The sequence below is a fragment of the Megalobrama amblycephala genome, linkage group LG8, assembly GCF_018812025.1.
Source record: "Megalobrama amblycephala isolate DHTTF-2021 linkage group LG8, ASM1881202v1, whole genome shotgun sequence".
In the NCBI taxonomy this organism is placed as follows: domain Eukaryota; kingdom Metazoa; phylum Chordata; class Actinopteri; order Cypriniformes; family Xenocyprididae; genus Megalobrama; species Megalobrama amblycephala.
In genome coordinates, this window is record NC_063051.1 from 12,724,774 (window position 1) to 12,833,001 (window position 108,228).

General features: G+C 37.6%; 2 protein-coding genes, 1 long non-coding RNA gene and 1 other non-coding gene across 4 annotated transcripts; 1 reads left to right on the forward strand and 3 right to left on the reverse strand.

The window, feature by feature from the left end:
* Window positions 1–16,902: 16,902 nt before the first annotated feature.
* Window positions 16,903–16,975, reverse strand: trnaf-gaa. Its single transcript has one exon. It is a non-coding gene; the product is annotated as a tRNA-Phe (tRNA).
* Window positions 16,976–17,199: 224 nt separating this feature from the next.
* Window positions 17,200–17,801, forward strand: LOC125273256. Its single transcript, XR_007186033.1, has 2 exons — window positions 17,200–17,529; window positions 17,677–17,801. It is a non-coding gene; the product is annotated as an uncharacterized LOC125273256 (long non-coding RNA).
* A 2,138-nt stretch (window positions 17,802–19,939) lies between these two features.
* LOC125273744 (G-protein coupled receptor 22) lies at window positions 19,940–29,813 on the reverse strand. Its single transcript, XM_048199385.1, has 2 exons — window positions 28,698–29,813; window positions 19,940–23,457 (listed from the first exon to the last, which is right to left on the reverse strand). The coding sequence occupies exon 2, from the start codon at window positions 23,356–23,358 to the stop codon at window positions 21,769–21,771; it is 1,590 nt and encodes a 529-aa protein (XP_048055342.1). The 5' UTR covers window positions 23,359–23,457; window positions 28,698–29,813; the 3' UTR covers window positions 19,940–21,768.
* A 154-nt stretch (window positions 29,814–29,967) lies between these two features.
* On the reverse strand, window positions 29,968–103,734 carry col7a1 (collagen, type VII, alpha 1). Its single transcript, XM_048199384.1, is given in 121 exon segments — window positions 29,968–30,933; window positions 31,073–31,246; window positions 34,506–34,568; window positions 34,649–34,780; window positions 36,440–36,535; window positions 36,867–36,875; window positions 37,253–37,301; window positions 37,449–37,502; window positions 37,587–37,664; window positions 38,339–38,455; window positions 38,564–38,626; window positions 41,008–41,070; window positions 41,151–41,204; window positions 41,282–41,335; window positions 41,950–42,030; window positions 42,146–42,181; window positions 43,921–43,992; window positions 44,612–44,683; window positions 44,958–45,014; window positions 45,237–45,272; window positions 45,443–45,478; window positions 45,857–45,901; window positions 45,990–46,049; window positions 47,103–47,138; window positions 47,258–47,329; window positions 47,514–47,639; window positions 49,774–49,869; window positions 49,978–50,013; window positions 50,093–50,137; window positions 50,394–50,453; window positions 51,915–51,950; window positions 52,076–52,144; window positions 52,303–52,383; window positions 54,350–54,385; window positions 54,732–54,794; window positions 54,928–54,960; window positions 55,110–55,154; window positions 55,242–55,277; window positions 56,436–56,471; window positions 57,266–57,310; window positions 57,412–57,483; window positions 57,582–57,695; window positions 57,804–57,848; window positions 58,059–58,094; window positions 58,226–58,435; window positions 58,682–58,804; window positions 58,897–58,932; window positions 59,013–59,051; window positions 59,161–59,196; window positions 59,311–59,346; window positions 59,581–59,646; window positions 59,761–59,865; window positions 60,604–60,639; window positions 60,722–60,757; window positions 61,526–61,570; window positions 61,683–61,754; window positions 61,900–61,935; window positions 62,004–62,084; window positions 66,914–66,949; window positions 67,239–67,274; window positions 67,355–67,435; window positions 67,520–67,561; window positions 67,667–67,702; window positions 67,805–67,849; window positions 68,365–68,436; window positions 68,525–68,569; window positions 68,666–68,701; window positions 69,166–69,246; window positions 69,377–69,412; window positions 70,505–70,564; window positions 70,808–70,879; window positions 71,066–71,098; window positions 71,206–71,241; window positions 71,416–71,451; window positions 71,545–71,589; window positions 71,704–71,739; window positions 71,934–71,978; window positions 72,089–72,124; window positions 72,209–72,268; window positions 74,612–74,683; window positions 74,837–74,890; window positions 75,544–75,570; window positions 76,297–76,410; window positions 76,539–76,610; window positions 76,691–76,744; window positions 76,834–76,869; window positions 77,106–77,168; window positions 77,267–77,368; window positions 77,507–77,551; window positions 77,660–77,686; window positions 77,846–77,875; window positions 78,105–78,280; window positions 78,402–78,545; window positions 78,970–79,096; window positions 79,614–79,750; window positions 80,440–80,589; window positions 80,691–80,810; window positions 80,896–81,042; window positions 81,123–81,248; window positions 81,504–81,650; window positions 81,933–82,058; window positions 82,949–83,092; window positions 83,170–83,217; window positions 83,220–83,435; window positions 83,537–83,656; window positions 83,874–84,020; window positions 84,167–84,292; window positions 84,758–84,904; window positions 85,307–85,423; window positions 86,033–86,182; window positions 86,276–86,395; window positions 86,902–87,057; window positions 88,426–88,545; window positions 88,647–88,776; window positions 89,432–89,589; window positions 89,740–89,898; window positions 90,070–90,163; window positions 90,856–91,012; window positions 94,067–94,247; window positions 95,926–96,007; window positions 103,353–103,734. Coding segments are annotated over 119 exon segments (9,336 nt in total). The 5' UTR covers window positions 95,999–96,007; window positions 103,353–103,734; the 3' UTR covers window positions 29,968–30,933; window positions 31,073–31,076.
* Window positions 103,735–108,228: the final 4,494 nt, after the last annotated feature.

Here is a 108,228-nt window from a genome sequence, read left to right on the forward strand (position 1 = left end):
TTGGCAGGTCCTAAAATTATGTAAATACAACCTCAGATGAATAGCAACACATGACATATTACACCGTTTCATTATTTATTTAACAAAAACTAGGCGAAAATGGAATGTCATGGGTGACAAACTAAGGACACCCTTACTGTTTCTATAGGAATTAAGAGGGTAAGTAGCAGTCAGGCACTGCTAATCAAATGTATTTGATTAATTGATCATCAGCAAGTGTGAGCACCTCTATAAAAGTTTGCTGGTCTGGAGCCTTTAGGTGTGTGTTAACACAATACCAAAGAGGAAAGACATCAGCAGCGATCTTAGACAAGCAACTGTTGCTGCCACCGATCTGGGAAGGGTTACACAGCTATTTCCAAACAAATTGAAGTCCATCATTCTACAGTGAGGAACATTCACAAGTGGAAGACATTCAAAACAGACAATCTTCCCAGGAGTGGATGTCCCAGCAAATTCACCCAAAGGTCAAATCGCAAAACACCCAAGAAATATACCTCAGGCTCTACAGGCCTCAGTTAAATGTTAAAGTTCATGACAGTACAACTAGAAAAAGACAGGACAAGTTCGGCATGTTTGGAAGGGTTGCCAGGAGAATATTTTTTCTCCCTAAAAAGAACAAGGCAGCACGGCTTAGGTTTGCAAAGTTGCATCTGAACAAACCATAAGACTTCTGGAACAAAATCCTTTGGACAAACGAGACCAAAGTGGAGATGTTTGGCCATAATGCACAGAGATAGGCGAAAACCAAACCCAGCATATCAGCACAAATACCCCGTGCTGCCATGTACTTTTTTGCAGCCAACCGTCCATCACACTGGTGGAGGGGTGATGATTTGTGCTTGTTTTGTAGCCACAATACCTGGCCACCTTGCACCATGAACTCCTCTGTATACTGAAGTATTTTAAAGTCAACAGGACGATGATCCCAAGAATACCAGCAAATCTACAATGGCTGAAAAAGAATCAAGGTGTTACACTGGCCAGACCTCAACCCAACTGAAATGCTGTGGCGGGATCTTAAAAGCAAACCTTAATGTACTGAAGCAACGTTGTAAAGAAGAGAGGGCCAAAATTCCTCCAGAAAGACACTTTATTGTTACTAAAAGTGGCTCTACAAGCAACTGAATCATTGGGTGTCCTTAGTTTGTCACCAATCGCTTTTCCATTTTTGCTTTATTTTTATTAAATAAATAATGACACAGTGTGATATGTCATATGTTGTTCATCTGAGGTTGTATTTACCTAATTTTAAAACCTGCTAAAGACCAGATGATTTTTATTATGTTATTATTAAGTTGCGCAGGTTTGTGAGTAAGTGTGAGAAAATAGTAAGATGATACACTGGAGGACTTGCTCAAAAAATAATTGCTTCAGAAGACCTTGAGTCAGCATCTTCTAAATGGCCTCAAATGGACGAGACATATTCTGAAAACCATTCTGCAGTCTCCTGCCAACATTATCATAAAGTATGTGTGCCATTGTAGTGTCACGCAGTGCTGACGCTGCCGTTTTGTCAGTTTATTACTCAGTGAACACAGTGTATTTGTGCGGGCGTGACTGTGATTGGGCTGTCATTGCACCCGAAGGGCGACTGGTGTTTGTGACGTCCGTGCAAATGTGCGAAGTGACGCAGTTTCAGCTGAGAGTGTGTAGGCATGATTCAGACTGCAGGCTTTCAGGAACAGCAATGAGGAGAACAGGAATCTTAGACGGCAATGCGATAACAGAGCTGCAGTTCAGCAGATAAAGACTGAGCTCTCACACAGATGCCTGCTCATATTATGGTCTATATCTCTTACCGGGACAATGTGCTTGTGAGTTGTTATAAGGACGAAAGCTGGGTGAGCAGGGTGATGATATTAAACTTTGCTGCTGCAGCTTTTTCATTCTTTCCAAAATCCCTTCATCATTCCACTCCTTTATCTGCACTTCATTCCTCCTCTTTGCTATTCTTTCACATCTTATGTTTGGCCAGTCCTTTGAAACAAGAAAATTATTTTTATAAGACACAATAACACGCCTCCCAACCCGAGGCGCCACACTTCACACACATAAAACATTCAATTCAACCCTATATAACCCTTAGGCAGTGTGTCCAGGCATCACGCTGTATGCTATTGGGTGACCTTTTTGTATAGATCACAGTCTGTTACATAATATTTAGCAGTGACCCACTAAGGCCAGAGATTAAAGACAAAAAACAACAACAAAAGAAGGGCAGATGGCAAGGTTGAGAAATGAGAATGGAAGACAGTGAGAAAAAAAATACTAGAAGTCAAATCTAGAGTTGCCATTAAATTGCTAAATAATAACTGCAACAAAATTTTCATATTTTCTGAAGAAAAAGATAATGTCACTATACTAATAACATTCAACACTACTTGCCCTCACAACACCAGGGTTTCCTGGGTGTTGCTATGCAGTTGTTAGTGTTCTCAGTGGTTTTTTAGCATATCTAGGTGGTTGCTAGTGCATTTCTTTGGAGTTTCAAGGTGGGTGCTAATGGTTGATACCAAGTGGGATGCACAATATATAGGTATTATATGAGATATCTGCATATTAGTTTTATTTTTATTCATCTGTTTTATCCAATATCAGATAAAAAAAATGATGTAATTGTGAATGCTTATTTCCCTTGGGCCATCATCTAATGATCACTTAAAGTTAATCTTTAAAGGGATAGTTCACCCAACAAATGAACATTCTGTCATTTACTCACCCTCAAGTGTGTTCCACAACTGAATGGATTTCTTTCTTCTGCTAAACAGAAAAGAAGATATTTTTAAGGATGGAACCAGACAGTTGATGGGCCTCATCGACTTCCATAGTATTTTGATCCACACATTATGGAAGTCAATGGGGCCCATCAACTGTCTGGCTACTCATATTCTTCAAAATATCTACATTTGTCATACAGGTTTGGAACAACTTGAGGGTGAGTAAATGATGACAGAATTTTAATTTTTGGGTGAACTATTCCTTTAAAACACTAATAATTGAATGACACTGTTAAAAGTAATCTTTTACAAATCTCAAAATGAATAGGCGTATCCATTTTTCATACTGTACATTATAATGTTGTGATGCCTAAATTCATTTGTAGTATTTAAAATGATTTATTTTAGTGTTTTATTTGTAATTTATTTAGACAAAACTTTTTTTTGTTGAGAAAATCGATTAATAGCCATAACATACTGTAACATCGGATTATATCAAGTTTTAATATCAGTTCATCTATAATATTAAGTTATAAGAGCCAATGTCCATATCCAAAAATGCATCTGTATACTGCCACATTCCCATTACTGTGGTTAGGGCTCAGCAACAACAATAACTTAAAAGTAATTAATCATTAATCATTAACTTCTGGTGTGCTAACAAAACACAAATTACAGTAGTTTTCATTGGAGCGCATAAGACAGATTCTCCCCAGTCATCACAAACAAATCACAGTTAATGCAGGGCACAGACACCTGCAGTTTCGTTAATAAAAGCAGATCAATTCTAGGAGACCATTCAAATCGCTTCTAAAAATATCAGCAGGAAAAAAGCGATTAGATTTGCTATTACAGCTCTGAACGCAGATTGTGTAACTGGCAGAGGTGAGTGCATGTTGTCGTGTCAGACCAGGGGTCTAATAGTCCTCACTATTCTGTCTGGCATCATTCAAGTCTCCCCATAGACCGTCTGTGTGAACTAAGTGTGTATAAGTGAGTGTATGTGTGTGTGGCAGAACTGGAAATGGTAGCTGAAACAGGATGACGTTCCTCAAAGGTTAATGGATCTAATTCCTGCATGAGAATCAGAATCAAATGAGATGTGAGAAGACCCTCAGCCAACACTTTCCAATGCACACAGAAGCACATGCATCAGCAATTAAGTAAGATGTATGGAGATGTGGGGTGCTATATGTGTAATGAAGCTGCTGATCTCCATCAGCATATTTGTCATGACAGTGGAGTTGAGCTGCCGATAGACAGAGTAACTCACTTATATAACCATGCATGCAAACATGCACATACTTGGGTCAGGGACACTCTAGCTAATGGGTCTCCTCTCCCTACATAATAGGTTCATAGTGCAGAAAGATCAGATGACACACTCCATAAATGTCCTCTGAGTCTGGATCCATCATCAATAATAACATGCTTACAGAAATAAGCAGCTTATTTTACATTTTGCTAGTACAAGTAATGCTTGCACATTTAAAAGTTTGAAATCTTTCAGATCAAAAATATTGATGATTCACCCTGCATTGAACAGTATGAATCAGATCTCTAAAAGGAAAAAATCCCTAATACATGGTTTAAATGGACTATTTGCTATTTTTCCGTAAGAAAGGATGTGCACTTCGTATACATTCACCCAGAATGTGTATGAAGTTTCCGTTCAAAATACCCCAAAGATCATTTATTATAGTTTGTCAAATTTGGCCCTATTTGGGGGTGAGCAAAAAAACGGCTTTTTTGTGTGTCCCATTAAATGCAAATGAGCTGCTGCTCCCAGCAGCTTTCCAGAAGAGGGCGGAGCTTTAACAGCTCATGCTTCGGTTGCTCAACAACAACAAAGCCGGAGAATCTCATGCAGCCAAAATGAAGATTGTCAGTAATAATATTCAGCCTTACATTGTTCAAACCGGAGTAGGACACTGATGGAGAGACTCAGGATGAAGTTAAACCTTATAGAATGCATATGAACATTTCTGAACGGTTAGTGGATAAATTTATGTAGTTGCTGTGCAGTTGATTCAACTCATTGACTAGCATTTGCCGTCATGTTAATCTTTTGTGCAAATATAGCGTTGAATTGACCCTCGTTTGTGAAGTAGTCCTGTGTAAAATGATGGCATGGCAACAACACTCTACTACAACAACTCTTCCTCTTCTCTAATGCAGCCCAACATGGCCTCGCCCCCTTTGTTGCATGTTCTCAGGGGCAGGGTTTATGTAAATTTTAGGGTTAGTGATGTCACTAACCCAGGAAGTAGCTTGTTGTAGTCCCTACCAGCTGTTTGTTGTAGTCCTTAAAAAGAGAAATTCTTTAAAAGAAAATATCTCCCTTTGGATTAAACTTTGAGTGTCGTAACTTTGCAGAAATTGTTTATGCTTTAACAGCAACATCACAAATTAATTAAGGTTAAAATATAATCATATTATGTGATTGTTTTTGAAGAGCGCGAGCTAATGAAATGTTGGAAATTATGCGAATGTGTAAATAAAGTGGACCAAGTGAAAAATGCATGTTAAACTTCGAAAGAAGCATCATTTACTGTGAACCAAGATGCTGAAATAATGGAGAGCACTATATAACCTAAAATTAACCAGCCAAAAAGCCTGTCATGCAGACGTCCCATGGAAAGTCCACAGACTCCAAGACGCACAAACATTCTTCACACATTACGCTAAGCTAAAAAGGAAACCACCTGATACTCTATTTGCTGTAGTGAATCAGCCATCTCCATGACAACAATTGCATACCAGTAACATAATCTATGAAAAATAAGAGGTCAAACACTTTCAGATGGTGGTTCGTAAAGTCATTTTTTCTGAAATACAAGACCTAATACTTGACTTTACCAAAGACTCAAAGGCTATGTTAATGACGCAACTAAAGGCATTTTTTTTCCCCCTCACGTGACACAGATCTGTTTTTTAGAGTGTGAACGATAAAAATCATGCTGAATATGAATTTGAAATTACAAATCAGCCACTTTTATATGTACAATAATACTAGTACATATCAAATTCAACATTTGCCATAATTGCATTGTTGGTGTGAATAGTAATTTAGGTATTACACACTATAGGAAGTAATACATAAAAAAGGGCAAAAATATAATAATATAATATAATATATATATATATATATATATATATATATATATATATATATATATATATATATATATATATATATAATTAAATACCGGTCTACATTTGCATTAAATTCCAGGAAATACCATTCTTAATAGGTCAGTTTAGGAGTGTCTGACATGGACCATATTTTAAAAGTCATGTGAACAACCTCTAACAGACACAGGACAGTGTCAGCTCATGGAGAACAACACTTATACAGTAGAACATCTCTCTACATTCAGACACCAGCAGAGACCAGAGTTATCTGCAAACAAACTTGACATTGTTTTTGTGACACGTGCAGAGTCAGACGTTCTGGCAAACTCACACATGGGTCAGGTCAGACCGCTGACAGTCGATCTGTATCATATACTGCTCTCACTAATATAAACACTATAAATCTAGCCCAAAGCATCACATTACTGGAGTATAACCAACAAGACCAGACAGAACAGAACCGAGCAATGACACCAAAGTCGTAGACGGCAAACACAAACACAAAGTAAAAGTTGTGTGAAAGATACCTGATATTATTTGTGCTATTCCTATGCTATATACTATATTTTAAATGGTTTAAGTATAAGATTACATGGACACTAGTCATCTACTCGCTTGTTAAATTGTAAACTACAGTAAAATTAAAATAGTGAATACTAAATTTAATGTTATGCAGCATTGTTCTCAGAGATGTACAGTTAATAATCAAACAAGCTCTGTGCCCTCTCTCATATAAGATGATTCGTTATAGCACACTGATTCATGCAGATGGTTAATTTTAATGAAAATAATGATTAACAGTTTCATTTGAACAGTCCTTGCATGGCATTTTTTTAATTTTTTTTATGTAAAATAAGTTAGTCTTTTTGTAGCAATTTGTATTAATTTTTGTGTTAATTGTGTTACATTACTATCACTGTTTTGACTAGTATATAGGTTTGATGTCAGAAAGTAAGACCACTTTTTCGAAACATACTTGCTTACTTTAATTCTGGTAAACGGCTCGATGATCCATCAAGCATACGTACAAACAAACCTTCAAAGAGTTCATTTTCCGTAATATCTGTTCTTGTGTGCGGGCTGTGACATCTATCAACAGGCTTTAGTTTGTTTAAAATTGAAAAGGTGGAACTAATCGGATAAAAAGACTGTCAATTTAGTTGGATGTTTTTCTGTAATAGCTGACTCATTCAACACTGTCAGGAAAAGGGATTAAACAGTCTTTAATGTGAGAACTACCGGAAACTACCCTCTTTTTTTGGCAGTTTATGCCAGTCCTGCCTGGCATCCAGTGTTGTTCTCATTATTGCCTAAGAGCAGAATTAAAAAGAGTGATGCTGAGCTTTCCCCACCTCGCTGTGGTTTTATGCATGCAGCTCAGTGAACAGCATTATAATAAATTGTGTTTGGCTGCCTTCAGGGAATCTTCAGAGAAAGCTAAATATAGGGTAACAGGATTTCTCTCAGTGCCGATTAAGTGTTTGAGATATATTTCGGCTATTTCTGGGAGCATTTAAAAAAAACAAGATTCCTTTAAAGGTGCCATCGAATGTTTTTTTTTTACATGATGTAATATAAGTCTAAGGTGTCCCCTGAATGTGTCTGTGAAGTTTCAGCTCAAAATACCCCATAGATTTTTTTTAATTAATTTTTTTAACTGCCTATTTTGGGGCATCATTAAATATGAGCCGATTTATGCTGTGCGGCCCCTTTAAATCTCGTGCTCTCCGCCCACGGAGCTCGCGCTTGCCTTAAACAGTGCCTAAACAAAGTTTACACAGCTAATATAACCCTCAAATGGATCTTTACAAAGTGTTTGTCATGCATGCGGCATGTATGCGTCGGATTATGTGAGTATTGTGTACTGTTATATTGTTTACATTTGATTCTGAATGAATTTGAGGCTGTGCTCCGTGGTTAACGGCTAATGCTACACTGTTGGAGAGATTTATAAAGAATGAAGTTGTGTTTATGAATTATACAGACTGCAAGTGTTTAAAAAATGAAAATAGCAACGACTCTTGTCTCCGTGAATACAGTAATAAATGATGGTAACCACATTTAACAGTACATTAGCAACATGCTAACGAAACATTTAGAAAGACAATTTACAAATATCACTAAAAATATATTGTTATCATGGATCATGTCATTTATTATTGCTCCATCTGCCATTTTTCGCTATTGTTATTGCTTGCTTACCTAGTCTGATGATTCGGCTGTGCACATCCAGATGTTAATACTGGCTGCCCTTGTCTAATGCCTTTCATAATGTTGGGAACATGGGCTGGCATATGCAAATATTGGGGGCGTACACCCCGACTGTTACGTAACAGTCGATGTTATGTTGAGATTCGCCTATTCTTCTGAGGTCTTTTAAACAAATGAGATTTATATAATAAGGAGGAAGCAATGGAGTTTGAGACTCACTGTATGTCATTTCCATGTACTGAACTCTTGTTATTTAACTATGCCAAGATAAATTCAATTTTTCATCCGAGGGCACCTTTAAAACATTCCTAAAGGGGCTCGAATGGACAAATACACACAAAAATATGTCAAAATATCCTCGTAAATACAGTCAGTTATGTCTTAAGTGAACCTAAAAAGTTGAGAAAGAAAACACACGTGTAATAGTATATTGGATCCGTGCATTATCATCTAAAACTTACGGAAGAGGATCAGGGCCAAGCAATAATAAAAAAAATAAAACCATCTAGAGATTAAAGTTTTTAAATTTCGAGAAAAAACTCGTGAAATTTCGAGAAAAAAGTCTAAATAAAATGTTGAGAATAAACTCATTAAATTACGAGAAAAAACTCGTTAAATTTCAAGAAAAAAGTCGAGATAAAATGTTGAGAATAAACTCGTTAAATTACGAGAAAAAACTCGTTAAATTTCGAGAAAAAAGTTGAGATAAAATGTTGAGAATAAAGTCATTAAATTACGTGAACAAATTCGTTAAATTTTAAACAACTTTAATCTCGAGATTTATTTTTTTATTATTGCTTGGCCCTAATCCTCTTCCGTACAAACTAGTTTATTTCGTTTTTCTTTAGGCTGATTTTTGTTCATTGTATTCAGCTGCAAAAGAATGTTTTGCAAAAAGACACAGAATAAATATTTTGATGTTTGACTTTTTTTTTTAACATATTGGAATCGAAACTGGGAATCGATAAGAATCGGAATCAATAAGCAGAATCAAAATCGCTAAAATTCACATGATACCTAACCCAAGAAATAATGTCCAAAAAGGACAAAATAGAAACATAAATACAACAAAACAGTAATGCATGCCACTTGTGTGCTGTATATTCGAGTTTTCTGATGGGTTTTGAAAGACATGAGGCATGAGTAAATAACAACAGAATTTTAATTGTTGGATAAAGTATTCCTGAAATGATTTCATGGCCACCCCTTTACACTGACAGTCTATCTTTGTATAAAAAATTAGTTTGCAAATGTTGGATGTTTATTCTTCTATATATTTGTTTGAAAGCGGCACCCCGCAGAGATTTACTTTAAGTGATCTCAAGTGTACAAAACTGAAATCCAAAGTCCAAATCTCAGAGCACATCTCTCCCTCTCAGTGCCAAACACGTGTGAGTTGCCTTTCAGGATCCCTTGAAAGGCAATCAGAAACAGTAAGAGCTGGAGAACAGGATAAGTGATGAAAACAAACACTATTCCTTCTGTAACCAGCATTTCCTGAGGCAGCGTCTATGCAAAGACAACAGCTAAAATCTGTACACAAAGGTATAGCCTTTATTTATTTGAATCAGGGTCCTCAGCTATGGCAGTTGCTATGGTTATTTGCCAAATCCTGCTATTCTTAGTTCAGCTATCAGTGCTGAAAACATTTGTTTAGTTGTATGTAGAGCATGTTAAGACAGATGGCCCCTACAGTCAATCTGGATCACTGCCAGTGAAGCCATTATACTTCAGACAGGACATCAAATAAAAGCGGACCTGCACATGCTCACAAACACGAAATATAAAAGCAGCAGGGTGACAGGTGAAATCACACTGATCACACAAGGACAGAACACTAACTTTATGTTTATATATATATTTTTAAAGGTGGTACATCTGTATTTGTGTGTGTGTTTGTGATACATACATATAATACTGTAAGTGAAATCATTACTGTATTACAGTAGTGAAGGGTTTTTTTTTTATTAAATTGATGAGAATTTTGGGGTAAAAAATTGATTAATTAAAATTAAGTCACAATGCAAAAAAGTGTAATTACATTCATGCAAAATATTATTTTTTTATTTTGATTTTGGAATTAATTCTTCATGTGATTCACATAGAAACAATTCCAAACACTGAGAGACTAATGGGTGATTTTACCACAGGACAGGACTGTCATTACAAGATGCTTCAGCAAAACTAAAGGACAGCCTTTATCTCTGTCTCGTAGTCCTGTCAGCATCTTTCTCACGTGTTATTATTCGTGTGCTGTCTGAGAGCACCTCTGTCATGCTTTCCATCCTGCAAAACAGGTTTGAGTAGTCAACAAAATTTTGGTTTGTAAGGACTCTCTGCTTCTCTCTGCTACAGCGCTGGCTACTGAAAAACAGATTATATATAAGCTAGATAACTTCAGCTAATAGTAAATAAATAAAAAAAAAGGTTGCTAGCAGCTAAGTAGCCATTTGGAGCCATGTGTTTCTTTGAATTTTCTGTAATGGTGTACATGCCATGGTTCAGGTAAATATCACAATTACTGTAACCTTGTCTAAAAACTAAAATTAAAACCCACATCCAGACCAAGGCCACATTTATGTGGTCTAGAAATGCATCAAGACAACACAATCATAACTCTCAACACTACTGACAACTAATACAAATCACAGTGAAGCTAGAGGGAAAGGGGGAATAATCTTGACCTTTAACCAATTTCCAGCTCCCTGCTGACTCTTTGAGGCCGGAATATTGTTATTTATTTTTAGATGGAGGAACAACAATAAACAGAAACTTCCTGGAATTTGTAAACCGGGAAAACAATAACATCAAGGAAGGCCAGAGCACTTAGCAGGTGGGGTGCGGTTTCAGTTACAAATAACAATTTATTGACGCTGTGTGATTTTTATTCTATGTATCTGAGTGTAAAGTTTACAGAACAAGTATACACACTCACAGAATATATTGCTTGAGTGCAATAAAGCAGATGGAAATGACCAGCATTTCTGTTAAAGGAAGATAAATGTTTTCCTTATCGAGTTTGATATTGTGCTTAAATTAGTGTATACCATATAGTATTACCAGATAAGACAAGCACAATAAGAAAACAGTGGGATATCCTTATATATAAAGTTGCATTAATTAACCACATACTGAGGTGTGTTTCTGTTTGCTTCCTGACAATAACTGCACTGTAACAAAAACAAGCAGATACAAAGGAAAAAGGAGAGTCTGGCTAAATATAAGACCACAAAGCGCTCACTTCATGCCATATTGACAGCTTTATAGTTCAAGATCTAATTTATAACATAAAAAAGTGGGCTTACTAGGAACTAGGTAACTGGAGAGCTCCACTATCCAATGTTTTTATTGTTTCTGATTCTGATTCTTCTTCTTCTTAAAGGCACAATATGTATTTTTCACCGCTAGAGGTCGCCTATTCAAAACAAAGGCATAGCTTGATGACGAATTGATTTTGCGGAATCATGGGAGGTGTTGTATTCACGTCTATAACCGGTGGAAAAGAATCGAACGGGACTCGGGCAGAAATCATGCTCATGGATGAGATTATTAACATTGCTGTAGTATGAAGCAGAGCAGGGCCTAGGGCTGTGCGAGCAGGCACGACACACGGCTGGAGAGCAGTGGAGCTTTTATTATGCCGCAGACGACCACTTCCACTTCTTCTGGTCATATGTGTGTGGGGTAACACAGCGCTGTTTTATCATATTAGATATATGTTGTATGTTGAAAGTTCTTTAAGTGCTACTCTGTGCGTTTGCTCGGCGGCTGCTATGAGACACTTGTTGCACACTGCAGTAAGCTAGATCGATATTAGGCATGGTAAAAACATGGTACTCGCGGTAAATCACGAAAACAAGATCTAAACCAGGGGTGTCCAAACTACGGCCCGGGGATGAATTTTAAGTGGCCCGCAGCTTGTCTATTAAAATATATTATGTGTGGCCCGCCATGCATAATTTACAAATCGTGCAGTTTCACAATGTCAACACAAGGCGGCAGTACTAGATTATAGGCCAGGGAAACATTAAAGGCTGATTTATACTTCAGCGTCGGACCTACGCCGGAGCCTCTGCGCTGTAGGCTATGCGTCTGTTTTCATTTTTATGTGTCGTCCTAGTTTTTGATACGCGACGCGCCGATGCACGCAATACTATGCGTTGTCGGTGGAGGCGACATTGCAAATATTGTACATTAATTCAAGTATATTGTGTTTACAGAAGAAGAAGGTTTGAATACAATGGCGGGCGAAGAGGAAAAATTATGCGAACTTATACGTATTCATCCTGATCTCTTTTTTGATTTAAAGGGCGAACATACCACCGTCTATCTCTGCGTTGCCTTTGTTGCCGCCGATGTAAAATCAGCAACAGAATACGCTCCTCTTCAGTTGCCATTTTGATCTGAATATCACCCGACTCTACTACCCCCTGTTGCGTGAGCGGTGTATTGCATACACGCATCGCCCGTGACGCTTGCGTCCACTGTTTAGACTATGAAAGGGAGCGCGTCGCTCGCGTCGCTTGCTCGCGTTGACTATGTAACGGCCCTTATACTTCTGCGTCGTTGTCCGCGTCGACGTGCATGCAGACCACTAGGAGGCAGTGTCCGCGGTCATGTTGAGTATCAAAACAAAAGCCGAAGAAGAAGCAGCTCTTCATGTAAGTTGTCAGAGAAGCTTACAAACAGAAACGGCAAATAGGTAATGACTTTTGTTGCATGTCGACTTAAAGGATTAGTCCACATTTTAAATACACTTTTCCCGATAAATTTACTCACCCCCATGTCATCCAAGATGTTCATGTCTTTCTTTCGTCAGTCGAAAAGAAATGAAGGTTTTTGAGGAAAACATTGCAGGATTATTCTCCTTACAGTGGATTTCAATGGCTACCAACAGGCTGAAGGTCAAAATTACAGTTTCAGTGCAGCTTCAAGGGCTTTAAACGATACCAGATGAGTAATAAGGGTCTTATCTAGCGAATCGATTGGTCATTTTCGAAAAAAATACAACCGTTTATGCTTTATAAACATAATATCGCCTTGAACGTACTTTCCGCTTCCGCATTCTTCATAACGCTTACGCTGAATGTCCTACGCCTTCATAATGTACGTATGACGTAATCTAGCGACATTTAGCGACTTTTTGGGCAGGCTTTAGCTACTTTCCTTTGAAAATAGTTGGCAACAGTGTTAACGCACCAAAAGCGGGACGAAACAGCACTACTTGTACGCACTGCGCGCCTCACAAGCTCACAATTGTGTTTACTTGCTGACTGTCTCGAGACCACTAAACAGCCAGCAAGAAGTGTTCAAGTTTGGCGTAGAGGTCTCAGGTACAAGCTGCAAATCTCCCTCTGATTTAATTCAGTTTAAAGTCAGTTGAAACAGCGCTGACTGAATCAACAACACTAACATGCAAATCAGGAGAAACATTGAGCCGATCCAGTTAGAATATTTTTCAACCAACAATTCGCCAACATTTATCTTGTGTTTACTGTGGTAACACTAACTGTAACCGTGGTATATTGTCAGAAATGTAGGTTGATATCTTATTTTATTTAATTTTTAATGTAGACTTGTATTAAATGCCAATAAGGCCACACTATTTTTGTCATAAACTTGGTTTTGTGCATTCGTATTTATATTAAATGTGTTTATAGACTAAATACTTTAAAGCCATTCTAGATATAAAAACAATATTTTTACTTTTTACCATGTAGTGAAGTGCCATGTGTGGTTTTACCTGCGGTGATCTAATTAGAGTACTTTTAATTTAAATAAGAATAGAGTTCTAACTCAGTTATAATATAATATTTAAATTTCACCCTTTAAAAACGAGGTTAAGTTTTATAGATATTGTTTGTGTATTAAATTTGCATTTGTGTCCTATCTCAAACTACTCTACTGTCAGCTCAAGCTTTTGTCAAATCTATGTTTTCAAGAAACAAAACATGTAGGCCTTATATATATATATATATATATATATATATTATAAAATATAAAAGGAACCGGCCCCCAGATGTGTCCACGACATCGAATCTGGCCCCCTGTTAAAAATGTTTGGACACCCCTGATCTAAACAATAAGATTTACTGTGTTGAGCTATATAACATGGTTAGTTTTCTGTCAATGAATCTATCAAAACAGTAGCTCACCTGTCTAATAAAACACATAAAATATTAAAGCTTCTTTGGTGTTTCCATGGTTTCTACAAAATAAAACCAGAAATCAATGGTAATGCAGGTGTCATTGATAGGCGACGCACGGACACGCTCTCGGAAACATTTGGGATAATGGGATAATGTAAGTACACAAGTCAACAAAATATGTAACACTGTTCTGGTGGTTTTTGTATATTTTAATCCAAAAATCTTACATATTGTGCCTTTAATGTTAACTAAGGGTATGTTTACACGACAACGATGCAGTAAAAACGGAAAACATTTTTCCTTCGCTTTTTTTTTCCGCATACTGACAACTGATTGTCAAATCGATCCCCGTTAACACAGATCTGCGAAAACAACAAAAAATGCTGTATTATGTTGCCAGGCCAGTAGTTGGTCAAGTATGGATAATGCCAGGCCAGTACAAGGTCAAGCTGGACGTCATTTGGCATAACTTTAATCATTGAGTGTTGGCTATATAACAAGTAGTCCACACATCGGAGTCGAGCAGGTTCATGTCACCAAGACAAATTCCTTGTGTGTGTGTGTGTGTGTGTGTGTGTGTGTGTGTGTGTGTGTGTGTGTGTGTGTAAACATACTTGGCATTAATGCTCTTTCTGATTTCTGATTATGATTATGATGAAAGTTTATCCAACTGATTTAGTGTACATTTTTAAAGCTTTACCACCACAGTTAACAGTATCAACATAATTGGACCAAACATACTCTTCCTGCATCAGAACATCCCACAAAGCCTACACCATTAAAACGAGGCAGCTCAATGTGTCAGAACTATTTGCTTGGCACTGATCATTACAACTACATTTATACCACCACTGCAAGATATCCATGGGTCATAAAAAACCATAAAGCTTTTAATGAGAACTGAAACTGGAGACATTTTATGATGAAGGCAGTTCTCCTGGAACATACTGTCCAAAGCAAACCAGCAATATATTTAATTTAATTGTGATCTGCAATCTTCTAACATCCAAAAAATTACACCTATGTGTTTTATACACATGCCAAATGCTACAGCTACAAGACAGGACATTAAAGTGTAGAAACTTGTTAGTATACCGTACTTCATGGTTCATGGGGTTTGGTGTCCTTCAGAGATTATGAGTAAAAATAAATTAGGGAGCGGCTTTAATAAGCAGCCATAAAGACATATAGTACAGAACGTAAAATACAAGAGCTTGACTGACAAAGAATATGATGATTGATTTAGCATGAACAACAGAAGATGTTTCTGTATATTTGGTAAGTGTGTCTTTAGTTACGTAATACCAATTCCTGTATTTGTGTGTACTATATGTAGATCATTAGACTCTAAAGACATGCTCATACATGTTGCACAAGTGCATCAGTTCTACTGACACACTACAAATACTGGATCTGAATTCTTCTTTCTTGTAAAGGTTACATAAATAAATAAAAAAACATACCCAGATTATTAACAATTTGCATTAAAATCAGTATATTGCAGTATATTAAGAAATATACTGCAACTCTTATACTATTATAGCCTCCTGAGAACTAGAAAAAAATGTTTTGTGGTTTATTTTTTTAGGTCATTACATTGTTTGGAGCATACAAAACAAATTTTTGAATATTTTATATATTGAACATTTTTTATATTTTATTTCTATGTCCTCCTCAACATGTAATGAAAAAAGAAGTGTAATAAATGGGAGAGATAATTGGGAATATTTCCATAAGAATATTGGGAAATAATTTATTTTCATATTTACTTGTGTCTCTCTCCAAAATGCCTGATATGCAAGTCCTGGTGTCCTCTACAGAGGTCATGTATGAAATCGAGGCCCTGTTTCGAACAGAATGTCATATTCTGATTTGAAACCCCATAACATTTTCCTGAGATGTTGATTTCCGACAAACAATTTGAAAATAGTCAGATTTAAATTATACTTCACATTATCGTATTTCCATAAGAGTGCTAAATTTGATCATTCAGTAATTTTCAAAGAGCAAAGAGAGGGAGTTGTCATGGTTACACCTCCAAACATTTGTTATCTACGCAAAGCCTTGAATGTGCTCTTTACAGGACACCCAGATTTAAAACTGTGACATGTATGTTGTCGGAGAAATTCGCTAAAAAATAATGTCCTCTTCAGAGGCCAAATGTCTATTCCTAGGTCTCAGGAGGATAGGATATGTTATGATAGCTACGTAACAGGCCAAGCATTTAGGAGCATGTGAAGCACAAAGAGGACTTCAGTCAGTTGAGCTGTATATATCAAAACAGGTACACTGGGTTCAAGCCGTTAGGTACTGTACCGTAAAGTCATTCTGCAGTCCAGTGACTTACATACTTTTCTGGTCAGCAGTCAGCAAGTTGCAAGGTCTCTAGCGTTTTCCAAGAGGTAAGACTACTGAATTGTTGAAAAACATCGCCCTCTGGCGCTATTAGAGAAAAATCGCAGCGGCGATTAAGAATGAACTAATACTACAGCGACATCATCAGGCCGCAGTATGTACTCCACGCTACATAACCAGAGCGGGTAGACTGTAGCTTCAGCTCTAATTAAATGCATTTTATCCAGCTAATCAAGTCTTTCAGGCTTATTTGAAAACTAAGCTTTTTGGAATTATACTGCAGGGCTGTGGCGCCTGGATTAAAAGGTAATGCTGTTGCGCGGTGAAAAAACTGCCGAAACCCGGGATCGAACCAGGGACCTTTAGATCTTCAGTCTAACGCTCTCCCAACTGAGCTATTTCGGCCAGTGATACATGTGTGTTTCTGCGTGTGTGTTCACAATTTTCAAAAAAGTGGCTACACATTTAAGCATTTTACATAATTTCTTTGATAGAAATATTAGACTCGTATTTATTTTTGCTTTAATACAGCAAACACCCGAAATAATGACCGAAGGTTGATGATTGAAGGAACTATTGATTGAAATACTATTGAATGTCATTTTGCTTTTTTTAGTTGATAACGTATTCGCACAAGAATAAGCATTTTTTGAAAGGGTTAATGTAATAAAATCAAGCCATTATGAACAAGGAAACCTAGAAGAGAACTGATTCGATGAGCAACACACACGGGAATTTATACTTAGTGTCTGATTCAGTCAACATGGGATTCATCCTTCTGCTAGTTATTCCACCCACACGAATCTCTCTCTCTCTCTCTCTCTCTCTCTCTCTCTCCTTCAAGGTGACTTTCCCCTCGCACAGGCAGATCTTTTTTGTTCTTATGCAAGTCTGGAGAAGAGAGGGGTAAGGACAGGGAGAGAAAGCAAGCCACAGTCAGTGATAAAAAGATGATGACAGTGAGTGGAACATATGAGATTAAAAAGATGCATCTGTGAGAGAGGGAGCGAGAAAGAGATTTTAATGAATACATGGCAGTATTTTCATGTTGCATACAGTAAGAAAAATATTACCCACCCTCTCTCTTTCTCTCCTTGCTTGTGAAGGAACACAAACAGAAGGCACCCATACTAATCAGCATACTTGAATTTTCAAAATAAAAAGAGGGAGCGTGTCAGACAGAAGGAAGGAGGGAGATGCTGATTAAACAATTAAACACGTAATTTGTAAATTTGATTATGTACATCACCTCATCAACAAATAAATGAGCAATTCCAAACAGGTAATTTGAATGCACCCATAATAATGGCCTCCATTCAGCATGTGTACATGCATGTGCATACTCATATTTAACTAAATACTAATAGGCCTACATGTGGTTAATAAAATAAAATAAAATAGCTGTGGCTATTCTAGCAATTTACTTCATACTGTACATTTGTGCCTATAGTAGGCCTATGTATGGCATTAACAATAATTAATAAATAAAACTAAATACTATGGTATTTTTAAAGTATCTTGGGGTAAAATGTACCATACAAAAGTTTGAGTAACAATAAGGTCTCATTTGTTAACATTAGTTTATGTATGTATTCACATTTCTTGAGCACAAAATCAGCATATTAGAATGATTTCTAATGGATCATGTGACACTGAAGACTGGAGTATTCTCTTTACCTCAGGAATAAATGAATAGAATTTGAATTAAAATAGAAAACAGTTATTTTAAATTGTAATAATATTTCATTTTAAATAAATGTAGCCTTGTTGAGTAAATACTGTACATACATGAATATGGTAATCATTAAGAACCTCACTGTACCACAGCGCATGGTACAACCACAATATTTTGCATAAACTGTACACACTTTATTTTTTAGATAATAGCAAATCACACAATATGTCCACTAAATAAATATTATTACAATTTCATATGTGTGGTGGTGGTGGTGGTGTGATGCGAAATAAATTATAATGAAATAATGAAATAAAGGAAGAAGTTGAAGCCGGATGCTTACTGACCCTCATTAACCAGTGTGGTCAGAGTTCTTTACATGTCCATTAAGAGAGGCATCCAGGTCTGTGTGCAAGACCCCGTCGCCAATATTGGCCCTCCAATTATAAGACTCCTGCAAATGTCAGTATGTCATCAAACATTAATAAGTGTTAATACGATCAGACTTCACAAGTGGAGTGCAGCTTCTATCAGTGATAATGAGGAACGAATGTCTCCCATTCACTGCACACATGTTGGCTGAACCACAACCAAGTCTTTAAAGATTAATAACATTTAAGGTCTCTGAATCAGGTAGAGAGAGAGAGAGAGAGAGAGAGAGAGAGTTTGAAAGGGTACCATTTCACTGATTGAACAGGTACTTTATTGAGTATCCCTCATATGGCATTTGATCTTCTGTGTGAAGCTGCAAATGCTGACAGAGACACAGGAGGTTCTTAATTGCCTGTTTGACTTTTATCAACTGGGATAAAGTCAGTCAACCTTTCTCAGCATGGACTAATTGTATATATTAAAGCAGACTGCACTTCTTAATAAATTCATTCAGGTAATGAAAAGACGCTACCATACACCAATTAAGCAAGGGACTCAGAGCACTGTTATTATTCATTCAGAACAGCAAACTTTTTTAACAAGGAAGAATTGAAATATACAGATTCGTTTTTTTCGTTTTCACTCTGACCTAACAAACACAAATTTCTCTGGGTAAGAGCATGAAAACCTGGAGTGGAGTCAGAACAAAGTGATTACAGAACCGCACCACTCCTATACTGTATTCCAGATCGGCTTTTTCACGTTTTAGCTTTGACAAGCCTGTCTGCTTGAAGCAATTTTCATTGGCAGAGAAAAAATCCTGCAGTATATGATTTAACTGTTGTATAAATGTAATACTTCATTAAAGGTCCCGTTCTTCGTGATCCCATGTTTCAAACTTTAGTTAGTGTGTAATGTTGTTGTTGGAGTATAAATAAAATCTGTAAAATTTTAAAGCTCAAAGTTCAATGCCAAGCGAGATATTTTATTTAACAGAAGTCGCCTACATCGAACGGCCAGTTTGGACTACATCCCTCTACTTCTACAGTTTTTTGACTAACCTCCGCCCACAGGAATACACAAGAGTTGCGTTTGTAGAGTGTGTTTGTCGCCATGTCGTCGAAAGGCTGTTATTTTCATCCCGCAGTCCAATCACCGGGTCTGATTCCGGCTCAAATTGATAGGGTAAAATTAAAGACATGTTTACAGTAACACTGAGCGCGTGCATCTCCACGTTATGGTAAGAGGCGTGACCTTTCCGGGCAAGGTTCGCTAAGCTGCTGTCGAATCACAAGAGGAAGGGAACAAAGCAAACAAGCAAAGAGGCTGAATCTTTTTATTACTGTAATTCAGACTTATTGCTCCTCTATTGTAAAGTAATACAATAACCATCTCAAAGTGAAATAATGTACAGCACTGACAAGATATACATATACGGGACACAAATAAAATAAATTAATTTCGAATTTGTAAAAGTTGTTTTGTCAATATTTTCAGAGACTGATCGAACCAGTATGCATGCCCTTGGTAGAGCAGAATTCAAATTGGCTGCAGTTTCAAACCACAGAAATATTAGTGACTATTTACATCCCTGATCATATACATTAATAAACACAATGATAAATCTATTGCTCTCTAGACTATCAGTGAGAAGCACACTGTAAAATATGTGCAAATGTATGTGTACTGGTGGATAGACGGTTACTTTTCACACCACACAATGAATTCAATAAATCGGTATTAATTTATATGGAAATCATGCGATGCATAACCTGGATTTGGAATTTATTGCACATGGCCTCTTGCAGACTCACACCTGTAGGTTACTCTCAGTCTCACCCTTTTCCCTAGCACCATGGGAAGATTTGTGCTCTACTGGTTAATTAGACAGTGCCCTGTTGACCTCAGAGTTCAGTGTGCTTTAGAAACCCTGTGCTGATTAGTTGCCAATGATACTACACACTCGTGGACAATAGAGACCTACCAAGGTTTTTTTTTTAAATTTCCTTTATAGAGGTGAGCAAGTCACACATATCATCTAACACATCTAACACATTAATGGTTTCCTGCACAGTGCATACACCTTTTACCTACAGTCATAAATAGGCCCAGGCGGAATCTTCTGACTTTCTTTTTTTTTTCTCATGTGGGGAAAATCTGAAGAATGCATTTAAACAGGCCTGTAACTGCAAATAGAACCCCCCCCCCCCCAAAAAAAATAAGACATGGCCAAATTATCCCCTCAATATTTGATATTCTTTATCCATTGTGCACCACTCTGTTGTTAGTATGATAAAAGTTTTTAAAAATCTTTTTTTAATCAAAGAAACTTCACAGAAGATGAGTGCGAAATCTAGCTTGAATCTTCAGTTTTAAGGCTGAAAGTGCAAGATAAGATGTAAGTAGTTATAAACATTTAACTGTTTCAGGATAGAATTGTTAATATTGCTGTTTTGAATTGAAAATATAGGCTATCATTTACTTGATTCATGTATTAATTCATAATTGAATGTGATGAGAAAAGAAACATTAACCATATTCGGCATACGATTAGGCAGAGAACTGAAAGTATACTTCACTTGTCGACGTTCCCCCTATTCTAAATTCATAATTTCGTTCATCAGCACAGTCCCCTGATGTCACACTGTCTGCATGTAGCCCGATTTTTGTGTCTGCGTAGACTCGCATGTGTGAGTGATTCGAGTGCTTGAAAAGAAAATGGTACACTAAGTCGAACACATCTGTCCACGCTCACAGTCAAAAGAGTATACTTTTAGCTGTGTGTGAGATGGAGCATTATGTGGAAAATAAAGTATACCTGGGCCTTAAGAGTGAATGTGTGCAGATTTTTAAATAAAAATATTATTCGTAAATTGTTCAAATTGATTACTTTAAATACTTTATTTAATTCCTTTAAATATAAAGACCCCCCCCCCCCCCCCAATATCCAAAAACATGGTTTTGGCCTTGGATTTAAACATGGTGAAATATGTTAAATGGAGCTGAAAATAATCATATTAGCAACTAAAAGCATAATTAAATTATCCAAAATATTTAATAAATGGACGGAAGGTCGTGTACGCAAGGAAATACGCATTCAGATTCCGTGTGAGCCTAGTTATAAACCACAAACACACAAACACACAAACACTCACTCTCTAACAGCCTCCGTCAGGCAGCGGTCAGGAGCATCGCTGCAATCTGCCCCGTGCTTGCGACGGATCCTGGTATTAGTGCGAATACGAGTCTGCGTGTTTTGCGGCCGCAGCCTGCGCAGACGGGTATGCAGAACTTTGCGCAGTTTTTGGCGCGTGAAAGCGTACAGCAGCGGATGTAGCACTACCGTCCAATAAGCGAGCACCAGAAAGCAGAGTCTCAGCCGTTCTAGCCAATCAGATGGCCCGATGGCCAGCATGAGAAGGGGCATGATGGAGAGAGGCGCCCAGCATAGCAGAAAGGAGAGGATGATGATGACGGACATGCGAAAGACTCGCCTTTGACGTTCCCGTCGATCTCGGTGGCGCCGAACCGCTCGACGCAGAGCCAAAATGGCCGACACTGACGCGCCCACACCCATGCTAGGCGGACCCTGGACGGGGGCGGGACTTAGCTGAGTGGTAACTGTAGACACAGTGGGCATGGGACTCAAAGGTGTGTTCACTAATGATGTAGCAGGTGTGGGAATGTGGGGGCTTGTTATGACAGACACAGATGTGGCGGGACTCAAAGGTGTGGTTGCCATGGATGCAGTGGGGGTGGGGCTTAAAGGAGAGGTTATCACAGACACAGTGGGGGTGGGGCTAAGGGGTGTGGTGAGCGAGGGAGTGTTCGTCTCAGTGTTGATGGTTACTGTGGTAACTGCATCTGAGGTGATAAGCGGTCCGGTTGAAAGTGGCGCGGGGGAAGTGGGTGTGTTTCTCGTAATGTGATCCGGCGACCTCATTGACCTTTTACAGCGTAACCAGAGGCGATGTCCAGGACCAGGTCGTTTGCTGTCTCGATGGGACCTGGGCGTGCGTCCGATGCGGATGCGCAGTGCCTGAAGAATTCGGGAGTATGTAAACAGCATCACAGCAAGAGAGCACAGGAACACAGGAACCTGTAGTAACAGATGAGCTTGCAGAGTTCCTCCCCACTCCGAACAAAGCACAGTGCTATTAGAGTGCACAAATAGCCCCTCGCCTTTGCCTGACACAAACCCCGCCTCCACGAATGGTAGGAGTGGCATGGCTAAGGAAATCGCCCACACTGCAACAAGCAAAACGGTTGCCCTTCGAGGCGTCAGCAGGCGATTGGCTGGCCGGACGCTGATGTCATAGCGATCTAAGCTGATGAGCAGCAGGTTAAGCGCGGTGCCTACGCTGGCGAAGCTGGCTGCCGATTCGTGAAGACAGCAGAGGAGGGCGTGGTGAGGAACCGAGGCTCCGCCCAGTATGAGGAGCGTGGCAGTGATCGGCAGGCAGAGGAGACAGAGCAGCAGGTCAAGGGTGTGCAGGCTGAGCGTGACAGCATGGCTGACGGACTCCAGCAGACTGCAGTGACCACAGTATAACACCAGCACAGTCAGATTACCACCCACCCCCAGAAGCAGCTCCAGCAGCAGCACAGCACTCACTGTAGCCCGGAAGCCGAGCCACGTCCCCTCCTGCTGTGCGAGTCCGGCCCCCACGCTATCTTCTGCCTGTAAGAGGGACAGACTGTGGCCCTCAGTGAAGCTGCCATCTGTCTCCATGGACACCATCGCCACGTGCCTTTAGGCATAGTAACCCCAGCCACTCCCACTGGCCATGCTCCACCTACTCAGGTGTTTTCTTGGGGCGTTGATGAATGATTGATAGCTCTATGATGAGAAGACAAAAACAGAATGAAACTCTCAATTAATGAACAGGCCAAAATATACAGAATTTACTGAAGGAGGACACAGTTAGATCCACTGACCCCATTTCCACTAAATTTATTTTATTACTTTGTTTATTTTATATATTTACTGTATATAACATTTAAAAGTAAATTAACAATATATTTCTGTTTTAATATATATACATATACACATACATACATACATATATTATATATATACATATATATATATATATATATATATATATATATATACAGGGCTTGACATTGACAGATGCGGGTGGATTTCAGCAGTGTGTAACGCAGTCACTCCTACTAGTCACTTTGGCGGGTTGAATTTTATATATAATATATACATTTTTCAATTGTAGTCTTTTAAAAAGGCATCTGAAATAATAAACTAAGTGCAATGTAGTGTTTTCAGAACTATTGATTTTTCGCTACATATCAATACTGAAATATCTGAAACGCTTCAAAATACTCATTTTCCGCAGAAAAGATATACGATACCAGCTGCACTTTCTCGCTCTCTCAACTCTCCGACAACGAGTTGACACACAAACCCGCCTCCCCTCACTCACTTGTTTCATTTGCTCTGGATGAATATTGATGGTGTTACAGGGCTTGAATTTTGTCGTGGGATTTTTTAGGGATAATTTTAGTCATTTGCGCAGATTTTGTGCTCACACCCAAAGTGCGCAGACATAAAGCCGCCTCTCAGTACTAAATTTAGGTTTTGTTTTTTCGCTGCTTATTGCGCTTAAACAGTCAAATACTCAAAATAATGTCAAAATGCTGGTCTACATGCTGGTCAACAGTCAGTTATATTTTAAGTGAATGTAAACAGTTGAAAGAAAACGCATGTGTAACAGTATAATGGATCTGTGCGTCAGATCTTAAAGTGACAGCAGCCTAATGTACCTGCTGCCAAATTATGAGATAATACTAAAAATATCTATATGCCAGTTTTTTTTTTTATATATATATATATATATAGAGAGAGAGAGAGAGAGAGAGAGAGAGAGACAGGCAGGGACTAAGAGAGATTCACAGATGCAACCAACGGAGCACTGGCATCATTTTGGTGAAAAGATGGTTTGACTTGCTCTGAAGTGTAATAAGGTATTGATCTAGCAAGACAGAGCAATAAAGATGAGTATGATTTACACGTGATTGTGCAGTCCTGCACACAGTCAAGTTTTAACAGACAGATGAATTACATCACAGAACGATCTCTCACACACGACCAAGGACACAAACAACTGCTGAAACCTTGAAGAATTTGGCTATGGACACAGAACTGTACAAACACTGCTCGATGTCTGATTGTAAGTAGTATGTGCAATTTAACATGTTGAAGAAATAGACATAATTCTAATAAACTCAAAATCAATCTAAAATATGTGCCTACAAAACAAGCAGCTCACATTTTATAGGCTGCGCAATCACAGCAGCCTGTCATTTCAAAAAAATAAAAAACATAAATATATAAATAAATAAATGAGTTCGACTTGAGACTGATCCCATTTCTAGGATGGTTGTTACTATGGCAACTGGTCTACAGTTTAAGAGTGGTCAAAATACAAAATTTGAGACTTTCTGCATCTGTGGCTGTGCAAGTGGGGCTCAGACTTTGCCTCTTGAGCGCATCTGTGATAATGACCGCAGGAGGAAAGTTTTGATGTTTAACACAATGAGACTGCAGAGGGAGTGAGGGCAATATGGTTGGCATGCCATGCACCCCATGCCATGCTGGTAATGAAAAGAGGTCACTGTAGTGGAACTTTTGAATGACAGTACAAGACTTAGATTTAGGGCTCAGATTCTGTTGTATGAATAACTGAAGCCTGACATCTTATGCGCACAGAAGTGAGACTGAGGCAAAAATAAGCAAGACTGACTTTTGTCAGAGATGGGAGATCACGCCGTTGCATGTAAAAAACTAAGGAATAATGAAAGAGAGACAGAGGGAGAGAATGAGAGATGAGTGGGAGGTGCAGGTGCACACTGTGTTGTGAAATTGCTGGAGGAGTTTGTTTTTACCTCCTACCATCCATCCATCACTGTGCTATACTTAAGATCCATCCATCTTTCTTTAAACTAACCACGCTGTCTCAGCTCTTTCTGCCATTTATCAGACTCTATTTCATTATCGTTGTTTTCCAAGGCAATTTGGTCTGTCCACGCTGGTTTGTAGCCTGCCTGTTAAAGGAATACTTCACCCAAAGATGAAAACTCTGTCATTATTTATTCACCAGCATGTTGTGATTTTTTTTTTCTTCTGTGGAATACATAATATGTGCTTCACAAAGGGTTTTTTTCCATCCAATGACAGATCATAGTGACCTCATCTGTCAAGCTCCAAAAAAGCTCTTTAAAAAAGATCCATGTGACTTGTGCACTATATTCCAAGTGTTCTGAAGTCAGAAAGCTTTGTGTGAGGAATCTAAATGAAAGATGATTTAAATTTAAGCAAAATTAACTTTCCCTCCACTGCAGCTCAGTGTTATTTTAATACAATTAAAGTACTATTATAGTTTTTTTTAATATTTTGAATAAGTTTTTATTTTTTGTTTTAATTTTAGTTTAAGTTTAAAGGGTTAGTTCACCCGAAAATGAAAATTCTGTCATTTATTACTCAGGATCATGCTGTTCCACACCCGTAAGACCTTCATTCATCTTCGGAACACAAATTAATATATTTTTATTAAATCCGATGGCTCCGTGAGGCCTCCATAGGGAGCAATGACATTTCCTCTCTCAAGATCCATAAAGGTACTAAAAACATATTTAAAACAGTTCATGTGAGTTCAGTTGTTCCCCATAATAACGACAACAATATAGTGATGGGCCAATTTCAAAACACTGCTTCGGAGTTTTGCAAATCGAATCAGTGACTCGGAGCGCCAAAGTCACGTGATTTCAGCAGTTTAGCCGTTTGATAGGAGATCCAAGTCACTGATTCGATTCGTAAAGCTCCAAAGCAGTGTTTTGAAATCAGCCCATCACTATATTGTTGAAAAGTCGTTATTTTGTTTTTTTGGCGCACAAAAAGTATCCTTGTCGCTTTGTAATATTAAAGTAGAACTACTGAACTCGCATGAACTGTTTTAAATATGTTTTTAGTCCCTTTATGGATCTTGAGAGAGGAAATGTCATTGCTGTGAATGCAGGCCTCACTGAGCCATTGGGTTTTATCAAAAATATCTTAATTTGTGTTCCGAAGATGAATGGAGGCCTTACGGGTGTAGAACGACACGAGGGTGAGTAATTAATGACATTTTTTCATTTTTGGGTGAACTAACCCTTTAATATTACAAAACGACGAGAAAACTTTTTGTGCGCCAAAAGTAACAAAATAGCGACTTTATTCCACAATATAGTGATGGGCAATTCCAAAACACTGCTTCATGAAGCTTCGAAGCTTTACGAATCATTTGTTTTGAATCAGTGGTTCAGAGCGCCAAAATCCCATGATTTCAGTAAACGAGGTACGTTACGTTGTTACGTCATAAGTGTTTTGAAACTTCAATAGTTCACGTGACTTTGGTACGCGCTCTGAGCCACTGATTCGAAACAAGTAACTCATTAAGCTTCAAAGCTTCATGAAGCAGTGTTTTGAAATCGCCCATCATATTGTTGAATAAAGCCATCATTATTTTGTAATTTTTGGCGCACAAAAAGTATTCTAGTCACTTTATAATATTAAGGTTGAACCACTGTAGTCACATGAACTGTTTTAAATATGTTTTTAGTAGCTTTCTGTGCATTGAAAAAGGGAGTGTTATTGCTGGTGATGTAGGCCTTACTGAGCCATCGGATTTTATCAAAAATATCTTAATTTGTGTTCCAAAAATGAACGAAGGTCTTACGGGTGTGGAACGGCATGAGGGTAATTAATGACATAATTTTCATTTTTGGAGGAACTAGCCCTTTAATAATTGTTGTCATTTGTATTAGTTATTGTTTATATATATATATATATATATATATATATATATATATATATATATATATATAAACATTTCTGTTCCTTATACTGTATAACAATAACTGAGGCATTTAAACCCTAATTTATGCAACAAATTGCATATATACATGTTATAATTTATTGGTGCGTCTCCGTGGACAAAGTGCCCTATGGTGCACCAAGTCAAAATTGATTTCTAATGAGCTATATTAATGGTATAATTAATATGCAAAGGCATTTGTTTACAGACTCTGTGGAAATGAAGGAGCGTGACAACACGTGAAACTACATTCACTAGGCAGGGAGGAACCAAAATAACTCCACATCTAGAAGGAGCTAAAATAGCTGATGATCTAGATTCCTCTTTCCTTTCATACACATTCTCAACAGACCAGGACCACTTATATACCTGCTCTACTCTCCATTGTTCCTTGCTATTGCTTTTTGTCTTAAAAGCAAACTGTATCCTTTAATCTTATTATAAATTTACACACTCCATCTCATTCTCCTTTTCCTTCTTTCAACTGGCATCTTAGAGCCTGATCTGAAGTGCCTCTGAAAATCCATTTGGCTGTAATCAGTGAGAATGTGTGTGCGTGTGGGAGCAAGAGCGCAGAAGATGATGAAGATGATGATGATGATGATGATGGGTGTGATGAAAGTCAAATGATTGACGCAGGCGTATTTAACTTTTTTCCCTCAATAATTTGCTAGAGTCACGTGTCTCTGATCATGTGCATGTGTCCAGTTGTGTTTGAGAGCATCAGTGTGAGAGGATGATGCCCTGATTCAAATTGAAATGTCATAAGGCATCCCATAAGCTGAGAAGTCCATTGTGACTGATAACAATGGCTATTCAAACTAATGAAAAAACATTCATTTGCAATATAGCAAGTCATATGACATCTTGAATTTTATATACACAGGTTCATTGCAGATTACAGGCAACACATGGATTTGCTCGGTAAACAAATCGTCCGTAGTGGCGACATACCCCGCATATGACAATGCTGCCAATTTTTTTTTTTTTTCTTTTTTTTGCAGTGTAAGAAATATCAAGAGTCGCGTCCAGATCCAACGAAACCGCTGATTGTCTCTAATAATTTCTATTTCCAGGCGCGCGCTGCCAAAAATGTACCACTTAGACAAAAACGAATGAAGAGAGATGGTAAAATCGAATCGAATGGCAATTAAGTGGAAAGATAGCCTCGTGAGTAGTGTGAAGATGCATCAAGGAGGTTTTTACTCACCTTGCCCCGCACGCCGGGAATCCCCGCTACATTCCACTGCGGTCCGTGCAGCGCGCGCGCTACTCTCTCTCACTCTACTAGAGCGCGAGATTCCTAGGGGCTTCAGGACAGTCCGCTGTTAGGTACGTGCCCGGAATAAATGTCTCACCTTCAGTGGTGCTAAACGGTGATAGAAATCGCCAGGGTGTTTCTGTGAGTACCCATGAGTGCCGCTATCCTGTGTACTAGACGTACTGAACCCGCTCTCTCAGCGCGAGCGCGCATACACACACACGCATCCACACACACAAACTGCAGGCTTCATCGTGGAAACGCACGAGCTACTGTCTGCAGTCCGTGCGATTCTTAAAAACAAATGTATAAGATACGGTTTCTTTGTGTGGATAACATTTATTAACACTATATTATTTTTTGTTCGCATTAATTAAAACAATCTCAATGGCAGTTAATTGCAGTAAACATTTTGTACATGAGTGTAAGTATACATGTTTCCTCTAAGAACTTAAATGCTCAGGCAAAGAAATTGCTTTTCAATGTCAAATTCAATGTAATTAACATAATCCTTCCTTCCCAAGGCTATTTAGTAGATGTGGAAAGGGCAATTTAAAAGGCATATGCAATGATCTGAGAGGATGAAGAATGCATTCACATGAAAGGAAAGCTCATTTTTCAAATATCCAAGGCACCAAGGCTTGATTAAAACATGATATAGATGAAGACATGGTTGACCTCTGGAGCACCACAGCAAATTGATGCACAGTTGTCAATGACAGATTCATCTAAAGTATGAACAAAAATACAGACTGGCACTCAAATTATTTTTTGTTATTTAGCAGACTTGAGAATATAAAACAAAATACCCTAACAGATGGACTGGCTACAATGCAGTCAATGAATAAATATGAGTAGAAATGAATATGAAAACAGTGTTTGAGTGACAGCCCTGGAAGAGTAGTAATGAGTGTTCGTTGGCATCTTAACAAGATGGTCCAGAATCATTACTGAATCATCAGATGTGTGACTAGGATTGATGCACAAACAAACCCCCCAAAAAAGACAACATAGAGTGACAGCAAATTAACAGAGAGAGAGAAGAGAGAACAAAGAGAGACTATGGAGTTCTGGTCTACATAAACTACAGGTGGTTACTGACCTTTTAATGAGGCTCTAGTTGCCATATCAGGCTAGTCAAATGTAGAACTGCACTTGTTACTGTTCATAGTTAATATGAGAGCTCCAACACCATTAAATTCAGACTTGTTCACTACAATCCAATGGACATTTGGTCTTGTCGCATGTTTATTTTTCCCTTTAAATTTGAATGTTTATTCCAAGCAAATGTTGAACACGTGAAGAAATGACTGCTCGCTTTACAATGTATGAATGTATATCTGGAAAATTACTTTTTATATGCTATTACACCTGGCATACAGGGTTTGTCTTGTGCAAAGAAAAATGTAAACTGCTCCATCATCACTTTAAACGAACAGGACTGTAGAAGTATAATCCATATATAGTATAATGGAACACAAATACTGATGAATATAACCAATGAAATACATGAAAACATTAAAATCAATCAACAATATAAAAATATCTTTAAAAATAGCACCATCTGTCCAAATAAACATGCAACATCTGATAATACAAGAACATTCATTCTTATTTTCAAGCAGATAAAAATACAGATCTACATTTACAGTACAATTTTGTACAGCATAAACTTCTCATTCTAAGAACGAGTCTAAGATCAATTCTTTAAGAACTGCAGTATTACAATGTGTGTTCTCGTTTCTGTTTTTAGCACCTGAGAAAATGTCAGTGGGTGTAAATAAGCGGCATCAAGGATTAAGTGGGAAATGAAAGATAATGTGGTATGCTGTGAATAAATGGACTAACGTACATGTACATTTGCATAAAAAATTGTATTTACCTAAATGTTTCTATTTGACCTTTGCCTGCAATACAGTATGTAGATGAATCCAGATTGGCAGCAAGATTAACAGATGTCTGGCAGCTCAACAGACACAAAATAAATAAACAAGAAAAATCTTTAAGATCTGATCGATATTTAAAATGTGCTTGTCCCGTTGTGGAAAAGATGTTGACATCAATCTTTACCTTGATCTCTTGTGCATGATGGCAGTGTTCAACACTGAGGTTTAGGTTTTAATATTGTTGATGAGTTAGAGATCCTCCATTTACAGTCGGCTCGTCTTTAAGCTAAAACACAGTTCTATAACAGAATAGACAGGATTGTAAGGAAAACCTTTTATAGATAGATACAGTGCAAATCTCATGTCTATCCCATCCATTTAATAATTCATGAACAAATATGCATTAATGCACCTTCAGCCCAGTGCGTGTTAATGTACCTTCTTACTGTTGTAGACAGTGTTTCTCACACTCTTCCTTCTGTAAATAGCGATTAGCGTTTCCTCCACAGCCACTGTAGATAAAAGGTCTACAGTCGCCCACCTGAGAGTTAAAGTACCAGCGCAGAGTAAACCGGGAACAATCACCCTCTTCCATGGGCAAGATGCAAGAGTCTATAAACACACATGAAAGAGAATAATTAAATGGTTGAACGGTAGGGGATATTCACCGATTTTTTTCACTACTGTTCAAAAGTTTGGGGTCAGGAGAAATTGTTACAGTAAAGACATTTCTTTTACAAAAGATTTCTTTTTAAAATATTAAAAATGAGTTTAACTTTTTATTCATCAAAGAATCCTGGAAACAAAAAACATGTATAATGGTTTCTACATCAATTTTAAGCCACAAAACACTGATGATAATAATAATAAAAAAATGTTTCTTGTGCATCAAACCAGCATATTAGAATGATTTCTGAAGGATCATGTGACACTGAAGACTGAAGTAATGGCTGCTGAAAATTCAGCTTTGCAATCACAGAATAAATTACATTTTAAAAATATGTTAAAATACAAAACAGTTGGTAACACTTTATTTCAGTGGTCCACTTAGACATTCTACTAAATATAAGTAACTTTGCAACTTCTCACACTCATGTCGTTCCAAACCCGTTCGTTCATCTTCAGAACACAAATTAAGATATTTTTTATGAAATCCGAGAGTTCTCTTACTTCTCCATAATCAATTTAACGACCACTTTCAAGGTCCAGAATGGTACTAAAGACATCATTAAAATAGTCATCGTGACTACAGTGGTTCAACTTTAATTTTATTAATCGGTGAGAATACTTTTTGTGCGCAAAAACAAAACAAAAATAACTATTTTATTCAACAATTTCTTCTCTTCTGTGTCATTCTCCTTCGCTTTTTATGTTCAGCGCTAGGTTCAGAACGTAGACTCATTATTCCGAAGATGAACGAAGATCTTATGGGTTTGGGGTTGGACATGAGGGTAAGTAATTAATGACAGAATTCACATTTTTGGTGAACTAACCCTTTAATATCTGCTAACACTTTATTTTGATGGTCCCCCCAACAGACATTTTACTGACTATATGTAACTTTGTAACTAAATGTCAAATTATTCCACTAACCCGAACCTTAAAGGTGCCCTAGATTCAAAAATTGAATTTACCTCGGCATAGTTAAATAACTAGAGTTCAGTACATGGAAAAGACATAGAGTGAGTCTCAAACTCCACTGTTTCCTCCTTCTTATATAAATCTCATTTGTTTAAAAGACCTCAGAAGAACAGGCGAATCTCAACATAACACCGACTGTTACGTAACAGTCGGGGTGTATGCCCCGAATATTTGCATATGCCAACCCATGTTCCCAAAATTATGAAAGGCATTAGACAAGGGCAGGCAGTATTAACGTCTGGATGTGCAGAGCTGAATCAACAGACTAGGTAAGGAAGCAAGGACAATAGCAAAAAATGGCAGATGGAGCGATAATAACTGACATGATTCATGATAACATGATATTTTTAGTGATATTTGTAAATTGTCTTTCTAAATGTTTCGTTAGCATGTTGCTAATGTACTGTTAAATGTGGTTAAAGTTACCATCGTTTCTTACTGTATTCACGGAGATAAGAGCCGTCGCTATTTTCATTTTTAAACACTTGCAGTCTGTATAATTCATAAACACAACTTCATTCTTTATAAATCTCTCCAACAGTGTAGCATTAGCCGTTAGCCACTGAGCATAGCCTCAAACTCATTCAGAATCAAATGTAAACATCAAAATAAACACTGTACTTACGCGATTAGACATGCTGCATGACGAACACTTTGTAAAGATCCATTTTGAGGGTTATATTAACTGTGTGAACTTTTTTTTATGTTGTTTAAGGCAAGCGCGAGCTCTTGGGGCGTGGAGCACGAGAATTAAAGGGCCACACACCCTGAATCGGCTCATTTCTAATTATGCCCCAAAATAGGCAGTTAAAAATCTTAAAATCTATGGGGTATTTTGATCTGAAACTTCACAGACACATTCAGGGGACACCTTAGACTTATATTACATCTTTTAAAAAAAAGTTCTAGGGCACCTTTAACACCTAACCCTAAACTAACTGTCTACTTAAGCCACGTTTCCACTGCAGGAACTTCCCCAGGAACTAGGGACTTTGGGGTGGTACTTGTGTTTTGAACGCGGGGACCAGGGTCTAAATGAAGTTCCGGATAAAAATTTCACCCTCAGAAAGTCCCTGCTTGTGAGGTAGTACTTTTTCAAAGTTCAGGAACTTTCGGGGATGGGACTTTGGCGCTGAACAGCAGCATTTTATTTCAACCACCATTTTAAAAAGTCTGTTGCAGTGTGTGCAGTAAGAGTTGTTTGCTATTCGAATCAACAATGGAGTTTAAAAAATATGACCGATGGACTGTCGACGAGGTTCAGGCATTATTAAGGTTATATGCTGAGGACAAAATCCAGCGCTAACTTTCTGCGCAGTCCTATGTCACTGGCCTAATTTGCCTAATCTTCACAGTACTTTAGATCGCAATGGAAACGCAGACAGCAACAAGTCTGGGGGAAAAAAGTTCCTGGGACAAATTGTTCAGGGTAATTTTGGTGGAAACACAGCTATATACTGTACTGTATTTTGATCAAATAAATGCAGTATTGGTGAGCATAAGAGGCCTTTCAAAAACATTAGAGAATCATACCGACCCCAGACTTTTCAACTACGTGGCCAAAAGTATGTGAACACCTACTACTAATTTACAGGTTTGGCTTTTTCAGCTACATCCAATAGCTCTGTATGCAGATACATTTCATAATCAACACATTTATCTATCCTGAATTAATGCAAATTGAACAATATGGCAAAAGACTGGATTAAATGCACAAGAACACACAAGGCAGATTCAACTTTTAAACTTGTCATTATGGCATCTCTCTATAGTTGAGAGTGCCACGAAGATCTGTAGAAATATCCAGCTCTTTTCTGTGGCGGGACAGCTGCTTGCAATCTCATACTAAGAGCTGTCATACAGATGAGTCAGCGGGTTTATAGCATGCAGCAGATACACAGAGAAACAACAGGAAGTGAGCACAGCAAAGAACAATAGTGAGCAGTAATTACAGAGTGCAAAATTATGATAATCCATCATCAGTTTTGTTAGGGGTTTGAAGACAGTGACATCAACAAAGGTTTAATACATTCCCACAGATAGCATTTCTAAGTATTCTGCCCCCAACAAAAACATGGAAAAGCAGTAAAAATGCGAAGAATGTATTAAAATATGCACCATTGACATTGTTATTTCCACAGTAAAGCTATAGCCAGGCTCCCAAACATGCTCATGCGCAAACATGAATCAAGCCTTTAATCTCCATGATGAATCACGAGTGATGGCTTACCTTCACCTTTCACCTGTCTTTTTGTCCTTTCAGCTTTTAATGAATCAACAGAGACTGTTTGACCTGCCAAAATATCAATAAATTATTTTTGTGTCTGCACAGACAATTACAAACTATTTTTCTGAAGAAAAAAAAATGCATACCCTGGCTTTTATTGACAGTGGTGTCATAGTCTGCAATCTCCTCCACTGGAGCGTCATCATCATAGGTCTCTATAGAGTAAATGTGCTCGTAGTCTGGATCATTTGTGTTCATCACAACACGCAGCTTTGGACCTGCAAAAAACGTGCATGGATACACAAATAATAAAGGTGAGGGTTTTTGGAAATCAGAGTTTAGAATGCTGGAATATCGTAGTTTGAAAGCAATCGATGTACATGTGCAACAGGATAATGTCAAATACAAGCATGTATTTAACAGATCCCACTTATGTTTAAAGGGGTAGTTTAAAGAGAAAAATTCATTATTGTCATCATTTACTCACCCTCATGCTATTCCAAACCTGTATGACTTTCTTTCTTTCACGGAACATGATAATGAAACTGAAGAATGTTGGCACTGCTCTTTTTTAAATAATTCATAGTGACCACCATTGGAGAAAAGTACATTTTAGCATTTTTTTTTGTAAGTATTATTTTTTATTTTTTACTTATTATGGAAATATACTTAAAAAATATACTTAAGTGTGAACTGAATGTAATGTTTTGGGCATGTTAAATGAAATGAAAATGTACTATAGTTTAAATTTATATTAAATGCAGTTAGCTTAAATTTAAAGTGCTTTTTTGACCCATTTCAGTAGGACTTAAATACACCTTTACATGTAATGCAATTTGGTTAATGTACTGCCAAATGAACTGACAAGTAAGCTAAAAATACTTTAATGTAATTTCTATTAAACCTTGTATGTCATGTATTTAAATATATTGGTAATAACACATTTGTAATGAAGGTGCAATTTAGTTAATTTAAAATATATTAACTTTAAATGTAATGTCAAATAACACTACTGTTAAAATTGTAATCACTTAACATGTGCTTTAGCAAATGTTAGCAAACACATTAAAAGTGTACTTTTTTTTTTAAAACACAACAAAAGATGATTAAAATAAAGATTTACAATGTACTTTAAGGTAAAGCCTTTAATTTGACATTACAAAGTGCACTTTTTAAAAGTGTACTTAAGTGTGTTAAAGGGATAGTTCACCATTTACTCACCCTCAAGTAGTTCCAAACCTGTATGAAATTATCTGTTCTGCTGAACACAAAGGAAACTTTTTGGAAGAATGCCAGTAACCAAGCAGATTTCACCCCCCCATTGACTACCATAGTATTTATTTTTCCTACTATGGTAGTAAATGGGTGGCGAGATCTGTTTGGTTACTGACATTCTTCCAAATATCTTCCTTTGAGTACAGCAGAACAAATACATTTATACAGGTTTGGAACTACTTGAGGGTGAGTAAATGATGACAGAATTTTCATTTTGGGTGAACTATTCCTTTAAGGAACATAGTCATGAATCTGTATTTGACATGAACTACAAGTGCACATTCAATAGAATTACCTCCAAAAAGCACCATAAAAATTGTCCAAATGGCTAATGCAAATTTTTCTGAAACAAGATATCTTTTTGTGAGAAACATCAAGATCAGCTGCACTTGGCACAGGACTCATGGGCTTTTGCGCTATGGGAAAAAAAGCAGTGTGAACATTGTTCAAAATATCTACTTTTGTGTTCCACGGATGAGAAAAAATCTTAGAATGAGAGATCGTTGAGTAAATGATGACAGAATTTTCATTTTTGGGAGAACTATTTCTTTAAACTAGTCCTTTCCAGAAAGTAATAATACAGGACAGAGTGACAGGAATTTTTAGCTTAGAAGAGAAGTGGATAAACAGAGATAGAAGGACGAATTGAGGATAGGACTCACCCTCCTCGTCCCCATGGGTTAGTGAGCGCTCAGGGGACGTGGAGGAGCGACTTCGGTAAGTCTGCACTGGTACAGGTATCTGAACTTCCTGAACACCTGAGAACACGCCCACAACGCATTATACAAAAGCAAGACAGCAAAACCCATCAGTGAACACACACTCACACAGGCATTCATGTGTGTAAAGATGTACTCAAAGTTCATGCACTACATCAACAATTTAGCATGCACAATGCCTAAAGTTCAGCCATGTGGACACAAACCAGAAATTGTCATGAACATACTCAACAACAAGGTTAAAAACAAACTGAGACCACATCACAAAATACATACAAGCCTACTGTTAGTGTACTGTGCTGACATGAGTTGCTGATGCAATGATAGGAAAAAATGTGGCTATATGGAGGCTATAAAAGTCACAACTTACCTCCACAAGCTTAGGAAAAAAAGAGAGAAAGAAAGATTTGAATTTAAAATCAACATTAATCAGCATTTGCATCCCATTTTACTTCAGTAAAGTATGTTTCTGAGTAAAAAAGAATATTGAAAAAAAGGAAAAAAAAAAAAAAGGCAGGGATTGTTTTTATCACATTTATACCGCTGTTTCATATCACAATGGAGCCAGACAATGAATTGAGTTTGATGAGGAGAACAGTAGTTTAAAACAACGTCTAAACTATTTTTTCTTTCAGTGCACCAAAAAGGAAAGTCCTTGTAGAGGATTCATTCAGATTTCATGACTTTATGAAGTTAAACAATCACTGATGGTATTGGAAAATTGTTAAAGATGACAATTATCAAAGATCCACTCACCACAATGCAGGTTCATCTCAGTTCGAACATAAGCCCGAATATCATCCTCCTTTAAAGAGTAAAGAGAGATGCAACCAGCCCTTGTGTCATTGTTACTTATCTTGAGGGTTCAATGTGAGGCTCAGGTAGCAGAATAAAATATTCATATCATAACATTACAATAAATCATGAATCACAAAAGTCTATTTGTTCTGACCGTCATGCCTGGTTCTCCTCTGTCTCCTTTAGGTCCATCAGGGCCTATCTCACCCTGATTCAAAAACACAAAGAGACACATTTAGCAATGACAGAGGTAAAGAGAATCAAAGCAGAGGAAGAATATGTGTATAGTCACCTGTTCTCCTCTCTCTCCTGGGATCCCTGGTATGCCACGTGGGCCAACCATAGCAGGGCCTGATGGACCTCTTTCTCCCTACAATAAATATTCAATACCTCACATATGATGAACTAACCACGGCTCCGTGTGCATATGAATCAGGGTTTCCTGCAGTGCTATTCAGGAGCAGCATTTCTCTGCACTGCACTACATACACATCACAGCAAAATAATAAATAGCTTGTGAATTTTGTGTGTGTCAAGAGAAACACTCTCTAACGAATCTGTCGAACCAATTGGCAAATCAGTCTGAAAAGAACAGTGTAAATGGTCTGAATCATGATCTAAATTGGTACGACAGCTCACATCCTCACTGAATCTGCTCTGATTACTCACTTGTTCGCTGAACCACAGGTTTTTATGTCAGACACAAAATGATCCCAGAATATTACAGTGATGTGTGTATTTTTTGAAATGTAGAAAATGCATTTGTAAGGCAGGTGAAAATGTAATTACTCACTGATCATTCATAGGATGGCATTAGTTAAAAGATATGGTTAAAGATACATATCTGCGAAAGAGTTTTGTTGTGATATATTCTCATTTAAAGGCATATTCTAATTTTAAAAAGCATGTGTGGTCAAATGTCTTGGAGGTTGTGTTGATGACCGCCCCCGCTGAAAAATGAATCCATTGAAACAATGATATGATCTCTATGATTATGTAAATGTCCCTTTGCACATTTACAGTAGTATACAGTAAGTTTGATACCTTTTGTCCCTGCAGACCTTCTGGACCTTTACCTCCAGCAGGTCCTTGAGCGCCTGTTAGACCAGGTGGTCCATCCCCACCTCTCGGACCAGGAGGGCCAGGGATACCAGGTGGGCCCTAAAGAAAGCAAAAGGAAGATGTTTTAAGGTGGAACAACTGATAAGCCTCTTCTTCACTTAGATTCAGCAGTGTTAGGCTTAAACAGCAGGGGTTTCGCATACTCACCCGTTCACCTTTCTCTCCCTGTGTTCCCTTCGGCCCCATAACTCCATCAAAGCCTCTGTCACCCTGGACATCAACAGATGAGTGTAACGCAGTTTGTTTAAAGTTTCATTGCACCATTTTTTACTTAATTTAATTTTGGAAATTACATGGACTACAAAGTATGTAGTTCTATGTTGCAGTAAAACAGTTTCAACCATTTTGTTGTCCACCTGCTTATTCAGTATGGATGTTAAAAGTATTGGTTTATTGGTACCAGAACATGTGAGTGGAGCGCGAGTGGAGCGGTAATTTCCTCCAGAGCAGAGAGCGCCTTAAATAAGCAATAGGTCTAGGTTCAAATATTGTTTCAATGAAGTTCGATGCAAATCGAATAAATGCACAGTAAACATCAAACGAAGAATGAAGAAAGAGAAGAAATTGAAAGGGAGTGTGGAGAACCTGAGTTAGCAAAGATTCATTTTGTGAAACAGTGCCCTCCACAATTATTGGCACCCTTAGTAAATATGAGCAAAGGTGGATGTGAAAATAAATCTGCATTGTTTATCCTTTTGATCTTTCATTTAAAAAATTCACAAAATTCTAACCTTTCATTGAAAACAGTTGAAAGTGGGGGGAAACTCACATTATGAAATAAATGTTTTTCTCCAATACATGTTGGCCACAATTATTGGCACCCCTAGAAAATCTTATGAGTAAAATATCTCTGAAGTATATTCCCATTCATATTTACATTTTTTTAGCACACCAGGGTGACTAGGAGCATGAAATTGTCCAGGACCGGCTTCTATGGTCAGATGAAACTAAAAAAAGAGCTTTTTGGCAGCAAACCCACCAGATGGGTTTGGTGCACACATGGATAAAAAGTACCCCATGCCCACGGTTAAATATACTGCTGGATCTTTAATGTTGTGGGCCTGTTTTTATGCTGGAGGTCCTGGACATCTTATTCAGATACATGGCATCATGGATTCTATCAAATACCAACAGATAAAAATCAAAACCTGACCGCTTCTGCTAGAAATCCAACAATGGGCTGTGGTTGGATCTTCGATCAGGACAATGATCCAAAACAAACATCAAATCCAACACAAAAATGGGTCTCTGAGCACAAAATGAAGCTTCTGCCATGGCCATCTCAGTCCCCTGACCTGAACCCTAAAGAAAATGAGTGGAGTGAACTGAAGAGAAGAAGCACCAGCATGGAGCTGGAATCTGAAGGATCTGGAGAGATTCTGCATGAAGGAATGGCCTCTGATCTCTTGTCAGGTGTTCTCCAAACTCATCAGGCATTATAGGTGAAGACTCAGAGCTGTTATCTTGGCAAAAGGAGGTTGCAAAAAGTTTTGAATAAAAAGGTGCCAATAATTGTGGCCAACATGTTTTAGAGAAAAACATTTATTTCATAATGTAAGTTTCCCCCCACTTTCAATTATTTACCTTAAATGAAAAGTTATAATTTTGTGAATTTTTTTAAATGAAAGATCAAAAGGATAAACAATGCAGATTTATTTTCACAGCTGCTTTTGCTCATAATTACTAAGGGTGCCAATAATTGTGGAGGGCACTGTATACTCACTGCAAAGTTCTTTTTCAATCTTTGCTGAGGGGTAAAGAGACGTCTGAAATACCTTTGCAGTGGTATACTGTTAGCGAACATCCCGACACCACTCACGCTGATGAGAGCGCAGTTTAGATGAATATGTAAATATGTGCTGCATGCTTTCCTCTTAATAACAAAAATAACAGTGTTGAGAAAAAAGCAGTAAAGAAAGCATCTGATTATATGCATGTAGATATGTTTGTGTTGTTTGAGCGAGTGTCGTTTAACCGGTGAACGTGAGCAGTACATAAGGGGAGTGTTCTCTTGGGCCGTGAGAGACTGAGCTGAGCACACTGGTATAGAGCAGAATATTGAGCGAGGGTCACACAGCTCCACTTTGCTCACACGCTCTGGTTGGTACCAATCAATATTAAGATCACAATAAGAATAAAATACAGTATCAGTAGTACAGAGTCAATATTAAAAATATTGAGAAAAAAAAATGCTGGATACAGGATTCTTTGATGAAAGTTCAAAAGAACAGCGTTTATTTGAAATAGAAATCTTTTGTTACATTATGAATGCCTTTACTGTCACCCTTGCTGAATAAATGTATTAATAATGTCTTTAAAAACTTGAATGATAGTGTACATAATACACATAATAATTACTTGAAAAACGTGATGCAATGTTTGCTTAATAAAGAAACAATTAAAACAAAACGTCATTGTTTTAATTACATTTATTAATATTTATAGTAATGTTTACCATTTTTTAATGAAGTGTGTTCAACAGCATATTAGTTTTACCATGGTTTCATAATTGATATCAAGAATTATTAAAGTTTGTATCATAACAATCCTACACTATCATTTAATATAATCTCAGACCTCAGATCTCTTACCTTGGCTCCAATGAGCCCCTCCTTCCCTGGACTTCCTGTTGGACCTTGAGACCCGGCCTCACCCTGAAACAAAACTTGCAATCAAACCAAGATAACAGGAGGAATCGCATCCCTCACAAACACAAATAAATGTGTGTGCGTACCTGCTCTCCTTTCCTCCCCGGCAATCCTGGTCTGCCATTAATCCCAGCATCTCCCTATGAACAGACAAAATTCATGACTCCCAGTAAAACATGACGTCACAACACAAACTTTCCTTTTCTTTATTACTCACCTTGTCTCCCTTTTGTCCGCTCGGTCCACATACCCCCTTGGAGCCTCGTTCTCCCTGTAAGCCATTAAAGCTCAATCAAACTGTCAATCACTCAGTGTGACAGGGAGCAATGACACTAGAGAAAAGCTCCCAGGGAGGGACTATTTGCAAAGAATAAAACACTATTCATGTGTCAGTCATACACACAAGCACACAAACTTACACACACCCTTCAATTACTGGATTTCTCATTAGTGACAACAGATAGAGGTCTATAAGGGATGCCCAATACAGATAAAAGTTCTTATCTGCTATGTGAGTGAGTGCGTTTATGTTGCCGCTGGCTGAAGGGCAGCTAGTACTGTCTACAGCGGCCCATGTATCCCTGAGAGGAATGATTCATACACAGAAGTCTTTCATGTGCCTCATTGCACTCGACAAATCAATTTTTCTACACATGCAAGCACACACACATATTCACACACAAAAAAAAAAACTTTAATATGATGGCTCTAAGGTACATATGCAGATGAATGTCAGACACAATGGCCTGCAATCCAGACTGTGGCGGAATTATAAGCAGTGTGATCATCTGGTCTGAAGGGCTCCTCAAGGTTACAGATAAAGCTTGGAAGAGTCAGTTTGAGTTTTAATCAAAGGGACAACCATTAAAATGCACACACACACACCTTGAGGCCTCGCAGACCTACGTGCCCAACCTCTCCCTTCTCTCCTCTCATGCCAGGCAGGCCATCTTTGCCAGGTGTTCCCTGTAGAGGACAGATAAAAAAAAATGAGAAGTAGTCACAGAGAAACAGCTGAGTCTGGGGACTGTATGTACAATTCATGCACTCATGTTATAGGCATCTGAATAAGAATACGCACCGCTTCACCTGGGACGCCAGGCTGCCCTGCTTCACCCTGTAAATGATAAGCAAAAACCTGATCGATATGACGTTCACACACATTTCTGTACATTTGCAAACATACCCAAATGTATTAATGTATATGCGTGTGTTTATTCTAGGGTTGTCAAGGGATTAAATCGAATTAATTACACAATGTGGCGATTAATTAATGGCAAATTAATCACATCAAATTTGGCTAAGAAATTACCCCCAAAAGATAATTTAAAGTCATTATTGTGTTAAATGAGTAAAGCATAAAAAAAACCATTACAAAAAGTAGCCTTAAAAAAAAAAAAATAAATAAATAAATATTCAACATAGAATTTATTATACATAAACGGCCATGAGGCTGAGTAAATGATGACAGGATTTTCATTTTTGGGTGAACTATAGGCTACCTTTAATGGTTTTTTTATGGAAATATGAAATCGTTTTTTTAATGAAATGATACTCTAAACTGCCAGTAGGTGGCGGTAGATATCTTGATGAGTAAGTCATTGGGCCCTATCATACACCCAACGCAATGCGACGCCAGGCACAACGCAAGTGTTTTTTGCTAGTTTCAGCCTGACGCAGTTATCATTTTCACATCCAGCGCCATGTTGTTTAAATAGCAAATGCACTCATGCCCATATGTTCGCCCATGGGCGTGCTGGTCTGAAAGCATGTGTTAAGGTGCATTGTTGGCGCATTGCTATTATGAGGCAACTGAAAACGACTGCACTATTGACCAGCAAAAACCTGGTCTAAAGTCAATGGCGCAGTATTTGTTTTTGTTATTTAAAGGGCGCGTTAGTAATACGCACCTATAGGTGGGTGTACACTCTGCTTGTTACACATACAGGGATGCGCAGCAGCACACAAACATTTTTAAATATTAAATATAACAGGATTCCTCTATGGAGAAGCGTTACGCCCAAAACACACCCATGACTCTTTAAGAGACTAGGTACAACACTTTTGGACCATGCGCCTGACGTGCCGACCATCGTTAAACTAGCAAAAGTGGATTCGGACATGCCCTAAGTGCACCTGCGCTATGCGCTTCAGACCATGCACTTAGATCATTAAAATAGGGCCTATCGTGTCATTCATTAATCTGAATCGTTCAAACGGCTGATTCATTTAGGAATGAAATGGCTCTCTTTATGAATGGTCCATTGAATCATTGGTTCACCCAAATGATTTGCTCAAAAGGCAGATTCATTCATAAAAACCATTGCTGTGTGTTGCTCAGAGACGCACAACAGTTCTGCTCTGGCATTATAGGTAATATTTTCAGTGGCAAAATTGAGCAAAAGCAGACAATATTGCGTCTTATTAACTTCTTTTTTATTGAATGGTTGTATAAAATCAATAATACATTTTCATTCGTGCTATTCAAGGCAAAAACAGCACTCATGCGATATTGTGTTTGTTACTTGTGTGATATTGCTTAACTATATCACAATATAAATATGATTCTCATACAGAGCCATTTTTGCCCTGATATCCTAAATCTTAGGGGCATTCTAACTGCATTCTATAGGTTTCATCACACAGTGAGTTGTTGCCTTGCTTCATGTTCGTCACCAATCGACTTTATGAAATGTAGACGAATTACGTAGGTCCGGGGCGAGGTGAGTGCATTAAATGTGTTAATAATTTGAACACATTATTTTTTCCCATGACTATTTATTCACATTAACACATTAAATCGACAGCCCTAGTTTATTCATGTTCATTTGTGAGAGAAGAGAAGATATTTTTCACCTTCTGACCACCAGGACCACGGGCTCCTTGGAAACCAGTGGAGCCTCTCTCTCCTGGCTCACCTCTCAGACCCTACAAATATGAAAGAAAAATCACAGATGAAATCTCTTTCGTATCTTAGTAATTTCTCCCAAACAGCAATGAGATTAAATGAACAAAGTGAGTCTCCCACTTCATAGATTTTTCTCTTGAGAAGAGAGCCTAGCAATCTCACACATCTTAGAGTTTCAGAAGAAATCTCAACATCTGTAATCAAAAGTAAGAGATTTCAACATTCTCAAACATTTCTCATCAGATTCTTCTAAAACCAAATTTTCTGCACTTAAGCCATCCACATAAATTTTATTGCTCTTACTGTACATCACATTTGTGTCTGTTTTTTCACCTAAGGAATTTTAGGAGGAACATTTAAACAAATAAAAAGACATTAGTTCTGAAACTGCAACCTTTAAAAGGAACCAAAAGAGAAGAACCATTTTTGGGATTTAATTTGGGATGCACCAAATTAAAATTGTGGTTGATACCAATAAGCTGATCGTTTTTTTTTTTCATGTTAAGGGTGATTAAATAACCGTTAAATAGCCTATATTAAAATTATATACTATTTTGTCTAAAATCAATTGTTTTAAATGCTACAATTGATTTTAGATATCACAACATTATATTGTACTTGTACATAAAACATTCTTACCTGTTCTCCTGGTGGCCCTTCTTGTCCTTTTGCACCCTTTTCCCCCTGTGCACCTTTAGGTCCTCGCTCCCCCTGAGGAGAGCAGTGATCAATATAACTGATTGGTTTACATCGACCCAATAGATCTGCCATAATCCTGCTGCTTACTGACTCGTTAACAATCTCTAGAATCGATCCTGAGGCAGGCACACATAAATGTTTTATGACCAGTTCTCACAGGCACATGTTCTCAGAAGATAAGAGACCTTCAGCAAACTAACCTTCATTTTTGGCCTTTAATTTTTTATAAAGTGACTCAAAAGCAGTTAAACACCTGACACAGCTTCATCGAATAATTTTAACTCACGGTTTCTCCTTTCACTCCTTTCTCTCCTGGAGGCCCCCCCACCAGCAGAGTATCTCCCTTGAAGATTCAAAATCAAATACAGCAATATATAATTCATTAACTATTTAAAAATAAGATTATAGAATATGTAATATGCAAAATAAACCCCATCAGGGTGGTACAAGACTCGCTCTCTTCGCATCAGTGTCATGATCACCCTTGTAGGGGTTTATTTTGCGATGATGACCAGCTGACTGTACATGGTCCTGCTTATCATGCATATTGAAAAAAACAAATCACCTTTTCGCCTTTAATTCCAGAAGGACCTTGCTCGCCCTGTGAAGAATTGGTATATTTAACATTATATCTTAGTTTATATGACATAAAACATATGCAAGTAAATGAAAGTATTTTATGACATTTTTCTTTTCTTTTCTTTTCTTTTTTTAGGAGAGTAAAGGACAGCCTGAGACAGATTGTAGCAGTATACGACAAGTTATACACACCTTATCTCCTCTGTTCCCTTTACCGCCAGGAGGACCCTGTCAGTGGGACAGACAGATGAGTAGAGGAGAAATCTTATTTGCCTGAGCATTTATATGCAATTGTAGATAGTAGACGTGCAGCGCTGCACGAGGCCTTGACTCATAATGGTTTTGAAATTTGCAGCGAGTGGGAGACGAACACATCTTAGCCCTGAATATAAAGTGTGACGAATACAGTGTGTTCGTACAGCCTCCTCTATCCCTGCATCAGCCTTTCCACATCTAGGTGAGGGCTCAGATCAATGACACCCATCAAGAGAGACTGACTGTTTCTGTCTATCTGACATCAATATGTACAGAAAACAGGAGGTGGTGGGATAAAAAAATAATGAGTGAATGCTGAATGTTGTGAACAGAAAGCAGGAGTATATTTACAGTAGGGCCTCTCTCTCCATCTGTTCCAGCCCGACCTTCTTCTCCCTAAAAGAATTAGACAGATACACCCACCATCACAATCTGATACGCATACAAGCAAATGAACATAAGTTAGATTAGTCATGGACATTACCCGAGGTCCAGGGTCTCCTCGCTCTCCTCTTAGACCTGGCACTCCCACTCCAATTTCACCCTGAATGTGGAGGGGAAAAAAAGGGGTAATGACTCTTCAATAGTGGTACTCTTCAATACAATTCAATTCAACCTCTGACCATACGGAGTTTTATCTATTTAGATGACCCGCTTCCTTATTTCCAAAATAAACAGCACACATAAATGGGGCCTAAAAGTCTGAAACCACTTTTGAAAACACTAAATATTTAATTATATATTATATAATCTACATACATTTAAGTGAAAAGACATTTCAGGGTGTCTTAGTATTTGGTATATCTGTATTTTGCTTTAGTGACAATATGCACTTAGGGTGGGACTATGTACTACATACTGAAAAATGATTGAACAACCCTAAACAGATCCAATCCAGGGCTTGTTTAGGCACACCAGTGAGACTTAACTGACTGAAGTTCATGAATAAATTAACACCCACCAAGCCCCAAATGAGAGTAAAAATCATAAAGACTGTGATTTAATTATGTACATTTATGGTCTGACGCACTACATGTTTCAGAATGAACAGCATCATTTTGTTCATTTACATGTGAGCAGCTCATAATATGGTATTTTCAGCGGCTCAGAAAGGCTTGGTTTACAGAAAATGCTGTGCCACGCAAACTTTCTTGCTGAAAACATTTTCAAATGCACGTCATTTGTAACATAACGTAACATGACATGTGCCAACCATCTTGTAATAAGAATCATTTATAAATCTGTTGTCAGCAAATAAGAAGCTTAAGGTCTTCCTGTGGTTTTCTGCAAAAATAAAAGCTCTATGGTTTAATGATTGAAAGCAAAGAAATTAAGTGCCATAAATATTAGTATTGTAATTTTACTGTTGTAATATATATTTTTTTACCCCCCCCCCCCCCCCCCCCCTGAAAATCATTTGATTTATCAGCAAGTAAACTCCTTTCTTTGTCATGAATTCTGAATTCTGTCACAATTGATAAGCTCCCCTTTATCATGTCTACTTCAACTGCTCCTAAATTTTTGACTGTGCTCCTAATTTTTTTAAATTAGCAGCACAAGTTTAAGCATAGCACCCTGCAAGCAATACATCAATTACCTTATCTCCCTTGAGTCCCGGAAGGCCCGCAGTACCCTAATATGAAAATAAAGACATCACTGAATACCACTGAGGGATAGACACAGTTATACTTGCTCTATGAAACACCTGTATGCAAATGCTTATACACATAATATGATTTTAACATGTCTTACAGTAGGTCCTGGTGGTCCAGCAGCTCCAGGTGTTCCTGGGTTTCCTGCTTTGCCTATAAATCCTTGTAGACCCTTAAACAATAAGAGGCACCAGAGGAATTGCGATCACTGGATGCAGTCAATGGACAGAAAATTCTGCAAGTGATTTTGTTTATGATGGTATTTAACATATTTCTTTATGTAGCAATAGCCATTCTTAACATGTGTGTCATTTTTAGTCTACATTTGTTTCTGTATGTGCAGTTACTCTACTAACCCTGTCTCCTTGTGGTCCAGGGGGTCCTGGCTGACCTGCTTCGCCTCTCTGCCCTGCCAGTCCTGGTATCCCATCCAATCCACGTGGTCCAGGAGGGCCTGGAGGACCTGGTAAGCCAGGGTCACCCTACAACAGATTAAAAACCTTTGATTCAATATATAAACTAGATTTATACATTTTCTTGTTGACTATGTGGCTGCTAGGGCATTGCTGTGTGGTCGATTTTAGGTATCATTCATATTTGTCTCTGCTTAATATTTGTCTGTGAAAAAATGTGGGATGAGCTACATGCCACAGTTAACACTTAGGGCTTGAGGTTTGTTAGCAAAAGTTCTGTAACAACTCCACAGAGATGTATAAAGTACTAGAGACCCAGACTTGAGTAAAAGTACAAGTGCTCTATCAAAAAAGTGACTTGAGTAAAAGTTGAAGTGCTCTTTAAAGGTCCCGTTTTTCGTGGTTTTTTGAAGCTTTGATTGTGTTTATAGTGTGCAATATAACATGTGTTCATGTTTCGCGTGTAAAAAAACACAGTATTTTTCACATACTTTACTTATCTGTATACCGCTGTTTCCACTGTCATAAAAACGGGCTGATGACTTCCTTGTTCTATGAAGTCCCGAAGTCCCTCCTTCAGAAATACGTAACGAGTTCTGATTGTGCCAGCGGTTCCTGTGTTGTGATTCGACAGCAGCTTAGCGAACCTTGCCCGGAAAGGTCACGCCTCTTACCATAACGTGGAGATGCACGCGCTCAGTGTTATTGTACACATGTCTTTAATTTTACCCTATCAATTTGAGCCGGAATCAGACCCGGTGATTGGACTGCGGGATGAAAATAACAGCGTTTCGACGACATGGCGACAAACACACTCTACAAACGCAACTCTTGTGTATTCCTGTGGGCGGAGGTTAGTCAAAAAACTGTTTTAGTGACGTCATTAAAGAAGGAAGAAGAGGGATGTAGTCCAAACTGGCCGTTCGATGTAGGCGACTTCTGTTAAATAAAATATCTCGCTTGGCACTGAACTTTGAGCTTTAAAATTTTACAGATTTTATTTATACTCTAACAACAACATTACACACTAACTAAAGTTTGAAACATGGGATCATGAAGAACGGGACCTTTAAGCACCACACTTAAGTAGAAGTACTAAAGTATTCAAAATTTTTTGTACTTAAGTATTGCAAGTAGTTTATTTTAAAATGTACTTCTCAAGTACTGAAAGTAAAAGTACAAGTATTGAGTGCGTGAAGACCACTTGAGATGCAGACAAGTTGAGATGCTTTGTTTGTTGTCAGCACTTTGATTTCATTACCAAAAAGTTTATTTTGACTAATAGTTCTACCATATACAATTGAATAAAATTAACAGCTAGCTAACAACAACTTGCTTTGCACTTTTTTTCTGTTTTCACCTCACTCCAGTCTAAACTAGGCTAAACTACCACTCTTACTAAAAAAAAAAAAATGGGGTAAGCACACTTATATTCTCATTTCAAGAGGTGTTCTGAGTAAATGATTTGTTTGTAACACTTTATAATATGGTTTGATTTGTTAACATTACATTAGTTAACGTATTAGACAAATAACCAACATGAACTAACCATGATCAATACATTTGTTACTGTATTTATTAATCTTTGTTAATCTTAGTTAATAAAAATACAGCTGTTCATTGTTTGTATATGTTACTTCACAGTGCACATTAACTATGTAAACAAATAGAGAGCAATTTGAGAGCAAGACAGCGCTCGTGTTGTTTTAAGACGGTGAATGCGCGACGGTGAATGCGCGCGCGCGGCCGGGACTCGCTCGCTCGCGCTCTCCCTCTCTCGCTGCTCGTATATGCACCCTGACAAGGGTTGGTCTCCTTCCTCACTCTCACAGCCACGATCACTTGAAGTTGAAGGGGTGGAAGGTAGTGTTTTTGGTTCGTCTTTGGTTGATCTTTTTAGCTGATCAAAAGGCAGAACGGGAGCACGCGCAGCTTCTTAATCACTTGATTCGCTCATTGATGCGTCAGCTTCATCAACATTTTTATAATTGTAACGAGTAACGATGCAGCACATAAAAAAATATCGGAGTAAAAGTATTAAACTCATCGAAAATATGTACTGAAGTAAAAGTGGAAGTAGGAGAAAAAAATAATACTCTAGTAAAGTACAGATACCGCCTTTTAGTACTTAAGTACAGTAGTGAAGTAGTTCTACTTCGTTACTATACATCTCTGCAACTCCAAAATAAAATTAATCAATTACCTTTAAGCCGATGGGTCCAAGTTGTCCTGGAGGCCCAGGCATCCCCACACCTGCCTCTCCTTTGACTCCTTTGGGCCCTTGTGGTCCTCTCATTCCCTGAAGAATTAATGTGAAAGAGTCTTTTAAGGATCCACATATTATAGTGGAGATGAAATGGATGGCGGTGCTGGTGGTTCTGCCTCTGAAGTGAATGCAGGTACTCACACTTTCCCCAGGATCTCCAGGATCACCCCCAGCACCCTGCAAGTAAATAACACTTTAAATTCCATTTCTGCTCAATGTACATTGGTGCTCTATTATAATATCAGACAGTACTCACTCTTTCTCCTTTTATTCCCGCTGGCCCCTTGTCTCCTTTTGGGCCCTAAAATACAAAACAGGCACACAAATAAAACCAGTATATGTATGAAATATGAAGTCAGAATTATTTCTACAAATGTTGAAGGATGGCTGATGACAGAATATGACGGCAAACTGTGGGAACAAATAATGGGTCATAAAAAAGAATAAATATCCAGAACAACACTTTTAAACTTCAGAAAGATTGGAATGGTGATAAAAACATCAGTATGAATAGCTGGCTGGTCCTCACATACATGACCAAAATGAGAGAAACTCACAGGTGATCCAGGAAGGCCTCTTTCTCCAGTGGTGCCTGGCAATGTCTGACCAGGAGGACCCTTAAACAATCAGCCAAAAGATATGAGTTAATAATGTGGTATATACATGTCAGAAATAAATCTATGGTGCATTATCTACAATCTATGTCATGGTGCAGTGCAGATAAGCCATCCACTTCCCTCAGGAGAATTGGTACTGTATAAACGCTTGAGTTCTGTTTATTCCATTCGTGTGGTTTTTTTTTTTTTCAGGACAGTCTGCACATTTCTGAGAACATGATGTGCATATTTTTCAGATATTATTAAGATTCCATCATAGTTGAAACTGTGGATGGGATCTCTTGACAGATTTGTTACTCCTGGAAGTGTTCGGCTATACACTGAAGGCAGGTGATGGATTTTGCCCATGGCATTTAATGTGAAACAGCCACAGCAGTTTACTTTCCTGTCAGTAAATGTGGTAAATATATATATGGAGCACATCAGTGCCAGTACCTAAATAAACTCATACACAATAAGGCACAATTACAGAGTATTTGTGTCAGAGAGATGGCAGAATGTTGAAAAAGAGGGTCAGAGTTTGCACATAAAGTTACTCACTGTATCAGATTTTTTTTAGAGGTTGAAGGTACAGCTACATACAGCTAAATATATTAATCAAACACAAATAATGCTGACTTGTCACTTAAATTGTGAAAACAAATAAAATAAGGCACTTAAAATGGAAGTCAACAAAGCAAGGCACTTTTTTGTATTAATTCTACTGTACAACAATGTGCGTTATTTTTTACCAACATAATTTGTGGAATGGTCTCTACATTCTGATTTTGCTTAATTACTGGCTTTACATGGTTATGACTGGTTCAATATAAATAGCAGACAATTAGTAAGCAATTTTAGAACATTTGTCTCTTGTTAGTATGTATAATGTTTAAGATTTGTGGTTATATAATAAGCACGGCTATATTTAACATTCATCTTGTTGCAATGTATTGCCTCTGTCAATTTCTGTTCTGTTCCAATTCTGTTCAAGACAAATAGGTTTAACTTGTTGTCAGTAAGTTTGTGTTATGAAACACAGCAAACCTTCTTGTGTTGGATTTGTTTTAAAGAAACCAGCAAACATAATACAGAAGTTAATGAAACTGGATGGAAAGTATATAGGAACTGTCAAAAAAATGCCCAAACTTTGTATGAAAAAACATAGAATCAAGGAAAGTTTTTTTTTTTTTTTTATCCATAGGAGTCATAAAATATTAGATTCAAGTAAAATAAAATTGAGCTTCTCTGCTTGGCTTGAACAAATAAAAGTCTTCACTTGGCCAAGGTTTACTTTAAGACTTTGTGCTGCTCTTCAGTTGGCATTTGGGTTTGATAACACTGAGAGAAGATCTATTGAAGATCTCACGTACATAGCACTCTAACATTATGTTTGGTTCAAATGAGATTATCTTTCAAGCAGGTGAGACAGGTTGATCTTCACACAGTGTTCGCTATGATGTAACCATGGCAACAACTCACCGTCTCACCCTTCATTCCAGGGGGTCCAGTGACAGACTGCAGAACACAGTGGAAATAAAGCGAGAGAGATAAATTGAACAGGTTGGAAATTAAAAGCATAGTGTCAATCAAGCTACACATTACGTGCAAATCCACACATGCAGATGCACATATGGATGCACCTTTCCTGGTGGACCGCTGTCTCCTTGCTCTCCTTTAAGTCCTGGGGGTCCGATAGGTCCAGCAATACCCTGGAAAAAAAGTGACAGAGAGAGATAATAAGACAGAGAGAAAGTGGTTAAGTAGGGAAGAACAGAAAGAAGCAAAGAAAACATGAAAAAAGAGGCGGAATACCATGAAATTATTGCACATATATCTTTGTAAATGTCAAGGGCATCTGATCACTCACCTGTTTCCCAGGTAACCCTGGCAGGCCATCTTTCCCTGGAACACCATCTCTTCCTGGGACCCCAGGCTTGCCCCCCTCTCCCTGTTTATGTCATTATGTTAAAATGTTAAAGATAACCTTGTTACTCAAACAAGTGAGCAAATAACAGATTTCATTATCACTTATCACTAAGACAAGCATGCTAGAGAAACAAATAAAATACATTTCTGTGTACGTATGTGAATGTATGAATCCTGCAGATAAAGTAATGGAACAGTGTATTCCTGAAAAAGTAAATATACAGTGGCAAGAAAAAGTATATGTAAACATCGCTGCTGGAAAGGGTTCAAATACGCAAAAAATGCTTGAAAACTGAAGAATCTGCAGGAGCTGGAGGATTTTTCTGAAGAACAGAGCTCAGTTTAACTGCTCAGGACAAACAAGAGACTCATGAACAACCATCACAAAACAAAAAAGCAGTCGTGGATCATCAGGTAACCACACACAGTATTAAGAATCAATGGTTCACAAACTTTTGAATGGGGTTATTTTAATAAATTCAGCTATTGTTTTGTCTTGTGAACTAAATGTAAACATCTTTTATGTAAAATATCTTACTCAGGACTACTAAATAAAAAATAACATGCATTTTGTATGATCTCTCTTATTTTATTAAAATTATTCACATTTTCACAGATTCTGCAAGTGGTTCACATACTTTTTCTTGCCACTGTACCTTATATATTTTTTTCCTTCTCTTAATGTTTTAATCATATGCTAATGTCTACATGTGTTGTTAGCAACAGTTGTCAGGATTGGTTTATTTATTTATTATAAGCAAGTTATGCTCTGTTTATAAAAAAAAAAGAAGTTTATATCACGTCGCGTTCTGACGTAAAACTGAACATAAACAGCGTAGGAGAATGACAGGTAAGAGACGAATTTGTTGAATAAAGTTGTTATTTTTGTTTTGTTTTTGTGCACAAAAAGTATTCTCATTGATTCATAACATTAAGGTTGAACCACTGTAGTCACATTCACTATTTTAACAATGTCTTTACTACTACTTATGTTGCTTTCTATTGGGGATAAAAAAAACTTCGGATTTCGTCAAAAATGTCTTTCTTTGTGTTCCGAAGATGAACGAAGGACTTATGGGTTTTAAACGACATGAGGGTGAGTAATTAATGACAGAAATTTCATTTTTGGGTGAACTAACCCTTTAATAAAAAGTTTTAATTTTTAGAAAATATTTTAGAAAAGGAAAATCGAATTAAACAAAATATTTTATTGGCACTACAATACTGAATGTTGTGATGCTATGATATTTGCTGGTTAATCTTCAAAAGGGCTGTCATTTTCAATTAGATTGGTAATCAAGTAATCAACAATTGTTTTGACAATTAATTGAGTAATAATTGAAATTCACCTAAGTAGGCTTATGCGTGCTCTAAATCTCAAATAATGTGTGATGTATTGCATAAATAGACTGTGTGTGTGTGTCTGTGTGTACCTACATATTGATAATTTGGGTAAAAATGTTTGGTTTTAGCATTTAAAACTAGCTTTATATAAAAACAATAGAAGTCCATGTCCGCATTTAGATTACTAAACGTGTGTGTGTGTGTGTGTATGTGTATTTTTTTTTTCGTGAGAGAACAGGAGAACAGAGAGTCGCTTCATATAAACTAGGTCTGGGTATTGCCAACTACCTCAAAATACCATACTCATTCATGCAGTACATACATCATGATATCATTTTTGGATTGTGCCTGCAACTGCACCAAATGCACGACTGAGACCAAGCGTGTCCGTCTGAGAGAGTGAATTTCGGATTCAGTTTCAATCTTTCTCAAACCTCATAGAAGCAGTTCTGATGGCACTGTGAAACAGCTATATTATTTTTCAAATCCAAAGTCAAGTGCTCTTGTCATTTGTTACTTGGACCCTCAACCATGCATTTCCTCGCAATTTTGCTGACTGGCTGAAGAGGGAAACTTGTAATAGAGCATTTATCGTAATAAGAATTTTCTGTAATATATGATGTCTGGTATGTTTATTTACTCACCACTTGTCCTGGAAGCCCTGGGGGTCCTTGTGGTCCCTGCAAACATTTGAAAATGCGTGCATTTATGCCTACTCAAACAAAAATAAATCAACACATTATATAAGAGCAAGATGTCTATGTAAAACCCACAGGATCTACTGAACATCACAGTACACTGATATTTAAGCGGTATCTGCTGAAATAGGCCTACGCGAGGAGGAAAAATACTGTAATTTTGCTTTCTGAAATCCAAGGGCAAACCGAAGACACAGAGGGATAAACAGAGCATGTGAAGAGGCTCTGTGCTGAAGCTGCAGAGATTGTCTAATGACCTCTGTGGAGAGACAGAGGTCAAACTCCTCTGAGCTATTGGAAAGACTCCAATATTGCGTTTTTATCTTACTATGGCTCCTGGAGTGCCTGTAGTTCCAGGTAACCCTCTATTGCCCTGAGGTCCAGGAGGGCCCTTGAAGAATGAAGAGAAAATATTGAAGAGTGAGTAAACTCTGATGGGTTAGTTATGTAACTCCAAAAACACATTGCTGTGTATCAAATCGCCTTAAGGAAAGCATTCATCTCTACTCAGCTGGAAAACTTACTTGAACTCCAATGCCTGGTTGTCCTTGGTCACCCTAAACATGACACACAAACATGCATACACAAATAGTCAGGACACAAATAGGGATAAAATAGCTAACATGGTTCATGCTATTATGGTTGATCTAAAATTAATGCTAATGAATGAAATTCTAGGGCCTATGTCAAATAATGCAGCATTAACCTTCACACCAGGAGCCCCTGGGAGTCCATTACCGCCCATCGGACCCTGAAATACCAAACCAAAGGTTAGAAATAATATTTTTATTATTACTATTGAGTATGTACATAAATCTGTTAAACTGAATATACGTACAGTTGGTCCTCTCATTCCTGGTTCTCCTGGATTCCCCTGTGCAAAATACACATTTGGTATGAACAGCAGGCTGATACAAATATAGAGCATATAGACACACACATACACACATGCACACATAAACAGCACAAACAAGCTCTGAATGGACAGACATAATGTATACTTTTGACAAAGATTGCACAAACATCGAATATACATACACTACTGTTCAAAACTTTAAGGGCCGGCAAGATTTTAGTCTCTTATGCTTAGAAAGGCTGGTGATTTGATCAAAAACACAGCAAAAACAGCAAACTTTAAAATAACTTGTTTCTATTTTAATATATTTTAAAATTAAATGTATTCCTGTGATGGTAAAGCTGAACTTTCAGCAGCCATTACTACAGTCTTCAGGGTTCGTTCAGAAATTATTCTAATTTGCTGATTTGGTGCTTTTATTATTATCAATACAGTTTAAAATGGCTGTGCTGCTTAATATTTTTTTGTGGAAACCGTAATGCATTTTTTAAGTATTCTTTGATGAATATAAAGTTCAAAAGAAAATTATTTACTTGAAATAGAAATCTTTTGTAACACTATAAATGTCTTTACTGTTACTTTTGATCAATTTAATGGGCTCTTGCTGAATGAAAATGGTAGTGTATAAAAATGACAAACATTTACATTGCTCACAGAGAAATAAGCCATATAGTAATGTATATATCAACTCACATGTATGACTATCTAACGGACATAAATGAACACACAAACACACACAAACAAAATACACAGACAAGGACGGCCCCCTTCCCATTATTAGTAAAGCAGCCTACAATCTCAGCCACAGAAAACCTACCGGTCTGCCCAGCACTCCTGGGAACCCAGGCAAGCCCTAAAGAGAGAGGATGGATGGAATGGAGGGAAAGGAAGTGTAGAAACAGCAGAGGTGTGATGGTCCAATTTTGAAGTGGAGTGGAATTAGAAAATGAAGGGAGAGGGATTACAAAAAGGAGTGGTGGAGGAAAAGAGGAGACAGACTGGTTAGCGGATAGAAGCAGTGTTGCATTTGTTACTTCTGTGTGGTTTATCTATGGAGCCTCAAGCAAAGGAAGTCAGCTAGTGCTCACAGCAAGGCCTAGAACTCGCAGCAAATTCCCAGGCTTTCCTACATGACAAGCCTAAGAGAGGCTGCCATGTTGGGATGCTGTTACTCACAGGTAGGCCTGGTGGACCGGTCAGTCCCTTCAAACCCTGCTCCAGAGGAGAATAAGTAAAGGTGTGAGTGAGAGCTAAAACTCTCCTCCTCCCCACTAAAGCCAAACTCTCTTTTCATCTCCATTTCATAAGTGACAGCATGTTTCTACATTGTATGGTTACTACACTATGATATACTTGACTTATCATAGTAACTGATGAAAAGTAAACTGGTCATAAAGTGCTGCAGAATTCACTGAACATTACCAAACTTCTGAATAACATTAGGATATTTGTGGGACTCACCGTTCTCTGGTAATCTAAACATACCATGGTTTGTTGTAAATACAGTAAACCAATATGCATGACTGTAAGAATGCATAAGACATCATTGGAAGGTGGTGCCTACCAGTGCAAAAGATGTTTCTATGCAATTACTGGTTGCTAGGGTGTTCTGGTTGGTTAAATGGTGGTTACTTACTGGACTAAGTCCCAAAAAACCCATCCAAAGTCTTTATGGTATTTTGGTTCACAGATAAGCCTTGGGTCCCTCCTTTAGTATATGCTGTTGTTGTTTTTTTCCCTGTTTTATCATCCACCAGGCATAAAATTGTCTCATTGCTTAGAGAAGTAACAGCACAATTTTCCACAACAAGACACACTATATACAAACGGTGTGGGACAAGTTACATGCCAAAGTTTAATACTCAGGATTAAAGATATGTTCAAATAACTAAGCTTAATTAACCTTAAAACTAATAATGAACTTCAAAATTAAATAGACAAAGCAATTAAAATCCATCTCAATAAGTATTAACTGGCCACACAACTAATAGGAATTTGTTTCTCACCGGCTTTCCATCCTGCCCTGGTTTTCCAGGATCTCCTGGACTTCCCTAAGGTAACAGAACCACAGTTTTATTGTAAAATTAAATAAATAGAGAAAAAGTTCTATTGTCAATTATATAATTATATTGTCTGTTAAAGGTATACTCACTTGGGAGCCATCTTTTCCATTCTCTCCACTGGCTCCTTTGTCCCCTTTCTCCCCGCGAGCACCTGTGTAGCCCTGAGAGAGAAACACATCACAGATCAGATTGTCAACTAAGGTCACAAACCTATAAAGGTAGCATCCACACATAAACATTTCAGAAACTCCACCCTCACCCGCTCTCCTGGAGATCCTGGAGGCCCTACTGCTCCAGGCTCACCTCTGATACCTTGGGGGCCTGGCAGACCCCTTAGACCAGGCAAACCACTTTGAGCGGTGGCAGAATCACCCTTAGAAAAACACAGGCATACATGATCAATATGTTACCACACACAAAATTTCAGTTCACTGTACACTTTCACTAGTGTACTAAGAATGTGAGCTCCATTTTGTTTTACCTTCTGTCCTGGAGGCCCTCCTAGGCCAGGCAATCCAGCCGGACCCTAAAAAGAGAAGATTTATTCCATATGAAAACAAGTAGGGCTTGAACATATACCAAGCAAAAACTGCTGGATGGAAATTATACACTTCATGGCTTTTAAAATATATATATATGTAAATAAATATTATTCAAGAAAATGCACCAGCAATAAATTTATAATATATATAAAATATATATTTTGCTGGTGATAAATGATAGCAATGGTACTTACAGCTTGCCCTCTGTCCCCTTTCTCCCCTTTATCTCCCTGCAACAAAGACAAATTTTAATCTAATTTAAACAATAACTTTATATGAAGTGTCTTCTTTAATCAGCTCTTTATCCTCTACAAAATGTAAAACTGCTATAGTAACAACATAGCAATTCTCTTCTCTTTACCTTGTCCCCGGGTCTGCCAGCTTCTCCAATTTCACCGGCTCGTCCTGGTACTCCTGGTATTCCTGGCTTTCCGGGTTCACCTGCCTGTCCTGGCTGACCCTCTGGACCTCTCTCCCCAATTGCCCTGCCTGGAGGACCCTGTGGACCAGAGGGCCCTTTCTCACCCTGCTCTCCTTTCACACCTCGCTCACCTGGAAGACCTCGCACACCCTGAAAGCCAGTATGCAAAGAAGAGAGAACAATAAAGAAGAAGAGGAGAGGATGAGACCGTTGATAAATACAGAGAGTTGCTGGATGTTTTCTAACCAGAACTCAGTTTCAGCACCACGGACAGCACCCACTGAGTTTTAGCATGATCTTCATTGCAAAAGGTTCTGCAACACACTACCCCATTTCAACTGTTGAACTACCAGACACCACTCTGTCGCACACACTGTATGAATGATATTAACTCACATCTGCTCCTGGAGGGCCTCTAGGTCCAACATCTCCTTTTTCACCCCTCTTTCCCTTGGCCAGTTCACCGAACTTTGATTCCATATTGCTCCAGTCATCAATTAATACTTTCAGTTCTCTGACCTAAAATGGAAATTGTACGTAAAGTATAGGAGAGAAAGTGACATGTACATCTACATACAAACTGTCAATCTTTTTGATAAATTTCTCAGTACCTCAATGCCAAATTCTGAGAACGCTCTCTTCACATCCTGTGACAAAACAGTAGGATAACAACATTAGTCATCTTGCCAACAATGCATGTGTGACTCTGCGTGAGCGTTTTCCTTACCACTACAGTTCCTGGTTTGCCATCCTCTCCTGGATCACCCTGTCAATCAGAAGAGTTGAATTATTACAGTCAGGTATGCTGAGAACTGCCTTATGTCAGCGCTGAGAGCAGTGACCATTAGATTACACATGGATAAAAATATACTCACCACATCTCCTTTCAAGCCTGGAAGACCTCTTTCCCCCTACAAAGGTCACATTATGACAACTTGTGTCATGATATATATATATATATATATAAAAAACAAAACAAAAAACACACTCACACGCACACACACACACACACACATAAAACATACTCTTGCTCCAGCAGCTCCTGGAACTCCAGGTACTCCCTAATGGATAGAAAACAATGAATACAGTATGTAAGACAGAATACATAGCTGCACTTATATTGCTGGTATTTCAATCCGCAATGCAATATATGTATTTCATTGCTATAATAAATAACTAAACAAGATTTTCAGTTTCAGAAGAAATATAAGTGATGCTTTTTTCTCAAGTGCAAAAATACTAAGTCTCCAACTCTAAAAACAACTTAAGAACCAGCTTTGGTAGATGTTACTTACAGGGGTTCCTGGAGGGCCCTGGGGCCCTGGAATAGACGTTGCCGGCTCCCCTTTTACATAGACCACCTGGAAGAAATAGAGACGGATAGAGATATAAAGCTCTTTGCATAAATTTAGCAGAATTAATAGAGAAGCAGAGTAGTCTATTTATATTGAAACATATGCACAACACAAACGCACAGATCCTGGTGGTCCGACATTTCCAGGAACTCCAGGGGGTCCAATGGGACCTTGTGGGCCAACACGTCCTGCAATGCCCTGATCACCTTTTATCCCATCTCGACCCTGAGGAGAGAGTGAGAAACAGAGAGAGAGTAGATGAGAGAAATAACCATGATACAAATTAATTCCTTAATTAATGGGCATAAATTTGCACATCAAATAAACTCATCAGTGAAGAGTTTCTCCCATAAGGCTGCTGACTCATAATTACTGACTGCACTCAGCATCAAGCACAGGAAGAAGAGCATCCACGCATTTAAAATGTGTGTGAGAGTGTGTGCATATGTTTGCGAGTGTGTTTATATGATTGAAAACATCCATTTAACAACAAATCTGATTTGTGCTGATGGGAAAAGTAGCTGTGCGAGACAGACAAATAGCAAAAAGCAAGTAAAAAGGGCAGAGAGACATAATGACATGGACTGAATAACAGAAAACAACAAAATCAGAGTACATTGAGAATCAAATGTGGCCACAAGTCACAGGAAGAAAACAGCAGGTACAGGCTTTGAGATAACAGAGTACAAAATGAAACATTATCAGGTGGCACTTAGGTAAAAGAACAGCCTTTACAAACCTATTGCACGCTTACCTTTGATGCTACATAGAGAATGAGATCCGCAAATGGTAATAATAATCTTTTCCATAACACAGCTGTCGGAAAAGTCTTAAAATGTAAATTCTGAAAGAGTTATGTGGTGCCGAGTATGATAAGCAGTGATGGACTTGTCTTGTGTTGTGAAAGGCAGGAAGAGAGTGAGAACAGGATGATCAGGATGAAGATAAGTACAAGAAACTCACGTCTCTTCCAGCAGGCCCCTGCTCTCCTTTGTCTCCCTGCGAAGGAGGCATAACCATATTTGATCAGAGGCTAATTATCAAAAATTACAATGTAGTCATACAATAGGTGTTTTATTACCTTTCGACCATCCTCTCCTGGCACGCCGTCCTCGCCCTGAAAAAGTTTGATAGAAAACGAGGCGCTAAACACAGACATCTGGATGAGTGCGAGGCGCGTTTTCATAATTTCTGTAATCAAGACTTCCTGTAATCAGCTCTTCCTGTTTTGGTATAAGAACTCTTGTAATTTTGTGCAGCTCATTCAAGCAGTAATTTCTCTTCTAAATGCTTCGTGTGACACGCAGCCATGTGTTACAGATATATGACGGGTGCCATCCAGCCCAATATAGCTCCGGCAATTACCACAGCTGGTTCAGGGCTGTGATCAGTAAATCAGAAGAAACTGCAGGACGAGCGGGTTTTGCGTAAGCCCAGCTCCAGTGGCGTAATCTATCAGGTTAACCGAACATTAGTACACGGCTGACTGAAACTCCTCACATATTTCAACTATAAAGCATTTATTAGGCTGAGTTACCTCCCACTGAAAGCTCATTAGGCTGCTAAGAGGGTGATTTATAATCAGCAGGATGGTTTAATCGTCTCATTTATGGAGGACAAAGGCTGTGGTGTGGTTACTAAACTGGAACGAGTGTTTGCGTACTGCATTCTAGATTGACTTCATAAAAAACAACTCAGGATTTAAAGGACCAAGTGCCAGCTCGGAAATTCACATAGGCTACCGATATTACAATGGGGTTGTTGAATATATCAACAGCAATGGGTTTGTTGTGAGAATATGTTACATACATATATTGCATGTACAGTAGATTCAAAGGTTTTTGAATAGATTTTGGGTTGTCATTCAGATTACAGCTTCACTTACAGTTTTTCCAGGCAGTCCTGGTTTCCCATCCTCCCCTGCTTTACCCTGAAATAAAGCAAAACATTATTTTGATGTGATAATGTGCTTATGCACTGGTGTGGGAATTTGTATGGGTAAATGATTTCCCCTACACAAATTAAGCCGTGATATTACTCACAGGTGTGCCATCATTTCCTGTTGGCCCAGGTGGTCCTGGTGGTCCCTGAGGCCCTCTTAGTCCCGCCAAGCCCTAGGAAACAACAATTTAATGTTTATTTATCCAGCATAACAATACGTTTCTGATTGAAAACTGGACTGATTTGTAGCCGCCAATAGTGGCAACATCATGATACAAAACAAACAGATTTGACATAGGGAAGAACAGAAGTACTCACATCTCGTCCAGGATCCCCTTGTTTTCCTGGGTCACCCTAAAAAAAAAAAAAACATTTAGGAAAAGACTCAAACTGATTGAGGATGCTTTTAAAATGAGGCTGACCCGTAATCCAGGAACTCCAGGCGGACCAGGTTTCCCATCCTGACCAGGTCGTCCATCCAAACCAGCTGCTCCTCTTTCTCCCTGCACACCCATGCGCACACGTACGTGAAAAAAAAAAACAGTATTAAAGGCTTAGTTCACCCAAAAATAAAACTTCTGTCATTTATTACTCACCCTCATGTCGTTCCACACCCGTAAGACCTTCGTTCATCTTCGGAACACAAATGAAGATATTTTTGATGAAATCCGATGGCTCAGTGAGGCCTCTATTGCCAGCAAGATAATTGAAGATAAACACATTTATATGCCCAGAAAGGTACTAAAAATATCTAGTGATGGCTGATTTCAAAACACTGCTTCGAAGTTTTAAGGATCTTTTGTTTCGAATCAGTAGTTCGGATCACGTATCAAACTGCCAAAGTCACATGCACTATTGAAATTTCGAAACACTTATGACGTAACAAAGCCTCGTTTACTGAAATAACGTGACTTTGGCATTCCGAACCACTGATTCGAAACAAAAGATTCATAAAGCTTCAAAGCAGTGTTTTAAAGGTCCCGTTTTTCATGGTTTTTTGAAGCTTTGATTGTGTTTATAGTGTGCAATATAACATGTGTTCATGTTTCGCGTGTAAAAAAACACAGTATTTTTCACATAATTTACTTATCTGTATACCGCTGTTTCCACTGTCATAAAAACGGGCTGATGACTTCCTTGTTCTATGAAGTCCCTCCTTCAGAAATACGCAATGAGTTCTGATTGTGCCAGCGGTTCCTGTGTTGTGATTCGACAGCAGCTTAGCGAAGCGAACCTTGCCCGGAAAGGTCACGCATCTTACCATAACGTGGAGATGGATGCGCTCAGTGTTACTGTAAACATGTCTTTAATTTTACCCTATCAATTTGAGCCGGAATCAGACCCGGTGATTGGACTGCGGGATGAAAATAACAGCGTTTCGACGACATGGCGACAAACACACTCTACAAGCGCAACTCTTGTGTATTCCTGTGGGCGGAGGTTAGTCAAAAAACTGTTTTAGTGACGTCATTAAAGAAGGAAGTAGAGGGATGTAGTCCAAACTGGCCGTTCGATGTAGGCGACTTCTGTTAAATAAAATATCTCGCTTGGCATTGAACTTTGAGCTTTAAAATTTTACAGATTTTATTTATACTCTAACAACAACATTACACACTAACTAAAGTTTGAAACATGGGATCACGAAGAACGGGACCTTTAAAATCGGCCATCACTAGACATTGTTAAAAGTTGTTATTTTGTTTTTTGTTGCACAAAAAGTATTATTGTTGCTTTATAATATTAAGGTTGAACCAATGTAGTCACATGAACTGTTTTAAATATGTTTTTAGTACCTTTCTGGGCATCTGAAAGTGTTCATTATCTTGCTGGCAATAGAGGCCTCACTGAGCCATCGGATTTCATCAAAAATATCTTAATTTGTGTTCCGAAGATGAACGAAGGTCTTAGGGGTGTAGAATGACATGAGGGTGAGTAATAAATGACATAATTGTCATTTTTGGGTGAACTAACCCTTTAACTGTCAGTGACACACACATATTCTACATACAAACACTTAACATCACTGTCAAAATCAATTTTTCAAACCAGCATTGGGTCGTCATCAACTTTAATGAGAATGGGTTGACTGATAGATCCAATCTTTGTCATTAACAACACCTTTCTGACAGCACCGCACATATGCATGCCAAAAGCAGCAGTCATCAGCCTAATGCAATAATCAATGATGCCTTGCTTAAAAACCTACACAATGATTAAGAAAGGAACGGAGATCATAAGGATAAAATAGATGAGGACTAGTACACAAGTGTACGTCACAAGGGTCAGACACAAACTAATTGACTATACGTCTCTCTGACAGGAAGAAGAAAACATGGTTTACAATATTCCTTGAGACATCAGTAAGATCTTGTTTTCTCATTTCCTCCCACTGTAAAACAAAGCCTTGCTTCAATCCTGTAGCACAAATGTTAAGGATTAAACAGTCTTGCAACACTAGAGGCCTGCTATTTAAAACCCCAAGAGGAAAAACCTGACATAATGAAGTGTGTCACAGCCGCTGCAGTATAGACAGATCCATGACTAAGCAGTTATATTTATACTTTATACTGATTAGTGCAGCCAGCGTTACCATTTCAGCCATTTTTCAGCTGTCATCCACTGTGTGGCACTTACTTTCAAAATATTGTCATTGCTGCAATCTAAAATAGAATGATTTTGCAAAGGTGCTTACACCTGCCTTTGAAGAAATATTTAAGGAAGCTGCTTATTTTGTAGATGCTTCATTTCAAAAGTTATTGACAGCAAAAAAAAAAACTTCACAAGTTAAAGCAAAGCGTTCATTTTCTTGCTATGGGGCATAATGGTAATAGTGGAAAGTAATCAGACATTACAATCAATTTAAAATCAAATTAATTTACATTTAATTTATCCATCATTTTGTTAAAAATGATTTGACATCACAAACTACTTTGTAACCAATCACGTCAACATGCCGGCGGGCTTTAGCATATCATTAACTAGCAGGGGAGTCTCGAGAGAAGCCAAGTTATCTCGGTATATTTTTCTGTTTAAAAAATCGGGTAGATTTAGCAATATAGCAGGTGTATGATGTATATTACGACGTTATGATGAACTATATGCCTTTCTCCATTGACATTTTAAGTTTTTCAAAGTGTTTGTAAGGATGCTGATTTTTAGAAGGCAGCTATCTGACTCTGAGATGATGAATGGGAACATGGTTTGTGTAACATTAGGAGCACATTATTAGCTGTTTGATAAAATAGTACAGCAAAAGGCTAATCATATTAATTACCATTATGTGTCCGACATTGTAAAAAGCGATACCATAGTGCAGCGTTTACTTCAGTAAGTTGAGCGAGTGGATCTGTGAGCTGGTGTGAGTGAGTGGAGGCGGGGCTAATTAGCATATGCATAGATTCGCATATACTAAATTAAGCAAGGGTGTGGAGTTACATTCAAGCTATTTTAAGGGATGAAGAAATGAAAAAACAGGAAAAAACGTTTAAACATCATTTTGGTGAAATTATTGACTACAAGGGGATTTTAAAATTTAAAACAGTTATTTTAAATTGTAAAAAATTCTATTGCATTTTTGATCAAATAAATGCAGCCTTGGTGAGCATAAGAGACTTTTTTCAAAAATATTTTAAAAATCTTACTGACCCAAACTTTTAAATGGTAGAGTATATAATATAAGAATACAAAGATTTTAAGCACAGTTCCATTATTTAGCAGCTTTTGGATAAATGCTTTGCTCAAAAGTGATTAAGCTAGATAATGATCTTAGTAATTAGAGCTGGGGACAAAAAACATTCCCAGATGGATTACTATGCATTCACCGAACAAATTATAATATTGAACAATAATTATAATTTTAATTTATTTAAATTTAGTTTTTCATTGACATATGTAAACTGCAAAACATTACAGACAAGTGTTGTAAAATATTTGCCACACTCATTTGAATTTTTCACAAAATCATCTTTTATGTGTCCTAAAGAAAAGAAAGAAACAACAGTCTGTTCACGTCTGTCAAATCCAAACAGAGAACCTTTAAGCAACCCATAACTTCCACATATGCTGGAAAGAGCAAAGCGAACCCTAAATCTACTGAATGATTTATTTCAAATGATTTGTGGCCGAAAGGCATAGTTGAAAAATTGATGCATCGAATCTTGTTTTGTAAGTGCATCATGATTTTCTGAATCAAAATTTAAATGGGCCCGTGAGGTGCTTAAAGATTACCACTCATGTATAAAACTAAACTTGCAGCCTTTGCATTAAGATGCAGAGATCTTAAACCACAAGGATATTACTACTTCCTGTCAGGGATGTCAGGACCTGTCACTCATACACACGTCATTTTTAAAAAAATGTTTTGTGCTAAATATGTTTCATATTTAATGTCTTGTGGTCATGTTAATGATCTCAAAAAGAATAACTGGTTTTAATGTTGGTAAATTACATTTTATATGATTAAAGTTGACTTTGTTATGCTTAAATTACATTATTTTGAGTCATTTTACTTGATTTAGAAGATTTAAAACCCTTTCAAACTTTTAAATGCAGATTGACCACCCAAATAAAGACTACATTGTATATCAGCTGGTATGTAGCCTACAGGTGGGCAAGAGGTGGACAATATGAACATGGGCTAATATGAGAAATTTGATAAGTTATTTGTGTTAGGCTATATAAAAGAACAAAGAAGCAAATTACAAAAACAATAGTAAATTTAAAATAATCTTTTTTCAGATACAGTAGGTTTATTTAACATATAGCCTAGCCTACATTTATTTGACATCTTTTGTTGTTTGATTAACATTAATGACAGACAGGTAGGCCTATTTAATTGGGCTGCTGAATGCATGGACGTTATTACCCACCTGTTTACGTCCACTTAAGCCATAACCCACTGTATTCACGTGAGATACTCCACACGATGGACTTTTAGACATCTGTGCGCACGTGTATTTGACTATTCAGGCGCGAGGAGAACTGATCGCGTGCGCGCTCTCTCTGTTGCGCACGCGATCAGTTCTCCTCGCGCCTGAATAGTGAAACACGTGCGCTTCTGTTGTGTGTCATTCAGCGCAATTCCACCTATCCCTCCTTCACTAACTGCACATAAATAACGAATTGTGTGATTAAATTGTAATGTTGTGCTACGACGATCTTCGACGATCATTTGGCTGTAAACTGAAATTATATTCAACCTGCCAAAGTGGCTAGTGGGAGTGGCTGTCTTACTCGCCACAGCTGAAATCAACCCGCATTTGGCGGGTTGGCGGGTGTTAATGTCAAGCCCTGATGACATCCCACAGTAAACAGAGAAACCCAGCTCTCTTACCTTGTCTCCTGGACTGCCCCTATCGCCTGGGTCACCCTAGAAGAAACATAAAATAGAATTAGATATTACAGACTGCTATCAAAAGTAATGACTAGTTATTCACTGTGGATCTACAGATTTAATGAAAATTTAGTTATCAGAATGTTTAGAAAGAATTTGGTTGTATACTGAGGTTGTCACTGCCCTAAATAACTGTACTGTGTGTATATCACTATATTTAGAATCAGTGTGTACGTGGCCACAAAGACAAAACCAGGTAGACAAACAGATTAAAGAAATATGTAAATGGCTAAAAGGCGCAAAAGCACAAAAGAGAGGTACTTACTCTGGCTCCTGGTAGCCCACGCTGCCCTTCACGACCCTAAAAAAAACCAAATTGTTTTAGATAAAAATCCTATTACTCTCAATAACACCTACTGTTTGATCTCCATGCTGACTTACGCTTGGTCCTGCAGAGCCTGGAGCTCCTGCTTCACCCTTTTGACCTTTAGCCCCGTGCTCCCCTGGGTCACCTGCCTCTCCCTGGAGGTAGAACGAGTATCACAGTGACAAAATCAGAATATGCGTGATAGACAGAATTGAAAGACTATGAACATTTTACTGTACCTTTTCTCCTCTGTCACCTTTTAGCTGTTTCTCTCCAGTCGTCTAACAGAATAAACAAATTCAAAAGATTTCAAAAAGCAAAAACTACTTACATAAGGGGGGTGTACAAATAAAGTATAAAGAGATGATAATAATTTAAAAACATACCACATCTCCAGGCGGCCCAGGGGGACCTTGTATTCCCTGTAATTACCCATAATGAAGATAGTTTGATGAAAAAATGTCACTGTTTGTGTGGTGGTCTAAACATGATAGCATTTGTGATACAAGTTTTTCAGCTTTCACCTGCTCGCCCTTTGGGCCTCTTGGTCCGGTGGTGCCTGGGGTACCCTGCACAAAACATAGCTCTGATCACATGACCAGACAAGGAACCCAATAATCTAACCCAATAGTGCTAAATATCTTGCAGTGGTGATATGTTGTTGTTTTATTTGGAGGCTAGGTTGATGTTTTTAACTGTATGGTTGTAGAGAAATCTCATTAACCAATAAGATTTTAGTTTTGGGTTTTAGTATCACTGGTCGCTATATACAAGGCAAAACTATATGATATAGCGGCTACAAATAAAGGATGTAAAGAAATTGTATGCCATGAATTTGCTGACAAAATGGAAATATATTAATGTTTCTATTTCACTATTAATCTATTACCTGTTTTATTAATATTCCTTTTCCTCATGCTTTAACGTTGCACTGTGTATTAACACATGTGAATGAGTCATTCAGGAATAAAATTCAGACTGAGTATAAATAATTATGGTGCAAAAAGAAAGTTTGCAAATATTTACTTAAGCGTGACCAAGCCTCAATTCGGATGTAATACATTTAGGCAGCCATATGTCTTACATTTCGTCCATCTTCCCCCGGATCACCCGTGTCTCCTTTTGGCCCAGGTTGACCTGGTTGACCTGGTAGTCCCTTAAATATTAAAGGAACAATGTTAGGATGTGGCTGGAATACAAGGCAAAATGATTTGTAACATCACATAACAAATCTGCATACTCACTCTTAGACCTCTCTCCCCTGGTTTACCTGGCAACCCTGATTCTCCCTGAAAGACAAGAGAAACAGAGTAACATTGCATACAAAAAACAAAAACATACTCACAAATAAAGAAATGACAAAAAAAAAAAAAAATCAAACATACCGAAATACCATCCTCTCCTTTGTCTCCTTTTAGTCCCTAAGAAATAAAACGAGATTAGACTTCATGAAATGCACTGTTAAAAGAACAGTTTACCACATCTTATTCACTAAAATAATTACACTCGCAAGAATAACAATACAAATTCATATTTCTGAGACCACAGGTGCAAATACAGTTGCATTAAAGGAGTGTGGAGTAGCATCTGAAGACACCTATTACCTTGACTACTTGTTACTTCTGTGAGAAAGAAAGATGTTAGAAGAAAAACAAGAAAGAGTTAAATGTTAAAAAAACACATTAAATAAAACAAAAGTAGACAGTGGTAGTAAAAGTAGTAAATTTCAGAAACTTTTCATCTAACATGTTTAGGGTAAAGAATTAAGTATGACAAACACACTTAAACCCAAAAAAAGCTTAGTTGGTGAGTATTATTTGCAGATGAAGTTGTTAGAAGCAGCATTTAGGCCTGTGTTCATGTATAAATGTGTGTAGACTCTCACATCTTTCCCTCTGGGGCCCATGGGCCCCTGTGAACCAGGATTGCCTGCCTCCCCTCTCTCCCCTGGGTCACCTTGACTGCCCTAGAGGCACACAGAGAAAAGAAGTTGAGCAATGTATGACAACTTATTCAGGCTAATGCAGAGTCATTTGCATGAACATATGTTCTGGAGTCACTGGAGTGAGAGAGACAGTTTTAAGGGGACACTTTACCTTTGCACCAGGTTTTCCAGACAATCCAGCGAGACCCTGTGTAAATAAAAAAACAGCTATTGATGAATTTAGTGTTTCTTTCTTTTTGCTAGGATGAGGGAAATGTAGATGTGTTATCTATTTCTAGTTTATGTAAACTTTATACAGTACTTTTCAAAGAAATGTATTAAATAAAAAAAGAACTGTTAGTTTGATAGCCATAATGTTATTATGAAATTGCAATTATTTTTCTTTCATGCATTTATTTGCATAATGAAATGTGATTGGTCTTTTTTCCACTGCAAATATGGTGTCACTTTGTGTTGATTCTCATGCACAAGAGACAAAAAAAAAAACAAGAAATTACATTTAGATTTTTACATTTATGCATTTAGCAGACACTTTTATCCAAAGTGACAAAAGAGGGGAAAAAAGGCAATTTGTCAAATAGACAGCAATACTTGTAATATACAATGTCAGGTTTATTAGACAACTAGGAGTATGTTGAATGCTACGACTACTACTATAGCAGTTGATTCTGCATTTCATTTGCACAGAACCAAAGCCTAAAACCAAAGCTTTACTGCTATACTTTTACTGCCTTGCATGCTCTGGTATTTCCATCTGCAAATGCAAATCTAGTGTAGGCTTGCTGCGGTAGTCAGTGTTACTGGTGTTACACTGTTTGGCCATACACCGATTACATTACTTGGCCACCACGGCACCACCCACACTGTCATTTTGAGTTTTTTATAGAAATAAAAACCATTTAGTTCAGCTACAATTATAAACTGAAAGCGCACAGTGCAGTGCAGCAGGAATCAGATTTCACTTATCACGTAAAGAGAGTAAGGAGAGATGACTGACAAGACGATGGTGGAGGATTTGGTGCACAACAGATCCTGAGCGACAAATATCTTATCCTGTAAAATGTGCGGTCAGTACCTCCACTCTCTATACACAGAGTACAAGTGATTGCGAATTTATAAGCTAATGTGAAAAGCGAGCGTGCATTCAAAAGCGACCCCCCCCCCCCCACCCCCATGCCTTGTTATTGGTAATACCAGTGTTGTCACAAGTTTATATACTGGTGTGAAAATTTCCTCATTGTGACATCCCTAATCTAGTGTATCATGAAGACAAACTTACCCGATCGCCCTGGTCACCTTTAGGTCCAGGTTGGCCGGTCTCTCCTGCTCCAGGGGCACCCTGTGGGACAGATTAGAAAGTTTCAATCATGCAGTTTCACAATTTCAGTTGTATCTTGAAATTAATCTTATAAATCCATTGGAAATTTTTTGAATAATAATAATAGCTTTTATTTCACAAGTCCATGTGATCACCATAAGCAAACTAAATGTCAACAAGTGTAAATTTGATTTTAAAATGTCATTATCTCATAAGGGCAGGCGGTTTCCCAGATGAACACCTTCATTCATTCACAAAACTCACCCTTTCCCCTTTTTGTCCATCATCTCCTTTATCACCTTTAGCACCATCAGGACCTGGAAGGCCTCTTTCACCCTAAAAGAAGAAAAAGAAGAGAGTTAAAATGGTTGAAGTTTTGAATGGAACTTTGGCATTAAAAATCAGATTTTGGTGGGTTTGTACCATCTGAATGTCAGTATAAAAAAGACAGACTTAAGAATAAAATGGAAATGCTGTTATCTGACACAGACAGAGTCTCTGCATTGTTCTCAAAAGTCATACCCGCTCTCCTTTTCTCCCAAATGAACCTGGACCCTGCTAAAAAAAAAAAAAAAATCCACAGTGAACAACGTCACCATCAAGAGGACAATTACAAATGCATAAAATGTTCATATAAATGAAAAAAATGAGTCTGATCTTACACTGCTTCCCGGTTCCCCTTTTGCACCCTCGTTGCCCTTATAGCAAACAGAGACACATAAAGAAATATAAAGTATATAAATGTATATATATTTGTGTGTGTGTGTGTGTTTTATATATATATATATATATATATATATATATATATACACACACACACACACACACACACACAAGTTAATGCTGTATGTTGAACTGGCGTCTTTACTTACCTTCTCTCCAGGAAGGCCATTGCTCCCTGGCAAACCCTGAGGGCATGTAATAAATAATTTACAACATGCATGTACACTCATGCATTTTCACATGGCTTGTGACTTATCATGGCTTGTGCAGCCACTCACCCTCAGTCCTTGAGGTCCAGGGAGGCCTGCTGAACCTTTATCTCCCTAGCATACAAACAAAAACAGACACAAACAAGTACAGCATTACCCACAGCTCTCTCATAAAAAAATATATCTATGCTATATCTTAGATCTTTCTTATGTAGCTTAAGGGCACACCTTTTCTCCTGCTGGACCTGGAATGCCTCTGTCACCCTAAAAAACATCAAAATTAACTCATTTAAATAGCAAAATTGCTGTACAATCATTGTTAAATGTGTTAAAGTTAGCATACATAACACATTCAAAATAAGCCTGAAAAAACACAAAAGAGCACAAGGAATATGGTACAAATCTGGATACAGTGATAGATGAGCGATGCTTCATATCTTACATAGACACATACTCACCTTGGCTCCATCTAAACCAGGTGCTCCAGTCTGTCCTCGGTCACCCTGAAGAAACAATAAAAAAACAAAACTTCATCAACTGATTCATAGATTATGCATTCAGAATGTTGGATGACACAAGCCACAATAAAGTCTAGATTGATTCGGTTCTTTACCTTACTTCCGATTTCACCTGGAGGTCCCCGGGGACCCTGAAACAAAAATGCAAGAATAAAAGAAGAATGAGAATAAATGTTAGAGTAAGCATGAAATATATTAGTGCAAGATTTCCATACCCGATCACCAGGGTCTCCGGTGTTTCCTTGGGGGCCTGGTTTACCCTCAGCACTCTCACCCTGCAATACCATCAAACACACAGGCCAGGTTAAAGGGGGGGTGTAATGCTATTTCATGCATTCTGACTTATTTACACTGTTAAAGAGTTGCATTCTCATGCTAAACATGGCCAAAGTTTCAAAACACGAGTTGGACGTATGACGTAGTATTTCTGTGCCAAATATGTGATGCGATCTGGGAAAACCCTTCAGATGCCACGATGGAATGTTTTCAGTAAAGTCAAAAAATATGTTTTTTTTTGTCAAAATTGGGTTTTCATTCAATTATTATTCTATATCATCTTGTCTATCAGCTCTGAAAATATCTTGGCAAAATTTGCCTGTTAAGTGCAGAAAAATAGCGATTTATAGTGGCAAGCTGAAAAGACTGTCTTTTTCTAATGTAAAGAACACACCTGGCAGAGGTGAAAAAAAAAATTTGGCCATAGCTTTCCCTTTCTTAACACTACAAAGACAGTTCACCTATCAAAATAAACCACATAACATCTAGAATGAAGGTGTATCAATGCAAATTTGCAGCCAGTCCTGTGTAAACTAAGGCAAGCAAAGATTTTTTTTTTTCTAATACAACGTAATCGTGAGAAGGCTGAGCATGAGAACGGAGCTATAATGAACACACATGTTCTAATTATGTGTTTATGAGAGGTTGAATTCAAATCATACTGTCAAACTGCCCATACTACTTCTGAATAGGATGTCTACTTCATAAAATGTATGAAAATGTGGAAATATATGGTTCAGATCACGCAAATAATTGGAGGCGCCCTTAAATGGTCAGTAATGGAGCTTGGATGTCATCTAGTGAAAAAGTTTGGTACCTTGCCCAAACAAAATCTTACTGAAAGCTCATTTTTGAAATATATCAACCTAAAATTTGGAATGTTGGCATTTTTGGCTTTGATTTTCTTGCAGTTAGGAGTAAAACACGTTTTGTAATATAGTATTATAAAATATAAAAAAATATTTTAACATTTATATAAACAAACTTCTATAACTTTTTTTTCTTTCACTTTAAGTTATTTCACTTCTATAATAATGTGTCAAGTGTCTTCTTTAAAACAAGAAAAACCTTAGGTCTGTATTCCAAAGTGTTCTTGAATTATGACCATTTATGTTTGGATAGTGCATTTTCATGTCTATGACAGTTATTTAAACCTGTTTTTCTCAGAATTACATTCCTGAAAATCACAACGATCAGCCGACTTCAGATAACTTTTGTTACAGACAAGCTATGAAAGACGTAAAAACAGATTTGGAAAGGGCTCGAATCCAACTTCAATGGTACTGAAACCTGTGATAGGTAAAATTTCATCATGTGATAGGTTTTCGCAGATCACATCACATATACAACTTCCATTTGTGGACATGTTTCGCCAAATTTTTTCTCGAGTATGGCCTTTATGACATCATAGAAGGGTGGAAATCCTTGTATAGGCACTTCTCCCTGATAAGTGTGCACACACACATCACCCAGAGAAAGAGCAAGAGCAAGCCCATCAACGTGATTCGTTTGGGATACGGAAGCCGAGAGATTTTTCAACAATGGCTGTGTCCCAATTCAGGGGCTGCACCCTTTGAATGCTGCATACATCATCGAGGCAGTCTCATTTAAGAAAAATAACCATTAGATTGCAACGTAAGAAAGAAATTACAGTATTTTACACCACACAATGAATATCAGTCAGTTTTATTACGGTTACTTTTCTTAAATATGACATCCTTGATGACGTATGCAGCCTTCAAATGCGACCACCGGAGGACGCAGCCTCCGAAATGAGATGGAGCTCCTGTCACCAAAGGAGTGTGTTTTTGGTTGTGAGGGAAAGATTACCTTTTCAGCTTCCCAAAGAACCCAGCGTTAAGGGAACAGTGGATGTTTACAGGGTACAGTTTATTTTTCTTTTCTTCTATTTTTTTGTGCACATATGTTTGTTTGTTCTCGGGATTTCGGTGATGAATATTTTGTAAACAAGTCCCGGTTCGGCGCTGGACTCTACGCAAAAGCTGCGCGGACTTGTGACTCTTTAGCTCCGCCCATGGCACTGATGGCAGGCACACCTCCAGGAGCTCGGCTTTTTTCGGAAAGACTCGGTACAGTGTATATATCTTTTATAAATATGATAAAACCAAAGACTTTTCGGAGATATGAAAGATGCAATATTACTCTATATATACTCAAGATTAACATGGTGGCAGAAACTGTGTGATACCCCCCTTAAAGGAAACGCATTCATAGACAAGAAAAGCTGACATTTTACAAAAAACAAACAAACACACAAAACACACACAAATAAAACAGCTTACAAGCAATGTAAAAAAAAATAATGGCAGACAAAAACATACAGCTTCTCCTTTAGCTCCTTTTTGTCCAGTCGGTCCTCGTAGGCCTGGCAGACCAGAAGGTCCAGGACTTCCCTTAAAACACAAACAAATACAATTCAGTGCATTCAATAAAAACTCAAAAACACACATTATAGTACACACAACCAATTTACAGCAGCAGTCACACATACACATGGAAACTTCCATTTACACTGCCACTTTGTCATGAATAATGAAAACACTCACAGGTTCACCAGGATCTCCTTTAGCAGCTACCCCACTGCCCACTCCGGGAGGACCCTATTAATCCAAATAAAACAGAACAAAACATTTATGTTTAAGAAATGTGCCTGATATGCCATCAAAGAGTTCTCACAGTGATTAGATTAGTTTGCCCTTGTTGAATCCTTAAACAACATGGGACACTTTTCTGAAAGGGTGCTTGCTTCTGCATATCGATAAATAAATGATATTCTCTAGAAATGCATCATAAAATTCATTTATATCAGTGGAGTGTGGTAAACTTCTAAAATAAGGCCAAACTTTTTTTTTTTGCTCACATACATGCTCCATCTGATATTTACATGGATTCTGAGTTAAAGGCATATGCAAGACGATGTTCCTAATATTTAGGACTGTCAGCATGCAATAAACACAATAATATTTCTGCATGTATTAACATACACTGAAAAATAGATTAAAAACATACTTCTTGTGGTAACATCTAAATTAACTGTCAAAATTATTATTTAACATTAACATTATTGAATAAGCCTAAACATGCTTATTCACTGTTAGACAGCATTTCTCTAGAAATATAGAAGTTTGATGATGTCTTGATGTCTTATTTCATAATATTTGTTCTGTATTATTGTTATACTGTCAATTGTTTTCTCATCTTTTTTGAGAAAGGCTTTCCTGGCATCTTTTGAAAAGAATTTATATCGACTCACCCTCTCTCCAGGGCTGCCTTTGTCACCCTGCAGGAAAATGAAATGAAACACAAAAACAGACAGGTACATGATTGACTGAAGGCATATCTGAAATTTCAAACAGTGAAAACAATGAATTTATTAATATTGCATAATATTGATGTAGATAAAAATGCCAGTGGTACTTTGACATATTTTCATAGCTGAGTTAAAATAAGCAAACAAATACGACCTGTACTATACACAGGCGGTGTGATAATCACTGTGTACTGACTGGAGTTGGTTCATTTAACAGCTATGCGGATGTTTAACAATTTTTATTTTGACCTCAAACAATGCATAAAGAAAGGTGAGCGAGCCCCTTGTGGTGAGCTCTGGTATCACATGGATATTCACACTCATAAATATATATACACTTTGGCTACGTTCACACACTGTCAGTTCTGGGGATGACAACCACATTTGCTTACAGGTGTGAGTCTCAAAATGTCCTGTTTACACAGCAACTTACAATGGCATCTTGAATACTGTCTATATGAACATGCAACAGGAGTCAAGCAACTATAGCGACAGTGTCCAAAGAAATATCAAAGATGGTGACGCCCATAAAACTGAAAAACGTTATCACTTTGACACGACAAGAGTCCAGTCGAACCATGAGTTCATCTGTCAAACCTTCATTAAGTAACAGCAGCTTTTATATCTGGGGTGGTGGAGAGGGGCCATAATGCACATTGGGAGACACCTTTAGCAAAAAAGGCAATGGATTCTGACCTTAATAGAAAGTCCTGGAGAGCCTGACAACCCAGGGCGACCATCTTGACCAGGCAGACCTCGTGAACCTGCCTCTCCTTTTGCCCCATCCACACCTGGACGACCAGGAGTGCCCTAAAAGTACAGAGAGACATAGAACGGGTAATGTAATAACCCTGCTGTTTACTTAATGACATTAAGTACTCATACATGCAGCTTTTTTGTCATTGTGCAGGTGAGAGTGATTTTCGTGTGTTTCTTACAGGGATCCCTGGGATTCCTGGCTCTCCTTTACGGCCCGGTAAACCTCCTCCAGCAGCAGATCCAGGTTCCCCCTGTAGTAAATATATTTAAAACCTGCTAAATCAAGGGGTAGAGTAGAGGAGTGAGCGATTAATTTTAATATCACTCTTACCGTTTCACCTTTCTCTCCCTTCAATCCCTGAGGCCCTGCAATACCTGGTTCTCCCTGTTAAACAAAACATAAAACATTTTGTAAGAGTTTTTGAATGTTTTTTTGAATGTCTACACATGTACAGTTTGTTAGTGAGTACTCACAGGGTCTCCTCTAACACCTGGTAATCCCTGACTGCCCTAAAGCAACAGAATGACATCACACAATGAACCTATGTTAGAACATTTTTTTTTATCTTTAATATTTTAAGTGGCGCTGTTTTAAAGGGGATTTAAACAAATAAGAGATTAAGAGGTTTCATTATGCATCCAGGCCTGATTATTATCATTCATGTTATGTATTTAGATGTGTATATATCCATAAATACCCATTTTAACAGCACGACTTCAATACATTATTCATGTTTCATTCTTACTGGTAGTCCAACTGCACCAGAACGACCTGGAACACCTGGACTGCCATCCAATCCTGGGAAACCCTGAAAAAGATGGACGGAAACAAATAGAGAGGATGGGAGTATATCACCTAGTGTGATCTGTGTGCGTATGTGTGTATGCATAATTAAGTGCCACTTACTCTCTCGCCTTTCTCTCCTCTCACTCCCAGACCACTGCCTGGTTGACCTGGTGGCCCCTCTGGTCCTCTGGGGCCCTCACGACCCGGTAAACCATCACGACCCTATTTATAAAACATACACACAGAATCACACAGACATTTACTCAAGCACATAGAAACAAATTGTTTCTAAGCAATAATTAATGAATCCCATTGTGTAGATGAACAAACACAGCTAAATGTGCATGCAGATGAACTTACAGGCTCGCCTTTCCTTCCATCCACTCCATCTCTGCCTCTCTCACCCTGTATACACACAAAAAGACACAATGTGTAGTAAAAATAAACGTCAACGAGTCAACTTGAAATTATTATGTGCAACAACCAAAATAAAGACACCACAACAATTATTACCTTCTGACCCCGTTCCCCTTTATCACCCTGCAACAAAGACACAAGTCAAACAACTTTTTTGATAAGAGTTGCATATTGATGTGCAGATGTAAACAAAAACAAACTTGCTTATGTGTATATGCAGTTTTTATATGTAATTATGTTTGGGTGTTTGTGTATGTGTGTGTATTTTCAATACACACTTACCCTGGGGCACTCTACAGTACAAGGTCCTGTCTAAAAGAAGACAACAAATCAGTCATTCTTTATTGTGCCAGTCTTTATAGACAACAAGTCAGTCTTTATTGCGCCAGGTCTTCTTTTCTCATCAATAGAGATCAAAGAGGTTTGAAGCCTTCTGATGTATCATGACTCTCGCAGGCTTCAGGCCAAGCAAGCGTCATATTTAAAAAAAAAAATTATGATACAACATTTATGACAGCTAGACGGATGGATTATATCTGACCGTGTCACCGGTCCCTCGTGCAAGGCCACAGAGGAGGTCTGCCAGGTCAGGGTGGAGGCCATAGAGCTGATTTGCGTCTTGAGCATAGAGCAGATTCTGAGTGCTGCCATCAGTCACTGCCAAACGCAGCTCTCTACGGTCTGCACGTCCAATTCCTACCGCCAACACTGTCACACCTGAGGGACAAAGTTATTACAGTGCTAACTCACTCATATGTACATAGGAAAGAGCAGCTGGTATGGTTTGTGCTGTGTGTGTGTAAATTTAATGTGTTGAGTCTGATTTTGTGTGGCTTACCATCGGCTTTAACAGCGGCAGCGGGTTGACTAAGATCATCAGTTGATTTCTCGTCAGCAATAATAACAACCACTCCAGGAACGCCAGACCTTCGACCTGCTGGCGTGCTCAGCAAAAACTGACGTGCGTATGTCATTGCTCGGCCTACACATAAAAGCAGAAAATATCAGTGCACATTCAACATAATAATACTGTGTGTTTGTAATTAAAACAATTATATAATTCAATTTTAAATGTCATTTTTATAAAATTTTATTTATATATATATTAGGGCTGTCAAATCGATTAATCACGATTAATCACATCTAACATAAAAGTTTGTGTTAACATAATATATATGAGTATATATACATTACATTTATATATATATATATATATGTCTGTGTATTAAATATTTTGAGCAAATTAAATAGTTTAAACTTATGTTTTGTCACAGTTAAAGCCCCCTCCAATACTCTCATTACTGTGGAAAAAACAGTGGGGAAAAAAAAAAAAATGACCTAGACATTCACATATTTACTCATGGTACACCAACATCAAAATTAAAAATTAAAACACACAAACAAACCTATATTATTTCCTGGTCTGTCGTTGAATGGGGTGGACAAAATATCCTGCAGAAGGGTCTCACTGTTGCTATGACGATTGAGGAGGAAGCGCACTTTTGGATCTTCACTGTACATCACCACCCCCATCTGGAGCAAACAGATATTACAAGCGCTTCATTCATACTGGCCTGCTCAATGCCTCAATCACTCTGTCAGAAGAGGGCACTTTCAATTTATTTAAAAAAAAAAAAAAAAGAACACCATAGTTGCGTCCCAAATGACTCACTATACACTATGCACTTATACACTATGTACTTATGTACTCATCCATGTAGTGCGTGAATTGTATAAGGTTATTTTGTCATTTAACATCGGAGTCTGACAGCCACCTCCCCTCCGCTACGTAATTAAAGCTGCGACAGTTGAGTGCATTAAGTGTCCAACATTCCACACTTCGTTTTTTCCGTTAATTTAGTGCATCATCCGGGTATTTAAAGTGTACTTTTTGTTTTTGGAATTTTCAGTGTGAACACACTACTTGCACTATTTATACTTAAAAACGTCATAGAATAGTGCATAAGTACGCAAATTGGGACGCACCTCATGACTACAGTACATAGTATAGTACATAGTATCTAGTATAAAAAGAAAGAAAGAAATGCACCTGAGAGTCTCTGGGACCGATGGAGGTGAAGGATCCAGCAGAACTGGCCAACAGAGACAAAACAGGTGCTACCAGGCCAGAGCGATCACGAGACGCAGGGACAAGGAAGACCACATCCAAACGGCCTCCAACACACACTAAAACATAGATGCATTAAACATATTAAACTAGGAATACAGCTGAAGAACAATACAGTCAGTAGTACAATGTAGCAATTCATGTAGTCCATAAAATCATCACTGCTGTTTGCAGAACAACTACAAACATTTGTTCATATCAGCTACACAGACATGTACTCTTGGCTTGTAAAAATAAAACTATTACAAGCACATGGCTATGGGAGCATTTCTCTATAAATGACAAATTTGTTCATTGCACATTGATAGTGTGTTAAAGCACAACATGACATCAAGCACTATGACCATCTGTCAGTCTCTGTAACTTCCCAAACGAAAATTGCTAGTAGGGAGAGCATGTAGTGAGCGAAAAATCTCTTTGTGACTGACTAGTATAATAGCAAGTTGTTCACTGTACTCACACCGCAAGCTATAATTTGCCTTAACTTCAAAGTCAAGAGTACTGTGTGAAATAATTCACACAAAGGTTTTACTGTAAGAGTCAGATCTGTATTTTTTATAAACATGATTTTTATTTATTTTAGAGTAAAAAAAAAAAAAAAGGTAAATTAAATAAATTGTTCATAAACAAATTCATTTAAATACTAACATATGTACTTTCATTTGTTAAAATACCAGTAATACAGTATATTTTATTTAAATCTGAAATTATTATAATTTATAGTCAGGTGTGAAAGAAACTGTATAACCTGTTCGTTCCTCCACGCTGGTCTCAGGTCCAACCTGGTTGTGGAAGGTGGGTTGCACAGTGAAACGGTACCGACGGCCCAGTCGTAGACCGATCACACGGTAAGAGGTGGCTGTTCCGGGCAGCGTTTCAGACTGAGCTGTTCCTGTGTCTAAAGAGAGAGAGTATATAATACACTAAAAAGTGAATTCAACTGTAATTGTGCTTTTGATCCTTAATAAACCATACATTATCAACTTTTGAAAGACTCACCTTCTACCTCTGTCCAGCGTAAAATATAGCCTGTGGCTCCAGTTACTGGTGACCAGCCTAAAAGGACTGAATTCTCAGTACTGTCTGTCACACTCAAACCACTTATGGGTGGCAGGGCATCTAAAAAAAAAAAGAGAACAATAATTAATGAAAGACGCTTGAAAAAGACAGAGATAAAATGTGAGATACAGTGTGTCGTGTGTACCAGTGGTTCCTCTGATGGTGGTAGCTTCAGTCTCTTCACCGTCCAGCACAGCAGACATTCTTACAGTGTAGCTCAGACCAGGACGCAGTCCATCGAGGGTAAACGAAGTTGCATCACCACTTATTAGACGACTTGATTCAGGCTCACCTAGTCATAATAACAACAACATTACATAAACTTGGTTGTGTCTGTTATGTGTGTGGGTATATGTGTGCTTTTATAACCACCTTGTGAAGACCTCCAATAGATTCGATATGAGCTGGCTCCTCTCACTGCTCTCCAGGTTATACGAAGCCCCCCTGGGGTTGAGTCCAAAACACGCAAACCCTCTACTCTTGTCACTCTCTTTTCCCCTAGACAACAAACAGTAAATTCCATGCACTTTCATAAGGAAACATCTCTCTTAAACCTGATCTGATCTTTAGCCAAGCCACAATAAAAGACAATCAAAAACAATGTGTTCATGTCTTTATTTTGTACACTGTGTGAATATTCACTCTGCAGAATAGAAAAGTATGTGAATAAAGTCAACAACTTCTCTAAAAACATACATAAGTGAATATGACTCGAAATGCAGGGAAACAAACATCAGAGACAACGGCACTCACCCGTGGTGATTCTGACAGAGACGGGCGGGCCCTCTCTGTTCCGGACCAGAGCCAAAACCTTCACCTCATACTGTGCCCCTGCATCTAACTGCCTCAGATCCACTGATGTCACGTTACCACCAACCAGCTGACTCTGCTCCTCTCCACCTACAACCACACTAACAATTTTAATTTTCTTTCATGATAGAGGCTTTCTTTTGATTTCTATAGTCTATATATTTTATGAGCTGTAACCCCTGGAGTTCACAAACCATCGCCAAAACCTTTTTGCATTTTGATTAAAACATTTGTTATCATTAACAAAAGTCTCATTTAATATCACGGCAGTCTAGCAGAAAACTGAGATATCAAAGATGTCATAGGTGATTTTTCTTTCCTGTAGGAAATGACTATGTGAGCATTTACTTTAAAATCACTGTAAGATCTCACCATCTGTCCTCTTCCAGAGTATTCTGTATGATGTCGCATTTTGAACTCCAACCCAGCTGACTCGTACAATCTCCCCTTGGGCCTCCAGCACCTGTAAATTGGTGACACGACCCACAGTGGCCTGATCTGAAGAATAGAATGGGCATAGTTAGCCATTCAGACTAAAAAAAAAAGACACAGATATTAAACCTTTCTTAGTGCTGAAAGCTCAGAAATTACTCATATTTAAAGTCAGCATGAAATGCAAATTGCAAATGTCTTTTCTTCCTTATTGTGAGGTACTGTATATCTGAGTGTATTGGTTTCTCAAACTAAAAAAAATGTAGGGCGGGACTTGATTTTGTCAAAATTGGAATTGATTGGAAATTGATTAGATTATAGGATTGTTGTCATTTGCTAACTGCTGCCATTTCATGCGAGTGACAGGATGCTGAAAGAAAGAGATTATTGCCCAGCCGTCATGCCAGTGCATATGACATATGACTGTCTTCTTTCAGATGAACGCAATCAGAGTTATATTAAAAAATATCCTTGCTTTTACAAGCTTTATAATGGTAGTGAATAACGCAAGGATATAAAAAATATCCTTGCTCTTCAAAGCTTTATAATGGCAGTGAATGGCGCTCCTGGAGTCGTATGGATTACTTTAAGGATGGATGGATGGATGGATGGATGCAATTTTTTGGACTTCAAAATCAGGAGCGCCTTTCACTGCCAATATAAAGCTTCGAAGAGCAAGGATATTTTTAATATGCTTGCATTATTCACTACCATTATAAAGCTTGTAAGAGCAAGGATATTTTTTAATATATCTCTGATTGCGTTCATCTAAAAGAAGATAGTCATATACACTAGGATGGCTTGAGAGTGTTTTGGAAGAGCTATCCCTTTAAAGCATTTTAAAAGTTCACGTGTATAGTTAATTGAATATTTCTGAGAACAAAAAGACATGTATAATCATGTGAACATGTCTAGAATGCTTGTGTCTTAATGAATGAACATCTGTGTAGTTTTACCTGTCCTTGCAGTCACAGTGGCAGTAGGTCCTTCCCGTGAGTTAAAAAGGGCTGAGACTAATACTTGGTAGGCTGCACCTTCCTGGAGTCTATCAATGGCAAAGGAAGCCACATCAGCAGGCACATTCTCAGAGTCTTCCACTCCTACAATGTAAAAGGAAAAATAAAATAATTCCACTTCCATCTTAAGGGCACTAAATTCAATGCTGTCCATACCATACCATCACTACGCCGCCAGGTGATTTTATAGCCTGTTGCTCTATTCACAGAGTCCAGGTTATTAGTATCCTTGTGGATGTTACTTCAACGACTCGTAGCCCTGTGACTATTCCATTAGAACCAGTGGTTCTAGTAGACACAGAGACCACTTCTCCAGTTCGCTTGTCAATCACTGGGGCAACACCCACAACAACAGTATCATCTGGCTGCAGCCCGTCTATAGTGTAGGTAGTGATATCGGCACTTAAGACACGGGATTGCTCTGCAGCTGAGAGAGAGAGAGAGAGCAGCTGACTGTTTAAAACCAACATAAATGATATATCAATTAAAAAAGGAAACCTTAGTCTTTGCAAAAAAAGATCAACCTACTATTGCTTTGTCTCCAGGTAACCCGGTAGCCTGTCGCCCCAGAAACACCAGTCCATGCAATCCTGACTCGTCGACTATTGCTGCCAATTACCCGCAAGTTGGTCACCCTCAGTGGTGATTCTTGAAAAATATAGTTACCACCAGTTATTTTCAGACCAAATGACTGCACATTAATAATGCATCCACAGTATCTTCGGTAGTATCTACTGTACATTTTTCATAGCCCAAATCTATGAACCTTATATTCATATACACTGACTGTCAAACTCTTTTGAGGAATCATCAGAGTAAAAACAACCTCACTGGCACATCAGAAAAAAAGTATGCACGCTCAAACCTGTTTTAATGTACACTGTTGCTGGTTCCCCTTCATTGGAGCCGACTAGTGCCATCACACTGACAGCATAGCGTATACCGTCTTCGAGGTCTCGTAGGTCAAAGGAGGTCTGATTCCCAGGAACTCTTCTGTTCACTTCTGTATTTGCTGTAAAATATGGATAAACCGATTGAAACAGTCATTATAGTGGCACATCTAATGAATGGAAATCTCATGAATGATATATTACAAAGTAACATTTTAATGCTATACTGACATACTGTATTTGTATCTAAAGGGAATAAAATTCTCACATTCTGTATTAAGTATGATGATGTTGTATTGCGTTGCCCCAGCAACTCCTGTCCATCCTATTCGTATAATATTTCCAAGTGAGTCCACCACTCTCAGGTTCGTGACACGACCAACTGACTGCTCTGCTAAGCACAACCCACAAGTCAAAGGCATGGAAGACAGAAAAAAAAAACACATTATTTAGACACATCCTAGACAAATAAGCACTAAACTATTTTATAAACTCTGAATGGAATTTTAAACAAAGAACCTTTACAATGTAAAATGAAGAATAATTATTTATCTAGTACTATTTATAGGTCTGTACTATTTATAGGTCATCTGGATCATTTTCAAATCATGCTGGATAACATGATCATCAGGTTTACACCAACTTGTTTTATGCAACTGGAATGATGCTTTGAGACAATGAAAAAAATGGTCAATTGTCAATTTTATAAAATAGTGTGATAAAACTAATGAAAAGAAAAATCTGTATAAAATTAGAAAAAGATTTTTCACAAGTGGTCTCAGACTCTGTGTCTATGTTTAACTGCAATAGTGAACTTTAAACAATATCATATTGGTTTCCATCAAATGATTTTTCTGACCTGTTGATTTGGTTGAAAAGAAAGTAGCTTCCTCTCGCCCATCATAGAGTGTGAATAGAGTTATGATGTACTCGGTGCTCGGCTGCAGATTTCTGAGCTCATAGTTGGTGGTGCTTTGTGGGAAATCTTGCTTCTGAACTCTGCCTCCTGTGGTCAGCAGGATTACAAAAACATCCTAAAAATCACTATACAATAATAATTTTGCTGGTTTATTTTATAGTTGCTGTAGTCACTTTTAGTTACTTGTTTTGTAAGGTTCAAATTTTATTTTATTGTTATTTATGTAAAATGTATTAATATGCAGACTGTTCATATCAGATACAACTGCAATGCAAACATCCCTTAACTGTTTATAAAATATTATTCCCCAATAACACTGCCACATATAGTGTAGATTTCAAGCCTGGCTTGACTATTCTGTATGTAACACAGTGCAACACAATTACAATGGCTCAGAGAAAATCCATTTAAAGTAAATTTACAATAAATTCCCACATCCCACAATGAATATGGTTACTTTTTACAGTGTTTTACTAAGGAGTTTCTTACTCTCTCCGGCCTTCCATTCCAGCCGGTAGCCTCTGGCTGCCTGTATTAGGTTCCAGTTTAATCTGATGCTGGTGGGTCCTGTAGTCGTGGCTCTCAGGACCTGTTGCTCTGAGCGCTCTGAAAGCCAAATGCATTAAACATCTTTCAGCTTTATCTCTCCTTCTGTCCCATAAAATATTAAACAATGGCTTCCATCTTTCTGAAGTTTATGTCCTGTTATATTTATAGATAGTTGCTCCCTCCTTCCACTTTGTCTCTCACTATAAAATGCGCATGCATATACGAACATCCTCATGCATTCAACTGCAGTAGTCTGAGTCATAAGAAAAACAATACAGTTCTTATGTTCTGATCTAGCAGACAGTGAGTCAGTGGCAAGATTAAAAGCAACCACCTCACTGTCTGTGTATGATAAACTTGCACGAGATGGAAAAAGAGTTATGTCATCTTAAATTTTCTCTCTGCGCTCTTCTTAACTCAAGAAGACCATATGTACATTGTCTACTGAGTACACAACTCTACAAATGAATGCTCTACTACACTCTAGCTGGACATCTGAAAGAGATGAACATTATAAGCATTTATTTCATTTAGTTTTAGAATTATTGCCTGAGAAACTACCTTTTGCTGTAATCATTTCCAAAACAGTGCATCCCTTTCAAAAATGTCATCCTCCGCTCTGATGTAGCATTAAAAGTGGATGTGTCCGCATGCGTGTTTGTGTACCTATTTTAAAACGTGCAGTGGCTGCAGGTCCTTCAGCTTCTCCGCTGTACAGGGCGATGACTGTAACGATGTACTCTGTATCTGGTCTCAGATTCCCCAGAGTGTGAGATTCACTATCACCTCTCAGCTCTACGGTCTCCACATCACTTCCTGAAAGAGACACAGGCAAAAAAGACTCTTAGCAGACAAAAGGAATCTGAGAAAAGTAAATGAGCTTCAATCAGCTGAGATTTGGATGCTAACCTGTGAAAGGGCCCCAAACAACTCTATATCCTCTGGCCCCTGTCACTCCATTCCAGAGGACTCGAACACTGTTGCTTGAGATGGTCTCGACGGAGAGCTGCTGCACTCCTTCTAAACGCACTGCAAACACAGGCAAATACACAGAAAGAGCTTTGTATATTAACATGTACACTGTAGTGATGCAGAAGGCGCCAACATGTTGTGTGAGCGTGACTGTGTGACTATAATATCCTGTACACTACCGTTTAAATGTTTGGGGTTAGCATGATTTTTTTAAAATGCTTTTGAAAGAAGTCTCTTATGCTTGGCAAGGTTACATTATTTGATCAATAACAGTAAAAACAGTTAATGCATATGCTGTTTTGGTGCTCAAGAATCCTTTCTTTCATTATCACAGTTGAAAAAGCTTACTATTTTTGTGGAAACCTTCTTTTAGGATTCTTTGGTGAATAGAAAGTTTTAAAAAAAATGCATTTATTTGAAATAGAACTCTTTTATAACATTATAAATGTCTTTACTGTCCCATTACTTTCATTAAATTGATCATAAAAGTAATGATTTTTTTTCTTTAAAAAAAAAATCATACTGACCCCAAACTTATGAACAGTAGCATATAAGGGACTCACATGTACGGGCAGTCAGGGTAGCTGGTGAGGCACTGTTGCGGGGAAATAGAGGGTATAAGTTGATCACATATTCTGTGTCTGACTTAAGACCAAGCAAAGTCAGAGAAGTAGACTCCGCCCCTGCAGACTGTTCCTTCAGCTGTGCACTAGGCTGACCTGTAAACCAATCAGTCAGGAAACACAAATCATGAATTAAGCCATGCACAAAAAAACTAAAAACAACAATTGTGGGTTGCAGCATGGAAATAAATTGGTCATGCAAAGTGTAAAAATATGAAAAATATAAGTGTCAAATTGAAAATCAGGAGTTACCTATTTAAATCAATCTAATGTTCATTGAATGAACTCACTGAACTTATCTATCACCGTGGCCGACTGAATCAACACATGACTCACTTACTGAACTACAAGCCCAACGTCAATGCATAAGGCTGCATTAGAGTCATTAGGCTGCTCTTACTGTACATGCTGAGCCAAGAAAGCAAAAATGCATCTCTTTATATGTATACCTCACAGTTATTTTGGTCATTGTTATCCTCATTTTTATAGCTTTCCATAAGCTGCAAATGCATTTTTCTTATATTTCACTCATTTTGATGGGTCTCCAGGCTGATAACACCTCTTTAGGTTGGTCCTAGCATGGAAAAGTTTGGGAGTTCGGTACAGTGGTAGCAGCTCATAGCAACTTGTACCAGCCGGCCAACCAAATGCAGCATATCATCAAAATATGAGTCAGTTAATGACAGCATAATTTTAAATCACAGTTTCAGTATCTATTCATTTGCAAGCAACGTTGGGCAGGTAGAAACAGGCAAGTTGAAACATCTTCCTCTAGCTTCAAAAACTAACCTGATTAAACATAATTCTCTGCCAGCTCGCACCTGGATACCAACCAGGTAAAGCAAACTGGCACTCCTGCAATTGACAAAAATGCCTTTGGGAAACAAAAACACACTCTTCCACCTCCCCATTTTCTTCCTATCAAACTGCTATAAACATTAGCTGGTGGTGCTTGATAAGGAGATAAACACTATTACTATTGCTCACAGTTAGGAACAGGGGTTTGTTTAAACTCCTCACCTTGAGTATTACATTTAGTGTGTAACCTGCATTCTTTGTTCAACAAACAAGAATGTCTAATCATCAGGCTTTTTTAGGAGATACATGTACAGTATGTGCTATTACTTGAATGATTAGATGTATGACTTTCACCTTTGCAACCACATAGCAACACACAAAAACATTGTGGTGGTGAGTTTTGCAGATGCAAAGCACCACTTTCTTCTTCTTTAGACAATAACAATACAACTAGAAATAAAACTAGTTTACATTACAGCTCTCCTTGTCCCAGTTATCCTTTTCATCTCTATCTCTTCTATATTTATCCTCCACAATCTCTTCCACTGACTCACACTACAGTATTTACAGTATCTACACTAATTCACTATTCAAAAAGTAAAAGGATTACTGAAAAATGTAATAGATTTTTGGATTAGTGTGCATGTAGATGAGCGTCTCTCTCACCTGTAGATCCATAAGTGATTCTGTAGCCCTGTACTTGGTCAGCTGGAGCGTCCCAGCCCAATGCCAAAGTAAAAAACCCAGCCTGGACTAGTCGCAGTGTAGTCACACCCAGGAGAGGCTCTAGAGGGCAGTTTGGGGTAAGAGAGAATGAGAGTTTAAGAGTTATGAGAGAGTTATTCTGAAGTAAATGACACATATTTTCTGTTATGTGCAGTTCTCACTTGTTCGGGCCTTGGCAGACACTGATTCTCCCAAGCTGTTTGGGTACTGAGCAATAACGGTGATCAGGTAGTCTGTGCCCGAACGCAGCTCTCGTGCAATGTAGCTCTGCTGGTTGCTTGGTATTGTTTCCTGCAGGTCGAAAGAAAAAGGCTGAAATTCACTGGAGACTGTTATGCTATACTTTGTGTAAACCAGTGTTGTTACTGTTAACTAAAACAAAAAATACAACTAGTAAAATAGCTCTCAGTAACTGAAAAGCTGAAAAATAATAAAATATAAGATGTTAATTCAAATAAATAATGCTGCCAAGCAACTAACTGAAAAAGTAAGTTGAAGTACTAAAATTACTAAAACTAAAATAAGAATAAATTAAAGCTACATAAAAATATATATCAAAAAACAACTTAAAAAGACAAAAGCGTATTACAAAATTATTAAAAATCAAAAATAAAAATTTAAAAATAAAAATATAAAAATATAATTTAAAATATCTAAAATATAATGCTCATCTGTCTCAACTTCTGCCCTCATTTGCAATTAACTGAAGCAGAACTTTACATTTAAATTAAATAATTTACCAGACAATTTTATCCAAAGCGACTTATCAGAAAAAAAATAAGCAATAACAAAAACAATATCAATGCAATGCCAATTTTATTAGAATGCTATATTAGAAAACAAGTTAGAGCAGAGATGAAATTCAGAAAAAAAAATTTTTTATTCCATTTACAAATGTTTAACATGCAAAAAAGCAACAGTCATTTAGAATGAACATTCTTCTCACCTGTCGGAGCTCTGCTGTGATTGGCTGACCGAGGCCAGATAGGGGCCTGTACTGAACCACGTAGCCACTTACAGGCCCTCCTGCAGATGTCCATCGAAATCTCAGTGAATTGGTGGTCTCACCTGAAATCTGCAAGTCTGATGGACCGCTGTAGGCCTCTGATGGAGAAACAATAACACAAATCAATGATTTTCAAGCATTTTATCGATGTCAATGTTCTAAATAAAAAATAAAATTTAACAAAACTCCAAATATAATCATATTCTTGGATTTAACTGCATTGTGTGTCTACTGCACATCAGGTTTACCATCACTTGAGTAAGAGCCTCCACTTGTTGTGCACACGCGTCGAGATACTAGGGGAAGCAAAGAGCTCAAAGCTTTGAAGTTCCCAATTTGAGAGGTGAAGTCACTTTGAGGGGGAGAGGCAATGAGATTTAGCTCAGTTGGATCTGCACTCTTTATACCTAACAAATGCAGACAGAGAAAGAGAGAAACAATGATGATATTAATACAAACAAAATGTATGTTTAATTTGCACACTGAATCCACAGCCCACAGATGCACTTAAGTTTACATGAAAAAAAAACATTTCCTTAAATTATACAGTGGTGCTTAAATACTCTATCAGTTCTTACCAATTGCAAATATTTTGACTCCAAGGCTACGTAGTTTTTGTGAAGGTTCCTGCACATTGTCCTGAGATTTACCATCAGTAATGAGAATAGTGATCTGAAAAAAATGAAAGACAGTTTGATGAGTCAATAAAATAAAACACTTATGCATAATTGTAAATTATATTTGTGGTCAACCAATCTGTTTTTCCTCAAGATACCATTAGGATATCATAAAGGATTTATTTTACTTAGAATCTTAAAAATTAACATTACTGTTCAAAAGTTTGGGGTCGGTAAGATTTTTTTGTTTTTGAAATTAGTCTTTTATGTTCACCAAGGCTGCATTCATTTAATCAAAATTATAGTAAAAACAGCAATATTGTAAAATAATATTATAATTTAAATATTATAATATTACCCTTTTCTATCTTAATATATTTTAAAATGCACTTGTGATCCATTCGACCAAAATGCATCTCAATATCAGGTGTAAACAGGGCTTTTTATGAATAGAAAGTTCAAAAGAACTGCATTTATTTGAAACAGAAATATTTGTAACATTATAAAAATGTCTTTACTCTCACATTTGATCAATTTTATACATTCTTGCATTATAAAAGTATTAATTGCTTCTTTTTGAAAAAGAATTTAGTGACCCCAAATTTTTGAATGTGCATATAGTATCCAAATGCTAAGTAAGAGTGTTGCATAATTCAAAGCTAAACAAAGTAATTTACACATGTATTGTCCATGTCAAAATACTACAGATGTTGCAAGTCAGACAATGTATCATAATAGCCAGCTTACCTTGGGTACATCTCTGATAGAGGCAGGGTTAAAGAAGTTGTCTGCGATGTATTTGAGACCAGCCCCAGTGCGCGTATTTCCACCTTTATAGTTAATATTCTCTATGGCAGTTACGAGTTCAGTTCCATTCAGGTAAGTAGTAAATGTAAACTCCACCCTGATTGTTATAAAATAGACAAGTATAATAAACAAAAGTCCCAACAATCTTACAAACACAAATATAAACCTTTACTGTGCATAACAAATATAAAATATGCAGCCACCTCAACAAACTCTATTTACATGCTCAATGTAATAAATAATAAATAAAAATGTGCTCAAATAACATGCTCATTTTACTCAAAGAACTTGATGCACTTAACTGTTAACTCTACTGTTTGAATGAAAGAGAAAATCCTGATCCATTAAATCATATTATATTATAGGATTTAAACTTTTTATTACATCTGTTTTTGCAAAGTAGTTGCATCCGCAAAGAAATGATGAGCCGGGTGCACAAGATTAACCAAAAGGAATCATCACAATGGTTACTTCAAACAACTATTTACAACACAAAAACATCAACATTCTGCATAAATTTCTATTGGTTTTTAATACTAACAATTTTCACATTCCAAAATTGATGGGTCAGATTCAATTCAGATTCAGAATGTATTCAACTTGGACAAATTTGGCAATTAAATAATATGAAGTTACCTTGTTCAGTTTGTTAGACTCATATATACACAATATTGCTAAAAGTTTTGGGACGCCTGCCTTTATGTGCACATGAACTTTAATGACATCCCATTCTTAATCCGTAGGGTTTAATATGGAGTTGGCCCACCCTTTGCAGCTATAACAGCCTCAACTCTTCTGGGAAGGCTTTCCACAAGGTTTAGGAGTGTGTTTATTGGAATTTTTGACCATTCTTCTAGAAGCGCATTTGTAAGGTCAGGCACTGACATTGAACGAGAATGCATGACTCGCAGTCTTCGCTCTAATTCATGCCAAAGGTGTTCTATCGGGTTGAGGTCAGGACTATGTGCAGGCCAGTCCTCCACACCAAACTCGCTCATCTATGTCTTTATAGACCTTGCTTTGTGCACTGGTGCGCAGTCATGTTGGAACAAGAAGGGGCCATCCCCAAACTGTTCCCACAAAGTTGGGAGCATGAAATTGTCCAAAATGTCTTGGTATGCTGAAGCATTAAGAGTTCCTTTCACTGGAACTAAAGGGTCAAGCCCAACCCTTGAAAAACAACCCCACACCATAATCCCCCCTCCACCAAACTTTACCGCACAATGCGGTCATGCAAGTACCATTCTCCAGGAAACCGCCAAACCCAGCCTCGTCTATCGGATTGCCAGACAGAGAAGCATGATTCGTCACTCTAGAGAACACATCTCCACTGCTCTAGAGTCCAGTGGCGGCATGCTTTACACCACTGCATCCGACGCTTTGCATTGCACTTGGTGATGTAAGGCTTGGATGCAGCTGCTCGGCCATGGAAAGCTTCCATGAAGCTCTCTACGCACTGTTCTTGAGCTAATCTGAAGGCCACACGAAGTTTGGAGGTCTGTAGCTATTGACTCTGCAGAAAATTGGTGACTTCTGCGCACTGTGCACCTCAGCATGTGCTGACCCTGCTCTGTGATTTTACGTGACCTGCCACTTCGTGGCTGAGTTACTGTTGTTCCCAATTGCTTCCACTTTGTTATGATACCACTAACAGTTGACCGTGGAATAATTTGTGGTGAGGAAATTTCACGAATGGACTTATTGCACAGGTGGCATCTCATCACGGTACCACGCTTGAATTCACTGAGCTCCTGAGAGCGACCCATTCTTTCACAAATGTTTGTAGAAGCAGTCTGCATGCCTAGGTGCTTGATTTTATACACCTGTGGCCATGGAAGTGATTGGAACACCTGAATTCAATGATTTGGAGGGGTGTCCCAATACTTTTGGCAATATAGTGTATATATATGATTACATAAACCGTACATACTATTTGCATACAATAAGAGTTAAGGAAGTAAATAAAATGTAAATAGTCCTTTCATAACATGTCAGTTCACTCAGCAGCCTTACACTCAGCAGAAGATTACACTTCAATAATGTATTTCAAATAAATCAATATAATAAGTCAAAAGAATCAGTAAAAATTCATTACAATAAAAAAAAAAAAAAACTTTAATGTCTCTGGTAAACATGACTTAAAGTCCCACTAAAGAGTCTTGGAATGCGCAGCATTATTCAATGTTTTGACTAATTTAATTTCAATTGAAACAGGAAGACAGGGCGGGACACCTCCGAACAGCTCCGCCCCTTTTTAAAATAGCGTTTTGTTTATATCACAGCTCAGCCAGAGCCGTTGACCAAGTGACCAATTTTAGCTGCAGCTTCAGCATCTATTTATAATGTAGGGGGCAGGATGCTTAGATTCTAGAGAGCATTTGATTGGACAGAAGATCTGATGAGAAGCTGAAGTCCACTAAATCCTGTCATGTAAATCCGTGATTCCGGAAGTGAGAGACTGTAAGTTTTGATTGCTTATACTCTTATGACTCCACAGTGACGCTGCTGACGTGTTATCCGGTGCGCCCGAGCTTCGTTTACAGTCTGAGGGAGACGCACGCTGTATTCAAGCTATTCTACATTGTTTGTATTTTGGTATTGCTATATTTTTTAAAATGGTGCGTAAGTGTGCATGTCGCGGATGTCCTAATTGCCAAAAATAACGGCGTAAAAGTGCACTACCAACGCTGACAGATGAAAGGATTCAATGGAATCAATTCAATGGAATCAATTCAATAGAAAGGATTCCGGAAGAGAATACAATGCTGAATAAAGGCGTAGTTTTTGTTATTTTTGGACCAAAATGTATTTTCGATGCTTCAAAAACTTCTAACTAACCCACTGATGTCACATGGACTACTTTGATGATGTTTTTATTACCTTTCTGGACATGGACAGTATACCGTACATACACTTTCAATGGAGGGACAGAAAGCTCTCAGACTAAATCTAAAATATCTTAAACTGTGTTCCGAAGATGAACGGAGGTCTTACAGGTTTGGAACGACATGAGGGAGAGTCATTAATGATATAATTTTCCTTTTGGGTGAACTAACCCTTTAAGGCTACCATATTCATACTAAAAGCTGAAAAACTTACATTTTGATTTCAGGGGGACTTTAAGTACACAAGTAAACAAAGTTTCACAGACCTGGCGGTATCACTGTACTGTACGGCTCCAAAACGTATGCCATTGGGTCCTACTGCTCTGGCGAAGGGTTGGACAATCCCTGCCATGAAATTCTTGACCAACACAAAATTGGCCCTGCCAATACTGGATGATCCATCCACCAGGAACACAATGTCTGCTGCAACAACATCATTGCACTGGCCTGTCAACAGAGAAAAAAAAAAACAATTAATACTAACACAACCACATAAATATACACAACTGTGTTTCTCTTTTCACTGTAAAAAAAGATATGTCTGGATATGTGGGCTTTCATTTATACAAATACAGAATGTTTTCATTGGTGCAGCCAAAATTAGACTGTTGTGACCAAAAAATAAATATAAAGTGCTAATACTGTTCTACATTTGCTTCTTAGCCTACACTTTAACTCTTATTTTGTACATACTGTTTAGGCCTATATATAACATACCTATAGGCCAATTTATATTTTCTTTATACAGTCATGGTGGGTAGACAAAACATTTCACTGTGTACCATTGTGTATGTGACAAATACATCTGTGAACTTGAGCTTCAGTATTTCCATAAACATTCACATCTGTGGCTTATTCAATTCATGTATTCAGTAAAGGATTAGAGAAGACACAGGAAATGACCATCACCACCCAGTCTGCAAAGCCATTTCAAGCAAACAAAACATCTGGGCCCATTTATTCAGTGACTGATGCACCATCTCTCCTTTACACAGTTCAGTATACTACCAGTCATCAGTTATATGGCTGTGTATGACTCAATGGCTGTTTGAATGAATGCCCTTAAGGTAGCAAACTAATTAACCTGCTGTGTTTGATCAATGAGTCACTGCACTCTTGATGGGGCATGATGTGAAATCAACTAGTATTTGTGTACTATATAGTGCAGGATTTAAAATTAGTGATGCACAACATTGGTTATGGACAGATATTATAGATTTTTTAATTTATCTGAATTGATTAATATTAGATATATATCAGGTAGTGCTGTCAAACAATTAATTGTGATTAATCGCATCACACTTTAGTCTCGCGAGATCTCGTCACACCCCTAATATATATATATATATATATATATATATATATATATATATATATATATATATATATATATATATATGTATACATGTGAATATCTCTTAAATATATATATACATATATATGTGTGTGTATTATATATATATATTTAAGAAATATTCACATGTATACATATATATATATATATATATATATATATATATATATATATATACAGAAGATCTGATGAGAAGCTGATTTATACACATTGTACATTTGTACATACATTTTTTGCAGCCTACAAATATAAATATATATATATATATATATATATATATATATATATATATATATATATATACTGATATATATATTTTGGATGCGATTAATCGTGATTAATCGTTCGACAGCACTAATATTTTTCATTCTTGCTGCATGCAGGTAACTTTCTATGTCGATCTATATATGTAAATATATACTTAACTAATATTGTACTTTTACTGTATATCAGTATTTAATATATAATATATATAAAAAATATATATAAAAAATTTAATATATAATATTTACTAAAATAATGATAATAAAATAATATTTATGATATTAACTTTGGATTAACTTTAGCCTTATGATTTTGTGACTTTCTTACATGCCCCAAATTTGTCTTCAAACGTCTTTATTTTCATTGCAGAAGAGAATTTATCCAAATTGATATTACAATATTAATTATGCTACATGAGAACTGTACATTCTGCAGATTAAGTTAACTGTGGTCCGCTATACACATTAAAATGAATTAAAGTTCCTGAAAGAATACATGAATCTTTACCTTGAGCTGTAGAGCATGACGGGAGACACAGCAACACAGCAAGTAGCAGAGTCCATTGCAGCAAACACCCCATTTTCAAATCCTACACATAATGACACACACAAAAAGAGAAAAATGTGGAGGAAAAAAGGTCTAACATTGATTATTCTGTTAGCAATCTGCACTGCTTTCAGCTTCAGTTCAGTAGCAGTAACATAATGTTCCTCCTTCAGGTGAAACGAATGCCCAGATACCATGAACATCTGGCAGAAGCTCAAAGACAAGAAACTGAGAGAAGCAAGGTGGGGCTTGCACCATCATCATCACACAAATAAAGAGCAGACACTCAGAGGAAGATGAGCTTGTGCAAGTTTTTAAAGCAGCTCCATAATGGGCAATGAAAAATGATTTTTTCAAGAGACTACGTCTGTTTATTAGAACATTCCTAATGCTATTATTATTACAGAGGTTACAGATGGCTATTGCTCAACATGATATGCTATGATTCAAAGCCATAACAGAGTTAAAGCATGTACATGCACTGGTGCTGAAACTAAGAGCACACTCTCATTCAGCAGATCTTATTGCTCATTTAGAGATGTTGTCTGACACAAACACGTTTATTAACTTTTTTTCTTTATTACTTTTCTTGAGGGAAAATATGTGGGATCATTCTGCTCCAAAGGAAGTGGCCTAAGCATGAATGTTTGTTGCGTGTGCTGACTGAGTGTTACTATTTGTGCCTTCAAAGATGCCATTTTTTAAATTACATTTTAGCAGATGGGTCTGTTTTTGATTTATAAAGAGAGGAAATCGTGGTCCACATTTGAGTCACGCTGGTTTAAACTCAACAGTGTCTGCTCTGGAAAATGGCCTGCCGAAAAACAAGGTTAAAAACTTGAAGACAAACAGAGATGCACATAAAACACACACATGGACATTATTAAACCTTCAAAGATCTAAGTCAGAAAAGAATAACTGAATATGTATTGGTTTATTTTTCCGGTGTCTCTCACTGTCTGGGGGAAACAGGAATTCTTTTACCTGTAATTTCTTTAAAATGATGATGACTTTAGTTGGCTATTAAACTTAGTCTAATTTTTAAATCTAAAAAAAGCCACAGCATGAATATTTTAAACCACTTTCAAAATAAACAGAACACACGCAAATACACAGACAAACAGACTAAACACTCATCCGCCCACATACACATATGCAAGACATTTTGTGTCCTTTATTTTTTAGCTGAGTGAACTTGTCAAATGACATGATCCTTTTTTATTGTGCCATTAAAGGGATAGTTCACCAAAAAATAAAATTTTATGTTTATCTGCTTACCCCCAGAGCATCCAAGATGTAGGTGTCTTTGTTTCTTCAGTAGAACACAAATTATGATTTTTAACTCCAACCGTTGCTGTCTGTCAGTCAAATAATGCTAGTGGATGGGAACTTCTACAATAAGAGTAAATAAAACTTGCTTAGACAAGTCCAAATTAAACCCTGCAGCTCGTGACGACACATTGATGTCCTAAGTCAAGAAACGATCGGTTTGTGCAAGAAACCGAACAGTATTTATATAATTTTTTACCTCTAATACACCACTATGTCCAACGGCATTCATCACTCGATTCGTTTGGTCTGATCGCGCTCTGACAAGGGCAGTGATGTCTCGCTCTCATTGAAGCATATGCGCGAGACATCACTGCCGCTGTCAGAGCGCGATCAGACCAAACGAATCGAGTGATGAATGCAGTTGGACATAGTGGTGTATTAGAGGTAAAAAATGACATAAATACTGTTCGGTTTCTCACACAAACCGATCGTTTTGTGTCTTAAGACATCAATGTGTTTTCACGAGCCGCAGGGTTTAATTTGGATTTGTCTGTCGTGTTTTATTTATTCTTATAGTCCAAGTTCCCGCTGACTTGCATTATACCACTGACAGACGGCAGCGGTTGCAGTTAAAAATCATCATTTTTGTTCTACTGAAGAAACAAAGACACCTACATCTTGGATGCGCTGGGGGTAAGCAGATAAACATAAAATTTTCATTTTTGGGTGAACTATCCCTTTAACTAAGTTCTATGATGTGGTCCCTTTAAAGAGGTTTTTACAACAGTTGCTTAATTCCTTATGGAAATAAAAACATAAACAGCAGCATATATATGGTACACTACACAAATATACTGAACAGAGTCACATTACTGATTATTGTAAATTTTAATATAAACTGTGGAACAATTTAGTTGCCTCTGCACATGCATGAGTCCAAATGAAAGTTTTTTTGTTTCTGATTTCTGATTTTACGTGGAAACACAGTTGTAGCTGTTCTCTCCTTCTCCCATTCAACTCCCATTTCAATCAATCTGTCTCTGTTTCTCTCAGTGCTGTTTGCATCAATTAAAAGGATACCGTCATCATTATGTGGTTCATGAAAGGGTAATTATAGCATTTATAAGTATCCTGAATGAACCACATTTGAGTTTGAACTGCCAGATTGTCTCCTGCAGCCTCTCCCTTCCTTCATCTACATGTTGTGCATTCCGCTGCCTTCGCTCTTACACCTGAGTCACCTTATACCCGGGGTCAAGAGACAACGTTTGATTTTTTTGTATGTGAACCCAGTTAAAACAGAACTCACTTCTTACTTTTTCACACAATAAAAAAGGCTATTTACTGTGTGGCTTAACATAAAAGACTGAGGAATTACAGAGACATTCCTGAGCTCTATAAAGTGCATGTTGGGAGAAGAAACAACAGCATCAACTACTTGCATGCCACTCTACAACACTATAAATACCACATACACCAATTAAAATGTCCATTTTGACTGTTGACTCATCCTGTCTCATAAGACGAATATGTTTCTGACTCTATCCAACAATTTATAATAGTAGTAATTTCTTCCCCATCGTTTTACAGAGACAGTCAAATGATAATTTACGTTAAGCCTTCTAAAGCCTCCTTATTGAAAAGTTAACTTGTGGTAGGCCTATAGTAAGTATAGTAGCAGACATATCCTTATAGGTAGAGTTTGCCCAAAAAAGTTTACTCACCCTCATGTTGTTTTATATACTGTATGTATTCATTTCTTTCTTCTGTGAAACATTACCGCATAGCACCACCTAGCATCCAATCATCTGCATTACTGCTGTAATCAGTTTGAACATGGAAACCACACCAACACTGAAAAGTACGACATGGTTGCAAGTCTATGACATAATGTTTATTTTTGGGTGAACTATACCCATTTTTCAAAATATCATAAAAGTGACCAACAACTAATGTAACAGAGCTGTTTTTTTTATATCTGAACAGCAGATGCTATTTTGATACACATCTCAAGTTTAAAGTTTAATCAATCTAAAATACAGATTTCATTATATTTTTAGAAATTTCAGAACAAAATCACATAAAAAGTTTTTTATACATGGTAGCCATTTTGACATTGTCATGTTGGCAAATTCGGCACACAATTACATTTTAAATGAGTGATTTATTGTGTGTGATTCTGATTTCCCCCTCCTAAGTAATGCTTCATGAGTTTATGAGCTAAAGTGTTCATGCTTCAAACAGAGTTTTAGAACAAAGAAAACTCATGGCCAGGAGACGATGTCCTTAGAGGGATTAAATTAGTAACATTCCTTACCCTGACAATGTCACTAGATTTTATCCTCAAAATATTAAAGTATGAGAGGTCACTCTTTCAGAACACAAAAGAAAAGTGGGTGTCAAAGATGTCTGCTGGTCACACTGCCAACTATTTCATTACAGCCTGTCTCCCACATAGCTACCAAAAACAGAAACAGAGAGGGCGAAGAACTTGGCAAAGGATAGATATCATAGAGAAATAAAAACAAACACATCTTCTAGTTGGGGTGGATTCCAAAAGAAATCAAGAATTAAAACAAGCAGCATACTGTCCGACCAAAATACAGACATGTACTGAATTAATTTGGAGAGTAAGTGAGTAATTGAGTTGGTAAATGACTAATTCAGCACAAAAAGATATTCACAAATTAGTCAAAATAATTAAAAAACAATCATGTATGGGGAGGTGCATGCATTTTCATTTATTAATTATTTTCATTAATTTATGCATGTTTTTTCAACCACCAATAAACATATACACTTCATTTAACACATTTCAACATATTTCAATTTATCAAATTTTCCCCTATAATCAGCACAGAAAAATGTGAAAACTTCATGGATTCTGTGTATGCAAATAGATGAGAACTCATAAACAAGACATACAGTACACACATTTCTATTCACATGCTTCACTATGTATGTGTTACAGTCTAACCAGGAAACAGAGAAACTATGGAGACTGACGCACAGATGTTATTGGTTATGTGCCCCAAATGTTGTTCACACACATGTGACAGAAAGTGCTGTGCAACCAAACGTTTTTTACTACATACTGTAGTAGTGTATTGCCATCAAAAGAACTGAGAATGTGAATGGCAAACACAGGGACTAAAACCCTGGAACAATTTAAGGTGCTGATTTATAATAGTTCTTGAAATGATTATTTAAGTCTTGGCTCAGTCTAATAATTTTGAGCGAAAGACTACTGAGCATTCCAGCTGTTCTCAATAATGACATGCATTCTCTTTTATACAGGAAAAAAGCCCACATACTAACATTCAGACTGTCACTATAGTCACTCAACATGAGCAGCCCAGTGTTACCAATTTATCAACTTTGTCACTAGATTAGTAACTTTTCAGACCCCTGTAGTGACTTTTTTCAAAAAAGCGACTTTAGTCAGTCATTATATCATACACGTTCCATTATCTGACAGAAAATATGTAAATGAGAACAGTTTTATTGGACATTCAACTATACATTATATTAAAATGACAGTATGTGAGCACAGATTAGGACAGTTGGCGCATTACGTCTTCTAGTGACATTTAGCGACTTTTTATGCAGGCTTTTGCTACTTTCCACTGAAAATAGTTGGCAACACTGGAGCAGTCCCTCGGTCATGCATGCATGCTCGGCAGGTGTCCACGGTAACCTAGACACTCCAGTCCTGCCTACTGAGTGTGAGATATCCAAAGTGACGAATCACAAAAGTTCAACTGAGGTCATGCCCCGCCCCCTCTGCCTGAACAGGCAATTTGGAAATGTTGTGATGCTATGGAAATCTCTCTTTTTCAATTTCATAAGAACATCAACCCATCATTTTCTAATTTCCTCACAGCAGTTCTCTGTATAAACGGCAACATGTGCACATGTGGTCTAATCATAAACCATATTTGTGCTGTGATTTCTTTCATCTTGTCTCTGATCCGTGCTCTCTTCTGCCCTTTATAGTTCCTTGTGTCCTGTATGATTTAACTAACATAAAAATGTGAATTAACCTAAATGATAATGAAGTTGTAACACGGGCGCCAAGGACACCTCAAGCATTATTATATAAATAAAATATCTAATTATGCAGTTATGATGTGTTTTAACACATCTAATGAGAACTATGTGAATAAATCTCAGGTATCTGAAGCACATCTGTTCTGTCAAATAATAAGAATTGAGCTATTCTGTATGACAACAAGCTTGCATTATGCCAGTAATCAGTCATGTTCATTAGACCTGCAACATTGTGCATGATAGTACTTACAATTTTGCACCTTTAAGCTTGTTTGCTCTAAATTGTAAAACAAGGTAGGATGACATTCCACAGCTCTCAGTATTACTTCCATAAATCATTATTGCTTCATACTCAAGAGTCACCACTCTATCCTGATGCTTCACTCTTCCCAAGCCTAAAGCACTTTATCACTGACCCTAGAGAACTCTGTCAGTGACCTCAGGGCGTTACAGCACACTATAACTGATCTCGAAGTGTTGAAATACTGACCCTACAGAGTTTAATTATTCGACCGTAGAATCACTGACACATAGATTTCAACCTTTTTGACCCCAAGGCCCACCACTGTCCCGAACAATAATCATAGGCCCCATGACTTTTACAGTTGTGTGTGATTTACTGAATAAAGATTAAAGGGTTAGTTCATCCAAAAATGAAAATTCTGTCATTTATTACTTACCCTCATGCCGTTCCACACCCGTAAGACCTTCGTTCATCTTCAGAACACAAATTAAGATATTTTTGTTGAAATCCGATGGCTCTGTGAGGCCTCCATAGGGAGCAATGACATTTCCTCTCTCAAGATCCATAAAGGTACTAAAAACATATTTAAATCGGTTCATGTGAGTACAGTGGTTCAATATTAATATTATAAAGCGACGAGAATATTTTTGGAGCGCCAAAAAAAAACGAAATAAGGACTTATTTAGTGATGGCCGATTTCAAAACAATGCTTCAGGAAGCATTGGAGCACAAATGAATCAGTGTATCGAATCTGCTGTTCAGAGCACCAAAGTCACGTGATTTCAGCCGTTGGCAATTTGACACGCGATCTGAATCATGATTCGATACACTGATTCATTTGTGCTCCGAATCTTCCTGAAGCAGTGTTTTGAAATCGGCCATCACTAAATAAGTCGTTATTTTGTTTTTTTGGCACACCAAAAATATTCTTGTCACTTTATAATATTAATATTGAACCACTGTACTCACATGAACTGATTTAAATATGTTTTTAGTACCTTTATGGATCTTGAGAGAGGAAGTGTCATTGCTCCCTATGGAGGCCTCACGGAGCAATCGGATTTCAACTAAAATATCTTAATTTGTGTTCTGAAGATGAACGAAGGTCTTACGGGTGTATAACGGCATGAGGGTAAGTAATAAATGACACAATTTTCATTTTTGGGTGAACTAACCCTTTAAGGAAAAGGATTTTTTTTTTTTACTCACAATTTGTACCTGATAAAATATTTTAGAGCCTGGCATAAATAGAAATGTGTATTGTATAAAATGTGTATAAAAATATTCATGGAGACTTAAGATTTTATTATTTACTTATTAAACAAGATTATTTTAATGATTGCTTTGTGTTATTTTAAATCATTTTAAGGTTTGCTAATAAAAAGAACAACAGCTTCGGCATAACACCTGAGAAAATCTCTTTTCAAAATCTCTCAGTATGGTCTTGGACAATGGGGGACAATGGAGGTCAGAAGGGTGAGAATTACTGCCCTAGAGCGCCTATCACTGACCTTATAGTGCGCTGTATCAGTGGCAGGGCTAAATAACTTATCCTGAAGCATCCAATGGAGGTCAAAAGGTTGAGAATTACTGCCCTAGAGTAGAGCGTTTATCACTGACCTTATAGTGCGCTGTATAACTGACAGCGCGAAATAACTTATCCAGAAGCATCCAGTCTCTGACAGGGCTCTTAACTGATCCTGAATCAGCTCCCCAATCAGTGACCCCACATCGTTATTTTACTGACTAACGTTACTAGAGCGCGTTCCATCATTTTTCATGGAGCGGTCATTTAATTCAAAGGAAACAGACGTCTACTTACCGCTCAAAACTGGTCACCGAGGCGAAGCGGTCAACGACGTTGTCCTAATCACACATGTTCTGACAAATTCCCTTCAATGAGCCTGTATTTGTGCGGAGAATTACTCGAAGAGAGTTTAGTTTTAACAAACTGCTCCTGAGCATCTGCCAACCTCCCAGCGGACTTTCCCTCTTCAAAACGTTGCAGCCAGCAAAAATCCTCTAATTGACTACATGCAGAGGAATAAAGTTATATTTCCTTGGTAGTGCTGTTTGCTGCTGTGAAGGAACTGTAGTCCAGACTTGTTCAGACGCCTGCAGCTAACTAAATACATCCTTAGACATTCACTCTTTTCTCAGGATCGGCTTTCAGAACCTTGCGTGAGCTGCCCGCCTTCTCACATTACAGCCTATCAAATCTTGAGTCAGCTGTGCTCGTGCGCTCTATGCTCGTGCCTGTACCTGCACAGGTAAATTGTACGTTCATAGTCAAATTAAATGTGTTATTTTTTTTCAAGGGGCCGAAACATCACAGCGTCTGATAAAAATAGAACACTGGGGAGGAAATTATTATTATTGTTATTATTATTATTAATAGTAGTAGTAGTAGTTACCACATTCAAAATAGTTCCTGTTAAATTGGGCAGATATGACAGTGTTCGCATGAATCATTATAATTTCATGACGCAGAGATTCGTGAATTCGAGTAAAGTTTTAAATTAAGATGGCAGGTCCAGGGTCAAAAGTTTACAGGATCACTTTAAGGCAATAGTAAAGAGTTTATCAAATTTAGGCAAAAAAAAAATCCGTTGCATTTAGGCAAAAAAAAATCATGTCAATGTAACCACATTGCTTATATATTAGTCATATGGATTTACAGTAAATATACTCTATCTCTCTATCTTTTCCTGTCTCTCTCACACATAGGCTACATGCACACTTGTGGCACACCCAAGCATCTGTCCACACTCATCTGGAATCCAAGCCTAGGGGGCATCCATCCTTTTGAAAGGGTTAGTTCACCCAAAAATGTAATTATACCCAAATAATGTAATTTATTACTCACCCTCATGCTGTTCCACACCCGTAAGACCTTCGTTCATCTTCAGAATACAAATTAAGATATTTTTGTTGAAATCCGATCAACATGATTCGACACAAAACATTCATACCGCTCCGAATCTTCCTGAAGCAGTATTTTGAAACCGGCCATCACTAAATAAGTCGTTATTTTATTTATTTATTTATTTATTTGTCGAACCAAAAATATTCTTGTCGCTTTATAATATTAATATTGAACCACTGATCTCACATGAACTGATTTAAATATGTTTTTAGTACATTAATGGATCTTGAGAGAGGAAGTGTCATTGCTCCTTATGCAGGCCTCACTGAGTCATCGGATTTCAACAAAAATATCTTAATTTGTGTTCCGAAGATTAACGAAGGTCTTACAGGTGTGGAACAGCATGAGGGTGAGTAATAAATTACATTATTTTCATTTTTGGGTGAACTAACCCTTTAAGACATAATCTTAAATTGCACTGGTTTTCCCTCTCTTCATCCAAATTAATACATTTTTTGGAGGTGTTCATGCTGTTTGGGTTCATTTAGGGATTTTTTTGTGCTAAACAAAAGCAAAGAACATTGTCAAGAGATTTTCTCTAAGGGCAGGCTTAGACTTGTGCTGGAAACAAAGGTCTGGACAATGGGTGACAATGTGGTGGTATTCAGAATAATTATGTAATTTAAATTAAGCTGCTTATGTTATACATTTTTGGGCTTAAAAGGGGGTGGTAGTACAGTGTTCAATTTTAAATGAGCAATGCATTAACACTGAATAATAATAATAAATATATTTATTGTTATTATGAAAAAATATTAAAAATGATAAATGAATAACATAATTATTGTTTTTATTAATATTTTGAGCATGGCAGATTCATGCACATTAGAGTTAAAAAAAAAAAAAACAGAAAAAAAAAACATGTACATGCACTGAATATTAACCAAGTCAAACATGGACTCTTTAGCTGGAATGAAAAGTGGATGCAGAATGACATACATTCCTTACTAAGGACAGGAATGGGGAACAGGCTCATTCAGTGTGAGGTGAGATGCTGAAAGATGAGAAAATAGCGTCTGCAGCATCCCTCTGTACAGCAGGTTAGCAGGTGATCATGTGAGTACAGCACACCTTCAACATGTTTTACCTGCTTAAACAGCACACTAACAGGTACATATGAGCCTCCATACACGTAGTGCATTAAGGTCAATGTTTTCTCAGGGCATGCTTTGTTGTTGGGGCTGAGTATTTGAGGTTTACTGTCTGTAATTTAAAACACTGAGAAGACACTTGGATTCTAAATAGAGATACTGTAAATGCAGTTCAATGATAGCTAATGAAATCAAACATGGCAGGAGAGCAGGACTGCACAAGTTGTACAAGGACTTACCAAGTAACATGAGTTTTTGAGCTTGCTCCTGCTCAGTTGTCCACTAAAATCCAAGTAAGCTTGAAGTCTTGTCATCTGTTCATCATATGTACAGACAGACCATATTTATACCTATGATGCAATGCAAAACTCCTTTCTCTACTCATAGGACCTCTGTAATCACAACAAAGATCCTCAAGGTTGGACATCTTGTCTGCTATACATTAGTATTCTAATTAAACTCAGGAATGAGTCTAAACAATGACAGAATGATTTTAGGTGAACTACATCTTTAAATAACTGACTGATTGGACGATCATCCGAAATTGAAGAAATATAAATATATATAATATATATTTATGGCCAATTTCAAAACACTGCTATAATATATATATATGATATATGTATATATATGATGACGTCCATTCCTTTGACTGAAAAACCAATCACACGCGTACTACGCTCACACATGCGACACATATTACTGTACATACACACATGTGCCTTCATATTTTGTTATGTGGTTACAGTGCAGATGGTGAAATGACAGAGAGCTGATAAATCACTGAGCGTTCCTATGTCACTCAGTAGAGATGATACCCCAGAACTGCAGCCTTTAAATTACTTTACACTGACAAGCTAATTGTTCTATGTGTTATTGCTATACAATCTTGAATAATAAATGCACTCACTCTGAAACACTCACTTTGAAACACTTTTTCTCATTTCTAATACTAATAAATAAACAAAATAAGTTAAAAAAAAATTGTACATAGATAAAAAATTTAAAGGTGCCCTAGATTATGTTTTTAAAAGATGTAATATAAGTCTAAGGTGTCCCCTGAATGTGTCTGTGAAGTTTCAGATCAAAATACCCCATAGATTTTTTTAAATTAATTTTTTGGGGCATCATTATAAACGCACCGATTTTATGCTGCGGCCCCTTTAAATCCCGTGGTCCACGCCCACAGAGCTCGCGCTTGCCTTGAACAGTGCCTTAACAAAGTTTACACAGCTAATATAACCCTCAAAATGGATCTTTACAAAGTGTTCGGCATGCATGCGTCGGATTATGTGAGTATTGTATACTGTTATATTGTTTACTTCTGATTTTGAATGAGTTTGATAGTGCTCCGTGGCTAACGGCTAATGCTACTCTGTTGTAGAGATTTATAAAGAATGAAGTTGTGTTTATGCATTATACAGACTGCAAGTGTTTAAAAATGAAAATAGCGACGGCTCTCTTGTCTCCGTGAATACAGTAATAAACGATGGTAACTTTAACCACATTTAACAGTACATTAGCAACATGCTAACGAAATATTTAGAAAGACAGTTTACAAATATCACTAAAAATATCATGTTATCATGGATCATGTCAGTTATTATTGCTCCATCTGCCTTTTTTTGCTATTGTTCTTGCTTGCTTACCTAGTCTGATGATTTGGTTGTGCACATCCAGACGTTAATACTGGCTGCCCTTGTCTAATGCCTTTCATAATGTTGGAAACGTGGGCTGGCATATGCAAATATTGGGGCGTACACCCCGACTGTTACGTAACAGTCGGTGTTATGTTGAGATTCGCCTGTTCTTCGGAGGTCTTTTAAACAAATGAGATTTATATAAAAAGGAGGAAACAATGGAGTTTGAGACTCACTGTATGTCATTTCCATGTACTGAACTCTTGTTATTTAACAATGCCAAGATAAATTCAATTTTTCATTCAAGGGCACCTTTAAAAAAACATGCTGATGAATTACATGACATCAGTAATGCTAAAAATGAACACTTCTGCCCTATGACACTGCTCATATACAATATACTTGTCAAGTTGTATTTTTTCTTGTGGGCATGTGGTATGCAGAGTGTGTAAGAGGCTTAAGATGTTATTTTAGAGCCTTTTGCTTCTTTCTTTTACACTAACACCTACTGCTTCCAGCTATCTGTGTCTCCTCTGGTTTCATCCGCCCATTTACTTAACAGCTTAATGGGTCACTGACCTGGCATTCCAGCCTTTTTATACTTAACATGCACCCAAAGAACTTCTATTAAATCAACATGGAAGACTGTCAAGAATCTCTGAAGAAAAGCCAACACAGAGAGATGACAATTGCTGATTGCTCGGATTATCAATCAATCATCACAGTGCTGAAGTGTTAAAAAAATGTGTACATACATGCCTCCTTCTTTTTTTGGCTCTGTAATTACTTGTCAAGATTGGCTTGTATGTGATACTTAAATGTACGTATAAGGCTTACTGAAACATTAATCATACTTTTCTCTTCTATAAATATATACACAATTAAAACTATATAATTGAAATACTTAAGTTAAATAAAAGATTGAGCAAGTTTTTCCACTTATATAAACATATGGGCCTGAATGTAGCACATATGTATGACGTAAGTATCACTATATGGTTTATTACGGTCATGGTTGGAGGTGCATATAGTTGTGCCTCT

Excerpts from the sequence above, each read along its gene's own strand:
- LOC125273744 (XM_048199385.1), bottom strand. The coding sequence starts at position 23,358 with ATGGTGTCCATGGAGACAGATGGCAGCTTCACTGAGGGCCACAGTCTG.